Raw genomic sequence first — 144,179 nt, 5'->3', positions numbered from 1 at the left:
ACAACAGGGCCTCAATTCTGATTGGAGGGTTGGGTTCTAATGAGATGCCCCCAACAAACAACAACGATTACCAGGACAGACATTCCTGAAAGGCTCCATCTTTCACAACAGATGTGATTGACGGCCAGTGACTAAATGCTGTGTCTTTCATAATCCTGATGACTCACGGCCCTTGGGTTGAGAACAAGTGCAGACAGTGAATGCCATTGTTCTGTGCACATCAAAATAAGCAAGGTCATTTTTCAGCATGTAAAAACAATATCAGCACATTGGATTAGTTTCTAAACAAAATGCAGCATGAAGGAGGGATGAGTATATCTTTAGAGATTAAAGTTCACAAGAATGCTCAAACCAAATTTCACAGCCATTAACACACCAACAAGACACAAACGGCCAGACCTTGGTTCCATTTACTCTAGTGTAAATCTAGTACACTCTAGTGTACTCTAGTGTTACTCTAGAGTAACCCTGCTGAATTCAATGAAGTTTTAATGGCATAAATCTGCCAGAAAGCATGAGGAGAATCAAGCCTAGGATGAGAAGAATATGGTTTAAGTATCCAGTGGTGTATCTGGGTTCCTTGGACACTGAATACCATTATGATGATGGTGAACACTCCTCACTACCTTTGCCCTACAAATGTACACATTCATCTTGGGATGAATATTTTATCCGAACGCATGTAGGAAGGACTCTGATATATGAACACACAGGACGTAACCAATGTCAGCAGCAGAAGCCCCCAAAATATGTTCTGGACCATTTATAACTGCGAGAATCAGGGTTTGATGTCCAGGGTTGAAAGTCCTGAAGTGTTAGGAGTGGGAAGGTTTATTTAAAAATAATAATAATGGACTAAGCATCTGGTGTGGATGAGCACCTGAGGCCAGATCCTTAGCTGGTGTAATTGGTGTAACTCCACTGATTTCCAGGTTACACTACTTGAGGGTTTGGACCCCCGTCTCCATTGAACCACAGCATCAAGTCCCCGCCAGGCCAACTCAGCCCTTCATCTTTGCAAGGCAGATAGCTGAGCGTCACGCAAGTGGCTGTGTACACACAGGCCTAGATTTTTAAAAATGGATGCCTACAGCACAGACTTCAAAATCCATAGAGAGGTCCCTAAATACGTGATGAGATTTTTCAAAAGTGCTGAGCATCCAGCAGCTGCCACCGAAGTCAATGGAAGTTACTGGGTGCTCAAGCATTTCTGGAAAATCCGATCACTTGGGTGCCATAATGGGGATTTAGGCACCCATTTTTGAAAATCAGGCCTGTAATCTATTAAGTGACATGTTTAAAAAAAAAAAAAAAAAGAAAGGTGGTATGTGGTCATTAAATAGCCCATGGCAGTTCTCATAAGAGCCGAGATTTGCCGTGGTAGTCTAGGCCAAAAATGTCCTCAGTCCGCTGTTGTGCAGTGTGCTCTGCACAATTTGCCATAGCAGAATGGACTGATGGCCCACTTCATCTGACAAGTACATGGACAATGCTTGTTTCATCACAGAAAAGCGTAAAGCCCCTCCAGTGTCTCTAATCAGGCATACAGCTCTGCACCTCAGCCTGTATCACCAAAAGAGTAGTATTCTAGATCAAAGAAAGTGCTTTTCTTTTGTCTTAGTGGCATATGGCCTGATCCTGTTATGCTTGCTAAGGCAAAACACCACTGATGCACTATAATACTTTGACTAATTGAAGCAAAAAGAACACTCTGGAGTAAGGTGGCAGGTGTTCTTTCCCCAAGACACAGATGCCACTTACATTTTACAGCCCTATCCTGAATCATCAGCTATCTGATAACAAATACAGCCAACCACGCACCAAAGCAATTAAATGTTCATATGTAGAAGACAGCTCTGTGACCAAGAAAGTAGAGACTCTGACCAGAGGAGAAGTCACTGTAGATCTACTCTTAGTAAAAGGTGCTTGGGTAACCCTGTCATGCGGAAGGTATAAGAACCTGAACAGATAGATTAGACATTGATTAGCATTTAGAGTACCTAAGTGCTATCACAATACAAATAATAAATAATAAACAAGATTAGCAATCATTGAGAAGCTTGATTGTTATTATTAATATTATGTGTAATATGGTCATGCATAGAGGCCCCCCCCAAGACTGGTGTCCCATTGCATTTGGTACCGTACACACGTAGTAAGAGATAGCCCCGTCCCAAACAGCCTTCACTTTAAGTAGACAAAACAGACCACATGTAGGAGAGGCACAGAGACTTGCCTAAAGTTACAGAGCAGGTCAGTGTCAGAGCCAGGAACAGAACATGAATTTCCTTGAGTCCCAGGACAGTCCTTCTCCACTAGAGCACACAACCTCTCTCTTCGTACCAGCTATTTTAGATTTTATTTCAACATGTTTTGTTTTCTTTTCTTCCCCATTTGGGCCATGCTTAGGGATCCTGCATGTTACAACACGGTTATAAATGATGCTTTTAATTTACTTTAGCCTTGGTGTCCGAATGCCATTGGGGTATAAATGTCTAGAAAATAAAGACTTATGTCACTAGAAGAAAAAGAAGAAAAGTCTCATGCTCTAATATATGAAGTAGCTCACGGGGATTTCTACACCTTGGTATGGTACCTAGAGAATGTCACCAATGAACTAAATTCATCTCAAGTGGAATACCATTGACTTAAGTGAAGCAAGTTTCCTATCCATCACTGATTAAAAGAAGGAAGATATAGTTGATTAAAGTTGGAGCCTGCCATCAGTTTGGAGGAGGGAGGGCAGGGTGGGGCATATAATCAAATCATTTTGTGGGGAAGGCAAACCAATTCTTTTCTCCATTTACAATAAGGTTACAGGTCTCTCCAGTTGTTTCATAGTGGGGCCTGATCTAAAGCTTCTTGCATTACTGGGATTCTTTCCATCAGCTCCATAGGGCTTTGGATAGGCTCATAAAAAGTATGACAGGATCAAGATTATATCCATCTGGTGTATACACTTCAAAACAGGGGGGGGTTGAATTTTTGTCATTTGACATAAATCAAATAATGTCATGGATCTATTTTTGTTCTGTACAGCGCCTAGCACAATGGAGTCCTGGTCCATACCTGGGTTTGCTAGGCACTACAATGTTACAAATAATAATAAATAATAATCTAAAAACATGATTAGTTCCAGGGTACAATCCCATCCATCCTGATTCAGAGCATGACGTGCAATGACCACACTAGCTCTTGTTTATGTTTGTAAGAAGACCAGGATTCAGCCTTCCATGGTCCATTTCGTGATATTTAACAATCTTCCGTTTACCTTGAAGCCTGCAGAGAATTTGATAAAAATGCACTCGGCTGTTGAAAACTGGCCTCCCACTCTCTCTTGCCCACTCAGACACACAGTAACAAGTAGTAATACTCAAGACAGAAGGAGAGATACATGGATCTCTTTTCTAGTGATAGGAGTCCCAGAACCTGCTCTTTTAGCTTAAAAAATAATTGTAGCTTAACTCAGCCTGCCCCTTTCACATCCTTCCTTAGAATTCTTCTCTGCTTGATGCCTACAAATATATACACATCTAGGAATAACCCTTGAGATACCAGTGCTGGCACCTTAATGTTTTGGGGAAATTTGGGGCAGTAAAGTGATGTGTGTTATTGGCAAATTTACACTGAAGACAGCGTTTGAATAGCAAACTGCCACTGCGGTTTGCTTTCTGTGTACCATGGTGTTGAACCATGGTTCAATAAGGATAAGTGCAGGGTCCTGCACTTAGGACGGAAGAACCCAATGCACAGCTACAGACTAGGGACCGAATGGCTAGGCAGCAGTTCTGCGGAAAAGGACCTAGGGGTGACAGTGGACGAGAAGCTGGATATGAGTCAGCAGTGTGCCCTTGTTGCCAAGAAGGCCAATGGCATTTTGGGATGTATAAGTAGGGGCATAGCGAGCAGATCGAGGGACGTGATCGTTCCCCTCTATTCGACATTGGTGAGGCCTCATCTGGAGTACTGTGTCCAGTTTTGGGCCCCACACTACAAGAAGGATGTGGATAAATTGGAGAGAGTCCAGTGAAGGGCAACAAAAATGATTAGGGGTCTGGAACACATGACTTATGAGGAGAGGCTGAGGGAGCTGGGATTGTTTAGCCTGCAGAAGAGAAGAATGAGGGGGGATTTGACAGCTGCTTTCAACTACCTGAGAGGTGGTTCCAAAGAGGATGGCTCTAGACTGTTCTCAATGGTAGCAGATGACAGAACGAGGAGTAATGGTCTCAAGTTGCAGTGGGGGAGGTTTAGATTGGATATTAGGAAAAACTTTTTCACTAAGAGGGTGGTGAAACACTGGAATGCGTTACCTAGGGAGGTGGTAGAATCTCCTTCCTTAGAGGTTTTTAAGGTCAGGCTTGACAAAGCCCTGGCTGGGATGATTTAACTGGGAATTGGTCCTGCTTCGAGCAGGGGGTTGGACTAGATGACCTTCTGGGGTCCCTTCCAACCCTGATATTCTATGATTCTATGAACCAGGAGGCACTGCCAATTCCTGCTCAGGCACTGACGTCATATAGAATGAGTTTATCAACGGTTCGAATATTCTGATGGCTTCTATAGCTTGCTACAGAATTGTTCCTTCCTTCACAGAGAAAGTGGCTACATATCCACTGATGATGGCAACACTAGAAATGAAGCAACTAGACAGTGGCATGATCACCAGATGGATCAGTCATGACCCACATTACACTCCCATTGCTCCCGTGCTACAGCACATCTGGCACAGACATGCAGCGTTGGACTTGCCGGCTAGTTCGATGTGGTGTGGTGGGATTGCCACATTGCAGATTGAGATGAGGAAGGAGGTGCCTCTGTTAACTGGTATTGGAGATGGGCAACCAGTTTGGTGAATCCACACCTGTTCCATGTAGAAAGGATTTTATTCCATTGTGAAAATACAGACTTACTCTCATGTACCAGGCTCTAGTGGACCTTGCCAATTCTAAATACAATATTGAGACCCCGTAAACTCGGTGCATGAGCTTGAGCTGCTGCTCTCCCTGGTCTCTGAGCACTGTCAGATTGTTGACCCTTCACTGTGTCACTGGAGAATACAGAGAGGTAAAGTTTAGCAGCTTTTTTGGAACCATCTGCTGCAGATTCTCTCTCTCATGGGTGTTTGATTCTCTCTATGCTTTGCGGGCCTTCTTTCAGATTCTTTCGAAGATCCTTAAAATGAAAATAAAGGCACTTAAATGCAGCTGATTTGGAGATCACTTGATGACTTCCCTCTTTACAGATTCTCACATGCAATTTTGGGGGGAAGGCATTATTAATCATTATAATGATATCTTTATTACCAATGTTTCTTATTTCACCATATGCCTGAGAAGGAGCTGAGCTGACAGCATTTATTCAGCTCATTAGCCCTTACACATCTGAGTAGCCTCATTGACTTCAATGGACCTACTCACATGCCTCACTTGGATTATTTAGGGGTATGGATTTTGACTCAGGTTAGACAAAGTATCATGCAGGGTGAGAGACAAAGTGAGAGGTATTGGGAAGAAAGAAGGTTACAATAAAAGATGCTGATACATATTTTCTTACATTTACAACTACTTGGTTCATTTTTGACTAATAATAGTATTTCTGTTAAGGAGGAAAGATGGTCTGTGATTAAGGCACTGGACTAACACTCAGGAGGACCCTGAGTTCATTTCTTGGCTCTCTAACAGACTTCCTCTGTGACCCTCAGCAATTAGACTACAAATGGTCATGCTGAAAGGTGAGCTGTCAGGCTGGAGGGAGGTTACTAGTGAAGTTCCTCAGGGACTGATTCTGGGACCAATCTTATTTAACATTTTTATTACTTACATTGGCACACAAAGTGAGAGTGTGCTAATAAAATTTGCAGATGACACAATGTTGGGAGGTATTGCCAATATGGAGGAAGATCGGGAATATTATACAAGAGCTGGATGGCCTTGTAAACTGGAGCAATAGAAATGGGATTAAATTTAATAGCACAAAGTGCAAGATCATGCATTTAGAGATTAACAATAAGAATTTTTCTACAAGCTGGGGACTTATCACTTGGAAGCGACAGAGGAAGAGAAAGACTTGGGTGTATTCATTGATCCCAGAATGACTATGAGCTGTCAATTTGACGTGGCCATGAAAAAGGCTAGTGAAGTCCTAGGATACATCAGGAGAAGTATTTCCAGTAGAGACAGGGAAGTGTTAGTACCATTCTACAAGGCACTGGAGAGACCTCATCTGGAATACTGTGTGCAATTCTGGTCTCCCATATGTTTAAGAAAAAATGAATTCAGAATGGAACAGGTGCAGAGAAGGATTACTAGGATGATCAGAGGAATAGAAAACCTACCTTATGAGAGGAGACTCAAAGAGCTTGGCTTGTTTAGCCTAACAAAAAGAAGGCTGAGGGGAGATATGATTGCTCTCTATAAATACATCAGAGGGATAAATACCAGGGAGGGAAAGGAGTTATTTAAGTTAAGCGCCAATGTGGACCCAAGAACAAATGGATATAAACCGGCCATCGACAAGTTTAGGCTTGAAATTAGGCAAAGGTTTCTAACCATGAGAGGAGTGAAGTTCTGGAACAGCCTTCCAAGGGAAGCAGTGGGGGCAAAAAACCTAACTGGCTTGAAGACCGAACTTGACAAGTTTATGGAGGGGAGGGTATGATGGGACTGCCTACGATGGCATGTGGTCCATCGGCAACTGCCACTACCAAAAATCCCAATGACTGGAGATGGGACACTAGATGGGGAGGGCTCTGAGTTACTACAGAGAATTCTTTCCCAGGTGTCTGGCTGGTGGATCTTGCTCACATGCTCAGGGTCTAGCTGATGGCCATATTTGGGCCAGGAAGGAAATTTTCCCCCAGGTCAGATTGGCAGAGACCATGGGGGGGTTTTGCCTTCCTCTGCAGCATGGGGCACGGGTCACTTACAGGTTTAAACTAGAGTAAATGGTGAATTCTCAGTAACTTGAAGTCTTTAAACCATGATTGGAGGACTTCAGGAAGTCAGCCAGAGGTTGGAGTCTATTTCAGGAGTGGGTGAGTGAGGTTCTGTGGCCTGCAATGTGCAGGAGGTCAGACTAGATAATCACAATGGTTCCTTCTGTTCTTAAAGTCTATGAGTATTTGTATTACCATTGTGCTTAGGAATTCCAGTCATAGCCCTTTTTGCTAGGCGCTGTACAAACAGCAAACAAAAACAGTCCCTGCCCCAAAAACTTTCAATGTAAATATAAGACAAGAGGCAACAGCCAGATACAGGCAAACAGCACAGGAGATGGAAACAAAGACAATAATGGTCAGTATTATAGGCAATGGTAACAGCTTACCAGCTGTTGTCAAGTTTCGTGTGGGCATCACAGCAAAGGAGAGTTTCAAGGAGCGATTTGAAGGAGGACAATGAAGCAGGTTTGCAGACGTTCAAGGGGAGCTCCTCCCAAGTATGAGGTGCAGCATGGGAGAAAGCATGAAGGTGCATGTTTGAAAATTTAACATGTGGGCAATGGAGACTGACTCCCTATTAGGCAGGAGTCAAACTTTCCATACTGTACAATGGGGACAGACTGTAAAGTGGCTTTGAAAGTGAAGACAAGTAGCTTATGTTTAATGTGATAGAGAAGAGAGGGGCAGTGGAAGGATGCAAAGAGAGAGGGGTGACATGGTCAGAGCAATCGGCTAGGAAAATGATCTTGGCAGCAGCATTCTGAATGAATATGTGCAGGGCGAGATGGCATTTGTGAAGGCCAGAGAGAAGAATGTTGCAGGTACGAGATGACAACAGCCAGGACAGGAGTTTTAGCTGTGTGGCTCAACGGGACAGGCCATATCTCAGACATGTTCTGCAGAAAGAATCAGCAAGATCTTAGAAGTTGCCTGGATGTGAGGACCTAGAGAAAGGTTCAAGCCAAAGATGATGCTCACTCTGTGCCTCGATTCCCCATATGTAGAGGGGGAATAATAATAATAATACTTCATTTGCCTGTGTTGGTACAACATCCTGCACAATGGAGCCCCAGTTCCTCTTGGGGCAGGTAGACACTACTGTCATAAGTAATTCTATTCAACATGTGTTTTTCATACTGAAAGCCAGACTTTACACACAGTAGTGACTTTCCTGCAGGACTCCAAAGTGATTTAGACCCTTCACAAACACAGAACTCACTTCATCTGCCTTTGATGGTTAACGGCCCATGCCAACACAACATCTTTAGGGGCCTGATCCAGCTCCCACTAAAGTCAATGGAAAAACAAATGGGATTTGGATCAGATTCTCAGAGAGGAATGGAAGAAAAAGATTATATCCGGTTCTTTGAAGCTGTTTTGAACTTGTTTCTCTCCCCAGTACATCTTACCTCTTTCAGTCCTTCAGATTCTTTAAAGGGGAACAGAAATGCTTTGAAAAGAAGGAACAAACCTCTTAGGGTCCCAAATATGTGCAGATTTAAAATAATTATTGAATAGATGGTGAATCGATCAAAGAGGTTGAAAGTCAGTTCCCCTTCTAGTTACCTGCCCCAACCTGTGTTCAGGATTCTGAGTTTCACTTGCTACAGAGGATGGCATCATTAACTCCTAGAGCAGCACAGAAGGCTTTATCACACACAGCGTAGCCAGGGGAAACAGAATCGTGACTTCAAGGCTTGGCAGATGTCATGTCTTTCAGTTCCTCTTTAAGCCCTGTGTTATTTCACTGGGTGAGTTCCAACCCTCTTACATTAATGAATATATTTGAAGCAATTATGGGCTGAAATCAGTATGAACTTGCAGGTCAGCTCATCAGTGTGACCCGAGCAGTTTGCTGCAGGCATGTAAAAAGGGACATTCCATGCCTTTTCCTCCTCCTCCTCCTCTCCTCCCTCCCACACACACTGTATACAATTATTTCTAGTGGCACCCTGCTTCTGACCCAAGAGCAAAACACCACCCAACAATAGAATGGAGAGATTTTGTGCCAATTAAGCAAAGATTTTGCTGTGAACTCTTGTGTATAGCTTTATACAATAAACCTAAGAGATATCCAAGCCATCAAATTAGAAGTATTTCCAGTGTCTGCTATGTAGTCCACTCTGATGAAAAATCCAGTACAGGCCAGTAAAATGTTTGAAGCAGCTAAATTGAGGCTGATTCTGTGTCTCCACCCAATCAAGCAAGGTAGCCTCGGCTTTGCTAAAACTGTAGTTACATGAGGTTTCCATTTTGGTACTGAAGATCATAAGGATATCAGTTAAAGGAACAGTGTCCAAATTGGTAGGCCTCATATTCCATACACACTAAACCAGACAGAGAGAGAGAGAGAGTGAGAGAGCTTGCAAATGAGTCCCTCGGTATTGTAATGCATTCCCTCTATGGCCACTGCTTCTCCAGCCTCTGGGTTGGAATGGAAGCAGCAGCCCCTCCATTCATGCTTCACAGGAGTTCCTAGCCATGGGATCTACATTGTTTGTACCCAGGCTCCAAATAGGGTAGTACATTAGGCCTCTTGAACAGTTCTTCTGCCTGTGGCCCTCTCTTTCCTCTCACAGCCTTACTTGTTGAATGCAAGTCGTTTGGAGGAGATTTTACTAGCCCTCCACATCTGGTTGAACTTCATCTTACAAGTTTCAGTTCGCACTCCAGTTTTATTTTGGTGGCAATACTGTGCCAGATTTAACATAAATGAAAGCAGAATCAGGCCCCAAGTCTTTTTTACTTCAAGATCATTGCAGCAATGCTGTTTATAGAAAGCAAAACAAAAATGCCTTCAACGTCATCCAGTGTCAGTTGCCCAGCACTCAGGGCCATCTCTACACAAGCAATCCAGTTTGTGAGATGCAAACTTTGGTTCTAGAATTGGATCTGGGTTTTAACTTCTCCCTCAACCTGTCAAGTCTCTTATCTGGGGTTTTGGTTTGGGCCATCAGAGAGACAAGCAGCTGCCTGTGAAGTTGGGATCTGGATCTCAACTTTCCCCAAGTTTGGGGTTGTTCAGTTCTGCTTTTTCCCAGTTAGGGCTATAATTCAGATAGATGAACAAAACAAAGTGCCCATGCCTCTGACAGCTCAAAATACCAGCTAGTGTGGTTTATTGACGTTTCACTGAAAACTAAACAAAGTACTGGGCCTTTTCATCCTTGAAATGTATCTTCCATTTCACTGTGTCAGTCAATCAAACTGAAAATCCTTCTGAAACTCTGTGGGGAAAATCACTGTAACCGTTTAAAGAAAAGCAATTCTGGCTGGAGTGTGCTGTTTCATAAAATCACTCTTCATATACACACAATCCCACAAGTGAAAGACTGAGGCAAGTAACTTTGGGCCCCAGCAATGCTTGAAACACACAATTACTTGTGCTGACCTTCCCCACTCAGCACCCTTCAATGAGTATCAGTCTCTTATGAAGCAGAAGAGAGAAGCAATTATCTCCTTTCATGCCATTCTCTTTGAGTCAGACGCCTCTGCATTATGCACCATGCACAGGGAGTAGACATGTGCCATCCTTTTTGGAATGGGGCCTAGGAGCATGAAAGAGGAGTAATGGAGGTTACTCACAGTGTAAGCTCTTTGGGGGAACTGTCTTTTTGTTCTGTGTTTGTACAGCACCTAGGACAGTGGTGGGCAACCTGCGGCCCGCATGCGGCCCATCAGGGTAATCTGATTGTGGGCCGTGAGACATTTTGCTGACGTTGACCATCCACAAGCATGGGCCCCCGCAGCTCCCAGTGGCTGCGGTTCACTGTTCCCCGCCATCAGGGATTACTCTGATGGGCCCCATGAGGCCTGCGGGCCTCAGGTTGCCACCACTGACCTAGGACAATGGGGTCCTGGTCCATTACTGGGGATCCTAATGTAACCTTTGGGTGTGCTAGAGTTCACCTCATTTCCCTTCTCCAGTGCCTTAAAAAAAAAACACAAAAACAACTCCTGTAGAAAGTAGCTGGAGACCCAGAGTTCAGTCTCTAAGGATTTTCAGCAAGGATTGCACAGGGTCCAGCTCCCCACGTTCAAGTTCGAAAAGGAACTAAAGAAATGAATTTAATTAAATAACTTTATAAAATTTTATGATAAAGAAACAAATAATCTAATTTTTACAGGATGACATGGCTATTTTATAATCCACAGACATTACCTTCACAGTTATACATAAACATAAATAAAGAAAACAAATTAAAATCTGAACAGTACAGTCCCCACAGAAATACAGTGGGAAGAAACTGAAAGTTCCCAAAAGCTTAGTTCACCTAAGTCACGGTTAGAATCTTTGATCATCAAATCTATACTGTCTGGTGAGTCTAAAACAACATCTTCCCTCCATTTGCTTGTAGGAATCTTCAGCTGGAATCCATGCAGACTCTTCCTCTGCTGAAACCACTGCTAGCCGGTCAGCTAACTGATTAACCAATCACTCAGCTAAGTGTACAGAGTTAAAGAAAACCTGGTTACAAGAAAATACAAAACTGAGAATAGCGAAATATAAACGACTCTTTCCCCATCGCTACATTTAAAGAAAAGTTGGTGACTCAGACTAGATGAGACAATTTAACTAGAACAGTTTGGCCAAAATCAAAACAACATTCAAAGCGTACAATTAAAATAGAAGTTATTTTTCCCTTCCAATTTCCCCTTGCTATAATTAGCATTGCCCATGCTTCCCTGTTTGAGGGTTAACAGTGTCACTAGCCTGATGCAAAATGCTTCAGAGCTAGGCACAACAGCCCGCTTTCTGCTCCTGGGCTCAGCTTCTGCCAGCTCACACAGGGCACATGGCCTTCTACAAAGCAGCTGCCCTGCCTGCTTGCCCTCATGGGGTCTGACCACAGCAACAGGGAGCCTATTGGAGCAGACCCAAAACTACCACACCCAATTCCCGAAGATGTGGAGTGCTTAATCTGCCTAGCAAGTGAGGTCCATGCTTTTAGTTAGAATCCTTGCCAGATTATTCTGTAACATGTAGTGAATTTTTGTTCTCTGTTTGTTCAAGGGAGGTAACATTTACCAATAAAGAGTTACGCTGGGGGTGGGGAGGAACAATGACCCAGACACAACTCCCTCCTCCTGCGAATGAGTCTCTTAAAGAGATATCTCTCGATTAGGCACCTGGGTTACACAAGCACTACATCAAAACAGATAGTAAATAATAATAAAGATAAACCATCATGCTTTGGCCATTAACCAACCCCTAACTAATAGGGGGGGTTAGGAAGAAACTTTCCCTGGGGGCACAGTATTATACACTTGCCTGCAGCAGGATTTCTTGCACCTTCTCTTGAAGCAGGGGGTGCTGGTCACTGCTAGAGACAGGACGTTGGGCTAGGTGGTGTGAACCAGTGTGGCATATTTTATGCCACTATGCGGTGTCGTTCTCCTTCACCGCCTCATCCTTGCCTGCTAGGCAGCCACAGAAACAAGGTGAGTATCCAAATATTCACGCTGTAGGGAGAGTGACTGGCCAGAAATGGGAGGATGCTATGGAGCAGAAGCTCTTTGTCACCGACGCAAATTGCTGTGACAATTAATGCTGCACTTGAAGCCCTGACTACCAATGCATGGCTTCTGTTGTCCTTGGAGTGGTAGGTAGGGCACAGATGTGATGGGGGAAGCTAACTGCAGCATCACCACTAAGTCAGCAGTGCTTTTAAAGGGGAGGGGCTCACAGATAAGCAATCAAGGATATCCCAGAGTCAAGGCTGGGTTTCCCTATAGATCCCCTGGCTCTATGCACCACCTTTAACCCAGACACTTCTGTGCCACTGTGAATCGCTCCCACAAGATGGCAGAATGCACCAACCTCAAATGATATTCCAATAGGCTGCAAATTAAGTGGGAAGAAAGAATATCATTTAAAGCACAAGTAAAATTTAGAACAATTTAAACACTAAGGGCCAAATCCATTGCTGGTATGACTTCAGCGATGTCACTGAAGGTACACTGGGAATGGGACTTGTTCTGTCAAAATCAATTACATTTTGTGTGTGTGTGTGATATCTTAAATTCAAGTATTTGGGTTGATTCAGCATAATGCACTCCTTTTTCAGTGGGGTGGAGCGTTATCATGTTTATAGGAGTTGATCTTCCTATTAACCCAACATGTTGTTGATAGAGTGGAGTGAGAAAGCACAGAAGTACAGCCATTCTGAATGTCTTGAGCCAACTTACACTCTTTAAAATCAGTCTTGGACAGGCGGTATTTATACAATACAGCTTGTGGTCCTCCTAGTCTGATCTTTTAGGTAAGTGTCCAGAGGTCTCATCTCTAAAGATAGGGGAAAAAATACTTGAAATATACATATCCTTGAAATGTGTGCATCGCGCCCTGTGTAAGCTTGTCTCTTTCACCACAGAAGTCAGTCCAATAAAAGATCTGACCTCACCCACTTGATTTCTAAAATGGGTATTCCGCATTCTCCAACAGTCTCAAAATAATTTTATTTCCTGATGTTTTCTTTCAAGCTGAGATATGGGGGAGGGGGATTTCTGTGACATGCTTATGTCTTGGGCTGTTTCAGGACTTGTGTCACCTTCCAGTCAGGTTCTCTTCTGTTGCACGGGTGTAATGCTGGAGCGGGGCCACTGAAGTCAATGAAATTATTCTTGGCGTAACTGAAATCAGAAGGTTCCAGAGTAGCAGCTGTGGCACTTCCCACTCTCCAGTGAAGATTTTTTATGGGCTGCCAAGGCTCTTTGCTGGTGGGCTGGCTTTAAAATGTCCCCCCCATTGGTAGTAAACGGCTCTTTCCAATGTTTCCTCTGGTAACGTCTAGGTTTTGAAGGCCACCTCAATAGGTGGTCTAATTTAGGCCAGATGTGTGCACTTGCGAATGTGTCTGTGATGATATATAAAAACGTTAATTTTAAGGAAGGCCTCTTAGGGTTTTTTCAGTAATAAAAAAAGGCTCTGTGTTATATGCGGTGCATGTGACACTAGTAAAAGGTTCATTCAGAAACGGCAGCTTTTATCGGCTTCTGAAAACAGCATCAAGTCTCAGGTTATGATGCTCAGCTAAAGAGAGTTTGTTCTGATGGTGCAGTGCTCCAAACCCTGTTTCAGCATGGGCTGTCCTGATTAGTTCTGAACTTTGTCTGCAAACTACATTTCTAAGGCTGGATACACCGTGTTACTCCAGGTTTGGGCGGGCAGAGTCAGTGGAGTAACACCACTGAAAAACTGCAATAATGGAGGGGTGAATCAGGCCTTCATGGCAATTTTTCTACTTTAAGTCACTTAGGGCCTAGTCCTAAATTGCATGCAAGCCTCTACTGACTGCAACAATTCCAACAAATCACTTATTGCTATTGCTTCAAACACAACACCTCTGTGGGTTGTATGCGCTTCAAACACTGTGGACCAGATCCTGATCTCCACACTCAGTATGCGCAGAGCCCAGCTAGAACCTTTGGTGTTGACTAATAGCACTAACCTTGCTTGCCTTTGTGCAGAGACTGCAATTGTGACCATCTCCTGTGCAGCACAATAGGAACTGGCCTATCATAGATTGGCTCAGGTGCAAATTCTGACTCAGTTACAGCACCGTAAAACCAAAGTAACTCTCTTGACCTCACTGCAGCTACGCTGGTGTGAATGAGATTCAGTCCTAGCCTAGAATTCTAGAATGGTTGGAATAGTGATGTTCTGTTGCCCCAAATGAGAGGATTTGGAAAGCATCCATGTGACCGGGGTCCTAGTGGGGGCCAGCTGTGGTCACTCAATTAGGGTGAACTGCAAAGAATGGGGCAGACAATCCCCAAAAAGCTGGTGATATTCCAATATTTAGATTTACCAAGCCAGCATAAAACAGCTTCTTTATTACCTTACTGGTTACTCAGAAGTCCAAACAACACAGTTCCCTTGAAGTGATCCAGCCTCTGGCCTCCATCCAGGTACCCACGTCAAATATGATGAAATTTTCTGTAAATCTTATTTCATCATATAAAAGAAAAGCTTCTTCCAATCCCAAAGGATCGAACATATTACCTCCCAGGTTACTGGGTATTCCAGATCTTACCCAAATACACACTACAGCCAATTCTTATTAACTAAACTCAACTTTATTAAAAAAACAAAAGAGAAAGAGTATGGTTAAAAGATCAATATACATACATGAGTTCAATCCACTGAGGTTCAGATTCCTAGCAGAGATGGTGAGTTTTGTAGTTGCAAAGAGTTCTTTTAGAAATAGTTCATAGGTTATGGTCCAATGTCCATGTATCATATTCAGGGCGTACCAGCATAACTGGGACCTCAGACTTGGGACTCAAGCTTCCCCTGATGAAGCCTAAGCAGATCTGAGATGACTGAATCACGACCCAAGGATCTTTTATGCAATTTCATGTCTTTTGACAAGCTGGAGTTCAAAAGGTAATTAGCATGACTTTGAAGGAGGTCCATCACCGGTACTTAGCTGTAGAATTAACATAAGGCCATTTGCTTGTTCCTCCACCATTCACAGATTATTTGCTATACATTTCAAAGAGAGATGAATACAGAGATATCCAGGGTTTACAACTCATTTAAATGAGAGGATGTTCTTTTGACCTCTGAATTATCAGAATACGTCATAGACAGGGCCGTTGATTACATTGTTGACCCTACTCATACATAGGTAAATACACAAAAACACAAACATTATCTCCCCACATGTCTTTTGAGGGTTATTTATTTTGCAGGATGTTTAACCCTTTCTAACCATGTGTCACAATCCAAGAGACACATAAGATGCACGCCTGTTTTCCCACAATTTCTCTATCGCGTATCAGTCAGTTGTAGCCATCCTTTGTTCCATCTGTAGTTCATAAAAATCTCAGAGGCACTTCTTATTTCCAGCCTCTCCATTCAGGTGAATTTATGACAGAGGCTCATCCGTCTAGAGTTAGTTCCCCAACATTTGAGTCAGTAGTTTGGCCACATTCTTTATCCTATATCACATGATCCAATTCAACTAGCTTTCAATGGAGCTGTATCCATAAAGAGCCTGTGGCTGCTGGTGACCCATTAACTCAGCAGCCCTCATTAAGATGTCGTTCACCCTAGGGATGTTTGGAAAACCAATGATCTAAGCACCCTTCTTGCATGACCACAATTCAGGATCTGTTGCATTAGAAAATGTGTACACTGGAGCGTTTGAAGAAACCAAGAAGGAGAAGGGAGACCGGGGTCTGGATTTGTTTGAAGGTTTTTAGTAATTATTCCTCAAATGAATACAGAAGGGCGAAAGCCAAAACACAGACTGAAACACCCCCAATGTTGGAAATGTATAAAATCCCAACAAGTCTGGGATTTCAACACAAATTTTGAAAATGCTTCCTGTCTTTCTAATGCGATGAACAAAAGCACTAGGTCCTACTTCCTCCAAACTCTGGTCCAAAATCTGGATCTAAATTTTGGGACTTGAATCTATTTTGACAAATAACTGGTTCACAAACAGTGTTTTCTTTCCTTGCCACTATTCTCTCAAGCTATGAGTGAAACTTAGAATTAAATTATCCACTTTGATTCAGGCTCATTAAAGGTGCTGGATAAACAATACTAGAGGACACGGGTGTCATTTGTCTGTCTGTCTATTCAAACAGCAGCAGCACAAAACTTGTATTCCCATTTCTTGGACCACATCCTCAGATGCTGTAAATCAGTGTTGCACTGTGCTAACTTACATCAGATGGAGATCTGCCTGCCATTTTTGAACCAAGACCAGACCATAACAGCTTTCAAAAGGAGTTACCATGGGACTGTAGAATCTGCCACATTCAAAAACTGCAGTAAACAGATGTGAATGACAAGGTTCAATGCTCGTTGTTCCACCCATACATTCATAATACAGCATGCAACTTGATGATCCAACCATGTAAAGTGTGAACAAAAGCAGGTGATTGTTACTGCAATGCTTCACCATCCTATATTCTCCAGTTTAAACAGCCTGATAAAGAACAAAGACTCATTGGGCTCTAAAATACCAGTATTTCAATCAAGCAAAATTCCCCACACGTACAGTTTCAGAATCTCAAGACTAATCAGAGGCTCTCTACTCACTCTTGCCCTTCTTAGTTTTCTGTTTACACCTGATTGCACCTCTTAGCCACGCACCTGATTTATTTTATTCTGCTCTTTTATCTGCAATTTATTGTACACACGGTAATGCTCTTTTCTTTACCAGTGCCCTTGGTCATTCTGGGCTTGATCCGGCTCCCACTGAAGTCAGTGAAAAAAGAGATCTTTCCCTTGACTAGGAGCTGAAATGATATAAGGACGCAATAATATAATGCAGATATTAGTATTCTTCCTCTTCCCTTTCCCAATGTTCCAGATACAGTACAAGACACATTGTACAAGTGTATTATATAAGCTTGGCTGTCCCTCAAGACTGGGAACCCAAATAAAATCCACCCTGGTTTGTGACTCCTAAGTTCACAAATACTTCAGAAGAGGGCTGGTTTACCAATGATCTAATAATAATACTCAGGGTTCATACTATGCTCCACATAGTCAGAGCTCTGCTCAAACAATAATTAATTTTCACAACATTCCTATAAAGTGGGTAGGTCAGTATGTTTAAAACCATTTGACCGAAGGGGAAAGTGCGGGTGAGAAGTTAAGTGACTTGATCCTGGCAGCACAAAGAATCAGTGCTAGAGGTTCCTGTGTGCAGACTATACGCTCATGTCTCCCATTGCCCAAGTGAGAGATGTATTTGACTTTGTAACACAGCAAAGAAAAACTGAGAGACCTGATTGGTCAGTAAGTATTCCAGATTATGGGCCAGATTCTACAGCTGCTCCGTGCCTGGAACTCCCATTGATTCTGGTGGGAATTCTGTACACAGCGTGCTTCTAGAATGAGGCCCTACATCTAGCAAACCCATGTGAGCTAGACCTTCTTCACCTCCTCACTGACTAGTACTCACCACTTCAAGTCATAAACTTAAATTACTGGAGAGACGCACACAAATGAGTAACAGCAACCACCCCTATAGCCCAGCAGAAGGCTATTTTATAATAGGCAGTAACACATTCTGTGATGCTTGGGTGTGCCCTGGGGTGCAGCTGAGTCACAATAATAACGCTTAGCCTATCTGTAGCAATCTCCATCCAAGGATCTCAAAACAGCTTGCAAACATACAGGGGTAGCTCCTCAGCAAACCCAATGAAACTATGCTGATTTACACCAGCTGGAGATCTGGCCCTAAGTCTCCCAACCCCCCTGCAAGGCTGGTATTATTAGTTTACCAGATGGGGTCCAGATTCTCCAACACAATCCTGCCACTTTGCACCATTACGGTGGCACAAAGAGGATGGATTCTGGCCATAACTGGCCACCGGAAAATTCCACTTACAGAGGTAAACTCCTCATTGGCATACACCCAGAGGTGGCACCAGTGCCAGCTGCTCCACCCTCTACCCTGGCAAAAGGGGGCAGGCTGGGAAAGAAAGGAGACATGACACAGGTGGGACAGAGGTAGGGCAGGGATGTGGATCCTCTACTCTAAAGAACCTTATGGTTTAAGGGACCTCATGCTGGCAGCGTACGATAGAGCAGCTCCTGGTTTGCTCTGAGATGCAGGCCAGCCTGGATCAGCAACAGGGAACTGGCTCCTTGGTGGCTCCCACATGAGAGTCAGGGGAGGACTGAGCCCTTGAAAACTAAGGCAAAGAGTGAGTAAGCAACTTGCCCCTCATCTTGCAACCAGTCACAGGTAAAGCTTGGAGCAGAACCCAGGGTTCTTGATTCTCCATTCCATTCTCTTAACCATTAAATCATGACTCCTCTGTGGCACAACACCTCTCCATACTCCACGTGCCAATCTCAGCGCTGGTCTCTACTACCAATTTATGTCAACATAACTATGTCGCTCAGGGGGTGTGGAAAATCCACACTCCCTGAGTGATGCAATTATACCGGCCTAACATGAGTGTAGACAGCGCTATGTTGAGGGTGGGGAGGGGCTTCTTCCATCAACATAGCTACTGCTTCTTGGGGAGATGGAGTACCTTCATCCGTGGGAGTTATCCCATCAGTCTAGGTAGCATCTTCACTAAGAACTACAGTGGTGCAGCTGCACCAGTGCAGTGCTGTAAGTGTAGACAAGCCTGAGATGTACAAACGGAGGCCAGCTCCAGCTTCTTGCAATCAGAGCACACTGGTTCCACCATGTGTCCACTAGAATCACACTGTCTCAAATGTCTTATTGGCTTCATCTGCCCTTGAACAGCCTGCATAATCATCTGAGAGGCAGTATTTTGTTAGCTTTGTAATCAAATTTTCCTTGTTGGAGAAACCTGAATCATGCATAGAGAATAAATTTCCTGTAGTCCAACCAGCTGCCAGTATAATTAAAGAGGAGAGGAGCTGACATTTGTCATTTTTTTTATTTCCCCACCCACAACAGGTTGGGAGTAAATAGCTGACTGCTGGCAAATGGCTGTGGACATGCTGTAAGATTGGTATGAAAAAGGGGAACTGTTAAGGAGAGGTCAAGTATTTCCGAAAGAATCCATTTCTGTGGTTAAATCACAGCTGGTGCTGAAACAAGAATAAATGGATGAAATAATCCTTTATCAAAATGAATGGGGGGGAAAAATCTATTAGATAAAATCTCCTCCTGTACATACACTGTGAAGGTCTGACAGCAGCCTCTGTGCTTAGGAGACATGACAGCATATGCTGTTATACTACCTTCAGTCATAGAATCCTAGAGGATTAGGATTGGAAGAGACCTCAGGAAGTCATTTAGTCCAACCCCCTGCTCAAAGTAGGACCAACCCCAACTAAATCATCCCAGCCAGGGCTTTGTCAAGTCGGGCCTTAAAAATCTCTAAGGATAGAGATTCCACCACCTCCCTAGGTAACCCATTCCAGTGCTTCACCACCCTCCTAGTGAAATATTTTTTCCTAATATCCAACCTAGACCTCCCTCGCTGCAACTTGAGATCATTGCTCCTTGTTCTGTCACCTGCCATCACTGAGAACAGCCTAGCTCCATCCTCTTTGGATTCCCCCATTCAGGTAGTTGAAGCTGCTATCAAATCCCCCCCCGCTCTTCTCTTCTGCAGACTAAATAAGCCTAGTTCCCTCAGCCTCTCCTCATAAGTCATGTGCCCCAGCCCCTGAATCATTTCCGTTGCCCTCCGCTGGATTCTGTCCAATTAGTCTGCAACCTTTTTGTAGAGGGCGGACCGAAACTGGAAGAAATACTCCAGATATGGCCTCACCAGTGCCGAATAGAGGGGAATAATCACTTCCCTTGATCTGCTGGCAATGCTCCTACTAATGCAGCCCAATATGCCGTTAGCCTTCTTGGCAAAAAGGGCACGCTGCTGACTCATACCCAGCTTCTTATCTACCGTAATCCCCAGGTCCTTTTCTACAGAACTGCCGGTTAGCCAGTCAGTCCCCAGCCTGTAGCATGCATGGGATTCTTCTGTCCTAAGTGCAGGGCTCTGCACTTGTCCTTGTTGAACTTCATCAGATTTCTTTTAGCCCAATCCTCCAATTTATCTAGGTCACTCTGAACCCTAACCCTACCCTCCAGTGTATCTACCTCACTCCCCAGCTTAGTGTCATCCATGAACTTGCTGAGGGTGCAATCCATCCCATCATCCAGATCATTAATTAAGATGTTGAACAAAACCGGCCCTAGGACAGAGCCCTGGGGAACTCTGCTTCATACCAGCTGCCAACTAGATATTGAGCTGTTGATTATACCCATTGAGCCCGATAATCTAACCAGCTTTCTATCCACCTTATAGTCCATTCATCCAATCCATGCTTTTTTAACTTGCTGGAAAGAATACTGTGGGAGACCGTATCAAAAGCTTTGCTAAAGTCAAGGTATATGATATCACGTCCACCACTTTCCCCATATCCACAGAGCCAGTTATCTCATCATAGAAGGCAATCAGGTTGGTCAGGCATGACTCGCCCTTGGTGAATCCATGTTGACTGTTCCTGATCACCTTCCTCTCCTCCAAGTCCATGAACCTGATGCCTGCTGTCATCAAGGGAAGTTGTGCTACAGATCTAGGGCAGTGTGTGTCACTCGACATACAGTTGTGATTCTCACAGAGCTCTGTTATGACAGTGTTTGGCACCCACTTGACACAGGTCTTGAGCAGTGGAGGCTCTTCTCGAGGATCACAGACTGACCCCAGCAGAATACAGGTTTACATGACACATTTGTTCAAAACTCAGGAGTCAAGATAAAATAAATCAGGAGGGTTTTTTTTTTAAATAAGAAATTTGGTGGTCTTTTTGTCTATCTTCTGGTCTGTCTTCTGGTCTCCTGAGCATTTAGGGTCCCCCGCTTCATGCTTTCCAGTTTTTCTCCACAACCACAAGGGCTAGAAATTTCCTTCTTTAAAAAAAAAATGAAAACAGATTTGCACAAAAGCACTTGATTCCAGGAGCTGGGGTTTTAAGACAGACAGCAAATTCTGAGAGCCTTGCAATGAAACTGAGATTTGACAACATGGCATCTACTGTGGCTGCCAGGCTATGGAGAAATCAGGCCCAAAGTTTTGAAACTAGCCATAGGCCCACACCAAGACTGCAGATTGGATTGTACTAAGATCCACAAAATCAATACTGGTGGGAGCCTTCATATCCCAAAAAGATCAAATGTGCATGTTAACCACTCTGGTTTTAAAAGCAGTAAAATATGTCCTAAATATTTTCCAAACCATTACGTGCCTGTCAGAATTCAAACTGTCAAATCAATACATATTATACATCTGTGCTTGCAGTGTAGAGATGAAGTTTCCTTCTTGCATAGTTGGTTGAAACTAGTTTTTCATGATTAGCAAAACAAGGACTTGTTAAACTACAAAATGTAGTGATCAGGGCTCTGATAACCAGCCTGCTGAAGGCAGCACGCAGAGCTAAAAATACAGAGGAAAAAAACCACAATAATCTCAGCCAGGCAACTGCCAATAGGTGAACAAATGAAGCAGACATAATGTTAATATCAATTTTGCAATCCCATTCGAGGTCCAGCAGCAATGGGAATAGCTATAAGAATTAACAGCAGTACAAGTTTGACACCAGTTCAGTTCTATCAGATCCGTGATGAGCAAAAACAAGTTAGAAAGGGCAACCTGGCTCTTTGTTCAGGCTGCCCCTCACTATTTGGACAAACTGGTTTTTGAATTGCAAATATTAAAATTAAGCTATTGCACTACTTTAGCTCTTCTAGTTATTATAAAGTTCTTTTCATGAGTAACCACATGCCCAGACTCCATTTGGAATATATCATATACAGGAAATGAATGGTGTGGTACAAAGGTTTTATGAGCATAAGTTTTTCATGGCTGTGTGCATCCCCAGTGGATCTGAAGTCAGTGGAAAGACTCCCATTGACTTCAATGGGTTTTGGATCAGGCCTGGGGTGAGTTATGCAAGTCATCCTCGGTTAATGCCAATAAAACTTTTATACCACATCACGCCACCTTTGTGCATGCTACAACCACAATTATTTTCCTAATAATTTAGAGTTTAAAAAATAATGTATCAATTATTTCTTGCATCCTTCCTCATGGAAAGCCAGGATCCTTAGTTACCACGAATGTAACTAGAGGGCTGAGAGGTAGGAAAAAAACAATTAATACACTTTAAACACATCTAAAAATCACACAACATAAATTTTTCTGTAAATATGTCATGACTTTAAAGCCTGATATCTCAGGACTTTGCAGAACTAAAAGTTGGTGCTGATGGTCCAATTTAAGAAGCTGGGAATCTCTTTCCCAATCGGAAAAAAATCCCCTTTCTAGCCTTGCAAGATCCCAAGATAATTGGATTCATCCTGGTCCAGGATGAATATTGCCCATGCTGCACTTCAGCTCTGTTTAACTACCGGCAGTGTGGGTGGGGAAGGAATTTTCCTTTGGGGGAAGAAAGGAAGTAGTTTTGTGGCAGGTTGATTTCTCTTCAAGAAATGGCGGCTCCTGGCAACGGGCAAGAGGTTTTGCAACGTTAGAAGTAGATTGAGGAGATGGATTAACGCACTGAGTGCGTCAGTAGTAGTCAAAGGTGCCTGATCAGTTTATCGGGATCATCACCATATATTGCACGTGTGTGTATATTTATGTATCTGTGTACTGTACATTGTTGATTAAAAGGATCATTGCCATATAGCCAAATAGTTCATAATTTTTATGATCTGCTTATCCTTGGATCAATTTATACATTTAAATGTACCAGTAAATGCAGAGTAATAGATTGCAGACCTCTGTGAAAAACCACTATCAATGTTTCAGCAATGTACTGTACATGCTACAGAGAACTGCACTGTCAGCAGGATATAAGCTGGGCATGTATCCATGTTTTCCTTACTTTTAAAAGAGTCATTGACCTTACACAGGCCTGTATCGAAATAGGATGAACAAAAACTAGACTAGACACTGCAGTATTTGGTTAGACTTCTTTCATCATGTAGAAAAAGTTACTGTATATCCATTTGCAGTCATCAGAATGCTGATTATCTACTTCTTGTACATTCAGCATTATTTAAAATACACAAGGAATAATCAGCTGTCACCCAGTTTAAGAGCAGCAACTCACGCAAGAAGGAACTGAAAAAGGATCTGTAAGCTGGGGGAAAAAACCCAATACCTTCATATTGTTTTTCTATTTTACTTCCTCATCTCACTGCTCGCGATAATTTTGTAATGGTATGGGCAGATCATGTGTATCTCTGTTTGGGGTGTGTATGAAAGACTTTGTTTATATGAGATTAAAAATGGGCAGTGGGAATTAAGAGTCACAGATAGAAGCAAAGCAATAAGGAGGATGGGAAAATTTAAAATGAATTTAAGAGGGGGACTTTAGAAAGCTGGATTGGGAGCTACTTCAGATCCTCCAGAATTTGGTTGGTCAATATAATTTCAAAAGAATATTATTGTTATAAAGAGACAGCCTATGAGCTATGAAATGTTCATTTTGGGTCTGATCCAAAGCCCACTGAAATCAATGGGAGTCTTTTTAGTGACTTCAGTAGACTCTGAATCAGGCTATCTATGCACTGGGGAATGTCCAAATGTATTAAGGATGCAACCAAAACTGTTTTTCTAGCTTTATGACTATAGCAGCTTGTTCTGGCTACCTATCGTGAGTGAGAAGTACCAGACCTTAAATCTCATCCTTCTGATTCCCACACATTTCAACTGCAAACTGTTTGTGTCTGCTTTCTCCAACAGCAGCACCCAGGATCTCACCCCTGGACCTGCTCTTAAGGTGGGTGTATTCTTGTCCTAGAGAAGAGACTTGACCCACCTTTGATGCTATGCCTGTCAAAATCACTAGGTTCCTACACAACTTGGAAAAGAGATACAACCACATGACCTCCCACACACACACCCCCCTACCACTAAGAACAAACTCCTTCAGAGGTCTTCCAGCCCCTGGAACGGCCTCCTGCCTCCCACCCTCCCAATTAGCTCTCATGTCCTGGGTGATGTACATACAGTTCTCCAACACATTAAGACAACATTTTAAAAAGCACCCTCTCTAATTTGGGGTTCCTCCAGTTTTGGATGCCCAATTTGAGCTGCCTTGGGCCTGATTTTCAAGGGTGCTGAGCCACTGTGGCTCCCACTGAATACAGCTTTCCAGCACTAACGGCTAGATATTGCTGGTTAAAGTACCACAAAGGTCAACCCTCTCTTGACCCCTCCTATTATTCCTCGTTTCAAAATTTAGTTTAGCTAGAGCCCAATCCTGCTCCCATTAGAACCACTGGTAGTTTTGCCAATGATTGGGGTCAAGACACTGATGGGGAGAACACTAAAATCAGCAAGTATGCTGGGCTAAAATATATATAAAAAAGGAACATGTATTAGAGTGAGAGGCCTTTTAATCAGTCACCTTCCTTCTGAGAAAACCGGGACTATTAATTGCTGCTATCTGTGCCTAGTTAATTACATAAAAATGAAGGGTTGATATATGACCAAATACTATCTCATTGGTATTCAGCCATACGGGAACAAGAAGAGAAAAAAATAAACCAGAGAAGAGCAGTGAGAAGTTAAAATGGTTTCCTAGAACAGATAAATATTTTCTGTCTAGTGAATTATCCTCTTCAGCTCCTCTCTTACGAGGGTGGTAAAGTCAGCTGGCAAGCTGCATGTTCCACAGATGGATTGGCAGTGGAACATGTACCATATAGCTGATGTACACAATTTATATTACCTTGATATGTAGGTTTTGGGTGGCTGTATAGAGGAGTATCCGGAGCAAGGGCTCAGGAGTGAGTTGGCAAAGTCTGAAGATGATTCAAAATTATTTAGGTTAGTCAAAACGAGATAGTATTGTTTTCAGACTGTCTTTTGAAGACAGGCTGTAATTTTGTATTTGTGCAGTGCCTAGGATAATGAGGCCCTGAGGTAGCTGAAAGCTCTTTCCACTGTTGCAATATAAATGATAAACAACAACTTCTGAAGAATCTACCAAAGTTAGGCAACAGGCTAAGGGGATGGCAGATGAAATTAGATGTAGACAAGTATAATCCTTGAGCCTGGTGCCTATGGTATCAGCAAGACTTGGGGCTGTAATGGACATCACTGTCCCGGAGTGCCTGTGGTGGCATTTTCCAACTGACTCCTGCGTTCAGAACCTGGCTCTCCAGCCAGATCCCGCTGAAGTTCCACCCCTTCCAGGGAATAATGTTCTTAGTGTCCTAAATAATGTCCTTCACCGGTTTTAAACCACAGGTAGCAAACTAAAACATCTTCTGCCCCACCTGCAGTCTTACTTGATTTTCAGTCTCTTCACTGAGAAACAAACAAAATGTGACACTTCTGTCCTATTGTCAGGACACTAAACAGCAGAGCCATTTCTATTGGGTCCTGCTCCCCCTGTTATGAGCCCAGTGCAGACACTTCCCCCCACCCTATGACTGCGTCTCCTTTAGCCTTTCCACCCAGGAGAGGTTTCCCCACTGCCTCTCCCCTGGGCCTTCTCCTTAGAAGAGGACTGAAAACCACCTTCTCATCCCTGGGTCTCCTCTCAGTATTGCGCTGAACTCCTTCCTTTATGGAAACTACCAGTGCTTAATTTGTAATGAAAGAGGTGCCAGGGCTCAAGCAATTTTTTTACTTTCATAACTGAAGCAGCAAGCCCTTAGGTGCCGGGGCTATGAACTGCCAAGCCTACAGGTGCCGGGGCTCAGCCCTGGCATGCCCTGGCACAAATTAAGCACTGGAAACTACCCAGCTCTTCCCCAGTTGGGTCTAATACTGAATTGAGCCTGAATTGAGCAACCAGGTGGGTTAGCTGGTCTTTCAGGCTCTTATTAACTCTTTGTTGGCCTGTATGGGATTTATATAGCCCATCACTGGGCCTACATCAGTACAAGGTAATCCTTGTTGGAAAGAGCAATTTGGACTAATGTAATTAACTGTAACCACCCAGGAAATAATCTAGCTGCTGTTGTGCCTATTATATTACTTAGTGGCTTTACCTTGAATACTGGATTCAGCTTTTGTTGTCATGTCAAGGATATAGCAAAAAGGAAGGCAACAAAAGGGATTGGAGGTATAGAAAGACTTTCATAAGTGGAGAGGAAGAGTAAGGCTACAGTGTGTATGCTAACACCCATTGTTTCATGTTCTCTGTGTATATAAATCTCCCCATTGTATTTTCCACTGAATGCATCCGATGAAGTGAGCTGTAGCTCACGAAAGTTTATGCTCAAATAAATTGGTTAGTCTCTAAGGTGCCACAAGTCCTCCTTTTCTTTTTGCGGATACAGACTAACACAGCTGCTACTCTGAAACCACAGAAAGAAGGTGAATATCAGTGACATGATAGATAATGAATGGAATTGGAGAAAGCCATTCTCCCAGTACAAGAACAAAGGGAAATTCAATTAAATTAAAAAGTGACAAATTTAAAACTGATAAAAAGGAGATACTTTTTTGCATGATCAACATGTGAAACTTATTGCTACAAGATAATATTGCGGCAACAAGCTTAGCAGAATTCAAAAAGTGATTATCTAAGTATATTAATAAGAATATCATCTGCAGTTACACTAGCTAGCAAAAACATTTATAGAGGCTATACAAATTCTCAGATTCAGGACATAAACCAGCTGTTCCTAGTCTCTGGTTAAGAAGGATCTTCCACCAGGAACATACTATAACAGAATTATACATTATGCAGATTTTACAGCATCCTTTAAGGGAACTGGTGTTGGTCATTCCCAGGGGCAGGATACCAGACTAGTTGGTCTGACTTTATTTTAGCAATGTCTATGTTTCTGTGTAAAGCAAACACAGATCCTCAAAAAGTAATTGACTTCAGTGGGAGTTAGGTGCTTACATACTTTTGAGGATCTTGGGACCTATCCATTCTATAGTACCCAATATAGTACTACAATAGAAAAAAGCAATTTTGGTATAAAAACCATGCATAAAACAAAATCCAAAACCAACCAACCAAAACAAAACATTTGCGGTGAAATCCTGGCACTATTGAAATCAAGGGGAGTTTTGCTATTGGCTTCAATGGGGCCAGGATTTCACCCTTTTAGGCAAAACTGACTGGAAGTTTATCAGTTTTAACTACATTTTCTTTGGATTTTGCTTTCAATCGAACCTAAAAGCAAGACTTAAGAACCACAGAAATCAAAGAGATATGAGTCTGTGCAAACCAAATCAGCTGAGCTTCAAGCTACTCTGTTAACAGCATCTCCGATAAGGGAAAGTGACAAGAATTAGAGAGATGCTAGGGATCCTTCAATCTTACATGGATTATTTTTCCCCTATTGACAGGGAGAATGTTTCTTGCTCCGTTTTAGTCAAATACACTCCTTTGTATGCTGGCCCTACTTCAATGAAGGTTTGCCCTCCTCCCTCGCACTCCCCTAGCCCCTGCCAAACCAGACGAACTGGATACCTTCTCAAGATACACCCCAATTTTTAAAGAACAGAATTGTTGACATCAGATAATTCAGGGCTTGATTCTGCTCCCATTGACTCCTGTGAGTGGGACTATTACAAGCTTCTTGTTTAAATTACGCCCTAATGTGAAGGGGATAATATGTGAAACAGACAGTACCTGAAGGCACTAGGCAGAGATTTCTACTATGAGAAAGGTAGTAGCAGTACCCATTGCAGACTGCCTGAAATAACAGACCAACATATCTCTTCTGCACCACTCCTGTACAATGGGCTAGCACCAGCATACTTAGAGGACAATTTGTTCCCTCTTATATCTTCATGGAGACAGTTGCCAGCATTATGGGAAAAATTCCCAGGAGAATTCCGTGAAGAAGCCAGGGCTCTGGGATCTACTGAGGCAAAAGGTGACACGAGGCGGGTGTGATGTTACACTCCATATACTTCATGAAAATATGCTTATGAATGTGAATATGATGTAACTGAAATCTGCTTTATGCAAAAGGTCTCTTGTCTCTTTATGCAAAAAAAAAAAAAGGTCTCTTTATGCAAAAGGTATCATTACAAAGCTTATAATCTACTGAGTGTATTCATCCTATTTGTTTGCATGTATTATTTCTATGTCTGAAGTTAGGAGAATAAGATATAAACGTGTATTACTGATGTAAACATTTAAGTGGAAGCCATTAAGGGTGCTTCAGAATCAATTAACTGTAAATGGCTCTCTTTACTTGCAAACCTTCCTGTGTATGTGTGGGCCAGTCCAGGAAGAATGGAGGCTGGGGTCTCACAGGACATGTGACCATGTCACAGGATACTGGAATCCATCTTAAATCTGGTACTTTTCCATTTAGAAGGAGGGGTGGGGACCCAGAGAGATAAATGATTCCCGCCTTGTGCCAAAGCTATAAAAGGGGGTGGAAGAGAACAGAGGGCGGTGGCCAGTCATGAGAAAGCCCCTGTTTTCCACCTAAGATGTCTGCTGGAACTAAGAAGGACTGTGCATATCACTCTATCAGTGTTATAGAGGGTCGACAATTTATGAGTTTACTCTATATAAGCTTTATACAGAGTATAACAGATTTATTTGGGGTGTGGATCTCATTGGGAGCTGGGTGTCTGGGTGCTGGAGAGGTAACCTGCAGACCTGTTTTCACTTAAAGCTTGCAACTTTGGGGGCAGGGCCCGGACCCTGGGTCTGTGTTGCATCAGGCTAGTGTGTCTGGCTCAACCAGGCAGGGTTCTGGAAGTCCCAAGCTGGTATGGAAAACGGGCTCAGAGGTAACTTCAGCACATCAGGTGACAGTTCCAAGGGGGTCTCTGTGACCGAACCCGTCATAGAGGGGTCTCTGGGTTGAGGAGCAGGAGGGTTCTTTTGCATTAAGGGAGTTAGTGAGTCAGCAGGAAAGGTTGGTGGACCACTGGGTGGGAATGTAAAAAGTTTTTTTGGGGTTGAAAAAGCAAGTGGGGGCAGGGTGTCTTTATAGGGTTGGAGGACATGGTAGTGTTCGGGGAGTAGGTTGGATTCACTAGATTTGGGGGGTCCACTAGTCCCAGTCCATGTGGGAGCCCCTGTTTCCTGCCCAGGTAGGGGTCTGTTGGAGATCAGAAAAGAGCCAATCTGTAGCAGCAGCTCATTTCCTGCCAGGAAAACAATTTACAGCTCAGGCAGGAGAGGCACCCATACCTGCCTACAGCCCTAGGACATAGGGACCAGCCAAACCAGGAGTAGTGTCCGGTGTGTGTCTAACATAGATAGCGAGTGGGGGGGGAACAGTACTGCCTTGGAAGTAAGCTGGCTCCTCTATCTAGTTGTTATTATTTTTAATTGACAGTGTTTAAATGTATATATAATTTGCATATAATTGACTGAATCCTTCTTCCCTGATCCTTCATATGCTACTTGTCTTCTAGATTGAGGCATGGACCCCATGTGTTCTTATGCCAGGTGACGTAAAAAGGTGCCAATCAAGATTAGGGCTTCTAGGCACTACTTTAATGAAAATACAAAATGGTAATATTTGACTCAGCCAGTTTGGTTTGAAAGTCACTCAGTTCACAAGTGAACAGATGCTGGGCTGTATTTTGAGAACAATAGGAGTTGCTGAGTAACTCATGTTCTTTTAAAGGGTGAGTCAGCATTTTTTAAAAAAAGATTTTTTTTTTTCAGCTAAAGTGAACATTGTGTTATTTATTAGAGTTAGGAGAACCCTCCCCAAAAGCCACGCTGGCACAAGTGGGAGTCTTATGTACGGTTTATTTCAAAGGCTTGGAAAATCCACACCTCCATAGCTAGAAGATTAGCTAAAACCACAGACATTATAAATTGCAATTTGGCCTATAAAACTGAATGAAGAAGAAATGCTTTGATCTGGAGATGCGCAATGGTGATACTGACCTAACCCCTGGTGTAGACAGCACTATGTTGATGGGAGGGCTTCTCCTGTAGACATAGGTGGAGTATCTACTCTGACGGGAAATGCTTTCCCATCAGCACAGGTAGTGTCTTCACTAAGCATGACAGCAGCATAGCTGCAGCACTGTAGGTAAAGACAAGCCCTAAGACAGTTGAGAAGAGCTGCTTAAACAAAGCTAACTCAGAGCTGCAGCATAGGGAGATAAATTCTCCATCCCAATAGATGGATTTTCTGGGAGTACCACAGCAAGTCCTATTCACTGAAGCTGCTCCAGTGAGTATTCAACAGATGGTGTATCCAAGTACCTACCTACATAGGGTGTGTGTATAATAGCACGGGTTCACGAGGTGACAAATAGAGCAGTGGGCAGGCTCAACAATACAGATACAGAGAAAGGAGCGAAGAACGGGGACAGGAGAAAAATTTCATGGGAAAATAGATAGTGGGTTTGACTCTCCTCTCACTTATACTGAGCTAAATCAGGAGTTACATGGATGAAAAACTGGTATGAGAAGAGAATCAGGCCCAGAACATGTGTATATTCAAAATGAATGGAGCTATTCTGATTTACTCCAGCAGAGAACCTCGTCGCTATGTATGTATTTTACTTACACAGGGTCTGATTCATCACAGTGGTATTCCAATTTAACCCCAGTGTAAATGCAGTGATTTCAGTGGTGTTATACAAGTGCAAAACTGGAGATGCACAATGGTGATTCAGGGCCACAGCATTTGTTTTTCCATTAGTATCTTCCCCTCTCCCTGTCTGCTCCCTATTTTACCCCACCATCTCTCCAACACAGAACCAATAAGATAAAAGTTTGAATTGAACTTTTGAACCCAGGCTATTCAACTGGGTTTGAAATTAGGCAAAAGTATGTTTTCTCTCCTTCACTTCATGAAAAATAAAAGGCTTTTTATAGTGTTAAGCTGCCATTTGACAGTTAACTTGCAGAAAGAAGCAAAATGGAGTTTTAGCTGAGCTCTAACAAGAACCTCAGTTGTTTCAGCTCTGTTAAAACAAGTTGTTTAAAAGGTTATTTTTTATAATAATAACAAAGCCCCACAAAACTTCTACCTTTGGGAAGGATCAGTAACAGGATGCCCAAGTTAAAATTCTTAGTTCAGCAGGGCATGCTTAAATGAGTTATTTTCTGTTAGAGTCTGTTGATTTAAAGTGAGATGACACAGAGACAGATTAGCGAAAACCACAGACATTATAAATTGCAATTTGGCCTATAAAGCTGAATGAAGAAGAAATGCTTTGATCTGTGACTCACTTAGGATTGAACTGAAAAGCATTTGTGGGGGGGAAAAGGGAATTGGACATAAACAACATTTTCTCCAATTACAGCAGATGACCCAAATAACAGCATTCAGCATTAAAGGAGTTATTTTTATCAGTTTCATCACATCTGTAATGGTTACCAGGAAAGGTTGGTGAATAGTGGTATGGTGAGATGGGGTTTCTATGATAGAGCATTGCAGCTCTTAATCCAGTTCATTAATTAATAGCAAGTCTACAAAGCATCATTTAAAAGACAGAGCCAGATTTGGTCCCACACTATGGCCCCTTTGTGGGAGGTGTGCTGGGAAAAGTGGAAGGGGAATCTTTCCTGAGCCCTGGAATCAGCTTATACATTGAAGCCTCTGGTTTAATTTACTTTCTTGGTGGTAGCTCAAATATAACCATGGGTCATAAAAACCACAATTCTGCAGCCTTTGAAGTCAGCGGGATTTAAGAACATGCCAAAAGTTAAGCACATGCTTAAGTGGCTTGCTGAATTAATGGCAACATTATCCTGCTCTTTTTAAAAGAAAATCCAGTCACACCTCTCTCCATCCTTTAGGGAACCCATTTCAAGCAAGCCATTCACTCTTCGTATGGTGGATTGTGATCAAAGATGTGGTTCAGTTCCTCAGTAATATTGGCCTTTCTTGCTAAGATCCATCTTACTGTCCTTTAAGCAGTGTACCAATCTCTTGTTGCTTATATAGCATATAACTGTTTAGCTAAAATGAGAATAAAACGTTATACACAGTCCCCCTTGCCATTCTCAATTTACTTGATAACTGGATTATAATCTGTACTTTAGTTTGTGTAAAGGGGTGTACAAAGGGTCAAGCACTTGGGGAAAGACTGGTTGACCAGTAGGTCTGTTAGTTCATCAGAGTCAGGGTTGAAACCTGGGGACAGGCTTTCCAGCTGCTGAACTGTGCTTCAGTCCGGTCTTCAGAACCCACGTGAGTAACAGACCAGGTTAGGAGGAAAGGACTATAGCAGAAGAAAGCCCATGTCTTTCATACTTGAAGTGTGTCATCTGACTGAGAAGCTTTCACACATCCTGAGTTTGGGCTATGCCTGAAGGGAGCCTATTTGGAGCAGGACAGAGAAAACCCCTGCTTTGATGGTTGGAGTCAGAAAGCCTAAGGAGACAGGACCTTTCTGGTTCCCTATCTGTAAACAAACCAACTCTCTGGAATTATTCTCTAGTTATGCTCATTTCTGTCAAGGAAGTGCTATCATAGCTGTGTTAATGCTCCTCTAGAAGCACTGATCCTCCTGATTTCTTCATCTTGGTTGTAGGATCAGGCCAGCTTTGGTTTGGACCAGTTTCAAAAAGCCCTTGCCAGCTTATTTGGTGTCTGTATAGTTCTGCAGCCCTGGCCATCATACCAGCTAGTGTCCTTTCAGATCAAAAGGTAACTGTTAATGCCATTACAATTGCCAAGATTACTTTGGGCCAAAGTCAATATTTATTTTGCTGAGCTATCCATCGATCCCAAATTCTAGTCTCCTGTCAGTCCTGACACTGACTCTCTGCATACCTTGGGCAAGTCATTTGACCACTGTGCCTCAGATTCTCTTATGGAAAAGGCAAGCAATGGTACCTACCTACCTACAATATCTCCCAGGCCTGTTATGAAACTTAATTAGATAATAGTCCTTGTCCTCCTCACCTGAATAGTCCCACCAAAGAAAACAGGACTGCTCTTGAGAATGAGGCAAGCAAGACGTAGCCCAATATTTTCACAACGCTTTAAATATGAAAGGCTACTGTTACATACTATGGTATATGCACAAGAGAGCAAAAATGACCTTAGCTTTTAGAATGCCCTGAATTTTGAGAGCTTAAAAGCTCAAAATTAGGTCCTGATCCCGCATAGTACTTGACTACATGCTTAGCTTTAAGCATGTGAATACTCCCTTTGCTACCACTCATGTGCTTAAATGCTTTGTAGATCAGACCTTTAGTGCTCCAGTGATGCTATTTTTTTAACTAAATTAGTTTTCATTGTTTCACATTGAATGTGTAGTAGCTAATTATGATGAGGCTGAACATAGAAAAATAAAAGGACCCTGGATCTGGGACTGGGATCTACATATTAAATATGATGAAAATTGTGATTTATGGATTTATAATTCCATTGAGGCATTCTGGTAACTACACAAAACACTTGCCCTCCAAACTGGTATTTTAGGGTATCACCAGAACCTCTGGATGGAATCATAGCCCTATAATTCAGATGTCTGGTGCTGAGATTACATCACAGTCTCTAGGATGAGATCAAGCCCAGTGGCAAAGGAGTTACTTCAATTTGGTGCTAATTGCAGAACTTTTTCAGTGACCTTAGAAAAACATCTTACATTTGAAAGTACTGACTGCTTTGGTTGCAGCATGCAAAGTTCTGGCATTATAACAAAACAGCAGACTACATAATGGGTGTGTTGAAAGAATGAGCAGATGGGAGACTGTTAGAACAAGGATTTAGCAATGCATTTAGAAAACAGATTATTTTGGAAGATGAAAAATTGTGAAATATGACCCTCTCCCCCCATACACACAGGGTGCTAGTTTGGCAGCACACCATGTTAGTGACTCAATTGTGATACACAGTAAGAGATTTACAAGAATTAGCAAGGAGGTGATGGTGGTGGGAGAAAAACCCTCTCCTTTTGATTTGCAGTAATACCAACTTGGAGTTTTAACTTAATTTAACCTCACAGCCTGGCCCTGCCCCCTCATCACCGGCAGAGACTGCAATTATGGTGCTTGTCCTGTAACGAGGCCTCTTCACAGCCAGCAGGGACTCAACAGCCTGGCTGGGCACATACCTCACACCTTCTGCTTGGTGGGTTGACTGTGGAATTATTTTCTCCCATGCTTTATGTGTATAAAAAGATCTACACTTTCCACAGTATGCATCCGATGAAGTGAGCTGTAGCTCACGAAAGCTTATGCTCAAATAAATTGGTTAGTCTCTAAGGAGCCACAAGTACTCCTTTTCTTTTTATTAAAATGAGAATCCCTTGAAGCAGTACCTATGGGCACAGCCTCCGTGGCAGGGAGACTGGCCACAGGTGATGGTGGGATTAGAAATGGGGGCAGCCTGCAGCATGAGAGGCCAAGAAGTTTTGTAAAAAAAAAAAAGTAAGTGCTGGATGAAGTAAAAGTAAGAGGGTGGATGAGTGTCTATAGCTAGAAGAGGCCCCTCCAGTTAGGAGGCAAGGGAGTCCTGAATTCTTCCCTCTGGTAATTCCATGGCAGTGGGTCTGGCGGCTGAGGGTGGCAGAGACCAAGAGCGTGAGTGATTATGATGGTGTTCCTTTCCATTGGGCCAAGGGGCCAGTGTGGTTAAGGGCAAGAAAAAGAAATTATGTCTGTAAAAATGAGGGGGTGTGTGTGTTTTCCCCCTTTTTGAGAGGGATGGCACTGTAGGCTCCCAGAGGTCCTTTCCTGTGAGACAATGAGTGGGTGGTGGGTTAGGAAACAGGGGAGGGTGTGTGTGTGTTTTGATTCAAGAAGTCTTTTGCAGCCAGCCCTGGGGTGGAGGTGGGGAAATCACTATTTGGGCACCCAGCTGTGTCCCTTTACTGGCCACTTTCAAGTGGTCAAGAGGGTGGGACAATGATGCCATATGCTTGCAAAATGGAGGCCCATGGGGCTATGGTTGCATGAGCCTGGAGTCCTCGGTTACTGTGGTAGGTGGCATGGAGAGACAATGAAGTAAACTTCTTATTCCTGGCTTATACCATCTCCTTAGATGTCTAATTTCTGCACTTGTGGTCTCATCCCCTTAGGAAGTTGAGCTGTCAGGAGGCAAGGATCCTAACTTTTGGTTCACAGTTGGCGCAAAAACAAAAACACTCTGTGAGTTAATAAAAGAGGAGACCCTCTACTTTGTATATATTATCAAAACCTGATTAGATGCTGTTGCTGGGCCAGTTTTGGCTCTAATAAATTTGTTGGTCGAAGGTGCCACAAGTCCTCCTGTTCTTTGTGCAGCTACAGACTAACATGGCTGCGACTCTGAAACCAACCACTGATAGTACTGCTAACTGTCCTGATTTTATTATGAGTCTCACGTGATTTTTCTGAAGTCCCAAATGCTGGAATCAGGAGAACTGGCTTCTCTGTAAGAAAAGAGGAAGTTGCTAGCACTCAATGGCTCAGAACCTGAAAGAATGAATATAAAAATTAACTTCCACTTTTTTAAATCTCATTATTTTGACCATTTGGGGTTGGTAACACAGCAGTGGTATTTCAGAGGGAAACTGCTGCCCTCCCTCTAGGACTAGCTGCCATGCTCAGCAAAGCTAGAGCAGCCACAAGGAGGCTTTAGCTTACACTGTGTTTTACTGGCAGTCAATTTAATTCAATTCATTTTTTAAGTAAGACTTGAAAGGATTTTAGAGTGGGGATAAGAAGCATACTAGAAGTGGTGTGAGGAACAAGCTGTTGCTTTTTGGCTGAAGCCTGTTAAATATGAAAGATGGAAGAAAAAGATCAATTTGAAGCAATAGATAGATCAGAGGTAGGCAAACTACGGCCCCCGGGACCATCCTGCCTGGCCCCTGAGCGCCTGGCTGGGGATGCGAGCCCCCAGCTCCTCCCCTGCTGTTCCCCCTCCCCCACCACCATGCCACCGCACGGGCAGCACTCTGGGCGGCGGGGCTGCGCACTCCTGCAGCGCAGAGGGGCAAGGCAGTGCGGCTGCGAGACATGCTGCTTTGAGCAGCATGGTAAGGGGATGGAGGGTTGGGTAAGGGGCAGGGGGTTCCAGGGGGCAGTCAGGGGACAGGGAGCTGTTGGATGGGGCAGAGATTCGGGGGGGGGGGAGAGAGGGGTAATGACAGGGGGTTAGATGAGGGGGTGGTCAGGGGGCAGAAAGTGGGAGGGGGCAGAAAGGGGGCAGGGGCCAGGCTGTTTGGGGAGGCACAGCCTTCCCTACCCAGCCCTCCATACAGTTCGTACCCCGATGTGGCCCTTGGGCCAAAAAGTTTGCCCACCCTTGGGATAGATCAATCCTTTATCTTTCCCTGCATGAATTATTCCTGCTCCCAGCCCTTGCATGCATTTAATATTCAGTCAAACTAAGAAGCATCTAGGCCCCCAATCCTGCCACTTGTTCTAAGTATGCAGACACCTGCATGCACACAGATCCCCTATTAGCTTCAGTGGGGCTCTATAAGGGTTCAGAGATCTGTCAGTGGAAACCACTTGCTGGATCAGGGCCTAAGAGGTTCAGAATCAGGTCAATACTGGTGACACCTCCTGGATCATAATGAGGTTGTAACTGAGGGAATGGTTTAGCTCAGAAAGTCCACATAACTGCCGGAGGATCTACCATCATCCAGACATATATTGGCTTGGGCTCTGGAAATCCAAGTGCATGGGCTTGCCTACACACAACTACTGGTGGGATTGAGGCCTAGGATGTCCACTAGATTCTCAGACTGACAGATTCACACCCACTTTATGAGTAATTTACACCTCTGCCCTTATATTACCAGCGCATTGGCCCTCTAAGGGCTGATCTACACTTAAAAACTCTACAGCAGCATAACATAAGAGCAGCCATACTGGGTCAGACCAAAGGTCCATCTAGCCCAGTATCCCATCTTCCAGCAGTGGCCAATACCATGTGCGACAGAGGGAATGAACAGAACACGTAATCATCAAGTGATCCATCCCCTGTTGCCCATTCCCAGCTTCCGGCAAACAGAGGCTAGGGACACCATCCCGGCCTAATAGCCATTGATGGACTTATCCTCCATGAATTTATCTAATTCTTTTTTGAACCCTATTATAATCTTGGCCTTCACAACATCCTCTGGCAAGGAGTTCCACAGGTTGACTGTGTGTTGTGTAAAGAAATACTTCCTTTTGTTTTAAGCCTGTTTCCTATCAATTTCAGTGGGTGACCCCTAGTTCGTGTGTTATACACTGCTGTAGCACTTCAGGGTAGACACCACCCTGCACTGCCAGGAGAGAGTCTTCCATTGGTGTAAGTAATCTACTTCCCCAAGAGGCAATAGCTAGGTCGAGGGAAGACTTCAGTCAGTTTAACTATGCTGCTCCCGGGTGTGGATGTTTTACACCCCAGAGTGACAAGTTACGCTGACCTAATTTTCTAGCGAAGGCCAGGCCTACGTTAGACAAGGTGGGTGAGGTAATATCTTTTATTAGACCAACTTCTGTTGGTGAAAGACAAGCTTCAAGCCCTTCTTCAGAGTGTCACAGCTAAACACAAGGCGGAACAGATTGTTTAGCATAATTAACACATTTCAAGGGACGGGTCAAGGTGAAGTGGCCCATTAACACCTCTCCAGTCACTGGAGGAAGAGGAAGCTGGGTGTGTGTGTGGGGGGGTTGTATAATCCACTAATATCCCCATTTTCCTCCTCATCCCATGAACACCTGAAGAAGAGCTTTGTGTAGCTTGAAAACTTGTCTTTCACCAACAGAAGTTGTTCCAATAAAAAAATATTACCTCACCCACCTTGTGTTGCTCATATCCTGGGACCAACACAGCTACAACACCGCTGCACCCAGAGTCTGGGTTAATAGACAGGGATCAATCTAAAGTACTTATTCTACCCCTACCCCCATCATATCTGAGAAACTTACGATTTGCCAGGTATTTATCCTCACAACAGCCCTGTAAGATAGGGCAGTGCTGTTATTCCCATTTTAAATATGGGGGACTGAAGCAGAGAGGGACTAAGTTCTTGTCTACTCACAAAAATTGTTCTACTTCAACTGTACTAGTATAATTGCATCCCAACTAGGGGCTGTACAGAAATAACTTTTGATAAAAAAATCATACCCCTGACAATACAAGACCTGTTTGAGACCAGGCCTGAGTGAGAATTGCCACATTGGCTTGGACCTGGACCCAGGGTCTCCAACAGTGGACAGCACTGAATTCTCCAGAGAAAGGTATAAGAACTGCACAATAGGATGCAGGATATTCTGCCCCCACGTATCAGATCTCATCTTGGTCTCTAATAGTGACCGATTGGCTTAAATCCTGAAGCATAAGGTTTAGTAACAATTTCTGGAACAAGGGATATTTATTAGGATACACTTGCCCAAGCTCACACAGGGCAGAGCAGGCTAACCTAGATCTCCAGACTCCCACCCTAAAGCACCGGACCATCATTCCTCTAATTTAGGTCAAACTCCTCAGAACAGGCCATGGGATTTTACAGACAGAGATTAAGACACAATGTAAATGTAGTGCTCTACATATGACTAAATGGGCATAGGGAGATCTTATCCAGTGATTTGGGCCCAGCCTGGCACTATTGGGAGCTGGGTCCACTGGAGAATTTTTAAATTCAGATTGCCCATCTCTGGGTTGCAGGGTAACAGGCTTTTTTTTATTTTTGGCATAGGCAGACAATATTTTTATGCCCAGTCATGGCTGGGTGATCAAAACAGCCATTAGACTGCATCAGCAGACGGGCCTGCTTTCAGTCATTATCCATCCCAACAGCATACAACTGTACCCTGTTTTGGAGGACAAAATATTCAGAAATTAAAGTACAACTTAGACCCTTCAAGTGCTTAATTAACTATTTTAAAATCTGAGTGGGGATGGGATTGTCTTTTATCCTTCCTCACTTATATCAGCCCAGGTGCCTGTGGTGGTTCATTAAGGGTGCTTTTGTGTACGTATATATTAGGGAAGTAGCACATTGAGACCCCGAACAGTTTCACTGAGAGTGCATGTAATGGGGGCCCTCATCCCAGAAGCACCCCCTGGCAGACAGTGCAGTGCCATAATTACATCTCTGCCTCCGTTTCCCCAGGGTGCTTTCAATAAGATTTATGTATATTGAACAGTGCTCCTTCAGGGGTCTAGTCTGTTTAGCCCAAAGGCAGATCAGACAAACAGGCCTCTACCTCAGCATGTCTAGCTGGAGGGGGGGGAAGGGCCAAGTTAACCTTCGTCCATCAACTCTACTTACATCCATCTCCTTCACAAGTGAGGTCCTCTTAATACCGAGCACTCTTCTAGAGACACAGGCTTTTGTCATCACTTGTGGAAGGGTCTCTCCTCTTGGGCTGAGGTCTCCAGAGGTCAAACCCAGACAACCCTTCCTCAGGACAACATTAATTTCTCCGACCTGGCACTCCTGCTGCTACCTGGTGAAGTCTTTCCATTGGGACCAGTTTTGCTGAGACTTGGCATTGATAGCTCTTCCCTCTCCCCCTAGGAGCACTCTTCTTCCTTAGTTTCCTTTCCTAGGGCACTCCCTCAACAGCTACCCCCAAGAAGCCTTCCTCTAGAAACTTCCCTCTCCCTGAGAGCTCTGTTCTTGATAGAGATTCCACTAGTAGCTTTATAGCCAGCTTCCCCAAAGGAATTTTCCCCAGGTGCTTCTTCCCTGTGCCCTATCCAGTCTGAGCCCACATAACCCTGTATAATTAGTTAAGGCCCAGCTGTAACTTAGTTAAGTACTACCCAGCTACTTAGGCAAATCACTCATCCCCAGATGGATCTGGGCTAGCTCATTCTCTTCAGCAGAGCCTGTGAATGCCTGGCTCCCCCTCAAGGACCAGCTCTGCTGGGACTGAGCCCCAGTGAGATCGCTCAGATTGTTTTGAGCATAAAACAATAAAAGTAATGGTCACATTTTCTTCTCACTTACCAGTGAGAATCTGGATTTATTTCCCACATTTACAAAGCTGTAAATAAGAGCAGACTTTGACCTAGTGCCTGTGTTAAGCCCACTTGCTGTCACAGACGTCATCACGTAAGGGTCTTATTTTCTAAGGACTTGATCCTGCTAATGGCTTTGCTTAATACTGGCAAAGCTCCGAGTGTCCCTAGTGTCTACTGGCTTCCTTGGCAGTCAAGGACACGTAGAACCACATAAAACTGGGCCTAAAGGGAAGTCTAGCCATGTTCACCTTTTATTTCTTACCATATGCTGCGTGAGGACTCTGGGGAATTATCTCCTCTAAATATACTAGAGGTTCCGGTGCCATTGCTGGACATTCAAGGTCTGCATGATGTAATCACACCACTCTATGCTTACCTCCTACACAGGGTGGCCAGGTGCCCAATTTTTGACTGGAAAATCCGGTCAGATCTACTGACCGGACACCCAAAGTCTGGTTACTGTGGGTGGGGAGGCATTGGGTCATCATCCATGCCATCCTCTACTCAGCTGATGCTGCCTCCTACCTGTGTCGGGTGGCTGCGGCTCCCAGCCCTGGCTCTGTAGGCGAGTCCCTCCTGACCTGGGGCGGGGGGGGGGGGGGAGCAGCGAGCGATGGGGCAAAAGGGAGGGGAGAAGAGGCAGGGTGGAGCACAGCCTTGGTCAGGGAAGGGGCAGGGTGGGGGAGGTTCCAGCACTCTTGCTGGAGTGTCTAGTTTTTAATTACCACCAAGTTGACAACCCCAGTCCTACACTATAACTACAGGTCAGCATAGGGAAATCCCACAGCTATTATAATCCACCTCAGATGGCTCTGGCCTGTCTGCATGATCTCCCCACCGAGAAAAGCCACCCCCTTCTTAGGGCAACAAGCCTCTGCTGAAATGCCCTCCATCACATCTCATGTCCTGTCTTATTGGATTTACTTAAAATGAGAGTTGCATTAATGCCCTTGTAATGATGAGGCCTCTGGCGGGACACAACTGAGAGTATCAATGCAGGACAAATTGCTTAGAGCAGGGCAGTCGCAGCCCAAGGCTGGGTGTCCTTTATTATTAAGGCACACCAAACCAGCCAAACAGAGAGGACTTCAGTTTTACCCCACTGGCTAACCAAAAGTCATACAAGCAATTCCCTCAGATACTCCAGTTCCCTTGCATCACCACCAGCGCCACTCCTTATGGGGGATGAATGGTTATGAAAACCAATACCGCAGTAAAAGAAAAAAAGGTTCTCCTGATCCCAAAGGACCAAGCCCCTGACCCAGGTAAATAGACAAGTCAGATCTTACCCACAAATCATGCTGTTGCTAATCCTTTAGAATCTAAAAATCTAAAGGTTTATTCATAAAAAGAAATATAGATGAGAGCTAAAATTGGTTAAATGGAATCAATTACATACAGTAATGGCAAAGTTCTTGGTTCAGGTTTGTAGCAGTGATGGAATAAACTGCAGGTTCAAATCAAGTCTCTGAAGTACATCCACAGCTTGGATGGGTCATTCAGTCCTTTATTCAGAGCTTCAGTGTAGCAAAATTCCTCCAGAGGTTAAAAGCAGGATTGAAGACAGAATGAAGGAGTTTCCAGGGCCTTTTATATTCTCTGCCATGTGGAAGGACACCCCTTTGTTCTTACTGTAGAAAATCACAGCAGCAAGGTGGAGTTTGGAGTCACATGGGCAAGTCACATGTCCATGCATGACTCAGTTCTTTACAGGTAGAGCAGCCATTGCTCACATGCTACCTTGAACTTTCCCAGGAAGGCTCTTAGATGTGGACTGGAGTCTCACAAGGTCCATTGTCAGTTAAGTGTTTCTTGATTGGGCACTTAATCTGAAGAGTCCCTTCTCAATAACTTCAAATACAAAAATGATACACACATACAGACAGCATAATTATAACCAGCAAATTACAACCTTTTAATAGACACCTTACTTGACCTCCTTTGTACAAGATTTGGTGCCACTATATGACCTTGGTTGCAACAATGATCTATACAGTAACAGTTCATATTAACATCACAGGCCTTTTACTGGGGAAAAAGTCATCCTGACCTGGAGCCATGCTTTGCTACCAGCTGGAATGGAGGCTACAGGGTTGCTTTAAGTTACTGGGTTGGCGGACTAAGAACACTTCCACACGGGCCCAGGAAGGACCAACAAGTTTTATCCACAATACATTGCAAAACAATTCATAGCGTGGCACAGCTTGCTAATAGGCTTGGGATATTCCTCCAGAAAACCTAGTGCTTAACCTGGTTTAGTGCAGTGCCAGTGTCGATGCAGCTACATGGCTAGGACTTGAATGTCACTTACAGTAGATGCTCAGACCTGGATTCCCATACCCAAACGCCCAGACCTAGGGTAACTCAGGAGTGAAATTTTTGTTCATGGGGACTGCATGTGCACAGGGAAAGGCAAATATGCCCAGTCTGAGGAAAAATATTTGTTCTCTGATCACTTCTGGCATATGCCAGTTTACATATAGGCAAAAGAATATGGCTAAAATTTTCACTGAGTGGACTAAAGCAGGTTACCGTTCTGTCCTAAACTGCAAATCTTGATGCAGTGCATTGTGAAGTTTATAGTAAAATGAGGTCACATGTAAAAAATGAATTTGCCTTCATTAGACAGTTTAATCTTTATTTTAGCATTTTATTCAGCTTAGAAGTAACCCGAGTTTAATTTTCTGGTTCTCACACCTAGGAAAGCAGTGTCTGCATTGCACGTGCTACAGAGGAAGTGTAGAGTTCAGGAATTGAGTCGTATACTTTCAAATACCTTTGAACCCTTTTGTGGTCCTCACTCTATTTTCCAGAAGCTACCAGAAACCTTGCCAGAGCAGTAGCATATAGATGTAGCTGGGCCCTACATGTTCAGTAAATATGTATTTTTGGCCCCAACTGTGCTTGTGTTTTCTTCAAAGTATGCATGTTGCAAGAGATACAACTGAAGTGTTTAAATCCTGACTTTCTTCACTGAAACAAAACCACATAATGAAAACACTTTACAGTATTGGGTTTTGCAAAGTTCTTACAGAAAACCTACATTTTGGCCCCAGATACCTGATGTAAGCTTTAAACAACTACTTTACAGTATCACCAGGATTTCTAGTACAATATTGCTAACATCCATCTCTGGTAGGCAACTGATTTTTCCACTGGCCCCCTCAGGCAGTCACGTATGGTAGATCTCACAATATAACCAAAGCAAGAGCATGGAGCCACCATTCATTAAAATAATCAGTTAAGTCTAAGAGTTAGCAGAGGGCACTGGACTGGAATCAGAACATCTTGGTTCTTTTCCCAGTTGTGCCACTTGTCAGGAACTCAGCTATTGGGCTAGGTGGCCTGACAACCCAATAAGCTCTGTGGGCCCAATAAACCCACACCAAGTGACTGCGCTCCCTGATTGGTAGGTAGGGCCCTACCAAATTCAGTCCATTTTGGTCAATTTCAGAGCCTGAGGGTTTTAAAATTCATCAATTTCACATTTTCAGATGTTTACAACTGAAATTTCATGGTGTTATAACCATGGGGGTCTCCAACCAAAAAGAGATCCTGGGGAGGATCACAGAGTTGTTGTAGGGGGGTTGCGGGATTGCCACCCTCACTTCTGTGCTGTCTTCAGAGCTAGTCTCTGAAGGTAGAGCAACTGCAGACCTTCCTGTGGCCAGGGGAGGTACCCTGAGATTGGTCTGCTTTCCCCCGGAGAGCAGCCATGCAGGGCAAGTCCTGTCCCTCCCCAGCGTGGTGTACTAGCAGCTGGAGCCTGGTGAATAGTAAGAGCCCCCACCCCTGACCCTCTCTCCCCCTTTCAATAGCTAGATTTCACAGGGAAGGTCTGATTTCATGGTCCGTGATGTATTTTTTCACAGCTGTGAATTTGGTAGGGCCCTATTTCTTGGACAGAAGGACCAAGAGATCACCTACAGCTGTGCCAGACCTGCTTCCTGCCCAGCCCTTGCTCCACCCTTGCCGGTTCTGCTGCAGCCCTAGACCCTTCGTGCCTCTGAACTCCTGATTCCAAACTTTGACTTACCTCTTAGCCATGCCTCCAGTTCTGCTCTGTGGGTCTGCTCTGACCAGTATTGCTCCACCTACACCAGACTCATAAACACCCCTGAACTGCTCTGTGACCTTGGCCAATTCTATGAAAGTCACTTCATCTTTCTGTATCTATTTCCTCTCCTGCCTTTTGCCTTGTCTATTTAAGCAGTTGATATCATTGGCTGTCTACAACAGAGCTGCTGTTTTGGTTGTGTTGCCAGCTCTCGTGAGTCTTATGATATTTGTTGCTTTTCTTAAAGCCCCACTTCCTGGAATCCTGTGGTTATAAGAATCTCAACTTTCATTTTAAAATAATAATTTTTCGCCCTCACAGTCTTGGAGAAAACTTGAAAATGTGAGCACAAGAGACTCAGAAGCCAGACATCAAATAAGAACCCCAAATGTATTTTTTTCCCCCAAGAAGAGCAGGCTCATTTCTAAATCCTAGGGTTGGCAGTGCTCAGACAGAATAAATACAACTGATATACAAATAAATACCAGTGGACAGTAAGAGTGCTCATGTTGCAGAGGCACTAAGAGAGCAAACATCTAATCATCACGTTTTAAGAGCATGGAAATACAGTTAACTTGCCAGGAGTTGCATAATATCACAGCATATTTTGTTTACAGACACCACTATTCAAAGGAAATATTTTTAGCCCTGTTTATCACATTGCCCGGGTGCTCTGCAAACCTCAGCTTGCTAAGAAGCCTGAATCAGCACTTATCACCCCCATGCCTATTTGTCTTGATGCAAATGATGTCAAATGTATGGTCATTCTTTTGTACATTTTCAGTGTCTGGAGACATCCTGTCTACGCTGCAAGTGCAAGGGAAGTGCAAAGAGCCCTTGCACTCCACAGGAGAGCTCGCTTTGCTAGGAAACAGTGCTATGATTTTGCTCAGACAGATTCATTCTTACCTCTGATTGGTCACTTTCTTTTACCACTGACATCATCTTGTTGCTGGGTGGAAAACTCCGAAGCACAGCAGTTGATACTGCTTTCAGCAAGTTGGGAAGATGACTTGCTCTATAGCCTATGTTTTCCAGTGAAACCAGATTACTTCACACATACAACTTTAGAAATTTGTTGGCAAATTGTGACTTCTAAAACTTTAATGATTCAATTGTTGCTTTTAGACTGGTCGCTCCCCTTCCACAAAAATACAATTAAATACATTCAGATGATACCTTTGTAAATCAGCCATTTCTCTTTGAGACGTTACATAAGAAGCAGCTGTGCTCGCACTGTGTTTCTCAGCAGTGAGCTGAGAAAAGGACTGGGAATCAGGAGACCTGGAATCTATTGTTGATTCTGCCATTGAATTGCTTTGTGATCTTTGACAAGTCACTTTATGCATAACCTACCCTGTCTGTAAAATGAGACTAATGCATAACAATTATTAGTTATATTACAGTAGTAACTGGGGGTCTTAACCTAAATCAGGGTCCCATTGTGCTAGGTGCTGTATAAACATAGTACGAAACAGTCCCTGCCCTGAAGAGGTCATAGTCTAAAGACACAAAAACGTTCTACAGGTTGGGAACTGAGGATGGAGAGACAAAGTGACTTGTCTACAGTCACACTGGAAGCCTGAGGCAAAGTCAGGAACTGAGCCCAGACTTCCCGAATATCAGACTCATGCCATAACCACAAGACCACCCTGGTAAAATTCCCCAAGGTGCACTATATAGTGCAGGGTAGTCTATTTTTTGTCAAGGTCCAGATTTCTTGGTCAAGGTATAGTCAAGGTCCAGACTCCAGAGAAAACAATGATAAGTACATAAAGATTTTGGGGTCCATTCAAAAGCATCTGGCAGTCTGGATTTGGTCTTCAATCCACCTATTGACTTCCTCTGCTATAATGCTTTTCATGCCTACAAAGGCGAAGTATTGTTACATTAGAAATAATTGGCTACATTCAATCTTGGTGTAAACAGGTGCAACTCCATTCACTTCAAGAGTGTTACACCAACTCAGATCAGAGCAGAATTTGGCCCAATAGTTTATGAGTTTGCCTATTTACTTTAAAACAATGAGGAGTCCGGTGGCACCTTAAAGACTAACAGATTTAATTGGGCATAAGCTCCTGAAGAAGCGTTTTTTTACCCACGAAAGCTTATGCCCAAATAAATCTGTTAGTCTTTAAGGTGCCACTGGACTCCTTGTTGTTTTTGTGGATACAGATCAACATGGCTACCCCCTGATACTTGACACCTATTTACTTTAGGGTTTGCCTTACTAATGGAGGTACAGAGATGCATATTGCAGTTCCTGGCCATTGATAGCCAGCCACCTTATTCCTTGCCTTCACTGCAATTTCTGCCCTGGCATCTTTCCATGGCATCCTCTTTTTGAAATGGCCCCTGGTTCATGGATGCCTGAAGTATCCTGGCTTCTCCAACTAATTGCTCCATTCCACATTGCTGCCATAACTGCTTATTTTATCTTCTCAACCTGTGACATTCTCAGAGGCAGTTTCAATATCACTGTTCCTCATTGCCTGTCTTGATGCTTTATTAAAGAAAAAACTCAAAACTATTGCACCAGACTGTCCTTCATGATCATTGGCTCAGCTCACTTCAAATAATCTTTAGAATGTGGAGTATGGTCTAACACTACAGGGGCCTTCTTCATATGCCATATGGGGCCCAGGTAGCAGAACTAAACTTGTTTTTCATTTTTGCAATTGTGCTGCAAGTAGCTGCTATGATTTCAATTTGTGTAGTGCATCTTAAAGTTTCTGGAGGCTGCATTTTGTGATCCCATTCAGATGCTGTGAACTACAGCAGAAAACACCGTGCTCTCCATCCATTGGATTCTCTTACTCTAAAATTAAAAAAAAGTCATTTAGACTGAGTATATGGCTGTTCTTTGGGTACAGAGAATCATTACACAAAGGGAACTGGAAAGGGTTAAAACAGTTCATAAGTCATTTGGTGGAGTGTTTGCACAGGGACACATTTGTGCGTCTGTGCAGTAGGCGTTGTTATAGTGATGCTGGTTGGGGTATTCCACTTGACATGTAACCCCTTTGTTTTTCATTACAAATGTTACTAACTGTAGCCAGCAGCTTTTAATAGCTCCTCAGCGTATTCCTCACCTTTGCTGGTGCCTCCATTTGTGTAAAGCAGATTGTAGCACCTTCTATCATCCCCTTTAAATATAAATATAAATATAAGGAGTGAAGTATGATCATTTCCATATGAAGGCAGAACAGATTGTTCATCTCTACCATCTTCCTTGTATTTTATCAGACCAATCGGATACATCTTTGATATTAAGGGTTAGTTTTCAGTTATGATGGCTATAAGCCAGGACTGAAACCCTAAATCAGTCTACCTCTGATGCTAAGGTTTGGATCCAGATCTGAACTCTGCGGCTCAGTAAAGAGACCGAAATATAGGCAGACAATTCAAGTCCCTTTAAACTTGAGAAACTTCACATTAGAAATTGGCCTGAGCTATTATGTTCTGGTTACCATAGGAATTTTGCAGCAGTTGGACCACACATGCAGGATAAATCAGTCTCTAGAAGAGTGGTCCAGAACCTTGGGTAATTGGTTTAAAAATCATCTACATTGCTGGATGTTCTTGCTTGCATCTCCTTTTATCACGGTCTTAGATTAGAGATCTGACACTGTTACCCAACGCAGCATATATTCTTCTGTTCTGACAGCAGGACAGCTACTATCATCCTTAATCATTCTAGGATGGCCTGCAGGGGAACTCTTCTAGTGCAAGAAGTGAGATCATTATCTATTTGTCACACTCCCTCAGACACTTTTCCTTGGAAGAGGAATAAATACTCACTTCCACCAGTCATCTAGGTAGCACTTGCATAGAATATTTTAAACGACTCAAAAAAGCATGATACAAATAACTTCTCTTACCAATGCTATGGTTGAGAGCTCAGTAGTCATGTCTGCTTCATGTTCAATATGAAGATCTTATTTACTTTCCCCATAACTTTTCAGATCTAGAATGTTGCCCATGACATGCCTCGAGAAGTAAGCTGCTCTTTTGTGGCTTATTTTTACACTGTTAACACCTTTCAACAGACAATTTCAAAAGCACTTTGCAAAAAAGTCTCAAATCCTGCAGGAGGATAATGGGAGGGAGATAGAGTCTGATTCTCCAGTGCCATGTGCCTTGTGTAATCCTTTACATGTATGCAAAGTGCAAAAAGAGCAAAGAGCAAAATGTTACCATTCATGTGAATGGAGAATTCTGATTTGTTAGTATCTTACACTTTCTTTGCATGGTTTTAATGACTAAACAAGATGCGAGCAGAAGAGAAATCAGTCCTGTAGATGTTAAGCAACTTTCACAAGGTCACCCAAGAAGTTTGTGGCAGAACCCAGAACTCAGATGTCCCACTCAGTCCCCTGCTCTAGGTCTGATCCAAAGCCTACTAGAGTCAATGGAAAGACTAACTGGCTTCAGTGGACTTTGGAAAAAGATTAAATGTTTAGAACGGATGAGATTAGTTGCTGGCATTATATTCATCAATAATGGATTCCTCGGTAACTGCACCAGCATCCCCTCCAGCAATCCAGGTGTTTCATTTCTACCTTCATTGTCTTAGTGGGCAAAGCATAAACATGGTTTAGAATCAGCATTTCTTGTTTATTAGAAGCCTGTTATTTGATCGAGTCGTTTTCAGTCCAAGTGCATGCTATACCAAATCAGTGAAGATTAAAGTTGTGGCTTCTCCTAACATGTGGCTTGTTCACTTGTGCTCCCTGTAACTCTGAGTGTTTAACGTATTGTAAGTGATTATGCTACATGAGCGCACATGCAAACTCAAAACAGACAAAATTAGGTGGCACTTTCGCACGTCGTTAGTGAGAATGACAAACAGTAGCAATATATAGTACCAATTACGTTTTTCTCCCTCCCGTGGCTTTGAAACAGAACTAGTTTAATTATGTTGCAGGCACAGCTTGTAAATATAGGGTTTATATTTCAACAAGGTTTGGACTCAATGCCTATGTCCCATTTCTCTGATTAAGTAAGTGAATACATACCATATTTTATCATGAGGGGAAGTCACTGAAGAGGTTAGAAGGATCCTCAGTTTCTAGAGAAAATGCTTTGCCCATTAGCTAACCGAGCAGTGTCACTAGCTCAAAGCAACAGAACCTCCACTGCTCTTACAAAATGATGCCATTGTCCCGTGGCAGACTTAGTAGCCCTCTGTCTCCAGTGTTTTTGGCTGATATATTGCTTGTATGGTATCATAACTGCCTGCTTTTATTTGAAGGTAATAATATCCCACACTGGAGCAATTCAGTTTTCATAAACCGATTAAGAAAAACAAGTTATTTGCCCAACAAGAACATGCACATGAATTGCCTTTGTGTTAACAGATTACATAGAGCAAAGTGACTCCAAGCTTGTTTACCATGAACTCTCCATGAAATTCAACATTTATATACAGACAGTGAGTTGCAGCACCTTTTAGAAGAAATAAGTTTAATTTCTCTTCCTTATTTCAGCCAGATTTTTTTCCTGACAAAACATTGAAATAAAAAAAAATTAAGCCATGTGAACTAACTAATCTTTCATCACCACAAGTAATAGTTTTATCTACATTCAGTACTGTTTTTTCCTAATTTGCTCAAAATGGCATTTAAATAGAGGGCGAGGTTCTGCTCACTGTTTCACACAGCATTTATACCAGTGTCTCCACTGATTAGTGGAGTTACCCTGGATTTACACTGAGAGGATTGAGATCAGAATTCTGGCCCAGTGTTTGTAAAAGAATATTGGGAGTGGACTATTGCCAGGAAAGAATTTGGCCCATTGTGTTTAAGTGATGGAGCCAAATAATACAAAGATGTAAGTTGATCTTTAGTCTGTTTATAAGAAAATCCACTATTTCCAGTGATTCATAAACCACACTTAAAGAAAGTTAAAGTTCAGGAGTTATTCAGCATGGCTAAAAATGCCATATTATTTCTCCCTGTAGCAGGACACTATACTAGAAACAAGGATAAATAAAATTCTTGAGACATGACCTTACTGTTGAAATACAGTGCTTTTATGTAACATCTCAGTTCATTGCATACTTATACCAGGGAGCTGGTATGGTTTTAAGACATCCACATTAGTGCCTCTGCTACCCAATATCCTCACAACTATCAATTCAAATGTGAATGAGTAACAATTTAACTGTGTCCATTTTGGATCCTACCTCTAGATTTCAATGAGGCAACTGATAGAACATACAACTGAACAGGACTAAGGGTGTCAAAATCAGGCTCTTAGCCAATATAATACATTAATTGCTTCCAGAACTATCCTAGAACTCACTGCAAAATACCGTGGGCCAAATTCTTCTTTCAGTTATATCAGTGCAATTCTACTGACTTCTGTCTTAGGTACTTCTGTGGCCCCTATTATTATAGTATCTGAGCATCTTTCAGTCTTTAGTGTATTTATCTTCACAACACCCCTATGAGATAGAGTTTCAGGGCTATACTATTACTCCATTTTAAAGATGGGGAACTAAGGCACAAAGAGACTAAATGACTTGTCGAGGTAGGCTTTGATACAGTAGGAAATTTAACCTACGTCTCAAGTCCCAGACAACTGGACCATACCATCCTACCTCTTTTTGGGGCTGCTCTGGTGGAACTGAGGAGAATTTGTACCCACCATTCTCTTTGCAGTCTGAATTCCTCCCCCCTTGCCTATAAAGAGTCCTATCCCTCTGTAGAAGCTGCATTACTCTATGAAGTGAAATTGTTCAAAGAGCTTTCAGAGGGGATTTGTGAAGGTCCTATAGCTAAATGAATACACAAAATAAAAGGACATGGGGAGGGGGGAAATGGATTTTGCTGACGTTAGCTGTGGGAAGGAAATGTTGCTGCTCCTTTTCTCCTATATAATCGTGCCAATGGCTCTGCCCCAATCTGTACTTTTGTGTATCATAATAGGTACTGGCTGACTTCACAAGGGGGCGGGAGGGAACAGAAATGTAAGACTAGTCAGCTAGACACATTCCATTTCTCGTTAGATCAGTCATTTTTTTCTGCTGCCTTGGAAGCTGTTTTTTTAGTCTTTTGAGTTTTAGATTTTGGGCCCTCTCACATTCAAGAACGTTCCTGGTACCCCAATAGTGTTCAATGCAAAGACAAAGACTCCCTGCAAATAAGTTCTAGCCCTCAAACCCAAGCCTACCCAGCTCTGGTACATCTGCATTCAGTCCCCTCAATTACTCTCCTGATCTTCTCTCTTTAAATGGTGGCACCTTTTGAGAAAAATTGACACTTCTGTGTTTCCATGATATAAAGATCAAGGAAATAATGAAACAGAAACATCTGTAAGCCAAAATACAGGCAAGGGCACGACAGATGCAAACCTTTCTGCATTCCAATTTTTCTTCACTAGAAACAAAGACTAAAACTGCCCCATAATTCAGCATGATCTTCCAGTGTAGTTTTGTTAATATATTGGAATAAAATGTCATTGCCTTCAATGGGAACCAGACCTTAATTATGGGCCAAATCTGGAAAGTTGCTGAGTGTTCTATTGGTTGTGAAAATAATAGACGTCATAAGTTCTGCAGTGAACGCAGCAGGCTTACTACACTGATCAGATCCATCCTGAATGTGGTGGTATGCTACAGAATGTGTTTCATTTGCAAGAAGGGAACAGACAGGTTCCCTTTTGCCTGATTAGCTATAGTAATAGAGCATGATGAATTTCATGGAGAGTTCATGGTAAACAAGCTTGGAGTCACTTTGCTCTGTGTAATCTGTGTTTACACAAAGGCAATTCATGTGCATGTTCCTGTTTGTTTTGAAGAAGCTGTTCCGAGTCACTGCATTTACCTACTAGTCACAGCTCCTGAAGAGACATCTCTTGCAAGTGTCAAACCCAGTCAGACCTGCTGAGTAATCACAGTTGGTAAAGATGGGTGCTACAGCCCAGGGACCTGTCTGAATAGGAGAATCATGGGACTCCGGGACAGGAGTAGGCAGAAGCCCGATATCTGGGGAGGTTAGCTCTGGGGAAAGGAAGATGCAGCTTACTCCAGCTGTACCCATGACACATGCATTAATTTGGGAATGTTGGTGGTGTGAATCTGTGTTGTATTTGTGCAATCTCCCTCTCCACCCATTGACTGGGTGGTTTTGGCTTTTTACATGACCATAAAACAAAATCAAATTATAGGTTTGCGAATATCCTTACATTGGGCCACATCCTGCAAGGAGCTAAGCACCTTGCACTTCAGCACAGAATTCAGCCCTCAGTGTGAATGGTTTTGAATGAATATGTCAGCTCATAGGCCCAGCTCTTCAAAGGTATTTAGGCACCTAACTCCCATTGGGAGTGCTATGAAGGCAAATGATTTAGAGTACATGCACCACTGGGGAAAGAGGGGTGCTGGGGCTGTTCAAAATCTTTGTGAATTGGGCATCTTAAAGCCATCTGTGATAAGATATGAGAACCTACCTAGAAGCTTATGGCTACTGTTGTGTGGTACTTCCCCCTCTCCATCTCCCAACTGTTACTTTCATCCTGGTCTTTCAAGAGGACGATCTTGTCTTTCACTGGTCTTTCACTGGTCCAGTTTCCCTCTATGTCCTCCTTCAGTAGCTGCTGTTACTCCAGCCCCTGAACATTCTGTCTCCAGCCCTGTCTCACTCTTCTTGTAACCCCCTCTTTCAGAGCATTGGGCCAAATTCTGCTCTCATTTCACAATGCAAATCTAGAGTCTCCATATTTACCCATGTAAACAGAATTTTGGCCCCTAGTCTCCAGCCCAAACTGCCACTCCTACTCCCTGACTTCACTCCCAGCTGATTGCATAGACCCTGTCTCTAACCAGGAGAGAGAGTGGCCTCAACAGTGAGGCAAATACATTACAAATAATTATTTGCCATTCGTGTAGGAGTAAGGGGCAGCCAAATGCCAGCAGTTCTTACCTTTTAAACCAATATATTGGCCTTTTCCTCCCCACACTGTCACTCCTTAAACTTCTTAGACTAAAAGATTTCCAAAGATAACTTAGCATGACCCTATTTGCTCTCCAAACGTCCCTATTTATTGTTTTACAGGGTTGGTTGATATGGTATTAAAGCTGTAGAGCAAGGTAAATAACGTTAGAATACTTAGCAAGTTATAATGCAAAACACAGAAAATATAGAGAGGGGTAGAGGAAAATTTCACAGCTAGGAAGTGCTTGAATGTTTTATAGAATTACACAGCAGTGAGAAATTAGAGATGGAAGAGACTTATTAGGTCATCTAGTCCATCTCATGGGCCAGTGCATAATTGTTTCCTATGACATACATACTTTTTAGTGCTTTATCTAGTCCTGATTTAAATGCCTCAGATAAAGAAGCTTGCACCATTTCCCTGGAGGGACTATTCCACAATCTATTAGCTCTCACAGTCTCATGTAATTATCTCTACCGTCATTTTGCAAATTAGGATATGTAATTATAAAGTCAGAAAGTTTCATTTTGTAATTTAAAACATTTATGTAATATTATTCAGAGCACAAATATTAACTGCCATCTTTTCTCCCATGATGAATTTAAAATAAAGCCTGCATAAACATTAAAGCAATACACTAACAAATGTACAAATCAAAAAGGCAGCACTATAGGTCCTTCAGCATGTAACAGGGGAACTTACCACAAGTACCTCTAGCAGCTAGGTGTGGTAGTGAGTGCAGTCCTTTTCTCATGCAAGCACCCTCTGCAGGCCAGCCTTCTGTGGCCATCAGTCCTGGCTCAGGCCCCTTTAAATACAGTTCTCTGTTTGGGTTCCCAATTCAGTCCTGTCCCTTCCATGGGTTTTACAGTGCTTTACTTGTAGCCAGTATGGGAAAGAGGCTCATCCACTACTCCAGGTTCCAACCCAGAGACATTAAACACAACAGCCACATACCACTTAACTCAATTCTTTGTTGCATTTTCCCTAAACCTCTTCCAATGAGGCCCTTTTATCTCCCTCCCTACCTCAGGTTCTTCTCTCTCTATAATTCCCACTAGGTAAATTCAGTCAGCAATAACACCTAACTAATTATCAAGCTCCTTTGGCCAGAAAAAAAGCACCCTTCCTTACTCCCCCACTCCTAGCCTTCAGCTAAGCTGCTAGCCCCAACAGCTCCTTTAATAGGAACCTGCTGGGCTCTGATTGGCTCTTCTGTGAGGCCCCTCTAGGCAGGCTTGGAGGAGTCAACTTTGCTGGTCCTTTCCTGGCGTGGGATGTAGTAGGACTGTGGGACCTCCTGCAGGGAGCCGTAAAGGCCAGGTAGACACTGTCACACAGCACCTATGGTCACAAGGTGCCATGCTGGATTTCTTGGTATGCTCTGGAGAAACCATGTATATTTCTCCTCTTAACTGTATTTGCTTGCTTTTGCTATCTGTTCCAAACTTAACCACATTTAATGCAGTGTTAATGTATGATTCATAGACTTTTGACGCCAGAAGGGAACATTAGATCATCTAGTCTGACCTCCTATAGCAGGCAATATAATTTCATCCAGCTACTCCTGTAGCGAGCCCAATAATTTATATTTGATGAAAGTGTATCTTCCAGCAAGGCATCCAGTATTGATCCAAAGACTTCAAGAGATGGAGAATCTACCACTTCTGTTGGTAGTTTGTTCTAGTGGTTAATCACTTCCACTGTTAAAATTTTGTGCAAAAATTGTGACCACTGATTATAAAATCTATGTAAACCAGATTAGGAGAGACCAAAAATGCAGCCCTTTTATTGCTGTTCAATAATCTGTGAAATCAATTTGAGGGTCTCATTCCAATTTCTGTTTGACAAGTATCTACGTCAGAAAAACACCCCAGTGCATATGGTACTAACTGGCTTCCTTTGTAGGCAGTCTCAGCAGAAGGACGAAGAACTGAAGGAATTTGCAAACTGAACTACACTCTCACCCCTACATCAAGATTAAAGTTATGTGGGTAAATTTAAACTCCCTCTGCCAATGCACAATGCCATAAGCTAAAATACAGGATAAGTAAAGGACTTTAGTAACTTTCACTAGTTTGATGATTAGACAAAAGTCAAATGAAGATCACAGCAGTGGGTGAAAAGGAGGGGGCAGTTGGACTGTGAAAGCTGCCAGTCAAAGGTGGAGGCTGCACTGAAAAAAACCATTTCAATTATATCCATGTATATTCGTGTACATAAAAGAAGTATCCTAGAGATTTTTGAAACATTTAGCAGAAAGGCCCCAATTCTGCAAATGCTTCACTTGAGATCAGTGGAACTGATCACACACTTAAAATTAAGCATGTGTGCAAGACTTTGAAGTTACATGGTTTCAAGCTAAGCACATGCATACATTTTTGCGGGATTGGGGCTACAATGAAAGATATAATCCATTTCATTCCATGGTATTTGATCAAATATTTCAGTTTTTTAAAAAGTTTTTCTGTTCTTACTCTATAAACCAGTAGCCCCACTGGTGGCACAGGATGAGAAATCCATTCATGTCCCATCAAGGGCTTTCCTGAGGGGCATGTGCAAAAATTTAACTTTGACCCCTTTTGGGTGGGCACATTCTGTGCCCCCACCCCCATGCAAGAACTTGCTTTTCCCTCCCTTCCGCCCCCACCTCGCCTCCAGCAGGAGCTCACTCTCCTCCCTGAAGGCCCAGGGCCCAGAGAAGCTCGCTCTCCCTACCACCTCAGCCCCGGGGCTCGAGGAGTTCTGTGCCCCTGATGATTATTGGGGGGGGGCATGCCACAGCTTGTCCCCCCTTGTGCATGCCCCTGCTGATTTCCATTACCATGGTTCATAAAATTGTCCAAGAAAAAGAATATGTAGGAATTTCTGTTTGTGAGCAGAAGCAGTCAGCTTCAGAAGAGATACCCAAGAGAACGTTTCTCATGATTCAGTAGAAAATTTTCATTATAATCTAACAATCCATTCACTGTTTGTTGTATCATTTCAGAAATCACTGTGATGCTTCTGTAGTTTTACACAATTCCACAGCATATGTAATAAGATAGTGTTTTCTGCATTACATAGCCCACAATTGTTTATCTCTGGCATAGGTTTTTGGGTCAAGGTTTGTTTGGTTGGCATTTTTGGCTATTTGGAGTCCAATAAAGATAATTAATCATAAAATAATACTTTACTATAACATTTTCATTTATTGTTAGATTTTGTGTTAGTGCAAAAAAGAATTCTTCCAGTGATGTGGAAGACCCTAGGTATGCTTTTATATGTCTCAAGTTGTATCTATTATGTCAATAATTGCATAATAAGCATGAATAACAGATTTAGGCCCTGATTATGCAAATTGATCCATGGAGGTGAACCCATGCACTTGCACTGAATCCCATTGAAGCCAAAGGGGCTCTGACTGTCTGTCAGGGTCTGCCCATGTGAAATGGTTATAGGATTGGGGCCTTATTTACATCAGTATGTTTAGCATAAAGTATTCTGTGCTTTTTCAGGAGGAAGGACAAGGGCAATAATGGGAGTGGTTGATGCTGTGAATGATGTTCTGGTTATGGTAGAAATGTTTTTTTCAAATCGTGAAGATTTTCAGTATTTTTTAAAGATAGTCCCTTATGCAAGTGTCCCTTAAATGTCCCTTTAAAGTGTCCCTTTATGCAAATCACTTAGCTAAATGTTATGTTGCTTAACTTTGCAAAAACAAATAACACTATCAAAGATAAAAATATAGGAACCAGATTGTAATTAGTTTACAGCCAATTTACAATTAGTTTGACAAGATAAAACTTTAAAACAATGTACATAACAAAACAGTAAAACCTATCTTAGGGATTTCAGAGGGCTATAATACTAGAGTGCTAAGTTTCTGTAACAGATAGATCAAATGACTTTATAGTAATATTTTTCAGAATAGAGATCATATACTATCCTATCATTAATTTTCAGAATTTTATTGAAGTCAATAGGATTACTCACATGCTTAATGCACTTGCATAAGTGCTTAGAACCTAAAATCTAAAGTTATGATAGCCCATAAATGGGGGAAATTATAGTGATACATGGTATAAAACATGTGCACCACTATTATCAGAAAAATGGGGACTACATCCCACCCACCTGCCCTGTAAACGAGATTTGTCTTTGTCCCAATTATATCCCCGTCTCTCTGTGCATTAGCATGGAGGCTAGAAAACCTGACTCATCATTTTTTAATAATCCTCCCAACCTGAGACAACACACATACTCTCCAAACATTCCCAAGTCCCAATTTCCCCTAAAGCAAATATCTAATCTCATCCTGCCTGGCAGCACAGCAGTCTTGTTTCTACGTGTGCAAGCAACTGCCTTAAAGCAGGATGTTTTTCCAGAAAGCAATTTTTTCTCCCGATACTCTGATCTGTACACTTTTAGGATGAAGGCGGTAATAATGCTGTATCTCTCTCTTGATAAATAATTGATCAATGCACATTGGGGAGAAATGGACAATAATCCAAATAAAATGAAGTTGATGCTAATGAACTGGGGAAGAATCTGATGTTTGTAGTCTCCTCAAAGAAGGGGTTTGTGTCTACTCTGCCCAAGAGATTTACAGTGTGCGTGTGGGGGCTTTTGTACCATTGTTTGCTCCTGCAAACCAGGAAATTTGGAGGCCAAAAGCAATTTGTCTGGTTGCAGTCATGACCAGACTTCTGGGATTTGAAGCTTGCCATGGTAGTCCATGACTTTTTAAAATTCTAGATTGGTTTACTGCAACGTGCTCTGTACCGGACAGCCACTCTGAAGCTCCAGCCAGGGACAGAACTACTTTGTGTCTGCTTGGTGGCAGAGCATATCACACTGCTTCTGCTGCACAAATTGTGTTTGCTTCCTATTACGTTTGGGGTACAGTTCAAAGTGATGAGTCTCATCTGTTGACCTGTACTGTATAAGATTTGGGTCGCGGCTAAGAGGAGCAACTCCTCTCTCCCTTCCCAATGACAGCAGTTGAGATCAGTTGACCTGCTTGACCTAAAAGACCCCTGATTGGAGTAAACAGCCGTGCCTGACTCTAGGATTGACTTCCTCCATGGGTCTGACAGCCTCAGAATTTGCTAGCTTTTCAGGCATGGTGCAAGGCTCAGATTTCCCCCTCCCCTTTTCTGCATGAGGAAATGGTGGTTTGGTATCTGGGGTGTTTATGAGCACTATATTTTCCTTTTTTTTCCTCTTGGCCTTTCTCCTCCTCTCCTCTCCTCTCCCTTTCCCCTCCTCCATTCAGCTCCCCCTCTCTCCGATCCTTCTTCCCTCTCTTTCGTATTCCAAGCTCTTCCTTGAGTCAGCCCACATCCCTGCAGCAGCAGCAGCCAAAGTTTAAAGGGGTGTGTGTGACTGACACCTGGTAAGCATGGGCTCCTGTGCCTCATCTGCATATCCTCGCCCGCCGCCCTCTATTGGCTGGAAGAAGCCACGCCCTCGTGCTGGGGCCCTGGCCGAAAGGCCGCCCGGAGACAGGAGCTTTCCCCGCCCTCTTGTGCTGCGGCCCCGCCCTTTCGCCCGCCCCTGGCTGGAGGCTGCCCGGAGACGGGAGCCGGCGAGCGTTCTGGCAATTGGTCAGCGTCGTGCGAGCTCGTCGATTGGCGGCTAGTAGCGAGAGTGGGCGTATCCGGAGCGCGGTGATTGGCGGAGGGCTGTGCGCGGGGGGAGGGGCTGCCCGCGAGCGGTGGACGGGGAAGCTGCGGGAGGATGGGGACGGCCGGAGGAGCGGGTCAGTGAGCTGAGCGCAGCCAGCCCCGCCAGCTCCTCCGACCCGGGCGCACCCGCTCCCCGTCCCAGGCGGCGCGGCGCGGCAGCATGAACCGGGGCAGCGCCGGCTCCATCGGCAGCGCCGCCTCCGCCAGCGAGTACCGGGTCTGCAGCAACTGCCGGAAAGTGCTGAGACAGGTACCCGGGGGGCCGGGGCGCTGCTGGCGTGAGGGGGGCGGCAGTGGAGCCGGGATGTGGCGGAGCCGTGGGGATGTGAGCCACCGTTGGGGACGCCGGGATGTGGTGGGGGGGCGGCCGGGCCGGGCCGCTGGGGTGCGCCCCGGGGGGGAGCGCTGGGGGTTCGAGGCCGGCTGTCTGAGGGGAGGGGGCGGGATCCGAAGAGCTGGGGGTGCGAGGCGGGATACTGGGACTCGGGGGGGTGCGAGGGGGACGGGACCCAGGCGGCGGCGCGAGCGGAGGCTGGTGTGTTCGGGGGCGGCCGGGCGGGTAGCACAGGAGCTGCGGGCCCCTCTGCGCACGGGAGGCGGAGAGAGGGAAACCGTAGATCTGACGGGAAGGAGCGGGGTAGCCAGGCACTTTAGCAAGGCGAGGGGCCACGGGAGGATCTGGGGGTGGCAGGTGGGTGAGTATGAGGAGAACGGGGCATTGTCCCGGGATGGGAGGGGGGTACCAGCCCCAGCATGGTAGAGAAGAGGGGATGGGCAGATCGTCCTTCCCACCCGACACTGGCCCTTTGGCGAAGGTCCCTCTTTTCCGCTTTCACTGATCTCTGCATCTGCTTCTGCCCGGTGTGAGGGATGTTCCCCGGCCCACTGATGTCCCTGTTAGCCCGTGAACGCAACCTTCAGCCACAGCTCCTATCAGCGGGGTTCTTACTCTCCCACCCCCTGTAGTGCCTTTCCCTTGTTAGCGATTCCGCCTGAGACATAAAATATATGTGGGGATTTGTATTGGGTGTGTGTATGTATGTTTTTCAGCAAAAGTGTTTACTTGGATGGATCATCAGAAACACTGGCTCTGGTTGATTCTCATAGAGAGCGGCTTAGAAAGTTTATTCACATATCACTTAGTAAAAATAAATACATCACTACGATTTTTATAAAACCTTATTTTCAGACTGCCTCTCTGAAATGTAAAGCTTTTGGGGAAAAAAATCAGCTGGTTATTAATGGGTCCCCTGACCAGAATGTCCTTTGCGAATATTCTAATCCTTTACTAACTCCTCTCAACATCTGATTAATTGGGAACATTAGATGAGGTGCTTTTTGTTTGTCCAGTGCAAATGAATTAAAATTGCTGAGCTGTGCAAATGCATCAGGACTGGAAGACTGAGAAAAATGCAATATTTTTTCCCTCATCTGTCTCTCTAAATACATTTTGCACCAGGGTTGTTCTTGTAAATATTAAGAAAGCATGTAAGTTGGCGAGCTCAAATATTTGCGCTCTTTGTCCAAAAACTGTTTTTCTTCCTCTGTGGGTCAGGCCAAGTGCCAATCAAAGTTGTTTTTCAAGCCTCTTTTTGCTGCAGTGGGCTGCTGTGTGTGTGTGTGTGTGTGTTTTTTTTTTTTTGTAAAGGGGTTGGTTTTTGGAAAAGAGGTGTGTAGAGGGAGGGGGGAGCATATTTAAAATGCATGAGAGAGAGGGGTGTGTCTTAATCATGTTTATGGAATATTTTAAGGGAAACGAACTCTTATTAAATGTGTGCAATTGGTATGTGCAGTTATTTTTTCCATAAACTCTTAGATCATATTACAGTTGATATTTGGTACTCAGCTCATTGTAGCGCAGCTTGTGAGAAATTTAATGGGTCAGAGAAGTGCATATCATTGCAGTCTGATGTTAACTATTTCACTGCAGGGCCAAACTTTAACTTGCTAATTAATTTTTTTGTGGAAAACAGACACTTATAGAAAAACTTCTGAGACGTTAAAAGCCTGAAGCTCTCTCTGAGATTTGACATGTTTAAAGGATTGGCTTAACAGGTTAATCGGTGTCAAATTGGTCTATGTCAGGGGTTCTCAAACTGGGGGTCAGGACCCCTCAAGGGGGTCACAAGGTTATTACACCGGGGGGCCACGAGCTATCAGCCTCTACCCCCAAACCTCACTTTGCATACAGCATTTATAATGGTGCTCAATATATAAAAGAGTGTTTTTAATTTATAAGGGGGGGTCGCACTCAGAGGCTTGCTATTTGAAAGGGGTCACCAGTACAAAAGTTTGAGAATCACTCGTCCATGTAAAGAGTGGGGAGGGGAACTTGCGTTGTTCTTGTCAAATAAACACAGTTTTTGTTGACTAATAAACTGGTGTTTGGCAATCCTAGTATTTCTAAAATTAAATTGATCTGAAATTTCTTAAAGCCATAGTCTCAAACTAGTGAGTAGGTCTCTTGTTTTATACCTTTTTAATACTAGAAACTGTGGATGTAATATACCTTCTGCTAGCCTGTAATATGCATTACTTTCCTAGTAATGATTGTGAATGATATTTATTTACCAACATATCCTCTGATGAAATGTTGCTATTCAAGTAAATTATGGAGAATAATGGTGGCATGCTTAGGTATCGGGGTGCTGGGCACTGCAAAGGAACCTAGTTGGTTAAGTGGATGTGAGTAGCTCTCTTTGCTGGCCTACCTTATGAATTCCCTGCTGGTGGACTGTGCTACTCTTGCTGGAGGATTCATAATTCCAGTGGCAGTTATTGAAATTAGATTAAGAGCAAGTGACTTGAGAGAGATATTTTGTGATTGAATTGATTGTGACGTTATGGCCTCCAGCCTTCAGGCTAACCAACAAACATAGCAATACAAAAACAACAAGGAGTTTGGTGACAGTTTTTTACCCACGAAAGCTTATGCCCAAATAGATCTGTTAGTCTTTAAGGTGCCACCGGGCTCCTTGTTTTTGTGGATACAGACTAACACAGCTACCCCTTTGATACTTGATAGCAATATAAACCTTGTCTCATTTGCTCTGTAAGCATTTAATATGTTTGTTGTATTAAAGTCAGTGTAAACTTTAACCTTTTGCATGACATTAGCTAATTTACAAATAGAAAATATATAATTCTTCTCAGGTGTAAATGAGATGCAAACTTTGATCTGGATGTCAACGTATATGCTAAAATGCCCTCAAGATCGTTGTTGCTTCACCTTGTTTTATGACAATATTCTTTTAAAGCTAACATGACAATGCGTTGGAAAAATAACTGCTCATAAAACATTCTTAATCAGTTCCTACTCTCATCTATTTGAGTCTGTATTTTAAACTGCTAAAGTATAGTCTTAGCAACAATTATTGGTGGATGGGGTGATATGGCAGCGAGGGAAAACAAGCCTTTCAGCTTACAATGAAATTCAGAACAGACAAACTAAATGAAAACTCGTTTGGGTGAATTGGGGTATCTTATACTGAAAGATGTAAGTGGAGAAAAACTAGATTTAGAGTGCATAGTCTATTTTGGATTAATCAAAGTTATGGCTTTTTAAAGATGTTTTCAATCTCTGGAAAAAACAATGCTTTTTTCAATATGGGAGAGCCCATTGTACAAAGGTTAGCATGAATAAATAAATAAAAATGCAGTCTTGCTATAAGAAAAGGAGTACTTGTGGCACCTTAGACTAACAAATTTATTAGAGCATAAGCTTTCGTGAGCTACAGCTCACTTCATCGGATGCAGGGATCTGGCAAGCTAGTTCTGTCGCTGCTGGCTAAAGGCGAGGTAATACCACTTCAGTAGCAGAGGTGGGTGGAAATGCTGATATTTGCTTTGTAGAATTCAAGAGGATTTTCAGGAATGTCATCCAGCGGAAGTTAAGGAAATGCCACAGTAGTACAGCCAGTTGGATTTGACTGTCTTTCAGAGAAGGCTGAACCAGGCTGGGAAGTGGGAAGCACCTGCCAGACCACACACTGCCTTGTGTGCTGTCAAGGGATTGTGCAGTGTGATTTTTTTTTTTTTAAAGGAACCTAATAGTCAAAGTACTAGTGACGTGAATCGATCTCTTCATTTTACAATGTTACACTTAATTTTTAAAGACTTCAGATGAACTTGTATACTTCCTATATGTGCACCACTCTTCCTAGTGGTCATGATGTGTCACTTCTCTGTTTAGAGCTATATCACAGCTCTTTAATTTTATGTTCTCTTAAAATTAGTCACCTGCTGAAATCTCTGCTATTTTTTTTAAGGAGCTCTCAGAATGAATTAGCACACTTTACATGAAAATATAAGTTTTGTGATATTTAGTGTTTGTCTTAGAACCCAGCCCCTGAAGTCTTTTTTAGTATGTGAGAATTTTAGCTTTCATTTAAAAAAAAATTCAAGCACATATGGTTGCAAACAAAGGATTGGAAATGTGAACCCTAAAGGCTCAAAAACTAGAAGGCAAATTTAATAGAATGCCAAACTTATAACTTCTTTAAAAAAATCTCACGATTTTTGAGGGTCCGAGGCATAATGTTTGAACACCTGGAGTTGGCAATATTTCCACCTGCCATACTTTCTTATCCTGTACTATACACCTGGTTTGCTGGCACAGTATTTCTAGTTTTAGGCAAAAAGCATTTTATTACTTCAAATTATTAGTGTTTTTTAGGAAACATTTACAAAATTGTACACAGCAAGCGGCAACTCCTTTCCTCTAATAACTGCAGTGAAAAGACAAGAATGGTCTTTTATACTGTTCTGACTGTTTGCACTGCTCTGCATCTTTCCATACTGCAATCCATTTGGATAATTGTACTCTTTTTCCTTGTTTAATTGTTGGCTTTGCGGTATCAGAGTGCTATTGTTCTCAGCTCATGTACACTGATATTGAGCATTCCTGTGTTCTCCACTTATTCCAAAAAAGTGGAATAAAAACATGGGTGGTGGGTGAACTGGCCATTGAGGGAGGCTAGCCCCTGGTCCCTCCCCTTCTGCCCGAAAACCCACCTCTCCTTCCATCCCTTCCCACCGGAGCCCAAAGCATCCCCACCGTGGCTGCCTGAGCGCAGCCATCCCCAGAGCACCAGGCGGTGCGTGGGTGGGGCCATGCCAGACTGTTTGGGGAGGTTCAGCCTCTCCCAGCCTATGGTACCCATGAGTAAACATATTTTTTATGTTTTTCTAATCTCAATTGTTGGAAGTCAGAAAATGGACAGTTAAATTCTCATTGGTGGTCTGAGAAGAAATTATCCTCTACTGAAATGTCATAGTCTTGCAATAAAAAGAACATGTTGTCCTCTGGGGCAAAATTCAGCTACAACAGACAATACAGAGGGAGTGAGAGAGCTACTAATGTAAGGAGAGTTTGGCTGCAGGGAGAGTTCAGTGGCCTGGGGGAGGCCAAGTAGTATAATCTAACTACAGGAAGAAACGTAACAAACATACTCTAAATTTAGGTCAATAACACCCTCTCCCCACAAAAACAAACAAACCAACTCAACACCCCCCCCCCCAAAAAAAAAAAAAAACTTGCGAGAGTAAAAATAATGCAGGCAGAAGTCCAGCAGCAAAGTGAGGGTATCCAGTTTATTGCACTGAATGCAGCATGAACAATGACTTGCCTTGCGGGCAGTTATTGTATGTGTGCATTTGATACAAGCAGCTCATAGCCCTCCGATTCAGTACAGGCTAGAGTGGCTGAGTTGGTGGAGGTAAGGGGGACAAAAATCTACATCAAGGAGACTTTCAGGGTTGCAGTAGTACACCCCAGTCAGACAGTTTGTGCTGTTGAGAGGGTGAAAGTCTCAGGGATAGAGAAAATCAACAGTTCCATAGTTGTGAACCTCCTTCCAGGTGATGTCATGGTATCCTCAGTCTACGGATACCCCTCCTAGGGAGGGAGGGAGCCGCAGTTACTACCAGGAGCAAGTAACTCAAGGGATTTGATTATTAGAAATATCAGTAATTGGGTTTGTGATGGCCGATGGAACCACATAGTTAATTGCCTGCTGGGTGTGAAGGTTACAGATCTCATGAGATGTCTAGATAGACTTATATGCAGTGCTGGGGAGCAGCCGGTGGCTATGGTACATGTAGATACCAATAATACAAGGAAAGGTAGGGGAAAGGACCGGAAGGCCAAATTTAGGCTGCTAGGTAAGAGTAGAGAGTAAAGTCCAGGACCTCCATGCAAGCAGTCTCTGAAATGCTTTCAGTTCCATGCACCGGGCCAAAAAGACAGGACGAACTAAAGGGTTTTAATACACAGATGAGACAATGGTGTAGAGAAGAGGGTTTTTGGTTTATTAGGAACTGGGGAAGATTTTGGGAAGGGAGGAGCCTAAACAGGAAGGATGGGTTCCACCGAAAACCAAAATGGAACTAGACTGCCAGCATGTAAAATTAAAAGGTTATAAGAGAATTTTTTAAACTAAGGGCAGGGGGATAGCTGTCAGGTGTGGAGGGGCACACAGCTGATGTGGAGACATCCCTTAGGGATGGATTTATTAAACTGATAGGAAAGAAGTTGGCAAAGTATAGATAGGAGCTAGTGAGGAATAGTCAAACATAAGAATCCCATTCAAATCTAACACACGAAGACAAAGTGTATAAGTGCTAATAGACAACTGCTGAAGTCTAAATAAGTAAGATGGGTGAATTAGAGTACCTGGCATTAAATGAGGATATTGATATGATAGGCATCACTGAAACTTGGTGGAATGCGAATAATCAGTGGGACATGGTAATAATGCCACATCCCCACCAGCATGAACCATTTGTGAAAGAGCATAGTCAAAGTAAAAACCTGAAATGACTCAAACTATACTATAGACTCTCTGGGTAGAAATTACGTGCTTGAATAATAAGAGTATAGCAGTAGGAATATGCTGCCACAATCCTGATCAGGTGGTTGGCAGTGATTGTGAAATGCTTAGGGATATTAGAGAGGCTACAAAAACAGAAAACCCAATAATAATGGAGGATTTCAACTATGTGCATCTTGAGTGGGTATATGTCACCTCAGGAAGGGATGCAGAGATAAAATTTATAGACACCACAAATGACTACTGCTTGGAGTAGCTAGTCCTGGAACCCACAAGGGGAGAGGCAATTCTTGACTTAGTCTTAAATGGACCATAGGATCTGGTCCAAGAGGTGAATATAGCTGAACTTCTTGGTAATAATGACCATAATGTGTGTGGGGGGGAAATGTCAAAGAAACCCACCTAAGTAGCATTTAACTTCAAAAACGGGAGCTACCCAGAAATGAGGAAGCTAGTTAAACGGAAATTAAAAGTTTCAGTCACAAGGGTGAAATACCTGCGAACTTCATAAAGGCTATTTTAAAAACACCATGATAGAGGTTCAAATTAAATGTATATCCTAAAAACAACAGTAAGAGGACCAAAACAATGCTATCATGTCTAAAAAGCAGAATAAAAGAGGTGGTTAGAGGCACCTTTAGAACTTGGAAGTCAAATCCTAGTGAGGGGAAATAGAAACAATAGAGCATAAACTCTGGCAAGTCACATGAAAAGTAAAATAAGGCAAGCCAAGAGAGAACTTGAAGAACAACTAGCACACAAACTAACAGCAAAAAATGTGAGTACATTAGAAGCATGCCCAACAGTCAGTGGGGCCACTCGATGATTGAGGTGCTAAACGATCACTCAAGGAAGACAAGGCTGTTGTAGAGAACCTAAATTAATTTAGCTTCTATACCAGGTGATTGAAAGGTAGTTATTATAATATCAGTTTTTAAAAGGCTCCAGAGATGATTCTGGCAATTATAGGCCAATAAGCCTAATGTCTCTACTATTTCAAACAATTTGCCTGGTAAAGAACAGAATTCTAAGACACATAGGTGAACATGATGTGTTGGGAAAAGTCAACATGGCTTTTATAAAGGGAAATCATGCCTCACCAGTCTATATTAGAATTGTTTGAGAGTGTCAATAAACATCTTGATAAGAGTGATCCAGTGGATACAGTGTACTTGGACTTTCAGAATGCCTTTCACAAGGTCCCTCACGAAGGCTGTTAAGCAACATAAGGAGTCACGGGAGAAGAGGAAAGGTCCTCTTATGGATCAGTAACTGGTCAGTATCAGGGAAAGCTAGAAAACAAAGGGTAGGAACAAATGGTAGGCTCTCATAATGGAGAGAGGTAAATAATGTGAACCCCGATTAGGGGTCTGGAACACATGACTTATGAGGAGAGGCTGAGGGAACTGGGATTGTTTAGTCTGCAGAAGAGAAGAAAGAGGGGGGATTTGATAGCTGCTTTCAGCTACCTGAGAGGTGGTTCCAGAGAGGATGGTTCTAGACTATTCTCAGTGGTAGAAGAGGACAGGACAAGGAGTAATGGTCTCAAGTTGCAGTGGGGAAGGTTTAGGTTGGATATTAGGAAAAACTTTTTCACTAGGAGGGTGGTGAAACACTGGAATGCGTTGCCTAGGGAGGTGGTGGAATCTCCTTCCTTAGGAGTTTTTAAGGTCAGGCTTGACAAAGCCCTGGCTGGGATGATTTAATTGGGGATTGGTCCTGCTTTTGAGCAGGGGGTTGGACTAGATGACCTCCTGAGGTCCCTTCCAACCCTGATATTCTATGATTCTATGAATGTTGTCCTCCAAGGATCTGCACGGGGACCTATGATGATCAGTGTATTCATAAATGATCTGGAACGGTGAGGTGGCAAAATTTGCAGGCAGTACAAAATTAGTCAAGATAAGCCCTAAGCTGACTGTGAAGATTTACGATGGGATCTTACAAAACTGGGTGACTGGGCAACAGAATGGTACATGGAATTCAGTGTAGATAAATGCAAAGTAATGCACTTTGGAAAACCTAATCCTGAAATTACATACAAAATGATGGGGTCTAAATTGGCTATTACCACTCAAGAAAGAGATTTCAGAATCATTGTGGATAGTTCTCTGAAAACACAGTTCTGGTTACCCCATCTCAAAAAAGATCTTAGAATTGGAAAAAGTATAGAGAAGGGCAATGAAAATGATTAGGCGTATTGAAGAGCTTCCATATGAGGATAGATTAAAAAAAACGGGTCTGCTCATTTTAGAAAAAAGGCAGCTAAGGGGGGATATGATAGAGGTATCTAAAATCATGAATGGTGTAGAGAAGGGAAGTGGTGTTTACCCATTCACATAACAAAATAGCCAGGACTCACCCGATTAAATTAGTAGGCCTCAAGTTCAAAATAAACAGAAGGAAGTACTTCTTCACACAACACAGTTAACCTGTGGAACTTGTGGCCAGGGATGTTGTGAAGGCCAGAAGTATAAATGAGTTCCAAAAAGCATTAGCTAAGCTTAGGCTATTAGCCAAGACGGTCATGAATGCAAAACAGGGCTCCATATGTCCCTACACCTCCAACTGCCAGAAGCTGGGACTAGACAACACTGCGTGGATCACTTGTAATTGCCCTGTGTGCATCAGTCATTCATTGCCTGAATTATAGGGAAGCAAGGAAATATTGGTGGCAATGAGGGGTTTAATTTTTTTTCACAGAAGGTCCCCACTGTTGTTCACTGGGCTATATTAACTGTTTAAATTATTTTACCTACTGTTTTAACTATTACTGCTAACAGGAATAAGTGATATGTTCCTTAGGAGGTGATATGATATGATAGGAGAACATACCAATAACCTATTAACTCACCAGACTGAGTTAGGAGACCTGGGTTTTGTTCTCTGCAGTGTTAGTTTTACTATGACTTCAGGGAATTTGAGAGAGAAATTCAGGGATTTCTTAATCCGTAGAACAGGGCTAATGCTCGTTTACTGTGAGAATGTACTTTGAGATCTGCAGAAGAAAAGTCCATTGGAAATTAAGTATTAACTTTCTCCTTTCTATTTTAGAGAGAGGTCAAAAACTGCTCTTTATTTGGATATTCATTTCGAGTGGCTTGGGAAGTTGGAGGAAGAGAATAGTCGTTGAATTCTCCATTCTACCCTGATCTTGCTAACTGAGGTGGTTTGGGTTGTGCATTTATTGTCTGCATCCCATTTCCACTATGGATAATAGGGCTATTAGAGATCGTAACACGCCATGTTTCACTCTGTGGGGCTGAGTATCTGGTTTTCTGTGGGTGGGTAAGTCTGTCCTTGCTATAGTCCTGCCCATCAGAAAAGAAGCTCAAATTATAGGAGGAAGGAAGTTTAGTTTTATGACTTCTTCTTAACCATCACTGTAGGGACCTAAATGGTAATTTATATTTGATTCTCCTAGTCTGCATCTGTAATCCCATCCATCTCAAAATCTCTTTACTAGGGTTTCCTCCTCATAGAGCCTGGTGGCATATGCCACCTTAGGTAGAGTTTGCAGAAAAGCTAGGCAGATAACTGCAATATTGCGTGGAACTATGTTACAAGAACAGAGGCATTATCCACAAATGGATTTTTTTTGTCAGATAGTTAACTTTGAGCCAATATTTTAAACATGCTAGAGAAAAAACTCATGATGTTCTTTCCTAACCAAAATTAGCTTTCCCTATTAAAATTCATCACAAGATAAAGGACTTTTTGGCACTTTACCCTGTACATTTGCACTAGTATTGGTGGTAACATGGGCTGCCATGTTTAAAAATGTTTTTAAAGATTCACTTTTAAACTAAATCTGTACAGAGTGGGCATGTGTTTTGATTTGAAGACCATATTCCATATGAATGCAGGATTTCCTCCCCCGCCCCAGCCCCCCAGTGCTTCAAGGTCATTACATGTGAACTTCTAAATAGACCGGAATAAGATAGGGGTTGCGTCTTGGCTTACTTGCTGCTGCACCCCATCTTAAGTAGAGCGTTTAACAGAAATTACATAAGAGTGAAACCCATTTCCATTATGGAGCATCTTTCTCTAGGTAGATAGCGACCAAGGTTATGTCCAAAAATCAGTAGTGGGATTCTGTCTGCTTATTGTTCAGCTGCTTGATAGATGGCTAAAGAAAGTCTTTCATTCAGAAAGTAAACTGTTGTACGAAAGTCCCATGCTTGTATCAGTACTGACATATCCTCAAGAGATTTGGTAACTGGAGGAATACTTTAATTTAAAGAAACTGTTAAAGGAATATTTACTTTAAATGTCTGTTTTAACCCACCAATCTGCTTAGTCGTTTTGAGATTGGCTTCTTAATGCAAATGAAGAGTTGTAAACTTGGGTTAGATCCCATGCAATATTTCACCTCTCCAGGATCATGCTGTCCAAATATTCAAGGTTTAGTAGAAGCAACTATTGATACGGAGTTGCAATATTTCAATATGCTCAATTAAATTAATTTCAAGTGATACTGTACATAGTAGTGTTTATGCAGAACTTTTTGTCCCACCAATCAAGTTTCACTGATCAGTGCAGACTGAAGGATTTTTAAGAAGAAAGCCTATGCTGTAGGCCTTGTTTATATCCATAATTTGCCCTACTTCTAGCAGTCTGTGTCAAGCCACCAATGTAACTGCCCTGATGCAGATGAGGAAGCTGTGATCTGTGCAGAAATTCTGCTAGTAGTCTGACTAGCATCAATGGAACTTCCATGCTGATTCTATCTTGTGAACGAGTGTAGCTGTGTTGGTGACTGGCTATTCAGTTGCTGGATTTGGGGCAGATTATGAATGTAAGCTAGGTCTTTAGCCTGTAATGCTGCATAGTTAAGCTACTGCAGAACTCTCGGGTTAACAGTTTCCTTTATCTTAGCTCAAACTGCTTCAAACTCATTCATATTTTCTCTAATTCATAGTTTACTGAGATTGGAGGACCCATTTTGGGGAGATTTGTGTGATTGACACACTGATGCCTCTTACCAGTTAACTCATTTTCTAGTAGGATAAAGATATCACATGCTTCTTTACTTGATGCACATGCAAAGCAAATAATACACTTTTGTCAAATAAGAATTTGCCACTCTCTGGCCTGAAAGAGGACTCCATGTCTTTAAAATCTTACTTATAATTTTTTTTGCCACTTAGTTTATTTTGTGAAATATTCCAGCTCCATAATTGTTTGAGTTCTTCAGATACTTAGTTTCTCAATATATAAAACAGGCCTGGTCTGCATGCAAATTTTGTACTGGTATAACTCAGTTAAGAGTGTAACTTCTTTTTACTTTTTTTTTTTTTTTTTTTAACTGATAGTTGTATTTGTACAACCTCTAGTCTGGATGCAGTTAGCTTATTCCCCTTCTCACACAGGAATAAGCTATACTGGTTTAAATACTTCTATACCAGTATAATTGTATCATTTTACTGTACCTGTGTAGTTACAGTGGTACAACTTTTGCATGAGGACACAAGTTATTACTGTCTGAACAGTTGGAAGTATAAAATGTAGCTTGTGTATTTTGTTCGCACTGTACTCGCAAAAAAGAAACATTTTCACAGGGCCACTCCATGAGATCTGTCTCAAGGAAAAGCATTTTTTTTAAAAAAATCTGGGGAGGTGTAAAGAGAACTGGATCTGAATACTGTAATCAAAGAATAATTTAAACATACCTTCAAAATGAAAAAATAATAAAATTACAAAGTATCTTTAAAACACCGTCTAAAACAGGGTTTCAGACTTTTTCATAATGTGGACCTCATCCTAAGAGTGTCTTCTGAAACATCTTCCATTTGTACTACTACTCCTGTTTTTAATCACATAATGTCCCTGTGGGCTTATGACAATCAGGGCCCAGACACTCAAGAGAATTGCTAAAGAATACAATCAGTGGAACCAACTGATTGTGTACAATATTATTGTACTATAAAATGTATTGTATAAGATATCATATAAAAACTGGTGACACACTGGTCATAAATATAACTGTGTGATGTATGTATGGGTGGCCTGTAAGGAGTTATTATGTGTGCTGGAAATATGTTCCTAAAGTATGTTTTGGGGGGCAGTCTTAATGAACAAGTTTGTCTTACACAAAGGAATGTAAATTTGCCTATCTGAGTCAAGCTTTGTAAGCCATCGATCATGAAGGTACACTTACATATAAGATAAACAAAGCAGTCTAGTCAAGTGGCAGAGGCAACAGCTTGGTGAGCACAGCGAGATAGACACTGGAGTCTGAATCCCCACTGGATCTTCCGGGATCTTGAGACAAAGATAATGGACTTTGGGAAATATAAGGGGAGTAAAGAGACGTTCTAGTTAGTCATCACTTAAAGGACAGAGGGGACAGCACCCTCTGATTCTGTGACATTGGATCCTCCTACTGGAAGGGCTGGAGATGCTTCTACCTTGATGTGAGGAAAGCTATTTAGATACAGATTGTAGCTTGCTAAAGTTAAGTATTAGACACTAGGAAGTGTGTTTTTGTTTTGTTTTTGTAACCTTTTACTGTTTATTACCTCTGCTTAGTATCACTTAAATCTCTGTTCTTTATTAAAAAAACTTATTCTTAATTTTACTATAAACCATCTCTGTGCTGTGTTTAGGATAGTGTCTACGGTGGGCCAACAGGCTGGTGTGTGTGCTGTATCTTTGGAGGTAGTGAACCTAACTTCTGAGAGTGTCCTATGAGAGGAACTAGCTGCTGCAGAGACATTTCTGAGCAACTCTAGAACTGGAGTTCACTGAATGTTACTGACAAGGCAAGATTTAGCCTGGTACAGTCTCAAAGAGTTTGTTGATAAGGTAGACAGACAGGTGTGGCAGGGACCTGACATACAGTCTAAACTCTAGCGAACCTCTCCCTTGCTGAGGCAGAGAGGTATCACAGTAGCTTAGGTTCTGGGTGCCCTTAGCAGAGTGTCTAAGACTGCTACAGCAAATGATTACATGGAAAGGTAACATTTGGGAAGTGCTTAATATATTTCTAACTTCTCTTACTGTGTTTTAGCTGGAAACTAGCAGGAAAACCTGCGGCCTGGTCTACGCTACAAAATTAGTTCAATATAACTGTTGCACAAGAGTGTCAATAATTCACACCCCTGAGCAATGTAGTTATACTGACCTAAGTGCCAGTGTAGACAGCACTATGTCAGTGGGTGAGCTTCTTCCTCCAGTGTAGCTGCTGCCTCTTGTGGATATAGAATTATTAAGCTGATGGAGTGCTCTCTCACATCAGCTTGGAGCATCTTCACCAGAAGCGCAACAGCGGCACAGTTATACCATTGTAAATTTGTAGTGTAGACCTGCCCTGTGCGTTATTGTCCTTCAAGCTCCTTGTATACCATAACACAGGGCTCTGCAGGCTACCATTTGTCCATGGATCACTGTTAGGTTTAGACCAACAATTCTTGTAAATGTAAAAAGAAAAAAAAACCTATGCTGTCTTTAAGTACAAAGGCAAGGAGAAATCCAGACTTGTGGCTAAAAGTTATGAGGGATAGAATAGTTCTTTAGATTATCTTTTGAGATGCAGAAAATTTCCATAGGGAACTGACTTATAATTCTTTTTAAAATTCAGGATTTTCATAACTAAATACTAAACTGGGAGGAGTGGTTGGTACGCTGGAGGGCAGGGATAGGATACAGAGGGACCTAGACAAATTGGAGGATTGGGCCAAAAGAAATCTGATGAGGTTCAATAAGGATAAGTGCAGGGTCCTGCACTTAGGACGGAAGAATCCAATGCACAGCTACAGACTAGGGACCGAATGGCTAGGCAGCAGTTCTGCGGAAAAGGACCTAGGGGTGACAGTGGACAAGAAGCTGGATATGAGTCAGCAGTGTGCCCTTGTTGCCAAGAAGGCCAATGGCATTTTGGGATGTATAAGTAGGGGCATAGCAAGCAGATCAAGGGATGTGATCGTTCCCTTCTATTCGACATTGGTGAGGCCTCATCTGGAGTACTGTGTCCAGTTTTGGGCCCCACACTACAAGAAGGATGTGGATAAATTGGAGAGTCCAGCGAAGGGCAACAAAAGTGATTAGGGGTCTGGAACACATGACTTATGAGGAGAGGCTGAGGGAACTGGGATTGTTTAGTCTGCAGAAGAGAAGAATAAGAGGGGATTTGATAGCTGCTTTCAACTGCCTGAGAGGTGGTTCCAGAGAGGATGGTTCTAGACTATTCTCAGTGGTAGAAGAGGACAGGACAAGGAGTAATGGTCTCAAGTTGCAGTAGGGAAGGTTTAGGTTGGATATTAGGAAAAACTTCTTCACTAGGAGGGTGGTGAAACACTGGAATGCACCTAGGGAGGTGGTAGAATCTCCTTCCTTAGGAGTTTTTAAGGTCCGGCTTGACAAAGCCCTGGCTGGGATGATTTAATTGGGGATTGGCCCTGCTTTGAGCAGGGGGTTGGACTAGATGACCTCCTGAGGTCCCTTCCAACCCTGATATTCTATGATTCTATAACTGATTGAGTTAAATATTCATAAACACAATATATATTTTGATTAGTGCACTTCAAATCAAAATGATGAAATATAACTGACTTTCTTAGAATGTTTAAAAAGAACTTGGTTCATCTTTATATTTCACACCATAGAAGTCCAATTAGTATAAACTCTGAAGTTTAACACTGACCAGGGAGGAGTGGACATGAAGATTGCTCAACTAAACTTAATTTCCCCAATACTAATTTCTCCCTCCTGTTACTCACACCTTCTTGTCAACTGTCTGTAATGGGACACTCTCTTACCACTTCAAAAGCTATTATTCCTCCCTTGGTATCCTGCTGTTAATTGATTTATCTCCTTAGACTGACCTCACACTTGGTAAAGCAACCCCCATCCTGTATTTATACCTGCTCCTGTATTTTCACTCCAAGCATCTGATGAAGTGGGTCCTAACCCACGAAAGCTTATGCCCAAACAAATTTTAGTCTCCAAGGTGTCACAAGGACTCGTTGTTTCAACTATCTAATGTTTTCACACACAGATACTTAGTCACGTTATAGGTTTTTAATTCCTAAATTATTTAATCTGTAGAGTTGCCCACCAGCCAAAAAATAGCGTTAGTGATTGGGAAAGAAAATATGAGTTGTCTTGATCTAAAACTTTTTTTTTAAAGGACTGCCAACTTTGTACTCAGAATCAATTTATGTATAGTGTCTGTGCTGTGACTACATTGGAGTCACTTTAACTGAATATCAACAAATAGAACTGAAAGTCATATGTATTCTTTCTTGTTCGTATCAATTTGGCATTTGGAAATGATTAAATATGAAAGCACCCATACAGAATACTGAACCAGACCCAATTTAACAGTGTATACTTGTAAATATGTTTAACGTTTCATACTTTAACTATATTCCCTTTGCTACTCATTAATATATTTGAAGAGTTTCTTAAACATATGGTTCTAAATCTGTTTTAATATAGTTATGCTTTTAAATGAAAAAGCCTTTAATAAAATCATTCCCTCAGATTTGTTTGAAATATTTTTCAGTTTGTAAATCCCCTCCTTTGTTGATCAAATAGTGGAAATAGTAATTTGGTCTTGAATTTAGAAATGTTATGTAGATCTCTAATGAAACCAGGATCCTACACAGTCAAAATAGTTGGCTCTCATCCAGGTTGAAAGAATGCTTGACATGATGCTGTACTACAATACATTCATGTCTTGTAATCCAACTGTGCATCAAACATGCAAATACCTGCTAGCTGGCCAGAGTAAATCCTGATCTCTGAAAGATTGCATCTGGGCTTTCTTACTCTACTGAACTTTTGCTAGACTATTCTGATACCTAATTTAGAGGCTGAAAACTGGGGCAAACCTGTTTTTAATATAAACCAATAGTGTTTAACTCTAAGTCAAGTTAACTTTTTAAAATTGTTACATACACAACAGATATGTAAAATTAAACCTGATTGGAAAGATTTTCACAGGCCACTTTTCTTTGCTTAGATACAATTTTAATTTTTAAATACAGAGTACTCTGGTCATGGTTACAGGACTACTGCACCTCTGTCCCCTTTCTGATCTCTGAGTGCACCGCCTCCAGTGTTAGGCCTTGTGCCTTTACGTATCCTGGGATGAAATTTACCAGTTTTCCAACTCTTTGACTGGGACCTGGGCTATCTGTGTATCCACCATTCTTAACTTGCAGGTCTGACCTGCATTGGGGCACCTAAGAGTCGTCTTGTCAGGAATCTGTGACCAGTGGTGCATAGTGACCAAAAAGGTCTGAAAACCAAAGTATTGTTTGTTTTAGCAGTGGGAGCAAAGCTTTTTTTTTTTTGGGGGGGGGGGGGGGGAATTTTAAAACAGGATTCATGGCGCATGTAGACTAACTTCTTTGAATGCCCCTTCCTTCCCTCTCTCCCTCTCAATGGGTCCCTGTCTGATTCACCAGAACAGATGGCTCTCAGATGTCCTTTAAATCCTGCCAGAGTGTTTTTGTTCTCCTGTTTTTGGAAGATCATTGGTCATTCCTAGTGAGAACCATTTTTGTAGGTTGGGTGGAGACAGAGTGAGAATTATCAAAGCTAACAGTTCTGGCGTTGTCTCTCAAAGACTCTCAAGTCTCTCTGTTGATGGGTGGCTATCTGGAGCCAACTCTTTGTTTCTGACTGTATTCCGGAGCAACCTCCCAGTGAGTTAAACCAATATAGTCATCCAGAAAATCTCTCAATATATCAGGCCAACATATTGTCAATAAATTATCACAGGGAACCTCCAAATCCTCACAACTTCCAATTCTGGCTGTAGACAAGGTAACAGATTTGCTTTTCAGACTTAGCTGTGGTTCTAACTTCTACTAGTAACATTTATCTGCAGTACTGACTACATTAATCGGTGAGGGGAGCCAAGTTATTGAACTTAATTTACTCTCCCATTCTATTTTTTTTCCTCCTTAACTCACTTTCTAGTAGTAGTACAAGAAATAAGACACCTTGTGGTGGCTGGACAGATATCCAGCTACTAGTTTTAAGTCAATTTAATGTAGATGAATCTGCAACCATATGCCTTTTTTATTGGGTCTTTTAAGTGATGTGACTCCTGAGTGGAAATTTTAAGTCTTTGTGGAAAGAGATGCATTGAAACAGCATGTTGGGTGTACTTCTCCTTTAAAATAAGTTAGATTTAAATTAATAGTCTCACTCCATAATAGTGAAGACAGAATCTGTCAAAATATCTTAAACTAGGTTATAGCTTTGTCTCCAGCTTTATTTTTTCCTCAAAACTTTTTTAAACATGCTGTTTTGTCTGCCCTCTTGGATTCTTATGTAATTCTACTACTCACTTTGTAATCAACATTTGCTAATAAAATAAACTTTAAAATAAAGTTAATTGGTGGGAAGGACTGAAAAAATAGAAGAGATGAGGAATAACTTGCATTAAACCTGTTTAAAACTGGTTTTCCATCTTTAACACCTATTTAACTTTAATACCTGAGAGGCAATTGGGAGAAAATAGGCCTTTCTTAAAAATTCAACACCTTAATTCTTCAGTCAAAGGCCGAGGGACCCCCCCCCCCCCCCCCCCAGTCCACATATGAGGCCTCCAAGGAGTTATCCAGCAAGACTAGGGAAGAAAGCATTTGACATACTTGTATAGTTGGCACTTAATACAAATTAACCCATTATCTGCCAATGTTCAAGATTAATTTTGAACCAAATCATGATCACTTCTGTGGCTAGTACAAAAGAAGATAAAAGTACACTGCACATGGAGTAACATCCGGTCAGTTGGCAATTAATAAAATATCTGACATGCTTGGAACACCAAGCTCGGTAATTCAGAGATGTTTTCCAAAAGGTGAAGGGTGTTTATAAGCAGAAAGCTGGCTGTGGGAGGTACTGTAAAATTGAACTCATATATAACTCACTCATCCCATTTTTAATGACCGAGATTAGAGGTTCCTGTCTTCCCTCGTATTTTGATGAGTTCATCTTCATTTATTTTTAAGAGGATTCCCACACAGTCTTAAATCGACATAATTGTCATATAAAAAGCTTTCTAAAAGACTGTTAGAAAACCCACCCGCTCTTGTCATGTTTTCCTGTCTCCAAATAGAATTTGGTTTTATACAGCACCCAGCAAATGAAAGGTACTTTTGAAGCATTTTCCAGTGACAGCAACAAGTTATATCAGGGACTGGCAAACTTCATCGGGTTTTGGAAATTGTATGGAGGGCCGGTTAGGGGAGGGGGTTGTGGCCTGGCCCCCACCTCCTTTCCGCGCCCGGACCCCTGCCCCTAACTGCCCCCCCCCCCCGCCACCACATCCAACCGCCCCTTCTCCCTGTCCCCTGACTGCCTCCTGCTGCCCTATCCAACCCCCCTCTCCTTCCTGACTGCCCCCATTCAACTCCTGTTCCGGCCCCAACCCCTGTCCACACCCCCGCCCTCTGACAACCGTCCCGAACTCCCCTGCCCTCTATCCAACCCCCTGCTCCGGGCCCTCTTATCGCACTGCCTGAGGCACCGGTGGCTGGCGGCGCTATAGCTGTGCTGCCCAGCTGGAGCTGGGCCACGCTGCTGCCGCCGCCACCACACAGCACAGCACCGGGTCAGGCTGGGCTCTGCAGCTGCACTGCCCCAGGAGCTCACAGCCCCGTTGCCCAGAGCATTGTGCCGGTGGCAAGGTGAGGCTGCGGGGGAGGGGGGACAGCAGGGGAGGGGCCGGTGGCTAGTCTCCTGGGGCAGGAGCTCAGAGGCCGGGCAGGAGGGTCCTGCGGGCCAGATGTGGCCCGCAGGCCGTAGTTTGCCCACCTCTGAGTTAGATGATGGGGTTGTGATTTATAATGTGACGGTATGTATTCACTCAGCAATAGTGTTTGCACAGCTATGGACTTATGACTTATTGAGACACTATGTTGGCCAGGACACACGTTATCAGTTTCATTTATTCAAATAGTGCCATGCTTTCTCAGTCTTCCACCCGAACATCTGTGGAGAAGTAGCCAAAAAAGCATCTCTCAAATATGCTACTCAAACAGCAGTTTGAATGGTTTACAGTAGTTGGCTGAACATTGGGTAAAGACAAGCAAGCAATGCTAGATGACCACGCAAGCATCAATAAAAACTGCAGTTATATAGCAGTCTTCATAGAACTGCTGGGGGTTTACAGTAAAACACTAGTACAGTGATCAGGTTTAAAAGCAAAATAAAGCAAGAGTAGACAGATTTCTTCAATTTAGTTTTAAATGCCAAGAGATGCTTGGTGCTGTGAGAACTATGGTAGGAAACAAGAGCCATAACAGTGCTGTGTCTACACTATCTAACTTCATAGCTGAAAATATCATAGGTACAATTAACCAATTACTTCACTGTGTGGTCTTGGAATATACAGTCTAACCTTCCATTCTTTTACAGCTGCCTTTCAATCAGCAGGATCCCCTCTCTCTCCCCTCCCCAGTATCTGAAAGATGTGTACTTACGTCCTCTTGTGACTTCCAAATAAAATATGCGCATTTTACGAATAAGGGGTCTAACGTCCAGCCCTTCAAACTTAAGCCCTTGGCAGTCAAGCTATGTTCTTTCCTTCAGATCATTAATTAGTAAAACACCTTGTGGGTCAGATGAGGCCCTCTAGGACATCTGTACAACCTTCAGTGGGTTGCATGGTCATAATTGGAACTTGGCAGGAGTGCTGGAACTGTGGGTGCTGGGGGTGTGGTAGCGTTCCCTGGCTTGAAGTGGTATCTATCATGTATAGGGTTTATATTTTTGTTCAGTGGCTTTTAGCATTCCCACTATAAAAATTGTTCCAACGCCACGGAAACTTGGTAAACAATTCTGACTATTCAGGAAAAGGGACTAGAATTCAGATCCCTCCTCTTGGCTGTTTTGGGCTTCGAGGTGCTAAGTAGAGTAAAATATAGTAAAACTGTCAGTAAATAAAGGGATATGATTTTTGAATCCTTGTGAACAGATCTCTTCAGAAAATTGGCACTTTTCTAACTTTAATCATTTTTCAGATTAGAACTGCAGTTTGTCATTGAAATGTTACTGCCAAAAAAGTTGAACACATGTGAATGTACATAAAAGCAGAAAAATAATCTGGACAGAATCATAAATATTTGCTTGCTTGCTTCTTGAGCAAACAAACTACACTTTAACTGAGCTTTGTAGATGTGCATTGAACACAATATCATAGACTTAGTCAGAGGCATAATTTAGAGTGGTGTTTAGTATGTGCCTTTGGTGCTGTTTGCTACTTGATGTGTGAAATTCATTTCTGCTTTGTTAAAGTACCTTGAAACAAATGATTAGATGCAAGTACAGACATTAAAAAACCTGAACTTTTTGATTCTGATCCTTCCTGCTCTGTCAAATGTCACTTAAGGCATGACCAAGGCTCTGTCATCCCAGTCTATCTTGGACCATGCTTTAGATGTCCTCTCTGCTAAATCCGTGAGTTTTCATCCTCTGGTACTGTTCAGAGGGATTCTTTCAGTTGTCCTCTTTTACATGTTCCTCTAGCTGCCAATGGCAGGTGCTCTGGCTTCATTCTTAATACATGTCCCAGATATTTCCATCTTCTTTTCTGGATAATTTTAGAGATAAGAGAAACATGAACTCTGACCAATCCAAGCATGTGTTCTATATTTAATAGAATATCTTCCCAAGGCATTTTCTTTTGAAGGCATTTAGACATGTGTCTAAATTTTCTCTAGATTTTCATCTTTTACATCACTGTGTTCTCCTATTGAGTGATAAGTGTACATGTACATTTCACTGTAGGTGTATGTAGGCATATGAGTCGGAGACTTTTGCCAGCTGTACCAGCAGGTGGCGCATGCGAGTACGTCCACCGCCTCCCTCTCAGTTCCTTCTTATTGATCCCTGTGAGTGATGGGAACAAAAGGTAACTGATTTGTTTGGGCAAGGGATATATGGAGAATAAGTGTCCCATTTGTACCTCTCTTCTGACAATTCCCTTTGCTTTTTCATTCTTAACGTACATTAATTTAAAAACTCTTCAGAAAGTGACCTTGTTCATGAAAGCATGGAGACCTCTTCCATGAGGAGTGCCTCTCTGGCTGCTCCAGCCCCAAAACAGAAACTGGGGGAGAAGAGTGTTCATCTTGCTCTCCACAGTTTCCTTTGCTGCTGCCTTCGTTGTCTGAGAATCTCAGACATCAGTCTCATTTTTTGTCTGAGAAGGACAGATCCTCTAAAAAGTCCTCCAGGGCCAAAGTCACAAACACAGATGCTTGCCAGCACTGACTCTCTGGCAGGGCTGTTAAAATTAGTGCTTTTACTTCCTCTACCACAGAGATCTTCAACCCTGATGCCATTATGTATGGTACCACTGACATTATCGGAAGAACACGTGCCTCTGATATTTATACTGTTGACACAATGGACTTTCTTTGTGGCAAAAGACCTTTTGTCTCACTCTCCTTGACTCGCTTTCTTCATTTACTGGAGTTACCAGTTACAGCAGCTTCAACCATGTCAACACTACTTATTTCCATGACACCATCAGTTCTGCCTGCATTGTTGGTGCTGCCAGCAGCATTGGTGACATTGACTCAGCCGTCTGCCTTCCATCTGCCTCAGTTGCTTCCACTGAGTCCAATGGATACATCTTTGTCATTGGTACCACCTGTGCCCAAGACTTCCACCAACACCTATAGGAACTGTGCCTCCATTCTTTGAAGAAAGCTATATTTTTTTCTTCAGACTCTGAGCATGATAGACCTCTCTCCCTCAAGGTCTTTCAGGTCTCCTTACAGGTCACACTCTAGAGACACTCACACCTGTTCTACAGAGCAAGAACATTATTTGGAAAGATGCTTGTGTGCTATGCATCATCATGGACAGTACAAAGACTGGACTACCCACATTGTCCAGATTGGGCCTCTTGGACTGCTACCAGAGCATCCACATCTCCATTGGCCACACGATCCAGGAGAAAGTCACCTTTTCCAACACCTGTGTCTGTTAGAGAAGATCTGCCTCCAGTTTGACAGCATCCTCCAGTTTTGGAACCCACAGAGAAAGAGGCATCTTGGGAAGAATCTACAAATATCTTTCCTCAAATGAGGCCATAACTCTAGAGTCATATGTCACGTTCTTCTGAAGACTTTACAGTCTTTCAAGATCTCGTGAAGAGGGTGACCACGTTGCTAGGAATGAAAGCAGAAGGCATGTAGGGCAATCCACACACATTTGTGGATATTCTGAAAAGTCCAACTGCAGGACGGGTTTCCCTTCCCATTAATAAGGCCCTGTTAGACCTTGCTGAGACCTTTTAGCCAATCCTGGCCTCTATTCCACATGCTAAACATGTGAAGAGACAGTATCAAGTTACCCTGCAGAAATTTGATTTTCTTCACCCATGGTGTCCCAGACTCTGGTGGTGAATAAGCTCTTAAGCTAGCCTTGGGGTAAGACTACCTCGAAGGACAGGAGTACATGAGACTTCTTTTATATGGTAAAAGGGCCTATACTACCCCCACGTGCAAATGAGGGTGTCATTGGACAGAGATTACAAAGTTTGTAGACAGCCTTCCTGAGGAAGTTCTTGGCTTCGGTCTCTGAAGGACACCGCTGCCCAGATGTGTGTCTTAGACACTACTTTATGCTCTGTGACTACAGCCTTCTTGGTGAGACACTCTTTGTGATTGCAGGCCTCAGGCATGCCTAAAGAGTCACAAACCACAACAGAATACCTTCTCTTTGAAGGCTCCAAGCTTTTTATTAAAAGACTGAAGATGCCATGAGCATATTAGGATTCCTGTGTGCCTCTGCTTTCGTTGGGTATCTTACTCTCCAGTAATAGAGAAAACAGTTTGAGCCTCAATTGCAGTATAGGCAATTATATTACTAGCTGAGACCTCAGGATGCCTGTAGAAGGAGACATTGCCCAGCAGCATCTTCTCTATAGCATGTCCTTCTCACCAGACTTTGGCAACTTAGAAGCAGTCATTTTGACATTGTGATTGAGCACAGCACACCGACCATGTCTCTCTTTTTCTGGATTTAGAACCTCCCTTTGTGAAAGAAGCAATTTTTCAGGGCATAGACAGACTGCATCAGACAAATGGGTGTGCAGCACAGTAAAGGAGGGATGTGTCATCCCATTCCTTTCCCAACCCACATTTCCTGTCCCTTTTCAGGGATCTGTCTCACACAGCTGTCCGTCTTCAGGAAGTGCTCTTTTGGAATTGGGAGCAATAGAAGAAATGCCTTCTCAACACAAAGGGAAAAGCTTCTATTCTCACTTCTTCCTGATTTCTCAAAAGAGATGGTCTGTGACCCGTTCTGGATTTAAGAAAACTGAACAGATTAATCAAGAAAATCAAGTTCAGAATCATCGCCCTTGCATCTGTTTATCTCTTTTGGGAGATAGACATGCTGCCCTTGAGTTGCAGGATGCTTATTTACATATGGCAATATGTCCCGGCTGTAGTATCTTGAATGTGTGGTTGGCAATGTGCACTGCCAGTACACTGTACTATCCTCCAGCTTGTCCTCAGCCCCAAAGGCATTCAAGTGTATGACAGTAATAGTGATACATCTGCTTCGTTCCAGAGTTCAGATAGGGAAATATCTAGATGGTTGGTTAGTTTGAGGAACATTGAAGCTTCACATCCAGAACAACAACATTGTCATCAGAGATCTGTTCTCTCCACTGGGGCTAATAACAATGGATACATTTTATAAGAGTGGATCTCAGTGGTTCACAATGGCTTACCTCCCTATGGACACATTCAGTTCATAGCCACCTGTAGAAAAGCCTCATATCTGACCCAAGGACAACAGTGCATTCTTGCATCCAGCTTTTGGGATATATGGCCTTGTAAATGTATGTGACTCGGCATGCCAGAGTTCACATCCGATGTCTGTAAGCCTGGCTTTACTCAGTATGTTGTCCAAACACACAAATCAGCAAGTCCAGATAATATCTGTCTGTACGAGCTCTTCAGTCCCTGAATTAGTGGATAGATTCCTAGAATATCTGCAGAATGGTTACTTTCTTTCCACCAGAGCCAACAGTAATTATTATAACAGGTATTTTCTCCATGGGTTGGGGTGCCCACCTGGGGCCACTTAATACTTAGGCACTTTGGACACCACAGAAGGCTTTCCTCCATATAAATGATTAGAGCAACAATCCATTTGTTGGGTCAGCAAGACTTTGATTACCATGATCAGAAATGGGGTGATTCAGGTTCTGATTGACAGCACCACTGCTGTGTATCATCTAAACAAGAAGGCTGGTACAAGGTTGACTCAGCTGTACCAAGAGGTGATCCAATTGTGGGGCTTCTGCCTAAAGAGAGATTTCACTTCCTGGGTGTGAGAAACGCTGTTGTGAGCTCCCTCAGCAGGCCATCAGGAGTGGTCTGTAAAGGAGCCAATCCTGCAAGGGTTTTTCTGTTATTGGGGATACCCGATTATAGACCTCTTGGCAATGAACCTGAACAACAAATTCAGGAAATTCTTCTCTAGGGCAGGTTACAGCCCGGGTTCTATGATAGATGTCTGTCTGTTTTTTCCCTGGTTGTCATTCGCTGTATGTGTTCCTTTCAATTCCTTGAATTCCAAGTGTAATCAGGAAACTAAAAAGAGACAAGGCAATACAGGTACCCAGATCTACATCAACGCTCAATTTGGCTGCCCATCTCTCTACCTCTGGTTGTGGATCTCTTGGCTCAGAACTAGGGAAAGTCACTGAGCAGTCATAAAATCATAGAAATGTAGGGTTGGAAGGGACCTTGAAGTCCTCAAGTCCATCCCTCTGCTGTGGCAGGACCAAGTAAACCTAGACCATTCCTGACAGGTATTAATTCAACGTGTTCTTAAAAATCTCCAATGATGGGTTTTCCACACCTCCCTTGGAAGCCTATTCCAGAGCTGAATTACCTTTATAGTTAAAAAGTTTTTCCTAATATCTAACCTAAATCTCCCTTGCTGCAGATTAAGGACATTACTACTTGTCCTCCCTTCAGAAGACATGGAGAACAATTGATCACCATCCTCTTTATAACAGCCCTTAACATATTTGAAGACTATCAGGTTCCCCCCTCAGTAGTCTTTTCTCAAGACTAAACATGCCCAGCTTTTTTAACCTTTGCTCATAGATCAGGTTTTCTAAACTTTTTATCACTTTTGTTGCTTTCTTGAACTTTCTCCACATCTTTCCTAAAATGTGACATCCAGAATTGGACACAGTACTCCAGCTGAGGTCTCGCCAGTACAGAGTAGAGTGGGGCAGTTACATTCTGTGTCTTATGTACAACACTCGTATTAATATACCCCAGAATGATATTGGTATTTTTCACAGCTATATCATGTTAACTTGTATGCAATTTGTGATTACTATAACCCCCAGATCCTTTTCTGCAGTAGTACCACTTAGCCAGTTATTCCCCATTTTGCAGTTGGGCATTTGATTTGATTTTTTTTCCTTCCTAAGTGAAATATTTTGCTCTTCTCTTTATTGAATTTCATCTTGTTGATTTTCAGACCAATTCTCCAATTTTTTTAAATAGTTTTGAATTCTAATCCTGTCCTCCAAAGTACTTGTAACCCTTCCCATCTTAGTGTCATCTACACATTTTATAAGCATACTCTTCACTCCATTATCCAAGTCGTTAATGAAAATATTGAATAGTACCAGACCCAGGACTGCCCCCCCCCAACCAGGACTCACTAAATACTCCCTCCCAGTATGACAGCAAACCATTGATAACTGCTCTTTGAGTATGGTCTTTCAACCGGTTGTGCACCCACCTTATAGTAATTTCATCCAGACCCTAGTTTGCTTTTGAAACGGTCATGTGGGACTATGTCAAAAGCCTTACTGTATTCAAGATATATCACGTCTACTGCTTCCTCCCACCTGCTAGGCCTTATCAAAGAAGGAAATAGGGTTGGTTTGACATATGTTCTTGACAAATCCATGCTGGCTATTCCCTATAGTCTTATTATCTAGGTGTTTGCAAATTATTTGGGTGGGGAGATGGCGGTGTTCTCAATAGATTTGTTTTTTCATAACTAATTAACCCCATCTGTTTTGCAATTCTGGACAGTCTTTTGTTCTCCACTTGCATGTTAGTTCAGCTTCAAATGTATTGTTAAGCCATGTACTGTCTGTTGTATCCATGTACACTTTTTTTTCCCCATAAGGAAGTCAATGGTGATGCCAGACAGGAGAGGTGCAAAGATAAACCCTTATTTGATACCATTGTCTGTTTAACCATTCACTCAATTCTGCATTTACTTTTACTGCAAATTACACCTTGAAGTAAAGCCCTGATGTTACTTTTTTGTTGGCATACCGTAACACCTAAAGATGATCCAGAGTGAATTCCGGTGAAGGCTGTCAAGTGCTTTCTTAAAATCTGTGAGGTTTATGATGTCTTGCCATTCAATGCTTTTTAATGATTATTGTTAGATATTTGAAATTTTGATTAGAATATTTGAAATATTTTAAAAAGCTTGTCATTAGGAAGTCGTCTTATTGTAGGAAGATGCCATTTTGTTTGCAGGATGGGTGAATGCCACTTCGCTTTCCAGCGCTCATAGGGTACTCATAACATTGCTTGTATTATTGTGAGCAATCTTGCTAAATTGAGAGATGGATTAGATGATTTCCCCCCCCCCCCAAGTTTTTGTATCTAACAGCTATACATCTGAGGCTAGCAGTTTGCCTGATAGTTCTTTAGCTTTTTTAATTTATATCCATATTTAAAAATGGACTCACTTTATTGTACTGGGACTGCTGTCAGACTTTTGTTCAGATGTTAATTCAGGCTTGTTAAAGCGCAAATAAAGTGGAACCTAGATTATATCAAATGTTTGTTCTCCCTGTTTCCAACAATTTGCAACATGGATTTGATGAAGTTATGTCAGATGAATCCAGCTCATTAAGTTCCGTGCTTAGATACTGTGGTTCTGGGAACTGTAGAAAATCATAAGATGAATTTAGTTGACTACACTTAAAGTTGAAGTAGAATTTGTAGGCAGAACAGGCGATGGCAGTGATGGACCCCCAGGATACAACCTGGAACTGTGGGACTGTTGTACCCCCTGAACTCTCAAGCCTGGCCTGTCTGTCACAGTGCTGTGTTGGTGGCAAGCAGCAAACTCCTCTGGGTGCTGTGCACTCTCGGCCAACAATATGCAGGGACACACCCAGCTAAGCTGCATGAATGCTCTATAAGACAGTGGTTCTCAACCTTTCCAGACTACTGTACCCCTTTCAGGAGTCTGATTTGTCTTGCGTACCCTCAAGTTTCACCTCACTTAAACTACTTGCTTACAAAATCAGACTTAAAAGTACAGAAGTGTCACAGCACTGTATTACTGAAAAATTGCTGCTTTTCTCATTTTTACCATATAATTATAAAATCAATCAACCGGAATATGAATATTGTACTTACATTTCAGTGTATAGTATATAGAGCAGTATAAACAAGTCATTGTCTATGTGAAATTTTAGTTTGTACTGACTTCGCTAGTACTTTTTATGTAGCCTGTTGTAAAACTAGGCAAATAGCTAGATGGGTTGATGTACTTCCTGGAAGACCTCTGCATACACCCAGGGGTGTGCATACCGCTGGTTGTGAACCACTGCTCTAAGACACTTATGAACTGTACATAGACACTGGCAAGCCCCCTGAACCCTCATGCCCTGCACCCAAGAAATATACCATCTTACACTGCTCAAAACCTTCTATTGAACAAAGCAAGTGCATGAATTAGTTCACCCCTTGGTCAAAGGATAGTGGACATGCACCAGCCTTTGTAATCTGAGCAGATTCTTCAAGCACTTTAGACAAACTCACTAGTAAGGATAAAACATTAAAATAAGTTTATTAACTACAGAAAAATTAAGCGATTATAAGTGTTAGACAGAGAGGTCAAAGTTGGTTACTTAAGAAATAAAATTGCACTCTAAATTCTGAACTTTCAGACTAAGCAAGATTTGAATCAAGCAGTTTTGCTCACCCTACTAGCATTGTAAGCAGTTCACAGTTCTTAATACCCAGGCTGAATTTTTTGCTCAGCCTGGGACCAGTCTCCCCAGTTCAAAATATTTTCTTCCAAACGTTTTTGTTGCCATTAGAGTAGGTTGGGGGTGTGGGGGAGGGAGGGAGGCTCTGGGCTGATGTCAAACACTCCAGTTTGTATCCCCCAATCCATGGGCATGGAAAGATACAGTCACAAACATATTCTATATCCCCAGCTGAGTCAGTGAGTTAAGCAGTCTCCATTGTCTATGTACTTCGGGAGGGGCGCACTGAGAGAGTAGATTCTCCTTAATGGACCATCAGCACGTGGCCAGTTAGTCCTAATGTAAATCTGTCTTTGGGGTGTTAGTTGCTCCATTGTTGCTCCGAAAAAGCCAGCTGTGGATGTCTCCCAGACACACAACAGATTTTGGTAACACATATGCACACGTAGCATAACTTCACATACAGTGGTAACACACATGATTAAACAGGATAGTAATGTCCAACAGATCGTGACTTCCCAAATGATACCTCACAAGACATGCTCTGTACAAAACATTCTAATCGTATCACAGTGGTGAATATGGGCATTCCAGGGTGCAATTTTGAGGTACAGTGTGTCACAATGGCCTCAATTTGTGAAATCGAATATTCCATGTTGAAATAGTGATGGATAAAAGGGATTTGCAGGGGCAAGGAGAGATAAGTACGTTACTACTTGAGGCTTTTTAATGTAAAGTGCTTTTTTTTTTTTTTTTTTGATACACACTTATTTTTTTTTTAACAGTTTTGCTATGGTGGCTCAGGAAGTCATACGGAAATACTGTCAAGAAAGTATCTGTTTCAAGGCCCTGCAAATGTAGACTCTGGACAACTCTGACCAAGAGCAACAGCATCACGTTAAGATGATAACTTATTCCTTATTCCATTGTAGCTGAAAGGAGTGTATTTTGATGGAAGCTACACATAAGAGAACCAAGAATAAAATAGAAAGGGGAGTCAATTGAAAATTCTTTGCAATTTCCACAGATAATTGCTTTCATGAACCTATATTTAGCATAATTACACCATTAATTTCTCTCCCCCAAAAACCACACATATAGGCAAAGAGCTTGTGTAAGATGGAGACCCAAACCAAGACATTTAGTCATTATTCCATTGATTTTTGTCTATTTTTCTTGGGGAGTCAGAGTATCAAACAAGGGTCATGGTCTCCGATACATATCGAATCCAAGGTTGGTGAATAATAAAACATCAGTCATTCATGAATGCACACATGCAGGTGCCTCTTTCTTTATCACTGAGACCTAGATGATGCTTCTGTGGTATGCATTTTGGCATGGTTGTCTCCCATGGAGTACTCGGTGTAGCATGGACTGAAGGAGGATTATTGAGGAGAATATGGGACATAGATTTTTAAGGTCGGAAAGGACCATCATGATCATCAAGTCTGACCTCATGCATATTGAAGGCCACACTCGCCCACTCCTGTAATAAACCCCTTACCTCTGGCTGAGTTACTGAAGTCCTCAAATCATGGGTAAAGACTTCAAGTTACATAGAATTCACCATTTACACTAGTTGAAACCTGCAAGTGAGCAGTGCCCCATGCTGCAGAGGAAGACTAAAAGGGTGAAAGGGCCAACAAATTTCATTGCCAAAGTGCCTAAAGTTCCATCGGTAAATGATAAAATCTTCAGGGTTACAATATATAAACTAAAGAATCTGGACATCATTTGCTTTAGTAGTCTGCTCTGAACACTCATACTTGCTGACTTTGTTGCTTCTGTTGCTAAAATCTAATAACTATATGTAGGGCCCTACCAAATTCAGGGTCCATTTTGGTCAATTTCACGGTCCTAGGATTTTAAAAATTGTACATTTCATGATTTTAGTTATTTAAATCTGAAATTCCATGGTGTTGTAATTGTAGGGGTCCTGACCCATAAAGGAGCTGGGGGGCAGGGGTTACAAGGTTGTTGTAGAGAGGGTTGTTGTACTGCTATTAGAGTAACAGCCGTGTTAGTCTGTATTCGCAAAAAGAAAAGGAGTACTTGTGGCACCTTAGAGACGAACCAATTTATTAGAGCATAAGCTTTCGTGAGCTACAGCTCACTTCATCAGATGCATATCGTGGAAACTGCAGCAGACTTTATATATACACAGAGAATATGAACCAATACCTCCTCCCACCCCACTGTCCTGCTGGTAATAGCTTATCTAAAGTGATCATCAGGTGGGTCATTTCCAGCACAAATCCAGGTTTTCTCACCCTCCACCCCCCCACACAAATTCACTCTCCTGCTGGTGATAGCCCATCCAAAGTGACAACTCTTTACACAATGTGCATGACAATCAAGTTGGGCTATTTCCTGCACAAATCCAGGTTTTGTCACATCCCCCCCCCCCCACCCCCATACACACACACACTCACTCTCCTGCTGGTAATAGCTCATCCAAACTGACCACTCTTCAAGTTTAAATCCAAGTTAAACCAGAACATCTGGGGGGGGGGGGGTAGGAAAAAACAAGAGGAAACAGGCTACCTTGCATAATGACTTAGCCACTCCAAGTCTCTATTTAAGCCTAAATTAATAGTATCCAATTTGCAAATGAATTCCAATTCAGCAGTTTCTCGCTGGAGTCTGGATTTGAAGTTTTTTATTTTTTATTATTCACTTCAAATCCAGACTCCAGCGAGAAACTGCTGAATTGGAATTCATTTGCAAATTGGATACTATTAATTTAGGCTTAAATAGAGACTTGGAGTGGCTAAGTCATTATGCAAGGTAGCCTGTTTCCTCTTGTTTTTTCCTACCCTCCCCCCCCCCCAGATGTTCTGGTTTAACTTGGATTTAAACTTGAAGAGTGGTCAGTTTGGATGAGCTATTACCAGCAGGAGAGTGAATTTGTGTGTGTATGGGGGTGTGGGGGGGGATGTGAGAAAACCTGGATTTGTGCAGGAAATAGCCCAACTTGATTGTCATGCACATTGTGTAAAGAGTTGTCACTTTGGATGGGCTATCACCAGCAGGAGAGTGAATTTGTGTGCGGGGGTGGAGGGTGAGAAAACCTGGATTTGTGCTGGAAATGACCCACCTGATGATCACTTTAGATAAGCTATTACCAGCAGGACAGTGGGGTGGGAGGAGGTATTGGTTCATATTCTCTGTGTATATATAAAGTCTGCTGCAGTTTCCACGATATGCATCTGATGAAGTGAGCTGTAGCTCACGAAAGCTTATGCTCTAATAAATTGGTTCGTCTCTAAGGTGCCACAAGTACTCCTTTTCTTTGTACTGCTATTCTTACTTCTGCGCTGCTGCTGTCGGCAGTGCTGTCTTCAGAGCTGGGCAGCTGGAGAGCGGCAGCTGCTGGCCAGGAGCCTAGCTCTGAAGGCAGAGCCGCCGCCAGCAGTAGCTCAGAAGTAAGGGTGGCATGGTATGGTATTGCCACCCTTACTTCTGTGTTGCTGCTGGTAGCGGGGTGCTGGGCACCTGGCCAACACCCACCATTCTCTAGCCATGCAGCTCTGAATGCAGCGCAGAAGTAAGGATGGCAATACTGCAATACCCTAAAGTGGCCTTGCAACCCCCCTGCAACTCCCTTTTGGGTCAGGACCCCCAATTTGAGAAATGCTGGTCTCCCCCGTGAAATCTGTATAGTATAGGTTAAAAGCACACAAGACTATATTTCACAAGGGTAGACTAGATTTCACAGTCCGTGATGGGTTTTAATGGCTGTGAATTTGATAGGGTACTAATTATAAGAATTTACTATAGGAATTAGACAGCTTTAAAAAGGTACTCATGCAAAATTGAAAGGTTTGAAAAAATTCTTCTGCATTCAGAAAGCATTCTGCTTCACATCATATTTACTAATTTCTTTTTCTTCTATTAAGGACACTTTCTGTGAAAATAGAACTTCTTAAAGAGTTTGTGCTTTTGGTGTTCGTTCTGCACTTTTTACTTCTATGAGTGGAATGTCACAATATGTTGCTGTGTGAATTTATTGCAAATGGATTATAATTGGGGGGGGGGTGTGCGTGTGTGTAGGAAGAGAAATTCTTGAGCAACTAAAGTCCTGGAGTTTTTTAATATATAAATGTTCTTAATGTTGGAGAAATACAAAATGATGCACAAGTAGAAAAGTAATCATAAGCAAACTAGGGAAATGTGGTCTGTATGGAACATAACTATAAATTGGATGCATAATTGGTTGAAAGACTATACTCGGAGTAGTTATCAGTAGGTTGCTGTCAAACTGGGAGGACATGTTTAGTGGGTCCTGTGAGGGTCTGCCCTGGGTCTGGTACTACAGTGAATGCTGCTTAATAGCACAACCCTGATATTAACTTCTAATTCAGAGCAATATTTTGCCAGGAACCAATCCCATGAACTTTATTATTAAGGGGATTCAGATATTGGCAATGGCATGCTGCTTATGGAACTTGTATTTAAGAAAGTCCCCGGCCATCGGGTTACCACCTGGCCAGTATTTTTATGGAGTTGCCAGAAAAATAATTTAATCTGCTGGATTTTTCTACCTGGGTCTAAGGATTTGCATTATTATCAGAATACACTGGGATATCTAATGTTAAGTTTCTGTGTCCAGCCAAAGATGCTGCAGTGTTCCCACTTCACAGTTTAAGCGATAACAGATCAAAACTGTTGAAAATACAGCAGCTGTCTGCCCACCAGCACGCAAGCACTCTGTGTGTGTGTGTGTGTGTGTGTGTGTGTGTGTGTGTGTGTGTGTGTGTGCGTGTGCACGAGAGGATTTGAGTCATGCAAGAGTGAGGAGGCATGTGATGTTATCTCTCTAGATACTATTAATGGCTGTTGGCGGGGGTGGTGTTTGCAAAGTTGCCTTGTGATTTGGGAGTTGGGTTTGCAACGGGCTTGCCTTGTGAAGAGGAGATTGCGAGGGTTTTTGCATTTCAGAAGTGGTAAACCTACCCAGCCACAAGTAGGTTTGTGGGGCTGCAGCTAGGGAATGAACTGGGACATGTCTTTCCTGGCTGAAGCCTCACACACTGGCCTTTTGCTTATTGGCAACTACTAGGTAACGGAAACTTTTTGCTGGCAATGCAGAGGTTGCTAGTAAGTGGACTCTGTTGTATTCAGTATTTTCATTATTGACCTGAATAATGGAGTGAAAAGTATGTTTATAAAATTTGCAGATGATGCCACACAGGGAGGAGTTGCAAGCACTTTGTGGGACACGATTAGAATCTAAAATGACCGTAACAGATTAGAGAAATGGTCTGAAATCAACAAGATGAAATTCAGTCAAGACCAGTGCAAAGTACTACGCTTAAGAAGAAAAAATCAAATGCACAATTACAAAATGGGGAATAACTGGCTAGGCAGTAGTGCTGCTGAAAAGTACTGGAAGTTATAGTGAATCACAAATTGAATGAGTCAACAATACGGTGCATTTGCCAAAAAGGCTAATATTCTGGGGTGTATTAGCAAGAGTGTCATATGTAAGATACGGGAGGTAACTGTCCTGCTCTGCTCGGCACAGGTGAGGCCTCAGCTGGAGTAATGTCAAGTTCTAGGCCCCTCGCTTTAGGAAAAATATGGACAAATTGGAGAGAGTCCAGAGGAGAGCAACAACAATTATAAAGGTTTAGAAAACCTGACGTATGAGGAAAGGCTTAAAAAAATGTGTGTCGGGGTAGGGGGACTGATAATACTTCTCAAATATGTTAAGGGCTATTATAAAGGGAACAGTGTTCAGTTGTTCTCCATGTCACTGAAAGTAGGACAAGAATTCATCTGAAGTAAGGGAGATTTACGTTAGATGTTAGGAAAACCCTTTCTGACTATAGAGGTAGTTCAGCTCTGGAATAGGCTTCCAGTGGAGGTTGTGGAATCCCCCATCTTTTGGAGGTTTTGAGGAACAGGTTAGACAAACATCTGTTAGGAATAGTCTAGATCAGAGATACTCGGATTGAGGTTGGGGAGCTGCAAGTGGCTTTTTAATGTCTGGGTTTTACCTGGACAGTTTGGTTTTTGGCTTCTGTGTCTGGGTGCCATTTAGGGTTGCTGGGTGTCCAGTTTTCAAGGTCCTTGGAAACCCTAAATGGCATCCGAACCAAAAGTCCAGTTACTGTGGGGAGAGAGAGGTGCTGGTCCTTAACCTGTGCCAGCCCCTGTTCAGCGGGGGCCACCTCCTACCTGCAGGCAGGCTCCTTGAGATGATTGGGTGAGCAATGTGGGGGAGAAGGGGAGAGAAGCACGTGACCTTGGCTGGGCCTGGGACGGGGGAAGAGGTGGGGCGGGGGCAGGGTCTGGGGTGGGGGGGAGAGGAGGGGTGGAGGCCTTGTGGGGTTGGTTACCAGCAATTAGATAGAAGGGTGGCAATCCTGCCTGCAGTTTTTTGCAGCACATGATAGTAAAACACTTATTTAATTATTAACTAATTAGGATGCTTAACTGTTAACCAGTTGTAGGTAAAATTAATAATACTTGGTCAGAATAACTGTGTGTGTATGTATGTATGTATGTATGCATGTATATATAAAAATAGTAAATGAAACGCTGAATTTACACTACTGTGGCTCTCCATCACTATTTTGGCTCCTGAAGCCTTGAGGCCTGAGTGTCACTGATACAGATATACTTGGTCCTGCCTCAGTGCAGGGGTCTGGAGTACATGACCTCTCAAGGTCCCTTCCAGCCCTACATTTCTATGAGTCTGCATTTTTAAATTAGGAAACTTCAGAACTTCATAACATTATCTGCTTTTTTTGTTTTAAGCATATTATTTTGGGTACTCTGATGTTTCTGCCTTTTTTCCCATGGCGCTTCTCTCCTCTCTTCTTTTTCTTGTCTTGATTCATAGTTTTCCTGCCAGATATTAAACAAGTGTTACTTGTTATAAAAATGAAACGCTTAGATGAGAGACTAAATTTTAATATTTTTCTTGCAACCAAAAGAAGAGTCTCACTATAAAAGCAAAAGTATCAAACTGTCATGCAAAAGGAAGAAAGGTTTTCCTTTTAATGAACAAGGACTATTTCATAGCTTCAGATAACATAGTAATTACTAAACTTTCTGAAAGTGTCAAGCAGTTATGACTTAATAAATTGGATGCTTCCAGAACTGCTGCCACAGTCCGAAAGTGCTGATCACTTCAGAAATTTAATCCACCCATGAAGTTATGGTTTGAGTTACAGTTGGGTTTTCCGGTTCTGCAGTTAAATGAATAAGTGACCCTTCCACTGTGTTTCCACACCCTCCCCACAAATAGAATACTGTCACATACACCCAGGAAAACCTCTGCCAGATTCAGAATTATGCTCTCAAATCAAGCTTTAATATACTCTTGCACATGTTCTGTACATTCAGCTTTTGGGCACTTTTGGGGGGGGGGGGGTATTTCCCCATAGATATAGTCTGTTTGTTAATCACAAACTGTTCTAAATGACTACTCATATAACTTTTCTTTCCCTATTTACCATCTTGTTTAAAAGCAATTATACTAGCCTCCTTGGGGGCAAAGTAAGGCATGGTTCTGGCCTTTTCATGGAGAGGTAGGAGCATGGATTGTGGAAAAAACTGGTAAAACCGAAGGATACCAAATTGCTATGATTTTAAGACCACTTTGATATCAAGTCTAGTCTATTCTTAATGAAAACCAGAAGGTATATCACAGTCAGGATAAGCAGGTATCGGTGCTGTCAGGATCCAAGAGCAAAGAATTGGGAAACATTTGGAGTGGTCAGCATTTTAAAATTTTTAGATTAACGTAGCTGCACCATTCAGCTACACCCCGAGTGTCCTAGTTAGGCCAACCCAATCCCTGGCATAGATGTGGCTAGGTCAATGGAAGAATTCTTTTCAATCTAACTACCGCCACTCAGGGATGAAGATTACCTACATCAAAAGACAAATTCATTCATTGTTGTAGGAAGAGTCTATACTTTAGTACTACAGTGGCATGGCTGCAGCTTTGACATTGTAGCGCTTGTAGTCTAGACATAGCCCTAGCATCTGATAGCAAGGATAATAGAAGTGTAGAAGTTAATTCATGCTATTGGGGTTTTAACTGGGGCCAATAATACTAGCTATTCTGTTAGCACTAAAGTATAATTTTTCTCCCCCAAAATGGCAGAGCTGTAGTGTTTGACCTGTTGAGAGTCCAACTGGGCTAAACTTGAGTTAAAATAAACCCATATTGTGACAACATCATGGTGGTGGTAACTTTTTTTTAGCCTTCAAATGCTACAGTGTTGAGTACATTATAAAATGACTTTAGCTGGCTATAAACTATAAGAAAGGTTAAAATGTCAATGAAGAAAGGGGTTGTGTTGATAAATAGAAACAGCATGAAAAGATCTGCCCATCAAAAGAAGGATGAAGTGTATCTAGTCACAAACCTCCAGTAATAAATACTAATTGTAGGTGCATACTGCGAATCTCTCAGACAACAATCTGAGTATGGGAAGCTGTTAAATCTGATGATAGGATAATGAGGGGTTTTAACTACTGCAGTATGAGCTTGGCTGAATTTCATCACTTGGCAGGGCTTGGAGGAGCATTTTATTGATACCATATAAGATTTGTTTTTATAGCTGCTTGTCTTAGTACTTAGAAGGGATGTATTAAAAGGGGCATGGTCAATTTGATATTAAAAATAAAACTTTTTTTCATAAAGCACCTTTTTAAATAATGTGTGCAAAAATTAATTTAAAAATAAGTGCTTCAATACTCCCTGTTGGCGTTTAAGGGTCTCTTCAGCCAGAAAAAAAACTGTATAAGGGAACACCGTGAAAATGACTGTAGAGTATCAAATGCACAAAGTAAATGAACAGCAAAACTTTATTCTTCCACTCTTCAGTGATGATAATCTTGTCAGTTGTAACTATAATAGTTAACGAAATTTTCAGACACGGTTGACTTTTTTCCTTAGTTGAGTGTCCCATTAAGTAGCAAGAAGGGGTTAATGTAGAGCATGGATGTAGGAGCTCCAGGGGGTACAGTGATAGCAGTACAGATGGACTTGATGCAATAACTGAACATGACATGGTGAGGAAGTCCCTCTGACAAATTTTTAAAAAGGCACATCCTTAAAACTCTAAAAGTCTCATCGCATACTCAAGGGCAAAGTTTAAAAATACATATGAACTGTAGAATCGGCTTCTTACAGGCTATTTAAGAACACTACACTAGAAGTACATATAGTTTGGAGGCTGTTGGGAAAACCAATAAAATGTGCATGGTTAAGTAAAGAAATGCATGGATTTAAGGTTAAAATCCTCCTTAAACTGGAAAACCTCAAACATACCAAGACAACACAGGCAGTGTCAGTTTCGGGGGAAAATTGGAAATAGAAAAAAGTATATGCAAAGAATAGAGGCAGAAACATCAGAGTACACAAAATAATATGCTTGAAATAAGCTAGCAATGCAAGGGGGAAACTAAAGGGTGGTGAACTAGTAGAGAATTATCTGAATTGTCCATTAGATTAGAGGATTATGGGGAATTTCCTGTTTCAGAGGCACTTCTTATGTTAGATCAGAGTATGGCCTTGGCAGAAACTGAACTTTGTGAGGAAGTTACAAAGAAACAGAAACTCAAGTGCGGTAAAGTGGTGGCAGGATGGTATTTATCTGGTGTTTTCTGAAAGATATAAAGTGTGAAATAGTGGAGATCAGCAAATTTTGTATATTCGTAAATAGCAGCTATATCTCCTGAAGCTTGGAAAGCTATTAATGAGGTTGCTGATGCACAATAGGGCACCTGCTTTACAAACTAATTGGGAACTGAGGAGTTCATAAAATCACAATTCATAAAATCTAACATCTCAAAATGACAGTAGATGCAGTGCATAAGTTGCATTATGATGCACCACATCGTTTTGTTGTCTTTAAAACTACTGCAAAGTGATTTCCAGTGCACTGAAGACCTTAAAAATGTTCTTAATTGATATCACTCACCCCCATCCCCCCGCCAATGGAGGAAAAATACTTCATATAACTGGTGGTTCGTAAAATTGAGGTTCTATTATATTGTCTTAAAGTGCCAAGGGAGATCCTAGAATTAGATGGGTAAGCATTATTTAAGTCATAGGTAAATGTAAGCATCTTAGAAAGAGGAGTATAACTTGATACGGTCAGACCAATGCAGCTTTTGTGGGGAAGGGAGGACTTTACTAGGTCACCTGTTTGATTTTTTTCTTTGAAAAACTTACTAAAATTGTAAGTAGACACATATGAGGAACTTTATGAAATATTCATGAACAAGCAAAAGTGATAGTGGAAAGTGGGGACAGATTAATTGTGGGGTGCTTTGTGGGGAAGAGGGGTCTGTGTTCAGACCAGTGCTGTTTAATATATGGATGATTACATTTTGTGGTTGATAGTATGTAGGAAGGGCAGAGGAGTTTGTGGTGGTGATGAGTTGGTGAGCCAGATTCTCTCTTCTGTTTTGGCCTCTTTGCACCAGTCCATGGGGCCCCAGAGCTGGAAGAACTGGCCACTATGGAATACTTTTGACATAAGGGGTAGGTCCTTTGAGCAGTACAAAGCCTCAGAATGATGCTGTGCCTCCTGCGACCCCGTCCCCCTTTACTTTGTCAGTCTGGTTGATACAATTGTTGGAAACAGTTGCCATATTCCACTGTCTACTCAACACTTGGCATCTGACAGCAGACACCCTGTTGTAGTTACTAAAAATAAATTTTGAAACTACATGCCAGACAGTCTTTGGATCTATTTTGTTTTGGCAGTGTGCATGCTAGATTTATTAGCAAGCACGAAGGAACCTCTGATCATGTGGTGTAACCTGCAGAATGAAACTATTTTATACCTTAATACATAATGATTAAGTGCTCTAAAACTCTTAAGTACTCTTCCTAAAAAATCCTGCTAGCGATTACCCCTGTTTTATAGAAAGGAAATAACACAAGTACTTTCTGAAGCCCCCCCACAGCTAATGTCAGAACTAGGATTAGAACCCCGGAATTCCTCTTTACCAGTTCAATCTGCTTTTAAGAACTCAACAGCTATGTAGTTTTAAAAGTCATATATTAATGTTACTGATGCAGCAGTCTGTTACTTAAAATCTTGCATCATGGAAGCTGTTCTTTGAGTACAGTCTGTAGCATGAATCCTCCCTCCCTGGTCAAAACAATGTGGGGAGAGGGAGATAAGTTACACAGGCTCCCCTTTTAAGGCTGCAGTGAGCCTCTTGAACATACTCAGAATGCTCACCATTGCATGCCTCTCTGAAGGAGGCGGAGCTAATCTTTGATTCCATAGAGCCTGGTTCCAAAGAAAGATGCAGTAGCAAATATTAGTATCATCCAGTGTGTAATTTCACTGTTATGCCAAAGTTATGTACCGTATCAGGTCAGCATATATTGGAAGGCGTTGATCATAGTTTTCTATAAGCAGCTATGTTGTTTTGAGGATAAAAGCCTAGGAAAAGGAAGCTGACCTTGCCAGTCCTAAGCTATTGATATTTTAATGAGCGCTAACTTTGGACGAGCTGGATTTTTGATTGCTGTACCATTTACTCAAAAGTCCAATGTGGGAAGATAAATGTCAGCTGTGCCTCACCTCTGTCTCCATGACATCTATCTTTCTGTCGTTCTCTCTTTTTACTGCTGATAATCGAGAACAAGCTGGATGCTTTTGCCTGTAAAAGAAGTGTGTGAATAGTGCCTGGTTCATAGGTAAGCTAGGAACCCCAAAGGGCTAAGCAACCTAAAGAAACACTTTCAAGAGACATCTCCCCTGGGGTGGAGTGAGAGATAACGCAGGTCTCCATATAACGAGACCCTGACATGGTTGTGGAGTTCAAAATCCAAACCAAAAAGTCATCTATTTCTAACCATATGATGATACTTGGTTTTGTTTTTACCTACTATGCAGCATGGTGCTTATATACCCAATTGCCAGTGACTGAACAGTTTTCTCTGGTTATTTGTGTTCAGGATGTTAATGAGTACCTGAGCCACCTTGTTTCTCAAATATCCTGGAACTGACACAGCTATAACTACACTGCATACAAAGAACCAAACCGCTTATCTTTCCTTTGTTTATATGAGACACAATTATTCTTCAGTGGGTCTCTTGAAAAGATGTTCACCAAAGATTTTTGTCTTCATGAAGATGAGCTAGGCTGTAAAGTATTTTCTAGGATGCAAATTGATGAGATTAAGAATTTTGAAATCTCTGCTACTGATGTATGGTGCATGACTGCCTGAAATTATATTGGGAAGGCTACAAGATCTTTCCATCCATCATAATACTGGTATAAGTGATAACCTTGGTTTCTAATTAAAGGGATTACAGATGAGCTGGTTAGCAGAAAGTTGTCTCTGCTATTAATAAGATAGTGAAAACTCTTTATGCTCCAAAATCCTCTGTTATTCCATCAATTTGAGATTGAAATAGAGTTCATTGTTTGTAATTAGAGATGGTCAGGAACTGGAATTTTACTTCTAAATTTTTTTCATTCCAATTCAGAATGAAATGCTGAAATTTCCTGTAAAACACAAATTCCCAGATTTTTTTTTTTGGTTTGGGACTATTCAAATATTTCATTTGTCTTTGATGCTTAATGTTATATTAAATGTATGCATAAACATATTTAATGTGTAGAGTGGAATCAAAATACCATCAAAACAAAATGTTTTGACTTCTTTTCACAGAAAATTTTTGTCAAAATCCACGTATTCCCTCAAGTTTAGATTGAGAAAACTGTATGTATGTATATTAAACAGACAACAGCTCAGGCTAAAATTATTTGACTCGTTCTCCTTGCAATCTGTCTGCAAATTCTTTTGCACAGGCTAATACATATTGCCACATTCCTGATGTTGGCAAACAGAATTCAGATTTTTCTGTAGCTTTTGCCATGTTAGACTCCAAAGAAACACTGGAAATATCCAGTTTAATGTGAAGCCATTTTGATGACTTAAAACTACTAAAATTCTAGTTTGTATTTCTCAATTTTGCCTGTAGTTGAAAATCTATTGAAGCAGGATGAATGTTAGTTAAGTAACTAAGCACTTAATAGCAACTAAAATACAGCTGTTAATCCTGTGTTGCAAAAGCTTTTTGGAGGGGAGGAGAGAGCTTTTTAGATGCTTTTTTCTATTTGAAACTCATTCTTTATAGAGTTGCTCGCTTCCATGTAGTTTCTGGGTCCCTCTGCTGGGACTTGGTAACTCACTTTAGGTTGGTAAATTGATCAGCTTGCCAGAATTCAAAATTAAATCATTCTGCTCCAATAGCTTTATTTCTATTGGGTAAACTGCTTTCACTAGGTGTGTTTCAATGGAAGATGCAACATTCATGAACATGTTTATATGTACAGTTAGTCCAAGGTTTGTTGTGTACACACGTATGTGTACCTGTGCTGTGTCTGGAGTCACATGATTTAGCACTTAGTTTTAATGTGCTTTATACAACTTAACCAGTGTGTCATTTTGTCTCAGTTTTTTAAGGGGAGCATGTAGATCCTGCCATCCGAAAAATGATGGATCCTCAAAGCTAGTTTATAGTAAAGATTCTGTCCTTCCTTTCATGGGGTATTACACCAGCCAGTTGGTCCTCAGGAGTGTATTGCAATTTCTGTTTGTCTCTCCAGGTCTCCATAAAAGTATTGACCCTGTCCCAGACTCTAAAAACTTATCTCTCATCTTGAGAGAGTTTAAATTGGAATTTTCCTTCTTCTGTCATGGCAAAAGGGCCACTGAGCAGCCTGGTTTTAAGGTACCAGGCACACAGCTTTCACATCCCCACTCCCTGTTTGGAACACCTCTGCCATGAGAAAGCAAGTGGCAGGAGTGTGGTTGTCACCTAGGTGGTACTACTCTGACCATTTGGAGCACTTTTTGTAGGAACTATGCTCATCTTCTAACCCATAGCAACCCTTTAGGAGGCATTAGCCTAGTTATCAATAGAAGCTTGAATTATCACTAATCCTCTAACCCCGGAGAGCTACCCTGTCCCAATTATCCCTTCTGAAATGAAGATTATCCCAAAATTAGGATTTTAAAATAACTTCAAAACAGAACAAATCAAATACAATTCTAACAGTGGACGTAGTAGTTACTTTGGGAAACGTGTTTGTTTTCATTATCAAAAATGTCAATACTTTCTATCTTTCTACTCAGTGGTATTTCAGTGCTCTGTTCTCCAAGTTAAATTTGTAAGAAAATACAATAAAACAACTTGCATGTGCTCATATCCCATTAAACAAATAAAGTATTTACCTCTTCTGTTTTCCACAGGATTAACAAATTTGATTGATAAATATTGTAAATTATCCTGGAACTTTACTGCAATTTACTGGGTGTAAATTGTTGAACTGTCTCCCTACAACTGGCTTTCTCTTGAACAGCTCAGATTATTTCAGAAGGGGTGACAGCATTTCCTCAGCGGTAGACACTTCTCTGCCAAAGTAATGAACATAACTGCTAAATCATCAAACTCTTGTTTTAACCTCTTTCCTGAATAATTTGCACTGACATCATTTCTGATCATCTGAAAAATCAACGTAGGTGGGATTTTTTTCCAGAAATGTAACAATAATATGAACCTCTAGTGTTTTTACTTCCCTATGCTGCAATCTGTTGCAAAGATTAGTGTTTAAAGTAATCTCAGAATGGTGCACATATTCATTTACAAAATTAGTATATTTCTCAAACTCCTCTCTGATGGCATTGTTGAGGGCATCTAAGACTTGATTGTCAGGTGAACAAAATATTTTGAGTGCAAATCTAATACTGGTAATGATGGGTAATTGCATACCTTTTGAAATCAATCATGTACCTGTGAGAATAAGAACTAATGCTTTTGGAAAGAAAGTAGTTGAATGGATATGAGCCATTTGATAAACTAAGTTTTAAGGGGTGCACAAGTATTAGGGGAAGGTATTTATGCTGCTGTTGGAAAGCCTCTTCTCTCATTTTACTTAAGGTAGAAGCAATAATGCAGATCTGTAGACCAAAGACTGATTTATTTATTTTTCTCCAAGCATTCAGACTTGGTTGGCATCTGGCAATGAAACTGCTCTACACATTTTGATGTAGAGCATCTGTTTATTTCCAAACTTCATGGTTGTTTGCAAGACATACAATAGTTCATAGGTATGCAGTTGCATGCAAATCTTCATCTTGCATATATGAACTGATGTAACAGACTAAAACCGTTCTCCCAAGGTTAGTGATTTACGGGGGCTATTAGTTGACTATTATTGAACCAGTAAATTAAAACTTATTCATTCTTATGAAAATTAAGCTGCTAGTGAATTTCAGTCAGTGGGATGTACTATTGTAACATGTTTGTTTGAGCATAAGCTTTCGTGAGCTACAGCTCACTTCATTGGATGCATTCAGTGGCAATGAATGCATCCGATGAAGTGAGCTGTAGCTCACGAAAGCTTATGCTCAAATAAATTTGTTAGTCTCTATGGTGCCACAAGTTCTCCTTTTCTTTTTGTGAATACAGACTAACATGGCTGCTACTCTGAAACCTATTATAACATGCTGACACAAAATCCCAGGCACTTTATTGACACTGATAGTAATAGGAGTGCAGATAGTTACAGGAGTGGACGATGACCATGTAGTTCACTCATCTCTTACTGTGTTAGCATTTGGTCGTACCCATCTTGGACTTGATCCAGCTCCTATTAAAATCAGTGGAAAGACTACCATGTAAATTAGTGGAAGCTGGATTGAGACCCATATGTTTTCTTTAAATCTTAGTTCAATTCTCTTCTTGGGGCGGGGGAAATACACTGCCTGTTACGTAGTAAATAAATTCTGTACAAAGAAACTTGACATTAATTCTTTGGGGGCCTGGCTCTTCCTTAGCTTTAGTTTGTGCCTTATAGGCCTTGTAACCTCTAGTCTCTTCTGAATTGGATACAGCTCAATTAGGTCATCTCTTCCTCAAAGAGTGGAGGCATAGTTTCTCTAGTACAAGTTCTTAAATCACTCTGGTTGTGTATGTGTGGGTAATAGCTGTTTTCGTAAGAATCTTGCCACTTCCAGAGCATTTCTAATCTTCAAAACCCTTCGCAAACGTTATATAATCAAATTCAATGTTGAGGGAAATGGAGTTGAGGACTATCTCTCATGTGCAGCCTTGTCAATCTTATGTCTAGTATCATGCTAGAATTTCCTTTGAGTTCAGTATTTCTCTCTATTCTGATAGTTTGTTTGCTCTGAAGTATTGTGTCAAAAGTTTGAGCACTATTGCCGCATGTTCTTGTATAGCTCTGTAAAGTAGTCAAGGTTAGATTTCTGAGTGATTTTTTTAATTTTATTTTTTTATGTCCTGTCACTGGCCAACTTTTGTGCAGTCTGAGAGCAATGTAAAGGACTGCTAACTCAATCCAACTGATATGGCATGTTAGCCTCATCTGTTAACAAGTTGTAAAACAGGCAGACAGTCTTTTAAAGATAACTAAGTCACGGCCTTCAGCATCTAATCTTGTAAGATAAAGTAAGTTAATATGTTATCCTTGCTAATTCTAATAAAATCATGTGACGTTCCTTTGCAGGAAAAAAGAATCCGAGTCTCTCAGCCATTAACGAGAGGACCAAGTGCCTTTATACCAGAAAAAGAAGTAAGTTTACAAACTAAAACTATTCTGCATATAGTAGTAACTGCATAACAAAAATATTCAGGGCCAGATTCAGGCATTCTACATCCATTGGGCAGTACCTTAGTCCATGGGGAGTCCCATTGAGAGTCCAGTGCAGTTATTTGTGGACTAAAGGGCCATTTAGTGTGAGCATCAGAATCTGGCCTTCAGTGAGTAAAAGTCAAAGTTTGCTCCTTATCTTCAGGTAGCACCCATTGACTTGTAGACTAACTTTTCTGTCTTCAGATGCAGACGTGCAACTCCCATTAAATCTGTGGGACCTGCAAACACCTGTAAGCTTTTTAGGAGAAGGACTCATTTATCATTTACACAATACCTATCACAGTGGGGCCATACCTTGCTGTAGTCGTTAGGCGGTACTGCAGTATAAATGTTTAGTAATATGAGGAGGATCTGACTTTCAATTTTCACAAAAGTAAAAGTGTGATTAATTTTGTAGTACACAACTGTCCATAATAAAATTTATAGTTGCAAAGGTGCAAACTCAGATTGGTTCCTGTGATTTAAATGTTTAAGTCTTGATTGCAGATTGCTGCAGTATACATAAACCTCGGTACAGTATATGTAAAACTTGCATGCATAGTTCTCTCTAGGAGTCAGATCTTTACAGGAACACTATTTCCTGAGGGATTGTTTGTGAAAGCAAATTGTAAAGGCAAGTCCTGCTTCTTGTTTTCTTAAAAGAGCTAGTAGCTGTTAAAGCCAGGCAATTAGAATAATAAAAAAGGATGTAAAAGTTAAAACAAAATAAAGGAAAGGCAGGGTGTAACAATGCAGCCTCTGGCAGGACACAACTGAGAGTATCAAGTCAGGACAAATTGCTTAGAGCAGGGCAGTTACAGCCCAAGGCTGGGTTTCCTTTACCATTAAGGCACACCAAACCAGCCAAACTGAGAGGACTTTGGTCTCATCCCACTGGCTAAGCATAAGTCATACAAGCAATTCCTTAGATGCTCCAGTTTCCCAGTATCACCACCAGTGCCATTCGTTATGGGGACGAATGGTTATGAAAACCAATACCCCTGTAAAAGAGAAAAGGTTGTCTTGATCCCAAAGGACCAAGCCGCAGACCCAGTTAATATACCAGTCAGGTCTTACCCACAAATCACGCTGTTACCAATCCTTTAGAATCTAAAGGTTTATTTATAAAAGAAAGACGTACAGATGAGAGCTAAAGCTGGTTACGTTGTATCAATTGTATACAGTAATAGCAAAGTTCTTAGTTCAGGCTTGTAGCAGTGATGGAATAAACTACGGGTTCAAATCAAGCCTTTGGGGTACATCCACAGCCACAGGCGCTGACTCTGTGGGTCCTCCAGGGCTGGAGAATCCACTGAAAAAAATTAGTGGATGCTCTGCACCCACCGGGGAGATCAGCTGATTTAGCATGCGCAGCAGCCCTCATCAGCTCTTTGGCTGGCTGCGGCCAATCAGCTGTTTCCCCTGCTGCCGCTGAAGTTCCTAGCGGGCTCCCACCGCAGGCACGTGTGAGTCCTTTTAATTTTCAGGGCAGAGGGAGCTGGGTTAGGTGGGACAAGCAGCCAGGGCACAGCAGCTCCTGGGCTAGCTGCGGAGGGGTGGGGAAGATGGGGTGGGCAGTCTCTCAGCAGGGGACTGGGGGAAGAGACTGGTGGGCAGCTTCTCGGCTGGCCCCATGGGGCTACTTGGGGGAGTATGGGCCGGGGGGTTTCTCAAGGACCAAGCCAGCTATTCTCAGCTCACCCTGGTGTCTCCCCCAGGACCTGTGCTCTCCTTCCTGCCAGGAGAAACCAGCTGTGGACCCCCTTAGTGCTGGGCACGGGGACAAACCAAAAGACATGGCTCCTTTAATAAAAGTTTGCCCTTGTGTCTGATGAGTGAACTTGGTCTGGGGCCAGCAGCTTGCCCCCTCCCCATGCTCCAGCCAGCCAGCCGGGTGCGTCCAGCCATGGCCAAAAGGTGAGAGGGGCTTCACTTCAGCCACAGCCCCAGGTGCAAATGAGTGGCCTCCCCCAACCCGGACCCTGCTTGTGCCTGGACCTCTCCCATGCAGGCTCTGGGAGCTACCAACCACTACAGTTCTGACCCAGGTCCCGGGGCTCCGCATCCCTTCCCCTGTGCGTGGGGGGACAGGAGTGGGCAACGCACCACCGTTACTTCTAGTCCAGGGGTGGGCAAACTTTTTGGCCCAAGGGTCACATTAGAGTTGCAAAACTGTATGGAGGGCTGGGTAGGGAAGACTGTGCCTTCCCAAACATCCTGGCCGCCACCCCCATCCACCCCCTCCCACTTTCCATCCCCTGACTGCCTCCCTCAAAACCCTCGACCCGTCCAACCCCCCTTGCTCCTTTTCCCCTATCCAACTCCTCTTGCTCCCTGTCCCTGGACTGCCTCGACCCCATCCACACCCCTGTCCCCTAAGTGTCCTGTCCCCCCCCCCCCCAACCTCCATCCCATGCAACTGTCCCCTGACTGCCCCTCCTGCCCCTTATGCAGCCCCACCCCACTCCCCACACCCTTACCATGCCGCTCAGAGTGGCAGGACTGGCTATTGAAAAGCCTGGGAGGTGGGCGGGCACAAGCTGTGCTGCCCGCGCAGTGGCATAGCTGCAGGGGAAGGGGGCTAGCCTCCCCGGCCCGGAGTTCACGGGCCAGCAGGACAGTCCCACGGTCTGGATGTGGCCCACGGGCCTTAGTTTGCCCACCTCTGTTCTAGCTGCATCCTCCCCGTGGGCTCTTCTCCAGGGCCGGCTCTCATGCCTGGGAAAGTAATGCTTGCCCAGCTCAATGCTGTCTCCTCCTCCCCCACACCCAGGTCAATCCTGCCTGAGGGGCTTTTCCTACCAGAGAGGAAGTTTATCCCCTCCCTGCGTCAGGAAGGATTGATTTCCTTCCCCTGGATCCATCATCCATTCGCACCCCTCACCTCCATCCCCCCGCAGCTCCCAGGGAATTCCTTTCATTGCATTCACCCCCCTGTATCAGCTTCAAGTCAGGAGACACTCCCTTGCTTCACCTTGGGACACCTGAGCTCATCTTGCTTCAGGGTGCTGGGCTGCTGAAGTCCGGTAGAGGAAGCAACCCCCACCCACCTTTGGCCATGGTCCCACCAGGGGTTCCCCTCCCACAAAAGTTGCAGAGTATATGAGGGAGCTGCAGTCTGGGAGACTGGGAGGAGCTGGAGTGGCACAGCATCCACACAGCAGGATGAATGAATGGGCTATTTCTGTGCTGGGCTGTTGAATTCAATTTCTCTCTCTGTCTCAGGGTGGGCAGTTTCTGGGCTGGCTGCAGGGGGTGGGGCTGGGGGGAGACAGAGCTGCTTTGAGTGTGTGGCTGGGAGCGAGCACTAAACAGGTGGGAGGCATTTAGGGGAGGGGGTCGGCAAGAAGGAGGCATTCAGGGGGGTCTAGGGGAAGGAAGAGGTGGAGTGGGGGCAGGGCCATGGAAAAGGGGCGGAGCCAGGATGGGTCACCCGCTGGCAAAATCAAAAGTCAGCACCTATGTCCACAGCTGGGATGGGTCATTCAGTTCTTTGTTCAGAGCTTCAGTTTGTAGCAAGATTCCTCCAGAAGTAAGAAGCAGGACTGAAGACAAAATGGAGGAGCTGCAGCAGCCTTTTATAGTCTCTTGCCATGTGGCTTCTGCTTTCTTTGTTCCAAAGACAAACTAATCTAGCACATGGCATGGAAAAATCGTAGAGTTCTGTCCATAGGCATGTCCCTGCATGCCTTGCTGAGTCACAAGGTGTGTCTGCCTTCTCTCAATAGGTCAGTTGTATAGCTGATGGTCCTTAATGGGCTATCAAGCAGGCTAGGTGGTGCTGACACCAAATTGTCTGGGGTGTCACCCAGAAGCATAGCACAAGTTTGAAATACAAACAGTATAGAGCCAATACTTATAACTATAAATACAAAAATGATACATGCATACAGATAACATAATCATAACCAGCAAATTATAACCTTGTCCTGCACACCTCACATGACAATCTTTGTACAATATTTGCTGCAAATATATAACAGTGGTTACAACAGTGATCTATATGGTCACAGTCTCCATCAATAGCGTCACACTGGGCTGTAGTGTTTCTTGGAATAGCTCTCCACTTCTAGGCAGAAGGAAAAGAAATTGCAGGATCCCCACCCATTACTCAGGATGATACAAGTATTGATTATTCACAGAATCCTGTCTGTGGGGATTAGAGAAGAATATTGGAATGAGTCCCTGGCTTGATTTTTATTAGGGAAAGATATGTGTGTGTATTAACTATGCTTTGTCTTTTGAAGACTTTTTAATGGTATTGTGTACACTTTAAATCTAGAAAACCCTAAATGGTTGATGATATGGTTCCTGAGATGATGCTGTTCCCAAGCAGTACACAGTTAAGATCAGCAGAGGCACTTTAAAAGGGAGAGTGCTTCTGACTCATGAGGGGTCTTGGGCTCTGGAATTTGCTCCCCATCCTGTAGTCTGCCAGAACTCAGATTTGTTCATTTCTAGGCACCCTGCAACATCCGTCTTTTTTGTGGGCATTTTGGCTTATAGGAGCCTGTGCTGCATGCCCAGCAAGTTAGGATCTTTGATGGCCCACAGTGGGATATGTTTGGTTAGTTTTGCTGTTGTGGGACAGTCCAATAATCAAATGAACGATACTGCAGTTTTTAAATTTTGTGCTGAATGTTCCCAATGACATGAGTCACCTGGCTTGAGATGGGGAATGGATAATAAGTCACAGGATTATTTTCATTGCATATTAATGTGGCTTGCTGGATTAAGTAAGTGGGAATCTGCCCCCTGTTTTAGGGGTAATTTCTAGTAGCTATGTTTAGGGATCATGTCTAATAGTGTATGCCAAAATATGAATTTCCAAGGCTATAATATATTAGACCCATGAGCAATAAGTAGCATTATAAAGACTAAATCTCATGAAATCCTGCTCAAGTATTTGAATCTCAAAAAAGAAATCTTAAAACATGCACTGGAAATGGAGAGGTGGGGAAGAAGTAAACAAGGATTCAGGTTAAAGTGAGGCTTGCAGAGAAAAGATCAAGGCAGCAAAAACCAGACTGAGTCACTGCTAGTCAAAGTTGCAAAGGGGAGTGAGAGTGAAAAGGCTTCCACTAATATCACACAGGGATGTGATGTAACTGCACCTGAAATCAGTTTTCTGTTCCGAGTACGTCCTTACAAGAAAGATGCTGACAAGCTGTAGGAGGTGTAGAGAAAACTGACAAAGATTCTCAGAACTGGAGGAAGAAACATGCAAGGAAAGATTGAGACACATGTGGATAGTTTTCCTAAGAGACTACTAACGGGGACGTACGTCTATAAATAATTGAAGGGTGTAATCACCAAGGAGAAAGGAATTATTAGAGTGGGTATAGGGGTATAACAAGGACTACTGGGATAAAATTAAGAACAGATTTAGGCCTAGTCTCTGACTAAAACTTAGGTCCACCTACTGATATTGCTCAGGAGTGTGAAAAATTCACATGCATCGTTAAGCTGATCTGAATCTCAAGGTAGACAGCACTAAGTTGACAGAAGCATTCTTCTGTCCACCTATATGCTGCCTCTTGGAGAAGTGGAATTTACTACAGCTTTTGAAGAATGCTTTCTATCGCTTGTAACAAGTGTCTACCCTACAGCATTGCAGGTTTGCCACTGTAGCTTTTCTGTGCAGACAGTTAGTCTGAAAAAACAGAAAGTTTCTGATGGTCAGAACAGCCTCCCAGGAAGAATGATGGAAGGCCCATTGCTTGGTACGAAGCACAAAAAGAGGCATTGCAGGGAACAATTATACATGGAAAGGTGATGGGACTAGTTAACTAGATGACTGAAAATATTCTCTTCTACCTCTGCCTTCTGATTCTACAAGCCAAAACAAGGAAACCTTGAGGTAGAAAGAGAAGGTGCAGTAACTTGTTCATGTGTGTATATTTTATTCCTTAAGAATAAAACTTGATTTGTTGAGAAATATTTTTCTCTTTGCCAGGTCAAGATTCTTGTTTTAGTTGGTGATGTAGTCACGGAATCAAATTCAACAACAACAGAGCTATGTTCGATAGTTGCAGGGATTTTATCTTTTAATTCCTGGTAAACCAGTTGGAGTAGAAAAGAAGGTCATGGTATTTGTAATGATAAACTAGCTACCCTAACGTTCTGTTATAGGGAGTTAAAGAATAACTCTTGGTATTCTAGTCCCTTTCTTGCAACTTTTTTTCCACAGATGAACATGTTTAGAATGGCCGTTCTTTGGTGATAAAACACTGCTCTAATAGCTGCTAATGCTTTTTGTTAAGGCTTGCATTTCAAGAGCTACCGTTCTACCACATGATTTCATCTTGTAGCCCAAGGTCAGGGTTGGCTGGAATGGTTAGTAAAGAACAGTTTAAAGAAAGCATTAAATTCCTGTATTTAAATAATGCGAGCTTTTAAAAGAAACTCGCTTTTGATCTCTTTAATTATACAAACATAAAATTGGGAAGTGGCAGGCAGACAGACCTATTCTCTGGTTTAGTTACCTAACTCGGCTCCTCCCCATATTAACTTTGAAGTAACATTTTGGGGCTGAATTCTCAGTTGGTATATCAGCATAGTTACATTGACTTCAGTGAAGCTATGCTGACTTTCACCAACTGAGAATATGACCTGTAGAAGGATTTACAGAAAACTTCACTCCATTTTTATGGAAACCTGTCAAAGTAACAAACTGAGTGTACAGCTTCTTTGCAGATTTCTTATTCTTTAATTTTGTTAAGCATTTTCTGTACATATATATGCACAAACATCCCAAAGTCCACAGAAGTTGGGATTTGCATGCACAATTGAATTATGTAGGTATCTGGGGTTACTTGAGTGAGGGGAAGTCTATCTTAGTTTATCTGTTTTACATTGCCTACTTCGCTCTTAAGGTGATGCAAGCAAATGGTTTGAATGAACGTACTAACCTTCTTGTGGAAGAATACTCAACATCTGGTCGCTTGGACAACATCACACAGGTCATGAGTTTACATACTCAGTACTTGGAGTCTTTCCTCCGCAGCCAGTTCTATATGTTGCGTATGGATGGGCCCCTTCCTTTGCCTTATAGGCACTACATTGCTATAATGGTATGTACCAAGAATCCTTACATTAACACACATTTTCCTGCCTATCTCCTTAATGCCCCTCCAAAAAAAGAAACCCCAAACCTTGTTTATAAATAACCTTGCCTTAACAACTTGGCTTCCTTTCTTTCTATGGTGCAAGCTCTGCAAGCCTGAGTCAGTTCACTTAGGCCAGGTCTGCACTACAAACGTACATTCGTATAACTACGTTGCTCAGGGGTTTGAAAAATCCACACCTCTGAGCAATGTAGTTATACCGACCTAGTCCCCAGTGTAGACAGCACTATGTAGAAGTTCTCCTGTCAACATAACTACTGCCTCTTGCACGGGTGGATTAACTATACTGACAAGAGAAGCTCTCCTGTTGGCATAGTAGTGTCTTCACTAAAGTGCTACAGTGGCATAGCTGCAGAACTGTACCTGTAGACAGGCCTCCAGACTCTGAGACTTGCTGCTGGGGTGTTTTTGCAGTGTAGATGTAACCCACACACCTCCTGGGTGTGGTGTTCTGTCCCATCTAGTGGCACCAAGACCACTTAGATTAATGAGTCTGCTCTACAGCCTTAGCAAAGGGTCAAGTGGCTTTTAGCTCGTGCAGTAGAGCAGGGGTGGGCAAACTATGGCCCAGGGGCCACATCCAGCCCTCTAGTTGTTTTAGTCTGGCTCTTGAGCCCCTGCCAGGGAGTAGGGTCAGGGGCTTGCCCCACTCCATGCGGCTCCCAGAAGCAGCATCATGTTCCCCCCCACACACACACACCCCTCCTATGCGTAGGGGCAACCAGGGGGCTGAGCACGCTGCCCCCACACCCCAATTTCCTGCCGTAATTGGAACTGTGGTCAGTGGGACCTGCGGGGGCAGTACCCATGGATGGGGCAGTGCACAGAGCCACCTGGTCGAGTCTCCATGTAGGAGCTGGAGGAGGGAACATGCTGCTGTTTCCGGGAGCTGCTTGAGGTAAGCGCTGCCCAAACCTTGCACCCCTGACTTCCCTCCCTGCACGTCCCAATCCCCTGCCCCAGTCCAGAGTCCCCTCTCGCACCCTGAACTCCTCATTTTGGCCCCAGTGCCCCCAGCCAGAGCCCTCACCCTTTCCCACACCTCAACCCCCAATTTCATGAGCATTCATGGCCCGCCATACAATTTCCATACCCAGATGTGGCCCTCAGGCCAAAAAGTTTGCCCACCCCTGCAGTAGAGGCTCATGCATTTAGCTCCAGAGGGCCGAGGTTCGATCCTGCCCACCGCCGACTGGGGTTTGTTGGTGTTACATAGACATATCTAAATCTTCTGCCCTTGTAATACCTCTTCCTGACTGTTTTAACTACTTTAGGCTGCTGCCAGACATCAGTGTTCCTACATAGTAAATATGCATGTTGATGAGTTTCTGAAGACTGGAGGGATTGCAGAATGGTTGAATGGTTTGGAATATATCCCACAAAGACTGAAAAATTTGAATGAAATAAACAAACTTCTTGCACACCAACCCTGGCTGATCACAAAAGAACATATTCAGGTACCCATCAAAATATATCTAGATTAGCAGTGTAATGTTATTAATGAAAAGTGCTAAATAATATGCAAATCTACTTCGGCTTAATATTTTTGTTTTATAATTTCATTATTAAATGAGAAATCTACATATTTAGTAGACATTCTGAAGATATTGGGATATTAAATAATTGTATCCCTCCCCAAAGATGGGAATTAACACGAATAATTGTAAGTAGAAAATAGGACAGAATATGCGCCGTTATTTGGTTGGGGGTGGTTTGGGATGAAAGAAAAATCATTTTTGGAGGCTGGGAGTCAGAGCTATCCCATCCATATACATTCTCATACACTTTCTATCTTGGTCTCTAGAGCTCATATATTTACTCACTCTCTATTTTGTTCTCATTTCAGAAACTTGTCAAGACTGGAGAAAATAATTGGTCTCTTCCTGAATTGGTACATGCTGTGGTCCTATTGGCACACTATCATGCCTTGGCAAGTTTTGTATTTGGTAGTGGCATTAATCCAGAGAGAGATCCAGATACCTCTAATGGGTTCAGACTTATAGCAGTCAACAAATTCTGTGTCTGTGATCTTGCCAACGACAACAACATAGAGAATGCATCCCTCACAAGTAGCAACTTTGGGGTTAGTGTTGCAAGAGTATTCTTTTGCTTGCTTCTGTTTTGTATTAGGTTTTTTCCACTCTTTCCTATTTAAGCCTAAATTTTGTTTGTTTTGTATATACTGTTGGAATGCTAGGGTTCTGGTGGCATATAAGATTTTAGCCCTGACAGTTTGCAATATATCAGATTCAAAATCACATAATTCTGATTACAAGCTTCAGTTGCAAAGTGATTTTTAATAGCTGATCTCCTGAATTACTGGGGTAGATTAAGGCTTCTTTTTCTTAGAAAGCCAGAAGCCCTAACTTTTAAATAGTATAAATCACTGTTTGAGCTCCGGAGGCTCATGAAATAGAGGGTGCTGCAATCAAAATGGAAAAAATTGCAACATGGTAATCAGAATTGTGATCTATTTAAAGTCAATGATCTCAAAACAGGCTAATGTTTGAAACACTTTTTGTTAGGGGGCTTATTCCTTCACCCACTTCCTTCCCTGGTCCTTCTCGCATGAACAGAGAGCAACAATACCTGAAGTCCAAAGGTGCAAACAATTCAATGTTTTATTGGGGTGAACTTCCAGCAAGCATAATTCCAGTTTCCTTTCTTAGTGTACCTCCTTCCCAGCTCTGACACCAGAGCCTTACACCTGTGTCCTTGTTCCCATTCCCCCCCCTTAGCAAACATGATTCCAATTTCCCCACCCTCATTCCCTGTTCCCATTTCCCCCCCCTTATTTCCTGATTAACTGCAGACTATATAGTAAAACTTGAGTTCTGCTTAGCTATACCTTAACCAATCATTTTCCTGAAATTTAACTGACCAATCCTAACATATTGTAACATGACAGGTTTCAGAGTAACAGCCGTGCTAGTCTGTATTCGCAAAAAGAAAAGGAGTACTTGTGGCACCTTAGAGACTAACCAATTTATTTGAGCATAAGCTTTCGTGAGCTACAGCTCACTTCCTCGGATGCATACCGTGGAAAGTGTAGAAGATCTTATTATATACACACAAAGCATGAAAAAATACTTCCTCCCACCCCACTCTCGATATGGATACAGACTCTTGCTGTCTGTATCCATATCGAGAGTGGGGTGGGAGGAAGTATTTTTTCATGCTTTGTGTGTATATAATAAGATCTTCTACACTTTCCACGGTATGCATCCGAGGAAGTGAGCTGTAGCTCACGAAAGCTTATGCTCAAATAAATTGGTTAGTCTCTAAGGTGCCACAAGTACTCCTTTTCATATTGTAACATGATTATTTAACCAATTATATCCCACCACCTTAATAAGTTTACACCCGGCAAAATTAATTATACAGCAGACAGAAACAATCACAGAACCAGACAGATTATACAGACAAACAATAGGGAAATGGGGACTACAATGATAGAACAACACAGAAATGAGGATTTCACAACTACATCTATAAAGACATAAGGGTTTCCCAGCTTATTGATAAGTGAGTTCTTGCCAGACAGGATGCTATCAAACTAAGTTTCCTTTTACATCTTCTAGGCACTTTCCTTTCTCTGGAGGTGATAGGCATTATCAGGACAGGATTGTATTCCTAACAGCCCAGTAGCACCTTATTTCAATGTGACTAGGTTGGAATGTGAGGATGTGACCGTTCACTTCCCAGCTTATGGCTGCCTAAGAACAAGGCCTCAGACTGTCACAGTAAGAGAAGGCCCTTATGCCGGCAGACAGTGATTTTGATTCTTTCTTTTATACCTCTATAACTAGCTAAGTGATAAGAATACACCTAAATTCTTAGAGTGTAGGCCTTTAGAGACAGGCCTGAATATCTATATCCTAACACCAAGTACTTACTTCCAGGATCAATAAACTTTTTTCAAATAACCTTTTTTTTCCTCCCTGAACCAACCAGCAGAAAGAATTTTGATCTCTAGTTAGTTATATTGTGTAAACCTGGTGTTTATTACAAATCTAATTTTGCAATGCTTTGAAAAGGAAGCCTTAAATTGTACTACAGGTTGATGTGCTAGACTATTTTTTGGGGGTGGGGAGACCCTTCGTGCAATTTAATTAGTAGTTCTTAAGTTCACTGCTAACAAAATAAAATAACTTTTCACAAGTAAGAGATTGAAAGGAGAGAGAATAACAGATTTAGGTTATGCATATCTGAATCCTTTTTTGTCACTACAAGATGTAGTTCTAATATGCGGTTCTTCCTTGTAATATTTTTATCTTTATATGTATAAGCAACTAGTTTGGGTTAATAAAACATTAAAATAGAATAGAATATTGATTTACTCTCCTAGGTTGGGCTCCTGTATTGCTGGTATCATAGACAATATGACTCGTTAGTAAGACAGCTGTCAGCAGCAGTAAAACCAGAAAAGTTAATTTTAATATTTAAAACTGTCTTCCGGAGTACATGTCAATGTTTATTCAGGGATAAGTGAATTTTTCTGAATCTTCAGAATGTTGCAACATACATTTATGGATACAGTTTCCTCTTTCGAACAATGTCTGCATTTCTCAATTACCCCTGCTGCAATAAAGTAGTCTGATAGCCTTGAATAGGGCTACCGGGTCCGTCCCTTTTCACTGCTTTTCCTTATAACGTTTTAGGTATGTCTACACTGCAGTGTAAGTGCAGGCTCAAGTCTAACCCCACACCTTCATCTACACACATCGCACAAACCCAGGGCTAAGACCTAGGGCTTCAGGGAACAAGCCTAAATCACATCGGGACTCAGGGTCCGAGCCCTATTGCTTTGTGGCCTCACTTAACTCTTGTTCTGGGTGTCTGCCAGAAGTATTCCACAATCCCATGGGCTAATTTCCTTAATCCTCTCTCTGCCAACAATCTTTAGTTGACTCAGTTGAAAATGGAAGCCAGCCTCCCCAGCATACAGCAGCAGCTCAGTGAGTCTGCATTTACTCTTCCATTGTCTTCTAATCATGGAGCTGCAAACACACCATCAGAGAGCCTTCTGTGGTTGCAATGGAGGCCCAACAGAACAAGCCTTTTGCAAAACATGCAGCAAACCTGGAGGAGACGGAAGCCACACCTGAGCCCATCATAGATCCATTCAGGGTGAAACGGCTCACTTCTGGCTTCACAAAGATTGTGAACGGCATAGCAAGCCGCAGTAATGCGGACAGCACTGATGACACTGGCATCCAAACAGATCTGTAAAGATCTCCAATGGGATTTAACCTGCTAAAAGCAGGTTCTACCCACATTCTACAACCATTCTGCACCTGCTGAGTGTAACGAAACCTCCTTTTGCCAGGGCCTCTGAAATCAGGGTATGGTTTCATAAACCAAGGCAAAAGGGGTGTGTGTGTTGGGGGGGGGGGGTGTTGGGGGGGGGGTGAGACGCAGAGTGCCCCAGAATAACGGTGTGGACAATAACTGTTTAATACAGTGTCATTTAGGGAATAGTGTGCCATCCTGTCCATGAATATAGACTCTCAAGCTATGAAAAACTTTTCTTCATTAACTTTTCCAGTGCAGCCCCTTATGACATTCATGAAATCAGCCTCCATGGTCCATGAGGGCCTGCATAACAATGTAGTAGTACCCTTTGCAGTACTACCTTTGCAGTGTAGGTGCTCGTGCTCCTTGAGGAGGGCAAACTATGGGCACATGAGTCCATCAATGGCCCCAGCACAGTTTGGAAACCTCATTCTCTCAAAGCTAACAATTACCTCCGGAATACCTTTAATGCCTGCCACTTTGTGGCAAACCACGTGCCTGATTGCCTCAGAAAACTCACTTTACCCACAGTTAACTTTCTAACACCAAACTGGTTGACAACAAACCTGTAGCGGTCTGGGGTAGCCAGCTTCCAGACAGTTATGGCAACCTGCTTCTGGATAGGCAAGGGTGCCCTCGTGTGTCTCTTTACGCTGGTGAGTCAGAGCAAGCTGCTCACAAAGCTCCAAAATGTTGCTTTCTTCATGAAAAACTTCTGGACCCACTGCTTGACATCCCAGGTCTGCATGACTACATGATCCCACCAATCTCTGCTTGTGGGCATGCGCCGGATTATGTAGGGGGCATCAGTGACTCTGCTGATTGTACTGAGCAGCGTCTGCCGTGCCTGGATACTTCTCTGCCACCACCTCCTACTTGCTCCATCATGAAACCTGTTGGGTACTTTTGGTAGATCAGAAAAAGCTGCTAAAACGTCCACCAGTGCCTCAGACAAGCTCCGCCTGTTTCTTGACACAGGAGTGAAAACGCAAGCAAGAAGTTTTTCAGAAGGCACATCCACCCTGCCCCTGGTAGCTGGGGGCCTACATCTCAAAATGTCTCTCTGGCTGGCTATGTTGGCAGGCTATTCAAACTTACTTTTAATGTGCAGCATGGGCAATAAAATTTTCTGACAGTGCATCACAGTCAAAGGGCTAGAGCAGCCATGTTTTGGGAGGGTACTAGGGATTCTGGGCGAATGATTTGGAATCTAGTTGGTTTGACTTGGATCAGCATGCTGCAGTGTGGACATCAGAACCACAGTTTTGAGCCTGGGTTACAAAATTCTTAACATACAATTAGAATCAGTGTAGATGCTCAAGCCCAGGGTTCTCTAACAAGGGTCAGCTGACTCGAGTCCCACTAACCCTGGGCTTACATTGCAGCATAGACATACCCTTTGTGAAAGACTTTCAAAGATGCATCACCTATAATGTACTCAAAGTATATGTACCATATGCTGTGTTTTCAAGGATAGAGATCACTTTTGAGAATATTTAATTTGAGCTTTTACTCCTAGACAGCTATGATGCCATTTACTTTTTAATTTGCCAAAATATCATGGTTGGTTTTTGGGTTTCTTTTTGTTTTTTTCCAGATTGCAGATTCTTTGAGTGAGCTGGAGGCCTTAATGGAAAGAATGAAGAGGCTGCAAGAAGAAAAGGAGGAAGAGGAGGCCTCACAGGAAGAAATGGCAACTCGCTTTGAAAAGGAGAAGAAAGAGAGTCTTCTAGTAGTTACTGGAGGTACTTCACCCTCTCTGCTCCCCTTCTTTCTCTGCTCCATTATAACTAAAATTCTACAGTGCAATCCAATTAGTGGACTTTAGCAGTTATACTGATCTGGATTTTCACAGGGTAGTAAGGCTGGCTCATGTGTCACTGCCTGTCTGATTCAGATTTCTTGTTCTCAAATATATTAATCCTCATTGTTACTAGAAATTAGTCTTCTTTTGTCAGTAAGAAACTTGCACACAACTTCAGGAGAAACTGCTTTTTCATAGTGATGCCTATCTTTAAATCCCAGTTCATTCCTTAATAGGATTTTTGAATAGCAGACTTCTGTCACATTTTCAAATAGTGTTTCTGGAAAGTCCCTTGCTAATAGTCTTAGAAGGAAAAAAATTCTGTTCAAGAAATAAGTATAAGACAGAGTGTGGCAGCACAGACTTCCCTACATTACTCCATCATTGAGCTTCAACCTTCTCCTGAAGGGACAATCTCAGAGAGAGGGGGAAAGGGGATGGATTGAAATTATCTATTTTTGAGGTGTTGTTTTGTTATCCTATAGCCCTTTCCTGTATTGTGATGAAGGTTTCATAAAACATTTTTAATTTATTTCTAAATTATCCTTCAAAATTCAGAATTGGGGAGTCTGCTTTGCTATGTTTCTCTTTTAAACTCCTGAGAATAATAGTTTCATCCATAGACAAGGAATAGCTGAAGTCTGTTTCACATTACTCATGGGAGAATTCTGCGCCTAAAAATTCTGCACCAAAAAATTCTGCACACAATTTTAAAATTCCACATATTTTATTTGTCAAAATAACACAATATAATCACATCAGTTTCAATTTTTTTGGTAATTTTATTTCAAAATACCTGTCAGTAAGTATGGCTGTAACAATATGGACAACAAAAAGGATTCAGGAAACGTTTTTTGACAAATAGATTCCTTACTAGGCATATTTAATACAGAGCTCTTTAAGTAATAATTCATTTAAACTACAGAACAGAACCATATTTTTTGGACCTCTCAGAAGCAATGCAGAGGCTTGGGGGAGTCAGGAGTAACGGAGGAGCTGAAGGAGAAGGAAGTAATTGCTGGGAAGGAGACTGGGTATGAACTTGAAGGGTTGTGTATGGGTGGGAAAAATATGGAACAGGTTTTTTGCAGGGGGCAGGGAAGGATTGTTAGGGAGTGTACCTGTGCAGACCCTAGCTGACCCCTAGTCTCTCCCATTCAATCAGGCACATCTGCTTCTGTGTCTCTGTGCCCCATGTGTCCTTGCACCCCTTGTTCACATGTGTCCCTCCACCCCCACTCAGACACCTGTCAAGGTTCCTTCCCCACTCTGAACTCTAGGGTACAGATGTGGGGACCTGCATGAAAACCTCCTAAGCTTATTTTTACCAGCTTAGGTTAAAATTTCCCCAAGGTACAAACTATTTTCCTTTTTCCCTTGGACTTTATTGCTGCCGCCACCAAGCGTCTAATAGATAAATAGATAGATAACTGGGAAGAGCCCGCTTGGAAACGTCTTCCCCCCCCAAAATCCTCCCCAAACCCTACACCCCCTTTCCTGGTGAAGACTTGATAAAAATCCTCACCAATTTGCATAGGTGAACACAGACCCAAACCCTTGGATCTTAAGAACAATGAAAAAGCAATCAGGTTCTTAGAAGAAGAATTTTAATAGAAGAAAAAGTAAAAGAATCACCTCTGTAAAATCAGGATGGTAAATACCTTACAGGGTAATTAGATTCAAAACACAGACAATCCCTCTAGGCAAAACCTTAAGTTACAAAATGACACAAAAACAGGAATATCCATTCCATTCAGCACAGTTTATTTTCTCAGCCATTTAAACAAACAGAATCTAACGCATATCCAGCTAGATTACTTACTAAGTTCTAAGACTCCATTCCTTTCTGTTCCCGGCAAATGCATCTCTCTCTCTCTCTCTCTCTCACACACACACACCCTTTGTTTCTCTTCTCTCCCCCCCCCCCCCAGCTTTGAAAGTATCTTGTCTCCTCATTGGTCATTTTGGTCAGGTGCCAGCAAAATTATCCTAGCTTTTTAACCCTTTACAGGTGAAGGATTTTTCCTCTGGCCAGGAGGGATTTTAAAGGTGTTTACCCTTCCCTTTATATTTATGACAACACCCCATCCCCATATGTCCGTGCACCCTCTGTTCCCATGTGTCTCCATGCCCCCACTCAGCCATCCCCTTTCCCCCTGTAGCCCTGCACCTCTTCCACTATGCCCATGTGGCCCTGCACCTCCCTCCACTCTGTGGCCCTGCACTTCCATTCCCATTCAGCCCCTGCCCCAGTCTGTCCTCTCCCACTAGCCCTTATGAGCCCCTGTCTGAAATCCTCCCAGCAGCCGCATGCTGGCTGTCTCTCTGTATCCTCTGACTCTTGACCTGGCCCAACAGGCACTGTGGAAAAAGGCAGGCTCTTTCTCTTCCCTAGCTGGTTGGGGCTTGCCTGGAGCAGCTGCTGTGTTCTAGCACCACAGTACCCTCTAGTGGGCAAAAGGTGGAATTGCATCAATTTTTCAGCAGAAGCTAATTTCTGCGAAAAAATTAAAAATATTCATGGCACATGGAATATGTGTGTGCACAGTGGTACAGAATTCCCCCAGGAGTATAACATGTGTGACATTATCCAGCATACAATCTGGACTGTTGAACAGCTGTGTCCCCTCAATTCTCCAACCTGGGGTGCCTTTTACACTGCTTCACTGTGAGAGCAACCAGTCCTGGACTGCTAACAACACAACCTCCAGCATGTAGATTACTCCCAGCTGTATTGTGAATGCTGTAGCCAGCCACTCCTGAATTATATTGCAGAGCAACACCAGCAAATTCCCAGTCGTAGACTTGTCCCCAGAAATGTGCTGCTTGTATTGCCCAGCCCTCTCTTGCACAATACAAGCTAGGACCCCTCTCCCCAGTCCAATGCGTCTTTCCTTGTACTTCAGGTGTTCTGAATGCCGTGGGCAGAGAGAAAGGGAGGAGTCACTTGGTGTTTGTTTCCCACTCTCATACATTTTCCTCCTGTTTGAGAATGATCTCCAGCTGAGGTTCAAGAGACAGAAAGTCTGTGGGTAGGAACCACCAGCTGTTCCTTTTCCAAGGTGTAAATTTCTTGCTCGCACCCTCTTTTCCTGCCAGAGAATGGCTGCTTTAACCAGGTGATAGTCCATTTGATTTTGTTCACACCTGGCTGAGGCATCAGTTTGCCTTTTGTCTCTAAGGAACTGGTTTGTGCCTGCTTTTCTGAACTTTGGAACATGCCTCAGTAATGTCATACAGTAGAATTTTATAACTTTATTACAATGTTGCCATATAATTTACTTGGACAATTATCAGCAAATTGAGTTTTCAAATGATACCTGTGATGGGTTGGATCACGGAAACCCCCTGTGAACTGCCACCTGATGTTCTGAGACTACCTCTGAACACGTTTTCCCTGCCAGCTTGTGACTTCAGTACCCTGTCTTGTTGAGCCAGACACACTAGCCTGCTGCAAACACAGACCCAGGTCTGAACCACGTCCCCCAGAAGCTGCAGGTTTAACTGAAAACCACTTAAGAAGTGCTCCCAATGGGATCCAAACCCCCAAATAAATCCGTTTTACTCTGTATAAAGTTTATACACAGTAAACTCATAAATTTTTGTCCTCTATAACACTGATGGAGAGAGATGCACAGCTGCTTGCTCCCCCGGGTATTAATTACGTGCTCTGGGTTAATTTAATAAGCAAAAAGTGATTTTATTAAGTATAAAAAGTAGGATTTAAGTAGTTCGAAGTAATAACAGAACAAAGTAAATTTACCAAGCAAAATAAAACAAAAACACGCAAGTCTAAACTAAATGCAGGTAAATCTTACCCTCAGAGATGTTCCAATAAGCTTCATTTACAGACTAGACTCTTTCCTAGTCTGGGTCCAGCAATCACTCACATCCCCGTATGTTAGGGGGCTTATTCCTTCACTCACTTCTTTCCCTGGTCCTTCTCGGATGAACAGAGAGCAACAATACCCGAAGTCCAAAGGTGCAAACAATTCGATGTTTATTGCGGTGAACTTCCAGCAAGCATGATTCCAGTTTCCTTCCTTAGTGTCCCCCTTCCCAGCTCTGACACCACAGAGCCTTACACCTGTGTCCTTGTTCCCATTTCCCCCCTTAGCCAAACATGATTCCAATTTCCCCACCCCCATTCCCTGTTCTCATTTCCCCTCCCCACACCCACCCACTCACTTCCTGATTGAATGCAGACTATATAGTAAAACTTGAGTTCTGCTTAGCTATACCTTAACCATCATTTTCCTGAAATTTAACTAACCAATCCTAACATATTGTAACATGATTATGTAACCAATTATATGCCACCATCTTAATTAGTTTACACCCAGCAAAATTAATTATACAGCAGACAGAAACAATCACAGAACCAGACAGAGATTATACAGACAAACAATAGCAAAGTGGGAACTATAATGACAAAACAATACAGAAGTGAGGATTTTACATCCCAGCTATTGATAAGTGAGTTCTTGCCAGACAGGATGCTTTCAAACTAAGTTTCCTTTTACGTCTTCTAGGCACTTCCCTTTCTCTGGAGGTGACAGGCATTATCAGGACAGGAGTTTATTCCTAGCAGCCCAGTAGCACCTTCTTTCAATACGACTAGTTTGGAATGTGAAGATGTGACCAGTCACTTCCCACCTTATGGCTGCCTCTGTTGCTTAGCCAAAGGCCTTATAAGAACAGGGCCTCAGACTGTCACAGTAAGAGAAGGACCTTACACTGGCAGACAGTGATTTTGATTCTTTCTTTTATACCTCTAACTAGCCAAGTGATAAGAATACACCTAAATTCTTAAAGTACAGGCCTTTGCAGACAGGCCTGAATGTCTATATCCTAACACCGTAGTTTCTGTAAAAGGGGTGAACATAACGGTACAGACCGTCACAGTGTGGTACGGTAGATGCTCACTATAACATCCTTCACAATTACAAACCTTGGGCTAAAGCGAACCTGGTCTCTGGATCCCTCCACCACAGCCCCAGCAGGGCTCTTCCACTATAACAAACCGCTGTCTATAACGAACAAATGGCTTGGATCCCTAGAGGTTCATTATGGCAAGGGTGTACTGTATTGGTATTTCTTGGGAACTGTAGTAAGAGAAGACGGCTAGAGATGCTATGCTTCTTAGGTTAACTTTTTCTTTTTTCAAAGGGTACTTCATAGGTACTGATCTGTGAGACTCCCATAGTTTTCTAAAACACTCTAATGCTAGAGTTTAAATCTTATAGTTGCAGGAAGCAGCAAATGGGAAAATACAAGCTGTAAACCAATGAGAATTAAATCTAACTTGAAATAATCTTCAGGGGTGATAACCTATGGCAGGTGCCATGCAAGTTTCTTCCTACACAGTTATGTCTTGATTAGTTAATGAGCCAGAGAGAAGATAAAGCATCCCTGTGATTCTTAAATGAACTTTTTTTTGTTTTGTTTTTGTTTTAAGTGTGAACAGTGGATATCTGGCAATTTTTCTGTCAGTTCATGTGGAAGTGAGCCAAGATTTAATATCAGGGTCAAATGCAGTCAGCTATGTGGTAATCAACTCCTGTAAAGGTAGTTACACAATCAAGCCACCTGTTTGTTCGGTGGAGATAAATTGATTCCTGCTAGAGAACCTGTCCTCATTTAGTAACACATTGTTGGAGCTCTTCAGAGATGCATAGTTACTGTAACTCTTGGCATAAGTTCAGCCTGGATCTTGATGAACTGTAGAGTTCACTGCTTTCATATAATTTTGAATTGGTATCTACAAGCCTGGTCTTGTATGATTTAGTTCTTCTTCGAATGATGGTCCCTATATGTATTCCAAACACGGGTGTGCATGTACGCCATGTGCTGGAGCTGGAAGGTTTTGCAGCAATGTTCATTGGCCCTCACGGGCAATTGTACGTAGCCTCGTGGTGCAGGCAAAGTTATGAGGCTGTGCGGGATGATGCCCCTTTCAGTTCCCTCTTACTGCCACATGGTCGGAATCCTTGTTCCTCTGTGCTCATCACTTGTCTGTGAGAACACTTGTCCATGTACATATTTAGTGTTTCTTTTTTCTTTACTATATTTGGTTAGTGTTAGTTTAGTTAATTGCCCCTTGCCCCTCATTAAGTTTGTATGACTGCTTACCACAGCTCACAAGTGTTTTGTTATATGGCATGTGCTCTCTTAACACTTTGCTAGTTTGTATATAGTAAGAAAAACATGAACAAATACTCACCAACAACCACATACCACACAACAGAACCACTAAGCCAGGAACCTATCCTTGCAACAAAGCCCGTTGCCAACTGTGCCCACATATCTATTCAGGGGACACCATCACAGGGCCTAATAACATCAGCCACGCTATCAGAGGCTCGTTCACCTGCACATCCACCAATGTGATATATGCCATCATGTGCCAGCAATGCTCCTCTGCCATGTACATTGGTCAAACTGGACAATCTCTATGTAAAAGAATAAATGGACACAAATCAGATGTCAAGAATTATAACATTCATAAACCAGTCGGAGAACACTTCAATCTCTCTGGTCACGCAATCACAGACATGAAGGTCGCTATCTTACAACAAAAAAACTTCAAATCCAGACTCTAGCGAGAAACTGCTGAATTGGAATTCATTTGCAAATTGGATACTATTAATTTAGGCTTAAATAGAGACTGGGAGTGGCTAAGTCATTATGCAAGGTAGCCTATTTCCCCTTGTTTTTTTCTACCCCCCCCCCCCCCCCCCGACGTTCTGGTTAAACTTGGTTTTATGCTGGAAATGACCCACCTTGATTATCATGCACATTGTAGGGAGAGTGGTCGCTTTGGATGAGCGATTACCAGCAGGAGAGTGAGTTTGTGTGTGTGGTTTTTGGAGGGGGGTGGGGGGGTGAGAGAACCTGGATTTGTGCTGGAAATGGCCCACCTTGATTATCATACACATTTTAAAGAGAGTGGTCACTTTGGACGGGCTATTACCAGCAGGAGAGTAAGTTTGTGTGGGGGGGTGGAGGGTGAGAAAACCTGGATTTGTGCTGGAAATGGCCCAACTTGATGATCACTTTAGATAAGCTATTACCAGCAGGAGAGTGGGGTGGGAGGAGGTATTGTTTCATGGTCTCTGTGTATATAATGTCTTCTGCCGTTTCCACAGTATGCATCCGATGAAGTGAGCTGTAGCTCACGAAAGCTCATGCTCAAATAAATTGGTTAGTCTCTAAGGTGCCACAACTACTCCTTTTCTTTTTATGAACTACAGTTGTGTGTTGTAACTTAAGGTTTTTTGTTATAAACAGTACTGTAAGACACTCCTTTCAGTCTTATATAGCCTGCTGTAAATTCAAAACTGAACTTGCCTTTTCTCCCAAGTCCTGTGCTATCTCCATTCCCCGTTAATTGAGTGACACCTTAATTCTTCCTAACACTCTAGGCAGCATTAGGGTCATCTTCGATATCTATCCCCTCAACCAAGCTATGATTAAGGTCCTAACCTTTCTTTCTTCGTCTCCAAAATTGAACTTTTCCTCCCTATTCTAACAAATAAATTACTGATCCACTCCCAGGTCATCTCAAACCTTTACTATTGCAGTCTTCCTCTCTTCCTCTTCTCTGGATTTCTTGTTACTAACCTCACTCCCTCATACCACCCTGCAATCTGTTTAAAAACATCTTGCCCATTGTTTCAATGAAGGGTTTTAGAAAATCTCTGAAAAAGGGAGAAGTGTAAAAATAAATTTAAATATTTACTTGCAAAATTAAGAATAAAAAATTGAAACACTGGTGCGAAGTAAATCAAGCAAATTACTATGAATTATATTGACAAATGTACACAAGCGTAATATCATAAACTGAACGGAAATTGATTGAAATTCTCCTAATACTCTTCCTACACCAACATATTATCCTCTTCTTTGTACACAGAATTAGTTGCAAACTTTAAATATTGTGTTCAGCGCGCCTTGTAGTCTTTGTTGAGGGAGAGGATCAGAAGGCTACAACGGCCTCCATACTTATCTGTCTTAAACACAGCATTTTGCTGTCCTTCTCAGCATTTGATGATGAAATGGTTTCCACGTCGGATGTCTCCCGCTATATCGAAGATCCTGGTTTTGGGTACAAAGACTTTGCCAGGCGGGGAGAAGAACATCTGCCAACATTCCGAGCTCAGGTACTTAAATGCACTTATTTTTTAAAATAAATTAACCCCAACATTTTAAGGGCAGGTCTGCATGACCACTTGCTGTGCAGAAAGCTGGGGCACAAATCTATAGCACACCAGCATACCTTGCTCTAGCTCTCTGTATGGACTGTGCTGCTGCACGCTAAAAGTTCCCTGGTGCCCTTTGGTGTACTGTAGATTTATGCCCCAGCTTGCTTTGCAGCAAGTGTTCATGCAGACATGCCCTAAGTCTCTCTTTACTGGAAAAATAAGATGTAGTAGAAGAAGGACATCCATGTTAAATGTCCAGGTCCAAGTAGAGGATCAAGAGCTGGTCTACACTGAAAAGTTAGATTGCCATTGCTAAATCCCTCGGGGGGAGTGAAAAAGCCACACTCTTGAGACACATAGTTAAACCAGCCTAAGCCCTGGTGTAGACAGTGCTAGATCAATGGAAGAATTCTTTCAACCTAGCTACCACCTTGCAGGGGGGTGGATTACCTACAGCAATGGGAGAACCCATCCAGTCGCTGTAGTGTGTGTTTCTACTGAAGTGCAGTGCTGCAGCTGTTAAGTGTGTTAAGTGTAGACATAGCCCAGGTAGATAACTGCTCATTATGGTATATTTTTATATTTGTAGCATTTTGTTCAGTCAACTGTTAAATATCTCAAATGAAGCGTCTTCCATCGCTTCAGTTGGGTGACTAGCCCACCCTCTATTAATTGTAAACCTCAGGCCAGGGTATTAGGTCTTCTGTTGTGTTAGCAGAACAAGTGTATGTAACGGACATCTTTTTGTTATGTCCATGCAGTGCCTAGCACTGTGGGGCCCTAATCCACGAATAGGACTCCTATGCACTATTGCAATACAAATTTAAAAAAAAAAAATAGGGACAGCTCTAGGTGTTTAGAATAGATCACTGACTAAAGTCAGTTTGATCTCCTGGGAATCTAATATTAATAAACTGCAAGTTATGGGAAAATCTTGAACCATGTCAGAGCCAAACAAACCAAAATAGGTGTAGACAAACCAAAATAGGTGTAAAAAAATTCCTTGGTAAAGCAAAGGAGTCACGATTCCTGTCAGCAGACATACTTAGGGCTAGTCTACACTTGCAAGTTAATTTGGATTAAAGTAGGGTGTGAATTTAAAGCACAGTAGCTATTCTTGAATAACTCCCTGTGTTGACAAGCCCTTAGATTTACAACAGTCTATGCTGATCAGGATGAATTCATGCTGCAATAAACCATGTTTTGGAAGGTGACGCAAACACCACCTTGGGGGTGTATTGTGGACAAGGATAAGGCAAAGTTTGTGTCTGAGATCAAAGATACTGCTGACCTTTCTATGAACTTTTAGAAGGCTCCTCTGAGAGAAGGCTGACAATTGTCATTGACTTGAGACAATGTTAGACATGTACAGCACTGCTTCAGAAGAGCTTTATGGAAGGTTGCACTGAAACTGAAATGTCTCTGCGTTCAGGCAAGGATTTTCAGTTACTGACTTCCAACTTCAAAAGTTTCACCTTCTCCAGAATAGCTAACTTGTTTAACTGTTTCCTAGCTGAGTGGTGGTAGAATGTGAGACCTTTTACCCAAATCATATCTTCTATTGTAACAATTGTATTACAGAAGCATCCAGAGGCCCCCAGTGATGGAGCAAGACCTCATTGCGCTAGCCACTTTATGAACGTAGGATAAGCTAATCCCTGCCCAAAGAGGTTATGTTTGAAGTCGTAGCCTGTGAAGGTGTTGCTGCGCAGGCACAGCTGGCAGCGTTTCTCAAACTGCTAACTCTTTTCCTCCGTCCTTGGTGCAAGAGTGAAGTCATGTCTCTAAGGAACAGCACATCCCCGTGCTTCCACTCTGGCTCATAGCTTTCCAAAGCAGCAGTCTCTGAATAATATCAGTGTGAATATTTTCCAGTCTGAACCAAATCTGCAGGACCTAAGGACTAAAGCAGAACTGACCGGGGAAAACTTATTGATTAAAATACCCCCTTTGGAGGTGGGGACGGACGGACGCGCAGGGGAATTAATAAAGCAGAATGAGAGACAAAACAGAGAACAAGATCTTCAACTGGGGAAGAAACCAGAGGGAGGATCAGGTGGGAAGGCACTATTTGCATATTTATGCATCGCTGGTGTATTTCTTTGTGCTCTTACAGGACTATACCTGGGAAAATCATGGCTTCTCCCTTGTGAACAGGCTCTATTCTGATATTGGGCATCTCCTGGATGAGAAGTTTCGGATGGTCTACAATCTAACCTACAACACTATGGCTACACACGAAGATGTTGACACAACCATGTTGAGAAGAGCTTTATTTAACTATGTTCACTGTATGTTTGGAATCAGGTATGTAACAAATTGACCTGTCTAATAAGTGTATTTGGAAGCATGTAAGCAAAATATATTTACTTGGGGACAGGAACACATTAGATTTTGATCACACTAAAGCAGTGTTTAAAAATTGGTGTATGTGGCTTTTAAATTTTTCTGCAGTGAAATTGGTACAAATACTGGTAGTAGTACAACTTAATTTCTCTATTTAAAAAAATGAGTTGGTATTACAGAATCAAATTAGGATTGATATTTTTACAGAAATAGGTCTTCTCTGAACTCATGGACAACATTGTCAGTTCAGGGAAAAAAGGAAATGCCACACTATTTAAAAGGCTCTTAGGAACTGAGTAACTTTTATTCTTCTTTGAGTAGTGTCTCTATGGGTTCTCCAGGACAGGAGGTGCAAACACACATTTGCTGTTGATCAGTGATTTGTCAGCAGTGTCCATGGATCCATGCCTGCACCCCAGACACTTCCATGCTCTGGTATGGGGGTATATAGCTCGGAGGCAGACCCACTGCCACTCCAGTTCCTTCTCAACCACCTATGGCTTGAGGTGGAACATTGCTGTGTCTGTTAGCTAGCTATGCAGTTTACTACCTCTCTCACAATAATCCTTTCTTTTCTCCGTATATTCTTTCTTTTTGTTTTTTTAGCACTGTTTGTGCTTTTTTGTGGGGGGAGGGAGTGTAACCCCCTTCTCTTATTTTGCCTCCCCCACTATCTTGTGCTTATGATTTCAAGGCCATTCAGGACCTTTCCGTGGCAGAAACCCTGCATATTCCATTATAGGAGACACCAGAATACCAACATTCCCTGTTGGACATTCTTCATACATCTGCTGCAGGCAAAATTACCTTGCCCACCTTGTTCAGCTGACGTCTGTGTGGCAAACTCCAATTACTATACCACCTTGTGATGATGGGCTGACAGAAAATGCTACTTCCCAGCCAAAGGTTCAGAATAATTTTTTTCACATCCCATTCTGAACCCCACTCCCTGGTTCATAGAGGCAGTTATTAAATGGAACAGATAACAGGTTCTGCCCAACACCATCCAACAAAGAGCTCAAAAGACTGGACCTTCTGGGATACAAGAGCTACTCTGCTTCACTGCCGTTCAGAGTAGCTAATTACCAAGCCCTGATAGCAGAAGACAATTTTACAAACTATTGCAAGTTTTCATCTTTTATTGAACTCCTGCCACATGATCAGAGGGAACAATTTCAAGCCCTCCTAACAGAAGGCCAGACAATCAGCAAGAAATCTTTCCCGGCCTGACTCAATGCCGCTGATATAGCTGCAACATTCCATGGCTACAGAAGTTTCTTGGCTGCAATCCTCTGGTCTGCCTCAGGAGGTAGAAAACACAGTTAAGGTCCTTCTTTTGAAGGACCCAAGTCGTTGAGTGAAGCCAGGGTCTCTTTGTTCTCTTAAAGATTCTTGGGCGACACTATGATCTCTGGGCATGTGTACGCTTGTGGCAAAGAGAGAAAGTACGGTAAATTGCAGATGGCTCAACGGTCTTACCCAGAATGGCCGAGCCCCCGAGAAAGAAGCCAGGATAATGAAGAAAAAGGGCTGTCCTTACAATAGCCTTCCAGTCAGCAACATTCTTAAAAGAACTGGTTTTCGAACCTTTGGTCCAGGGTTACAAACTCTGTCCTGCTCCTCATCCTACACTGCGTGTATTTCCCCCCTTACCACTCCCCCCATTGGGATTGTCTTCCATTTCCTACCTTCCTGGGAGCTCATCACCTCAGACAGGTGAATTCTGAAGATAGTTTCTACAGGTTACTCCATCCAGTGTGCTCCTCCCCACCCACCCCCAACTTCTTCCTCCCTCCCTCTTCAGGGACCCCTCTCATGAGAATCATTTGAGATAGAAAATATAATTCCTAACCCTGGGGTCAATCAAACCTGTTCCACCAAAATTTATTGGAAAAGGGTTCTTCTGCAGCCCGGTGTCTCCCACAATTCTGGACATCAAGCCGATTTCTGTCTCTGAAGATAAGCATTTTGGCATTGTACAGTCTGCTCCTACTTGCTGCCAGATTTTCTAACTCTGCAGGAGAAGGTAGACAATGGTGGTTTCTTTTGCTCTCACCTCTTTTCCTTCTATTTTAATTTTTTCTGCCCTGTTTTTGGGCAGTGGGGAGCAGTGTTCTCCCTCCTCAGCATTCTTTCTCCTCCCTGGATCAGTTAACTTTTTGGGGGCTTAACTCTCTCTGAGCCTCTGCTGTAGTGTCTCTCTGCTGGCTCCTTTGTCCTTTACAGGCATGGGAGAGCAACCAAAAAAGCACCAGGTTAAATCCAAGCAGTGCTCTATTTGTGAGGCAGCCTTCACAGGCTTAGAACATGGTGAGATATGCCCAGCCTTCCATCCCTAACTGCATTAGGTCCGAAGGCTGCAAGTCAGACAAGCAGGTATAGTTCCCTGCCCTCCAAGGCAGCCACAGCTTCAAAAAGGAAAATTTGGACCAGAAACCCTGCAGTAGAGCAGAGAGGTTCGGGACCATTCAACTAGGGAGGTAAGTCCTGGAGGACCCCTGCAGAACAAAGAGGGGAGGCTTGTGGACCACAAGTGTCCATCACGCCCCCCCAATCCCCATGATAAAGTGGGTCCTGAGCACCCTGGGAAGAAAACAGGGTTTCTAATCAGCTCTTCTCTCTTTCAAGCTAACCAGGAGGTTCTGACAGCAAGTCCCCACCCTTCTCCCAGAGGGAATAGGAAGCAGTGGTGGAGGATTCTAAGGAAGACATCTCAAGAGAGCACCAGGCCCTAAGGAAGCCAAGCTACAAAAGGCCTCACCAAAGCCACAGCTGAGTGTCTATGCTCCTAAAGCATCCAAAAAAGGTTTTTGTTTAATTAAAAAAAAGGGGGGGATTGAAGGGGGAAACATCCCAAAAAAATCAGGAGGATATGAGTCATCCTCCATCACCACTGAGGAAGGTGAACTGTCTGGCTCTGAAACTTGAGCAAGCCCCTGTGAGTAAGCCTCAGAGTACATTTCTTCCCTCACAATCTTCTCCCCCTGGTGCTGCAGTATCCCTTCACTTCTTCTTTGAGGAAGTGATTAGGGATGAATGGAATAAGCATGATAAGGGCAAGCATATTAATAAGATCTACCTGAGGCTATATATCATTAAAAACCAAAAGGCTTTATTGCTGAGATACTGAAGGTTGATGCTGCAGTAGTGTCCCTCATCAGGGGAGTTGTACTGTAAGGAAACCACAAAAACCCACAAATAGAAAGACGGAGGCCCCTCTCAAAGATTTTTGAAGCCGCCTCCACCATCCTCCAAGCATCCCTGGCAGCTACCTGCTTTGCAAGAGCATCTCTTTCCTGGCTAGAAGATCTCAAAGCCCTTAAGGACAGAGATCACCCTGATTTTGATGCCACCTTAGTCTCCCTAGCAACAGCATTTGTAGCAGATGCCTCAGTGGATGCAATGAGGTTTTCAGCCTGAGCCATGGTTTCCAGCCAGATACTCCATCTAAGCAGGTCATATGCTCAGCCAAGCTTACAGGCTCCATTTTTTTTTTTTTTTTTGAGAAAAATTGGAGAAGATGGTGGCTGAGAGTGTGGCAAATCCAAACACACTGTCCCTTCCCACTAAGTTTTCTAAGGAGAGAATTATAAGTCAACCTTCAAACAGAGGCTGTCCTTTCTCTCCCCATTCTCAGAGGTACTAGCAAAGGGACAACAGATTCCCTAAGGGAAAATAGTGGAATCAAGGTCTGAGGCACAAGTCCAGAGGGACCTCAGCCCCCAAATCCCCTTTATGTTAAATATCGCATAGGCATCTGCCCAGAGCTGAAGTGAAGGGACAGGATTTCCCATTTCCTAGATAAATGGTTTTCATCAACAACAAACAAGTGCATCAAGGAAACAATGAGCCAGAGACACCACCCCATCTGTTCTTCATCCACTCATCCAGCTCCAATGACCTCGTAAAACACAATCGGATCTGGAACAGAGCATCTCCTCTTCTGGACATGGGACAGACAGAGTGTGTTTCCTCAGAAGAAAGATTCTCTGGGTTCTAATCCATTTTTTTGCATTCTACAGAAGAGTACAGGCATGTGTGTGGGGGGAATATCAATCATTTTTTGACCTCTAAAGGCTCAACAAATGGATGAAGAAAATGAAGTTTTGGATGGAGACCCTGTCCTCTATAGTGTCACCCCTATCCTGGGGGAAACTTCAGAAAATATTTTCAGTAGCGAACACTCCCATTTAGCCTGTCCTCTGCCCTCAGGGTTGTTACAAAGATGATGGTGGTGATAATAGCCAGACTCAGGTTGCAGGGACCCTTTCCTGAACGACCTCCTAATCAGAGCTTCCATTGCAGTCATCAGCTTGCAGGGTTACATCTTGGACGTTGAATCTCTTCCAGGCACACAGCTTCTTCATCATCAGTGCCATCCAGGAATTTTCTTGCTCTAGAGCCACAGGAGGCCTACCGTACCACTGTGCCTCCCAACTACTAGGACGTGTTTAACCTTTTCCCTTCTGTCAAGGAACCAACTCCATCATGGGACCTCAACTTAGCTCTCAATGCGCTGAGAAAACACCCAGCCGAACCTATGGCAAATATTAATCTATCCCTTAAGACCTCATTCCTCATGTCCTGCCTCCTGACTGAGGTGATGGTAGCTTGGAACCTTGGTGGGTGACTCCACTATACAGTGTTCTGTTGAATGAGATGACACTATGACCACACCTTCCCTTCCGACTAAGGTTTTCCAGAATTCCACATTAAGAGATTCACCTGCTGGTGTTTATCTCAAGCCTCACTGTTTGAGAGGAGGAACGAGCCTCCATACACTGAACATAAGAAGAGTCCTTGCTTTTTACCTATATAAGACCAGGCCCTTTAGGGCTTCACCCAGGCTTTTGCATCTCAACTGCAGAACCCATGAAAGGAGGTACAATTTCCCCACACACATACACTGAGTTATTGCTCATTCCACCAGGGCTCAGTCTATCTTTGTAGCCATACTGAAAAACATACCTATCCTTGACATCTGCAGGGCAGCCACCTGGTCTTCAGTACACATGTTTTCCCAGCACTATGCTCTTGTATCGACTTGCAGAGCTGAAGTTGCTTCAGTGATGCTGTTCTACTGAATCCGCCTTTTCAGCACCCTCCTCCATAAATGAGGTACTGCTCATGAATTTTCTGATGTGGAATACCCATAGGGACGCTACTCGAAACAGGAGAAGTTCCTGGAGCCTAACTGGAGTTCTTCAAGATGTGTCCCTGTGGGTTTTCTGCTTCCCACCCTTCTTCCTCTCTGCCTCAAAGTCTTTCACTGGACTTCCATGGTTGAGAAGGAACTGGCCTGGCAGCGGGTCTGCTGCCTCCTCCCCATATGCTCTCGTACCAGAGCATGAGGGTGTCTGGGGTGCAAGCATGGATTTGCGGACAGACATAGCTTGCAAAATCTCTTATCAAAAGTGCACAGGCGTGCGCACGTCCTGACATGGAGCACCCATAGGGTAACACATCTCTAACAACTCCAGTTACTATACAAGATAAGTAACCGCTCCTTCTAGTATTTCAGTTCATAAATACGTGTAGTTTCAGAATTTAAAAAGCCATGTGGGTCCAGACAAAATATTCAGTCTGCCTTATTTTGCTTAGGTATGATGATTATGATTATGGGGAAGTTAATCAGTTACTTGAACGCAGCCTGAAGGTTTACATTAAGACAGTGACCTGCTACCCAGAGAGAACTACCAAGCGCATGTACGATAGTTACTGGCGTCAGTTCAAGCACTCAGAGAAGGTAAGTGTTTCATAGCCAAACATTACACAAGAGGCCCTGTGCTATGTAAACAATGCAAATAATAAGGTGGCTTGCAAAAGGGTGGGGGTGAGTGTGTGTGTGTGTGTATACTAGAGTTAACCTTCTTAACAATAAAGAAAAAACTTACAGAATTAACTTAAATACTGTACAGTAAAGCCTTACAAGTTAGTTCAATAAATATTAAATGTCACTTTTGCCAAAACATTTTCATAATGAGCACACCATGGACAGTCTCTAGTGACTCCTGCATGAAGCTAGATCCATAGATCTGCATATAGAAAAATGAGCAGTTTTGGAAATCGTGAAGTAGTCAACTGTTCTGATACTACTTGATTCTTATAGAGAAGATAAATTAACTTGTATCTACACTGCTTTTCAGTGGTAAAATACATTGTTTATATATACATCTGTGTGTGTGTGTGTACACACTATTTTTAAGTTAACTACCAAGCATTGATAATACTTATATGCCTTTTTAGTATGAGTGGCATACAAATTATGCTCTATATTACACAAAATATCATATTGTGCCTGTGGCCACTGTCTTGTGCATGATACAATAAACAAGAATGACATAAAAATTGCACTCCTGAGATGACACACAATACTGCCCATTATTTGTTCTTTCTCTAAACTACTACTGTAGATGCCTCCAATCATGATGATTAGATCTTAAAGACCTGTAATAGATAAGACAGGATAAAGCTATTGTTGATCTTCCTTTTATTTATAACTGTTATGGTCTCATATCACCAGTTAAACCAGAACAGACCTGGTCAATACTTGGGTAGGATACATGCCAGTGCCCCAGCATTATACCAGGAGACGTGCTGGTAGAAGTTCCTGAGACAGTTGTGCAGTAAGGCCAGATGCTAAAGCAGTGGGCAGTGATATGTGCATTTCTGTTCCTTGTTGTTAAGTAAATGTCATTCTGAAACCAGCCTCAGTCTTCACTGGAATAATTTGCCGTCCCTGAGGTTGCATTTATTTGACAGTTGACTTCAGATAGTACATAGGGTGTGTGGCATGTGGATTGATAATATAACACTGATAACAGAAATCTAGTCCTCGGAGTATAATGCTTATAGTGATGGTGAATGGTAAGTCTTCTGTCATGATTTCCGTTACTGTAGAGCATTGTTTTGCTGTGACTTCTGTTAAAGCAGATGGAACACTGCTTAAAGCAGTAATTAAGGCTTGTTACCTGGGAGTCCAGAATGTCATATAAAATTGGCATATTAGATAGCCATCTGGAGAAGAAATGGCAACATTTCTGTCTAGTACGTGGCACTAGAATGTAGAGAGGAGTGATGTAGAGAGGAGTGATGCAGCTATTTTCATTTGGCACAAAAATCTAAATCTGTAAGATAATTAAGTGATTAAACGCCTCTGCTTGTTAATATGTAATGGTGAACTAAATGGCTAATTTTTTTTTTTTAATTTCAAATAGGTCCACTTAAATCTACTTCTAATGGAAGCCCGTATGCAAGCAGAACTTCTATATGCCCTTCGTGCCATAACTCGTCACTTGACCTGAAGTATCAATTTGGAGGGGCGAAGGAAGTTTAATTGATATGTAAAGACCTTTTTGAAATAGATACACACCAGAAGCTGTATGTGCTGTAGCATCAAGTTACTCAAATCTCTAGTGTCAAAGTTTAGCCGTGTTTTTGGCGGCTGTAATGTGCAATGACGTGTTTTATTTTCTTGATGCTTAACATTACTAATGATAGCAAAAATAACACTGAGGAGCACTACTTTTTCTGGTTGGATTTCAGGATGCTGGTCAAAATCCTAAAACTAGTTTTGTTATACTCAGCTCTAGCGCTTTGTTCTTAAACAAAGGAAAAAAGTGTTTATCTTTTCCAGCAATCATTTTTCAGATTAGTGGAATTCAGCAAAGGTTTTTGGGATGTTCTAAGAGATCTTAATGCAATGTCCTAACGCTAGTAGAGAGAAGCATGTGATGTATTAAACTGAACTGGCTACTGGATTCTTTATCTCCTGGAGACTACTTGTCAGGCACTGTTTTACTACAGCAGTTGAAGGTGATGTGAAATATAATGCCAACGTTGTCCACATTTTAATGTGACATTAATCATGATAAATTCTACAGAATGCTACTGAAATGCAAAATTCAGTTGTTTTTTTCCTTTCCTCTTTCCAAAAGAAGAGGTTTCACAGTTATCCATTTGTTGTACATATTATGGTTCAATCATGAATAATCTTGTCTTACTGACAGTCACCCTCAATCTTCTTTACAACATGCATGCGCATCATAGTGTTGCTTGCAAGTTCACCTAGTTGGCGCCTGTAAACGTAATACAGAGACTGACCAAAAAAAAAATGTTTGCACTCTCCTTTCTCCAGTGCATTTTTTAATTAAGGAAGGCTATCATACCTGTTCTTTTCCTAATAGGTTATAGAAATTTATTTCCTAGAATTTTTTCATTCATAGTGTCTGAACACTTCAATATTCAAAGCTAAAATTGTGTTTCTATGCATTAATGTTTGTGAACAAAAGAAAAGTGCAATATTTAAAAAGAAAGCAAGCTTTGCCCTAGTATGTCGCTACTGAAGTGCCCTTTTTATACAACCATAAAGAAATTTTAAAACAATTTCTTTATTGTCTAAGGCTTAGCATTTTTGTTTTAGCTTATATGGCTTGAGCAATCTGATATTTAAGTGCCAAAGCAGCCACAAAATAAAATTTACTTGGACAACTGGTAATATTGGGGAAGGGAAGAAATAAGCTGCCAAAAATGTCACATTTTTGCATTATTTTGTGTTGCTTGACTAGACTGATTTTAAGAGCACAACATTTCAGTGTTTATAGCTTTACTTTGGATTGTGTTAATGAACCAGTGAAGTGCCTAAATTGATGCTTAAACTTTCCCAGTAGGACACAGCTATCACGGCTAAAAATCTTTTTGTTTTGATTTTTGTTTTCACTGTAAGAAGGGTGACTTTATTTTGCTTTTACATGTATTAGAAACTAACTGGTTAGGTTTTTTAAAGTTCCTCTGAATTGTAGAAGATGTAAAAAGGCCTTTCCATTGAAGACTGCAGAATAGCTTTTTTAACATAGTAGTCATATTTTTACATCTTTCATTGAGGGAAAACAAACATGGACCAGTATGCTACTAAAGTTAGTTTTTTTCTTCCTCCTTCCCTCTCTTAATAACTTGCTGTGACACCACATGTTGGGAGGTTTTGCTTTAGCTGTCTGTTCCAGATTGGAAAACTAAATGATTGTACATTTAAATACACTTTTTCTGCACTTTTGGACGGCAGTCTATTTGCATAAAAAGCCTTGTGAGAAAGAAATTACTAATTTTTTTTAAGCCAAGATAAGAAACTACCCATCAAACTGCATCAGAATCTCTCCTATATAAAACATTGCATAAATAAGATTTATTTATCTCATATAGCTAACTACAAAGATTATTCAGACAAAGTGGTGAGAGGTTGATATGCATAACCTTAGATTTGACTTCTTTAACTTGTTATAATCTTTTTCAACTTAACTATAGTGGCTGCACTTAGTGAGTTTTTGCTTGTAACAATTATATCTGGTAAGGACGTTCTTCAGTTAGTAACTCTGCCTTTAAGTGACGGGAACTGTACAGTGAAATTCCTTTGGTATGAGAAGCCAGGTATTTCTCAAGAACAGTTTAAGTTTTGGAAGGAAGGTGAAACTAGTTTTAGGTAACTATCATAACCACTTAATTCCTCTTCTGAAATATAAGGATTTTAAAGTAGCTTGAGTGTTAGTTGTGGAAACTTTAGTGCCTTTATTTTAATCTTTCGCTATAGAATTTACTTTTCCAGCTGAATTGCCTTCTCAGCAAAGTATGTGATTAGATTTTGAAATACATAAACTGTAAATGAATTGATCTATTCATAGTGAATCAGTTTAAAAAAAAAACAACAAAACTTGATTTCAGAAGGTGTCATATCTAATCTAATATGGCCCGCATGGCATTCCATGTTGGGAAATGTCATTTGACAACTAGTTTGCTGTAACTTTTCTATATAAAATGCAAACTTAAAAGTAACAATGCTGTTTTCCACTTTTTCAGAGTATTGAATTTACTGTATAATCATTTATAGCCTAGCTTTTATACTCAAAATGTGATATTTTTAAAATATAGATGTTTGTTCAGGACAGGTATTAAAGGTATACGATTATACCGTATATTTTTACCTACACCTTAGGCTCACTTTGTGCCAAACTTAAATGTGCAACTGTTTTAAAAAAAATGCACGTGTGAATGTGAATCCTCAAACTTCATTGCTTGTTAACTTCCTTTGTCAGAAATGTACCTTAATGGGAGTATATGCACAGATATTGACTTTTTGCTTTCCCCTGCTGGGGTTTATATTTACCAGCATTAACATTTAGTCATCAAAATCCCAATCTTCACCAAGGTAAAAAGACAAATGCATCATCTCCTGCCTGCTGAAGAAAAGGCCAAAACTATTGGCTCACTGGGGTAATGACTAACCACATATCATAGGAAATGCTGTAAATAGGGAATTGCTTTTTTTATGAGATTGGAGTGCTTATTAACCTTAAGAGCATTTTAAAAGTATTTTGTATTCTGGTCAGGTGCAGAACAATACTCTCAGAAATTGCTTGTCTGTAATAAGTGGGGAAAGTACAAATTAGAAAAGCCATTTGCATTAGCTCAGTATTCTGTGGAATATAAAACTGGCAATTGAATATCATGGGATTGTAGTCATATAATAGCAGAATTCATTTTAAACAACAATTTATGCTAACAGCAGGTGATTCAAACTGTTGTAGAGTCCCATGAGAACCAATTTTTGAAATGCTTCTATAGTTCACTTATATCCATCAAGATCCATGGTGCTGCAGTTCTAGTATATAGGATGCCTCCATGAATATTGCTAGGATTTACGGAGAATTGGGCCAGAGAGCTTTTCCCCGGTCAGCTTTTTTTAAAAAACAAATTAAAAAAAAAAAACCTCATTTGTTCAATGCTTTAACAAAAGGGAGCTACACAATCAGCTACAAATCTAAAAATTACATATTTAGGGTTACCGTAAATTTAAGGTAGATTAGAAATCAGAAAAACAAGGTTTTTAATCATAAAAAAAGCTTAAATTGAAAAGGACAGGGCCAGATTTTTAAAGGAGTTTAGGCAACTAAAGACGCAGATTAGGTGCCTACTACGGTTGTGTTCAATGGATGTTAGGTACCTAGGCACTTTGTAAAATCCCTATAGGTTCCTATCTCCATCTCTGAACCAGATTTTTAAAGGTATTCAGTTGCCAAAAGTTAATAGGGTAGAAATCAGTTTCCCTGGATATTAAAGTAATAGTGTGATTTGCATTGGTTTATTGACATACATACGTTCTATTAACTTTTTCAAAAGATCTTAATCTGTAGGCTGCTACCCTTGTAGAGCAAAATCTTGACATCCTTCCTCTTGCTTATGCATTTGTTCATCATAAGTACATGCATTTAACAGATGTGCTCAGACTGACCAGTTTAGATTCTTGTCTTCTAGGCGGTAAATTCTGCAGCCTCCACTTGCACGAAGCACCCTTTGGATTCAGTGGGCGTTTAGCCTGTGTTGGGGCTTCATATTCATAGGGCCTGATCCAAAACCCACTGACTTTGTGTTGACTTTAGTGCATAAATAAGAGAGGGAAATGGATCAACCATCTGTAAATGAAACTTAGCCCTGGCTGATCTGCTTGTGGCATACAAATGCTGCCAATCACAAGACCTGGCCAAAAGAGTCAAATTTTTCAGAATCCGCTTTTAAATTACAGGGAAAGACCCCATCCTAAGTGGTGCAGCCACTAGTTTCTTTACTTCTGGAAGGTTTAAATCAAGAAATATTTCCCAAGTGAAAGAGTTTGGCAAGCTGTACACATCACAAAATCACACACCCCTTAGGCATGGGAGACATGTAGGACAAGAATAGCAGAGGTGTCCCAGATTAGGACTGATGCATTGGCAGAGCAGTGGGCGGATGCTTGAATAGAATCTGCCTGCTCTATGCTATTTTAATCCTTACAACAACTATACTTGGCCATGCAGTCAGTCCCCACAGGCACCCCATTCCCATCTCCCATCCAGCTGTATAAATCTCCTGCTCTTCACCAAGGTCTCTGACCCCCTCTTTTCAATGGCTAACCCTGCCTACAAAAAGGTCTCTCTTCCTCCCTCCCACCAAATGTTGAGATAAGTTCCCAGTCCTGGTCTCCGACCTGTCAAAGCCTAAATGTTATCCTTCAGGGATGAGCTCCCAGGCTCAAGATCTTAAAATTGCATTCATTTCCCACATCAACCACCTAGAAGCTAGCTGGAGTTCTGTGGTCATATTCAGTGTTCCTCACTTTCAGCAACACTGACTTCAAATGTTCCCTTTATTCCTGGCCAAGGAAATTACATCTCTTCTAAAAATTCAGTACTGAGTACCTATTTTAAATAGTGAAATCACACTAACTGTCAAGGAGGGAGACTAGCTTAGCAGAGCTTTATTTCTAAGGGTCACATTCTGCCATCCTTATGATACGAACCAACTGGACCACTTTTGGAGGGGTGCTACTCAGTATGGGCAACTGGGATCAGATTCTGGCTCTGAGCTTACAATAAAAGGCCTAAAGAAGAGCTCTGTGCAAGCTTGAAAGCTTGTCTCTTTCACCAACAGAAGTTGGCCCAATAAAAAAATCTCACCCATCTTGTGTCTACAATAAAAGAAGTCCACTAGTACTTACACTTGACGCACTCATGAAGGCTCTTCTCAGGCAAAACTTTCTTTGACTTTGGGAGTTTTGCCCATGTAAGGGCTTTAAACCTAGACCACTCAGTTCTCTCACAAATACCTTTTATACAACTGAGTAAGAGACTAAAATGAATTTCAACAGGGAATCACTTGAGACTATGTGGAAAAAACCCTTAAAATGGGGTAGATTTCATAATGGCCTTTAGAACAAATTATCTTTTTTTTTACTTCTTGTGGGACAACTGCTAAGCATAAATGCATCTCATGATTACTTGAGACAGCGAAGGTTTTTTACTCCCATTTAAGGGGGCCTGATTCTGCTTTAATTGAAATCAGTGGGAGCCTTTGCTCCTTATTCTGATATCATTATAATGTCCTTATGATACTGATGAATATATAAAATAATTGGCCTAACCATGCAAATACTGTTACCTGAGTAAATGTACTTGTATGAATAAAGTTACTCACATGCGTAAGCATCTGCAAATATGAGGCTGTTTAACAGGAAGGAAGTAATAAAATTAGGAGGGAAATCAGTGTTTTTATTCCCTAAAATAAAATAGCATTAAATGGATAAAAATACACAGATTGTACTTCTGTATGCAGGGGAGATGTTGGCAACACTTTATTTTTCCCCAAGATTACCAATGAGATTTCCTTACAAAAGGTACGGCTTTGAGTTGCTTGGTTGCAATGGAGTAATTCTGGTATCTTGTCCATTTTATCATTACCCCTGCAGTAGAAAGGGATAGGGGGAGCCAGCCTTTAATTTTTGAAAGCACAAACAAACTGTGTGTTTGAATCTCCTTTTCTGGTTGTTATAACCTTCTTTAAGGCAAAGTTTTAAGAATTATGGAGCATCAGATGCCTGTCCATCTTTAAGGATGTAAATAAAATGGCACCAAATTCATCCAAATAAAATATAATCAATCTACACTTTGCCTCATCCAGTTTTACATTGTGCCTCTTCATGTTTAATTCATTTTGTCACCATGATTCAAACAGGGCCGCCCAACAATACACATGATAAATGAAAAGGTATTGTGTGATTACAGGGAACAATATACTAATGCTGATAGGACAGGTACAGCCACTCAACAAACCTCCAAAAGTAGGATAAATATTAAGATCTTGTAAACTTGAGCTCCAGTCTTGAGACTCTGAGAAAATACACAAAGCCACAAAATACTTCCTTGATTATGACAGAACTGGTTATAAACTGTAGCTTACAAGATAGGATTTTAACTTGAAATCTGTACCCCAATTTTTGCTGGACAGCCACATCATGAATGTATATGCTATGTCTTTGTATCTGAAACACAATTCAAAAATCACACTGCCAACTACTTTTGTTTTTGTTCAACATTGTATTCACCTTATTTTAAGTTGAGCAGTATATGTAGCATGCTGTGAACATGTTTGATCTTTGTAGTTATTCTTTAATTCATCAGTATTAACACCTATTATTTTTTGTGTTCTTTGGTACTTATGTAATCAGAAGCTGTGATATGCCTTTGCGGGCCTGTGCTTTGTTACTGTAACATTTCTATTTTTGTGAAGCACATGACTGTGGGCTAATGTGAGGCAGGCAGTGTGATCCTACAGGACTGCCACTTATCAATCTTGTATTATGTAAGGTTTTAAGTAGAATAAGCTTTTAACAGTTAATTGATGCAGTTTAGGATTCACACAAGTTACAATGTTCAGTATGTGAGAGTCTTTGTATTTATAGGTTTTAATTTGTAAACTAGCAAATTTGCTAAACATAGCCACTTTAAACTGCTCTTGCGAAACAGACCCTGCTGTAGATAAAATACCGCTGTAAATCTGGATAGTAGAGGAGTGGATTAATGGTAGTGTCATGAGGACTCTCTATAGATTGTGGGTGGGTCAAAGTCCCTCTCTATGAATGAAAAAATCTCCAGTGTGATGCTTAAAGTTCAGGCAAAGAGACTACTATTCATTTCATCACAAATCTTTCCAATTAGCATGAAGAGCTGTGGTTTACAGCACATTGTAAACCCTCCATGTTAACAAAAAGTTAATTGCGCTGTTGTTAATACAATGACCATTTATTTAAATATTTTTGGATGTTTTCTACATTTTCAAATATATTGATTTCAGTTACAACACAGAATACAAACTGTACTTCAGATTTATTTTTTATTACAAATATTTGCACTGTAAAAAAACCCAAAAGAAATAATATTTCAATTCCCCATTACAAGTACTGTAGTGCAGTCTCTCTCTTATGAAAGTTGAACTTAGAAATGTAGAATTATGCACACAAAAACTGCATTCAAAAATAAAACAGTGTAAAACTTTAGAGCCTACAAGTCCACTCAGTCCTACTTCATGTTCAGCCAATTGCTCAGACAAACAAGTTTGTTTACATTTTCAGGAGATAATGCTACCTGCTGCTTGTTTACACTGTCACCAGAAAGTGAGAACAGGTGTTCGCATGGCACCAGCATTGCAAGATATTTACGTGCCAGGTGTGCTAAA

At 42.2% G+C, this 144,179-nt stretch overlaps 1 protein-coding gene across 4 annotated transcripts; it reads left to right on the top strand.

Annotated features, from left to right (window-relative positions):
- Positions 1-58,914: 58,914 nt before the first annotated feature.
- On the top strand, positions 58,915-143,937 carry SESN3 (sestrin 3). Of its 4 annotated transcripts, XM_073337658.1 has the most exons (11): positions 59,062-59,146; positions 88,494-88,605; positions 104,242-104,307; positions 111,243-111,440; positions 112,769-112,951; positions 113,341-113,577; positions 118,387-118,534; positions 126,637-126,755; positions 128,914-129,104; positions 134,745-134,889; positions 136,361-143,937. In XM_073337658.1, the coding sequence occupies exons 4-11, from the start codon at positions 111,246-111,248 to the stop codon at positions 136,445-136,447; spliced, it is 1,305 nt and encodes a 434-aa protein (XP_073193759.1). In that variant the 5' UTR covers positions 59,062-59,146; positions 88,494-88,605; positions 104,242-104,307; positions 111,243-111,245; the 3' UTR covers positions 136,448-143,937. The 4 variants fall into 4 exon arrangements, with proteins under 4 accessions (XP_073193752.1, XP_073193741.1, XP_073193769.1 ...); XM_073337651.1 differs by lacking the exon at positions 88,494-88,605 and having other exon boundaries at positions 58,915-59,146; positions 113,341-113,424; XM_073337640.1 differs by lacking the exon at positions 88,494-88,605 and having other exon boundaries at positions 58,915-59,146.
- Positions 143,938-144,179: the final 242 nt, after the last annotated feature.

Source organism: Lepidochelys kempii, chromosome 1 (assembly GCF_965140265.1).
Source record: "Lepidochelys kempii isolate rLepKem1 chromosome 1, rLepKem1.hap2, whole genome shotgun sequence".
Taxonomy (NCBI): domain Eukaryota; kingdom Metazoa; phylum Chordata; order Testudines; family Cheloniidae; genus Lepidochelys; species Lepidochelys kempii.
The sequence above is the reverse complement of the archived record's forward strand: the minus strand, read 5'-3'. Positions and strand labels throughout refer to the sequence as shown.

Coding starts and splice junctions, on each gene's coding strand:
- SESN3 (XM_073337640.1), top strand. CDS start 59,057: ATGAACCGGGGCAGCGCCGGCTCCATCGGCAGCGCCGCCTCCGCCAGC. Junction 111,441..112,768: donor GGCACTACATTGCTATAATG/GTATGTACCAAG, acceptor TAACTACTTTAG/GCTGCTGCCAGACATCAGTG. Junction 112,952..113,340: donor TCACAAAAGAACATATTCAG/GTACCCATCAAA, acceptor TTCTCATTTCAG/AAACTTGTCAAGACTGGAGA.